The sequence below is a fragment of the Haliaeetus leucocephalus genome, unplaced genomic scaffold, assembly GCF_000737465.1.
Source record: "Haliaeetus leucocephalus isolate CR32 unplaced genomic scaffold, Haliaeetus_leucocephalus-4.0 Scaffold450, whole genome shotgun sequence".
Taxonomy (NCBI): domain Eukaryota; kingdom Metazoa; phylum Chordata; class Aves; order Accipitriformes; family Accipitridae; genus Haliaeetus; species Haliaeetus leucocephalus.
The window spans coordinates 18,022,451-18,166,629 of NW_010972886.1; the positions used below are offsets into that span (position 1 = coordinate 18,022,451).

General features: G+C 41.4%; 2 protein-coding genes across 4 annotated transcripts in view; both read right to left on the minus strand.

Moving 5' to 3' along the window:
* Window positions 1-8,172, minus strand: part of EML6 (echinoderm microtubule associated protein like 6) — a 125,470-nt gene extending 117,298 nt beyond the window's left edge. For both annotated transcript variants that reach the window (XM_010574871.1, XM_010574872.1), the window contains exon 1: window positions 7,976-8,172. In XM_010574871.1, coding sequence (XP_010573173.1) covers window positions 7,976-8,172 — 197 coding nt within the window. The remainder of the gene's footprint in view (window positions 1-7,975) is intronic.
* Window positions 8,173-18,609: 10,437 nt separating this feature from the next.
* SPTBN1 (spectrin, beta, non-erythrocytic 1) lies at window positions 18,610-112,857 on the minus strand. Of its 2 annotated transcripts, XM_010574873.1 has the most exons (35): window positions 112,657-112,857; window positions 73,449-73,600; window positions 68,501-68,674; window positions 67,098-67,189; window positions 65,863-65,943; window positions 64,962-65,077; window positions 63,814-63,926; window positions 62,991-63,178; window positions 61,851-61,968; window positions 60,288-60,446; window positions 59,369-59,671; window positions 58,395-58,548; window positions 56,827-57,697; window positions 56,548-56,685; window positions 55,161-55,917; window positions 54,699-54,901; window positions 48,726-48,816; window positions 44,206-44,352; window positions 42,322-42,585; window positions 41,419-41,643; window positions 41,119-41,208; window positions 40,548-40,826; window positions 38,978-39,108; window positions 37,422-37,626; window positions 36,896-37,270; window positions 34,422-34,666; window positions 33,870-34,008; window positions 32,685-32,769; window positions 31,304-31,500; window positions 30,022-30,134; window positions 29,328-29,391; window positions 23,905-24,143; window positions 22,440-22,613; window positions 20,410-20,452; window positions 18,610-20,037 (listed from the first exon to the last, which is right to left on the minus strand). In XM_010574873.1, exons 1-35 carry the CDS (start codon window positions 112,802-112,804, stop codon window positions 19,822-19,824), a joined length of 7,089 nt encoding a protein of 2,362 aa, XP_010573175.1. In that variant the 5' UTR covers window positions 112,805-112,857; the 3' UTR covers window positions 18,610-19,821. The 2 variants fall into 2 exon arrangements, with proteins under 2 accessions (XP_010573175.1, XP_010573176.1); XM_010574874.1 differs by lacking the exons at window positions 18,610-20,037; window positions 20,410-20,452; window positions 22,440-22,613; window positions 23,905-24,143; window positions 112,657-112,857 and adding an exon at window positions 97,265-97,373 and having other exon boundaries at window positions 28,477-29,391.
* Between the last annotated feature and the right edge of the window lie 31,322 nt (window positions 112,858-144,179).

A 144,179-nucleotide genomic window follows, 5' to 3' on the forward strand; every position in this document is an offset into this window, starting at 1 on the left:
CATGACCACTACGCAAAGTCACACAAATAGCAATTACTCTTTGTTTTGTTTGAGTAATACAGCATTATTAAGTTGTTCCTAACAACTTGCACAATGTTGTTCAGAATGTGAGGTAGAAATGATGTGAAAACTAAACCAGTTAACTTTTCTTTTCAGTATATTTGCATAATGCATATAATCCTTTCCCTGCAATACCAATGACCCCAGACAAAAGCACTGTGATGTCCTTCCCTGGATGCATCCAATGTCACTGTCCCTGAAGACGCATCAGTGTTGAATGATGTTTCCTTTAGAGATCTCTCGGGTTGGTTCATCACATCATTCTTCAAGACAGACATAAAGATATGGACTATACTTGGCCTTAAGGTCAGGACTACCTAAAGCTTTGGAGGTCTCATTCCAAGTCCATCATAAATACCACCTCTAAAGAAGAATTTAAATTCAACATGTCTGTTGAACATGACAGAAAGTCCCGACAGCTAAATGTTCTTGGGGTAGAAATACATCTTGTGAAAAACAAGCTGCTATTCCAAAGAAGAATCTTTAAGTGCGGAAAAAAGTAGGCATTTTTGCTGTTTACCAAGGTTTCTATAAAACTGAGCAGTGGGCAAGCGAGCAGAATACTCTGTTAAAGACCTGAAAACCCTTCCCACTTTTGCAGAGAAGCATTCAAACACTTGGAGCTGTAGGAAGCATATGGATACTAGGAGCAAGCCTAGTACTAAAGTCATTGAAGGTACTTCACAGAAATATTTATGGTACCTGAAAACTGTTCCAGCAGTTTGTCCTTCTACAGAAATATATCAGAAGTACTGCTACAAATACTGCTGCAGTTCCTTGTTGTCCAAGACTTTTTTTTTTTTTTTTTAATAACAACCTCCCTCAAACTGAAAACCCTGTTTCTACTCCCAAACAGATACTATAGCAAAGGACCTTTCTTCTGCAATGCAGTACAAAAGCAAAAACGCCTCTCTTCCCTTTTCACCAAAGGAAGTGCAGCCCTCGTGTACTTGAGGAAAAGCCCAAAGCATGGACTACAGCAACTTGCACCCCCTCAGCTGCCTGTTTGCGTGGTGAAAATGTTGGAAGGACTTTTGTAGCCCCTACCAGACACAATTCTTTCTTGAGATACACAGTTATGAACAAGTTATCATGGGAAAAATTTTAATACTAATTGCTGAAATACACATTATTATTTTTCCATGAAGTGTTAAAAGAAATATGTGATTCTTCCTGCAAAAACCTAACCAAGACTTGAAAGAAAGAAAGTATCTGGAAATTGCCTAGATAAATCTATCTGACATCCATTTAGTCAATAAGAAAGATAGGAAAAATGGTTCATGGAGGTTGATTTCTTCTGTCCTACAATGCAGTTTATAAACATCTGTAAAAATTAGAATTTGTATTCTTTTACAGGAAGTTTTATAGTAGAAAATGGTAATACAAAATTGTCCTGTAAGTTCCCCCCCATCCTTCTAACTAAAAAGATAATTTGACATTAAGGTTACTCATGTCAAAACATTTTCTATGAGTTTTCATTCTGTTCAACAGTGATTACACACCACTACCAGATGATTCCTAATCATCTTAAATCAAATTGAAATAAATAAAACAAGTAAAAGAGTTGCAGAGAGTTAATGCAGAGCAAATGTAAAAAAAGATAAAAATTAAGCTTAGTTTAATTTTTTTAAGATCCTGTAAGCGGGGCGGGGGGTGGTGGTGGTGGTGGTGGGGTGTAAAATAACATGACAGAGAAATCTCTAACTGCAAAATTCCAATATAAGACTGATGCATACCAAACCTTTGATACTTCGTAAGCTGGATGCTCAGTTCTCTGTGATAATGAGTTGCTTCACATAAATCCAATTAAAAAAAAAAAGTAATATACTAGCTTGTACAGACTTAAACACTTGTCTTTTTTTCAGCTGTGAAAAGATAAAAACATAATAAAGATCCAAACATTTTCAACAGAGGAATACAAGTGCTTCCTATTTTGTTGGATATGTTTGTTTCTTTTCCATTTTGAAAATGAGTTAAATCAATCTGATGATTTAAATGCTCAAAACTCCACTTGTGATTTTTGGTAATAAACATCTTTTCACTTGTCCAAACAAGCAAGCAAGCTGTGGCTGGACAAGTAATAAATCTTACTTATTCTTTTGCTACCATATCTGACATATCACTGGGATGTATATGGACTGGTCTATTTAAATACTGTAGTTAAATGACAGCCGTTTTCATGGACATATTGCTATAAATGCCTACTGAGTTTCTCTGCATTTTTAACTGACATATGTATTCTTAAAATCATGTTCAATAAGATACTGTAACTTTATATTCCAACAGGTCTGATGCATTAATATGGATATTTAAGAAACAAATATTTATAGCAGCTCATGCTCCAATAAAGACTTAAAATCTAAACGCAGCACAGCAATCCAGCAGAGCAAAAAGAGTGGCCACCAGAACTCCATGAAATAAATGGCATTTTCCCCTGTTTTTTTGAGACTGAAAGCAAAAGAAGCAATAAGCTGATTAGATGAGGTTTTATGGGGGATTAATTTCTTTAATATGAAAGTCCTTTAACAATTTATTGTCTCAAAACAGTTCCCAAAGGACATTAGTATACACGGATCTCATATTCTGCTTCACCATAGCTGTTCCAAAGTCACATTTTTCAAGTTTTAATGGCTTTGCATAGAAACATGCATAGCATTGGCATAAGAAACAGGTCTGGGATTCCTGTCGTTGAAAGTCTAAGATGGCTTCATTGTTACTTTGCTGTCTTTCGGGTCACTATATTTCAGCAGTCCTACATGTGCACCTTCTGTGACTGAAGTCAAGGTCTAGCACAAGCTACAGACAGTACAGCCTTCCATGCACTTATGGTAAGAAATGACCACAGTAACTTTAACATCATTCTATAGCAAACAAGTGCTGTCACTTACCACCCAAATGGTGGCCATTAAAGAAAAATTTTAAGTATTTTAAATCCCTTCAAATAAGCACCACCCTATAAACAGAAATATTGTTATAATACATAAATTTATATAAAAATATTAAAGTACAATGTAAATATTTTAGCTCTGGAGTTTTGATTTGCATACCTCTGCCGTCAATTTACTTATTCCAAAGTTACATTTACTACAGTCAACAACATATGACATTGCTTGAGGCATCGTATTTCCTTTCTCCCAACTGCAGAAAGACAAGAAAACGTGCAGTCATGTTCCAATACACACCCTGTCTCCTGAAATGATCACTCTAAAGAACAAACCAGGCCTCTAGTCACTCTCGCAGCCCAGTAAATCTCATCACCACTGGCACATCCGCATTTTTAATCTCAATCTGTCAGCACAGTGGAACACACACACCAGCATACTTACAGCAATATTCTGATAAATCCGACATTGCTATTACATTGTAAGCAGCCTTACATAAACAACATGCTTTGGTATCCAGAGATAACAGGATGGCTTTCCAGGTGCTGTGCCCAGGCAGCAAACACTGCAGAGACCTGAGAAAGCGAACAGTCCCTTGTGGCACTCTGCCTCACAAGTGGCTTGCTTGAAGGCAACTGGAATGCAAACTGTGCTTTTGTAAATGCATAATACTACAACATATCAGATAACACAAGAAACTGGGGTATGTAAAAAGCGCAGGTGAATTCACCAATATGCTCTCAAAGGTGTTCTCTCAGTAAGTTTTGACGTACTCAGGAAAACTGTTCAATACTGCAGAAATTCTTGGAACTACAAGAACCGGGAGGCATAACAACTTTATTACTACACCATCGGAAAAACTTCTCAAAGTTAGGAACCTCTGTTTACATATGAATTCTGTAAAAATAAATAAAATCAATTGTATTTTAAATTATAATGAGAAATATCTCAACCGGTTATATTTTTATTTTTGCTGTTTTCTGTGGCAAGCTTTTTTGGCTTTCACATGCATAAATTACAGAAAAATTATAGGAAATAACTGCCTCCATTCAACATTTCATCGAGAGAAAAACAGAGGAGTGATCTAATTGCTTGCTGTTATACAAGTAATGCACAATATAGAAGTAAGAAAACCTTCTGTTCTTTTGAAAGTGTTCAATTACTGTCAAAACTAATGATCCAGTCTTGCAAGTAGTTATACTAAACATAAATCCTACACTTGCATGAATTCTGTTGAAGGCAGTGACACTGCATGAATTGCAAGATTCTCATTAATACATTAACTTACAGCCATTACAATGAGCTGCTGCAAAAGCCTACTTTTAAATTACTCAAGAAGGAAAACAATCCCCATATGTTAATATTACAGTTTCTGAAACCTAATCCTGCAGGCACAAATGACTGAATTCAATGAAAATCAGTTACATGTGTAATGAGATGTCTACCCAACACTTTCTACATTAAAATGTTGCAATAGTTATGTTTTTACATAGCTGTTACACGTTATCTGTGATGCTTCAGCTAGATCACATTTCAAGAACAATCAAATGTAGAGCTGCTGTGCAAGACACTTCATGATTGCTTTGTGGTCTGTAATATAGGCCTTAGGGCAAACGGTAGGGCTCAAAGCTCAGAGAAAGGAGTAGTATTCTGACCTTCACCACACCTGAGCTGCAAGGCTGTACTCAATCATCAAAGCTTTCATTTCTTTAAAAAAAAAGAGAGGAAGGGAGAAGAACAGGATACATTTCATGCTCTTTGATTATAAAGTAAACTTAATAAATGACATGCCTTTTTAGTCTCCAAACAAAATGCATCTGTAGTCTTCAGAGACCAGAACCAACACTATTCATTTCAACCATGTGTTGATCCACTTTCATCATTGTAACAGTATAACAGTACATGTTAATCAATAGTATTAACTATTCCACAACTAAATAACATAGAAGAACTGTATTATATGACTGGAAGTAATAAAAGAATCACAGAATACTTTAGGTTAGAAGGAAAGATCTGGAGGTCACCCAGTCCAACCTCTCCACAAAGCAGGGCTCACTTCAAAGTTAAATCAGGTAGTTCAGGACCTCATCTCATCATAAAGTTAAAAGGAAGAAGAGCTTGGAAGCACAGCACCTTGTAGTGGCTTTGCATGGAAAACAGAACACTTCAGAGCTCATTTGTTCCTACTCTGAACATCTACCTTATTAGCTGAGTGCAGTAGGTTAAGTTCCTTATACAAACAGGACTTACTTTTCAAATACAATCTTGGAAAAAATGGCATTTCTCCACTAATCCAATAGAGTCTGGTCTATGTTAGCCCAAACTAAATTATGTCCAACTGCATTATCTTGATACAAAACAAAAGGCAGGACTATTAAATTGTTTAATTTAATTAATGTGAAAACACATTAAACGTACACTTTTAAAAATCTGACCTTTTCACCAAGGACAAATATCTACTTTCATGATTTTAATACATACTTCAAGGTAATACAGAGATTCTCAACCCTCTGAATCATGGGTTCATAATTTTTTTTCCACAAAAGAGTATTCACAGAAACCTTTCAACACAGAAGAAGCTAACAGCAATCCTTGGAAGCAGAAGATCTTCCCACTTCAAGGTCTTCCAGTCTTAATGATTTTGCAGTATTTTCCAAAATCTGCAAGTTTTCTTTTTTAAAATTGTGTTTCAAATCTCTTTAGAAGTTCCAACCTGTTGGACTGCAAATGTATGCACTCCTTTTTAGAAGCTGGTCTCAGGCAAGTAAATACCAACAAAGCCAGAAAAATTGGATAAGTACATTCATCCCATTCATCTCAATTGGATGATAGGTGTGAAGCCTAAAATGTGAGAATTTAAATTCCTGCATTTATTAGCCATATCAGTGATAATCACACAAGGAACCGTCTACTTGAAAGTTCTTACAGTGATGGGATATTACAACAATAAGGACTGCAAAGTGCATCAAAAGCAAAGGAGGCAACCATTAGGAAGTACAAACAATAGAATATTCCAGCAGCATTTTGGAGATTCTCTACTTCCCTAAACCCCACGTGACAGCAACATTTCTTGGCCACTAAAAGCTGAAATTAACTGTCATGCTTTCTGGATCCAAATGTTTCATCCTTTGTTGAAATTAGTTGTGCTACAGAATTCTGATCTTGTTGCAGATCAGAAACAAAATTCATCTTTCCAAAGCATTAGTTAGACATACAGCAAGTCCCCCAAAACACCTGCTAATTTGAACAGGTGGTTGCTAGTTTTCTTTAAAGGAGCAGAACATCCATAACCAGTGTCAAACTACAAATATCAGACACATATTCTTTCTATTCCCATTGTACATTCTAAATATGACCCTGCTAAAAGCCGTCTCCTAATATGAGAGGTCTCAAAATAAAGGGCACAGAAGTTGTACAATACAATTGGTTTTGGGAAGGAGGTGTTGTCAAGTATAATAAGCGGGACAATTTTTCCTCAGCAGATAGAATATTAAAGGAGGGGGGGGGGGGGGGAGATAACCAAAGCATCACTGTCCAACCAAAAAACAGTGGATATATGTACATATGTAGTTGTGCCTTGACAAATTATATTTCTAGTATTTAATGAGAATTCAAAAATAAGCTCAGAAATATCCAACTCTGTACATGGATTACACTTCATATTCCATACAGTATCAAAATTTATGTCCCTACAACAATGAAAACTTTAATTTCATGATACTGCAGATGCATCTAAAATAGTCATTCTTCTCTGAAGGATCTGAGCAGCCAAGTGTCTATTTAAACAGTCTTTTGGAACTGATAATACCTTTGAAACCAGAATAAACTTTTATGCACATCCACCGTACTTCATGAAATGCTGCTGCTTTAACCCATTATAAAGAGGAGAAGAAGAATGCTACTAGGATACACAGCAGCCAAAAGCTCTCGCTGGGAAAAAGGGATGGTTTTCTGTAAACAAGGCTCCAGAATGATTACATGACAATTATGTGATTTTGCTACTGAGTATCAAAACTCTGACTTTAGCAAATGTTTCCACAGTACTACCGCACCATGAGTCACCTGGGACTATTCTGGTTTCACATCATCAAGAAAATGCTTCATTCATGCTGAATTAGGTGAATAGGGAGGGTAGCAGTTAGCTGTGCTCAGAGGAGTATCATTATCATGCAACATCCTTTATAAGGATATTCTAGGTTCAGATTTCTGTCATAAAGTAGTAGATACAACATTAATTTTCTATTTTACTGATGTAAATGTCTGGGTTTTGGTCAGATTCTTTAAAAGGCTACCTTGAGCTCTGTAACCACATTTTTATTGTGTTATTTTGTGAAGCACAGTAATACTAGTATTTCTGTAGGACGACATCATCAATTAAATCCACTTCTTAGGCAGAATTTGAGAGAAACAGACAGAAAACTGGTCAGACCAGGAGCAAGACCCATGCTTCTGTAGCCATCTTGCACCAGCACGCCTGGGATTTTTTTGGCTGGAGTACAAACAGCTAAACTTGATTTTGAGTGAAATTTTCTGGATGATATATATATTTAAAAAAAAGATTAGTTTGACCTATGTGCCAGATTTATGGCACTCTTGTGCTGGCATTCACTGAGTGTAAAGAGAGCTACACCTGCCTTCTATAAGACATCAGAATCAGTGAGCCAGGGTCCCAGCACTGGAAAGATCAAGGTGCTGGATCCACAATTTTGCAGCACTGTTGCACCAAGATCTTCCCAGAGCATTTCCGTACCGAAACGAAGTGCTTTGCTTTTGGTGCAGCGCCATAGAAAAACTTACCTTCCCTCCTATTATTGCAACATTTTGAAGCTTTGCTACAAAAATAATAATAATAAACAGTATCTAGAAACCCAGCTTTCACCCAGACTGCTGGTAACAAATCTGAGCTGCTTTAAACCGACAGGTACAAGCTGAGCTGTAGGAAGCAAGGAGGGGATATTCTGCCAGCCCTACATTCTCCTCCCTTCCCTTTAAACCCCACCCCACCCCACCACCAGAAAAGTCAGCCCCCTTACCTGATAATGTCATCGTTGTGCCCGAGGAAGAATTTCTGGCTGTGCTCTCTGGTGTTATAAACCACGCCGACTCCAGCCACGAAGTAAACCACCTCTTTGCCCGCCGTGTAGTACAGGTTGTTGCGGCACTGGTGACCCCTGTACCCGTAAACCCACTCCAGACGGAGCTGGCATCTAGGAGCTGTCCGATCCGCCATGATAACCAATCCCGTCTCCCCACAAGCACACACAAAACCCAGCGCTGCCCCTCCTTCCCGTAACTCCTTCCCCCCTCAGGGTTTTCCCTTCTGAAACGTTAGCGGTCCCTGCCCAGCTGCCGAAGCTTCAGGTGGCACTTTCCAGCGACGAGCTTGAATGGAAAACGCATTCGCGGATCAGGTCTGCTGCCGCTACTCTTACCGCTGCGCTGCCACCATAATCTGCTGCTGCTGCTGCTGCTGCTACTGCTGCTGCTGCCCAGGACGAGCAGCTGCCGCTTCCCCGCTGCTGCGCGACCCAGGCAACTTCTTGGGGGAGAAAGGAGATCACAAAAACACACCTACATAAGCAGCAGACAGGGCTTTTTCTTTCCGAAGGCAAAGTAACTTCTGTGCGTCACTACCACCACCTGCCAAAGGCTCCCTGCTGCATCTCCCGTATTGCACCTTCTTAGCTTCCTGCAAAAAGCTTCCTGGGTGCTCTTCTTTTCAAGATATCTATCTTTGGGTCAAAACTGAAAGAGAGGAAAAAAAACAAACGTGTTTTCGAATTGCAGAATGCATGTGTATTTAAAACACAAAGGGACCGTTGTGGGGGGGGGGGCGGGCGCTGTTTGGATCCGTGCTGTGACAGTTCTGAGTGGTCTAGGGTCTTCTAAGCCTTGTCAGTAGGATCCAATACTCTGAGTCTTCATATGAGATACTATTGAAAGAGAGGATTTGTATACAACATCCAGCATAAATATAGTAATATTACCCCACCTTTCCTTAGCCCCCAGCAACCCCAAACTTCCTCCTTTCGGAGTCCACAGTAACTATGTAATTAAAACAATTTTATATTCCCATTTTTTTCAGTCACAAACCACTTCGATTTGCCATGGAGCAGCGGCGGCTTGCGTTTATTTACTGTCATCCTTTGAAAGGATATTCGGAAGGAACACATTTCCTTGCTTGCCTTCTGCTTTTGCTAAAGCACGATTCGTATCGTCGTTATCAGTCGAGCGTGGTTGCTGTATGTTGTTTGCCATAAGACATCCACCACTTTGTAGTATCACTCAACAAGAGACCAAACCCAACCCTCCAGAAACTCGGCGACAAACTCAGGGAAGCGAGCGTGCTAAAATCAGACAAGCAAAACCACAGGCTCATTCATAAAGCACAGTGCCAGATGGAAGGGAAGAATAAACTACCCACTACAAGGCTAACCCCTTTACCTCTCCCCACACAACATGCCTCACATTCACTATCTGCCCAAAAGGAAGAGCAGTCCGTTGATACCGGCTTACATAAACGGTTACAGAGCCAGCAATACTCCCCGGGACGCCGGCAACAAAACCCGCAAGCGATACAACCCGCCCCCAGTGAATTAGGCTCCACGCTTGAGGCAAACCTTAGAGTAAAACCTGGCATCGCACCCAGAGCAACAGTCTCCAGAGGGAGTATCGCCTCCCATGGCCAGCAGTCCCTATCGCGGTCAGCCTGGCGACCCCCGCGGAGGGCGGCCTTGTCCGCGGCACCACAGGGCTGGGCACTGCCCTCTCCCCGCCACCCCCTGCACGGCAGCACCGGGGGGACGGCACCCCGGCCGGCTGCGAGGAGCGGAGGCACGTCCCCTCCCCCAGCGAAATGGAGGGGGGGGGGGGGGGGGAGGGGGCGCGCCTGGGGCCCACAGGGGGCAGGGGCTCCCCCCGCCACCCGACAACAGCCGCCCCTTCCCCGTGCGCACCGGCGGCGGGAAGGGAAGGCGCTCCCGCAGCGCCTAGGCCAGCGAGGCGCGAACCCCACCGCCTGTGGAGACGGGCTTTGGGTGGCAACCGCGGCGCTCCGCCGTCCCGCCCCGGCCCTCGCGGCGCCTCATGGGGATGCGAGTTCTGGCGGGGCCGCCGCCCGCCGCGCGGGCAGAGGGGTGGCGACTACAACTCCCAGGGTGCCCCGCGGCGAGGCGGTGACGCGCCGGGCGGTTGCCTCGGCGACGGCTCCGCCGAGGCGGGGCGGCCTTGCAACAGTGGCGGCGAGAGCGGGGCTGGCGCGCGCCGCCCAACGGCCGCCCGCGGCTCTTCCCGCCCTTCTGAGGGCGCGGTCCCGGCTGGCCCTCAGGCGGCCCCTCAGGCGGGGCTGGGCTCGGGCTCGGGGCCGCCCGGCTGCCAAGGTTCAACTCGCTGCGGGTCGTGGAACCAGCTACCTTGATTTTCATTTATAACCACATTGTGGATTATCTCATTCACGTTATTTCCATCAGCAATCCAAAAAAAGAGTGTCAAATGTCGATACAAGTTCACCCCGCCCTCAAATGTCGGGGCCTGCCGCACAAGTCATATGCAAATTTACACGGTAAAAACCACCTTTCTGCTTCTCCCGTTCGTGGTTGTATCCAAAAGTCTCACAAGAATTTAGAAAAATGAAGATACAACAAAATTAGCCAACCCTTTCTCTGCAGTCAGCTTTTCACTGCATTTGATTGTTTATCCAGCAGTTAACCTGGCAAATCATCTCACTCACACACCAAAATACACATCTCGTTTGGTCCAAACATATACAGCCATTAAGACAATTGTTTGTTGTTGCCAAGCACACGATCCATGACTGCAAAAACCCTTTTCAAAAGGAATGATAACTGAACATAGAAAATAGCAAATATATTTACGTCTGTGTGCTGATCTCTGTGCTTTAAAATCTGTTGGGACAAGCCCTTTGTCTTGAATTAATTTCCCTTCGGTAATAGGCCAGGTCTTCAGGACAGAACAGGTGGTACAACTGTATAAAAGTACGTTCTCTGCCAGCGGTCCTCGAAGAACGTAGTCGCACTTTCAACGCTGTTATTTACTCATATTAAAGTCAGTTCTTCACATAATTTGAATGCTTTTAAAAGCTATTTAGAATATTTCACATTCATATAGTGTGTAGCACTTCCATAAGTGCCTTTGTTACTATCTCCCACTTGTTTAGATAAATAAACGTAGGGATGTCAAAAATTTCAGTAATATGTAATTGCTTAATCAACCCTCTCTCCCACCTCCTTTTAGGTAACTCTTTAGAAAACATGTTTAGAATAATGAAAATGTATTTAACTTTTATCATAAAGAAACTCTTAAGGGTTTAAGATACATTGTTTTCTTATAGTTTCTTATATTTTGCTGTCACAAAATTTATTCTTGGAAGAACCGTGTGATGCCCCTTAACATTAATGTTTGCTGTCTTAAGAGCAAATAGTTTAATATTGAGCACGTGTTTCTGTCCAATACAGCTTGTCCTGAAAGATTTCTAGGATCAACAGCATTAATCATAAGGTGATACATTATCTCTGAATGTCAAACTGCTAAGCTACATTGTAATTAGGAAATAGTATTTGCACTTTAAGCATTAATGCAAGATAATGGTGACTTGACATAAATATAATATTTTGTCAGCCATGGCATTGTCCATTAGGTATGCTATGGTAGTGTTCTAGTCACCCAGCATGTGGGTCATTATTTACACTATTCTGTTAGTGTTACTTTCCTTCTGTCACCAAAAAACTGCTAATAAAAATACAGCTAGCATTTTGTTGACTTTTAATCTGCTCACCTCTCTCCGTCGGGTCACATAACGGACTTCAATGGTCCCACTGATGATGCTGCCACAGTGAGCTACATGTAGGCAGGAGCTCTTCCCTCCTAGAAGAGAAACTCAGTATAACCTCTCACATTCTTGTGTATTTGTAATCTTTATGTAGCCTCAAAAGGGCAGGAGCAAGAATAGGTTTAAAGAAGCTGTGTGTTGCATTACCCACAGCCACACAAATCCACTTGTGCTGGAAACCTGGGTGAAGTATTTTCATGTAGCTGTGAAACAATTTAAATCTCATTATTTCATTTTTGTCTGCTCTGAAAAGTCAGAATGTGGAGAATTGTTTTGTCAGCTAGTGGGTGTGGGTACCTAATAAGACTTCCAATGAATTATGAATTCTTCATCCTTTCTCATCTCAGTATTATTCCATGGAATAACTTCCACGTGATCTTAGCTTTTTTTTATTATTATTTATTTTATTACATTGTGCAATTCTCATTAAAAAATTAATACATATGACAAATGGCCTCTTCACCTATTCAACAAGGACAAACAAAAAACTAGTTTCAAGTCTCTGCTTGTATGGCTGTCACCTTTCTGTGAGCAACAGTGGTGAAGTTGAACTTTGTATTTCATCCTTCAGTAAAACTTTGGCTTATTTTTTGTTATTTGTGATATTTAGTATGGTCAAAGTGTGGAGGCATTAAACAATAGCCATTTTTTTGCTCAAAATATATCCTCAGTTTTGGAAAAAATGATTTTTTAGAAATCATTATCATTATTGTAGCAATGAAGTATACTAGTCATGAACCAATACCCCAAGAAAACTTAAAGAAAAACCTTAAAACTAAACACGTGGAACTACAAGTTCAGTTTCACTTATTTCCCTATGATCTGTACTCTCAAGGATTTTGTGGAATTTTTGGGGGTGATTGAATTACAGTTCCTGGTGAGGTTTTTGTGTATTTTTTTTCCAATTAAAAAAACCCCAAGCAGTATTTATTTCTTATTAGGAGCTGTCATATTGCTGAAAATGTTCCTCAATACTGCAACCTACCGTTCATTGCCAGTACAACATAAATACCACTGATGGTTTCATATTTTCTTTTTAGTGTTAATACTGGGCATAAATCTAACTGAATGTAATTCTTGAACTAGAGGCCCAATAACATAAGCTTTATTTTAGATTGGCAGCTGTAAAAAGCATGAATTTAGTTCTAGAGTCCTCAGTATCACAAATATGAGGAAGGCTGGGAGGGAGCACTACAACCAAGACAAGAGTGTGAACCTCAGTAAAGAAGGGCATTTATGTCCAAAAAAGAGTAGTCTGAACATATTTCCAATTTAACATAACTCTGGTAAAAATCAACACTTTAGAACAGATTTAAGAACATAATTAAAAGATACATAAAAATTTGCAATAGCACAACCATTTTTCCTCCTCATTGTGGCAAGGACCCTTTTAGCCTAGCCTAGAACATATATCCCATGACATTTACTTCTTTTGTTTTAAATGTAAAAACAAACTAATATAGCATCTTGTATAGTACCTGAATGACAGTTATCACACTTGCTCTCTCCATTCACTGCTGTTGAGGTTTTTGAGGGGGTTGGGTTTTTTTTGTATCAGGGTTTTGTTGTTGTTGTTGTTGTTTGCTTGTTTGTTTTAAAGCATGCCTTGTATGGAAGATGCCAAAAAGCACCACATCTCAAATTAACTCCAATCCTTTGTGATATATCCTGCTCACTCTATACATATCCGGAGAGCTGTGATTAACAATGAACACTGAGATTTTCCCTCCCAGAAACATCTGTGCTATGTCCTAGATCTTTGCTACACAAAATACCATTTATAACTCATATTTTTATGGATTAATGTACAGCAGATGCACTGAGATGGCACATTAATTGGTATCTCAAAATTGGCACCTCTTATTTGAGCTGTAAATAATTTAAAAAATTACATAAAATCTATAAGAACTTGGGGGGGAGGGATGAGAAGCAGGAATTGTGATCTAGTTCTGTTTGTTGCCTGGCATTACATTAATCCAATTCTGATTGATGCCTCTCAGTGATTTTACAATTTAACTACAAAATAACAACAGGGGAATTGGCTCTAAGCTCTTATTCCTTGTGGGTGGAAATACTGATTTGCATTGATGAAATGCTCAGATCTGGCCAGAAATGGTGTTAGGGGCAAAAAAAAAAAAAAAAAAAAAAAAAAAAAAAGCTTTTTCCATCCTCAAATGCAAAGCAAACCCATTTCTGAAAGATAGATCAGACATACCATATTCTTTCAGATCCTGGCCTGGAAAGTCCTTCTGACCAACCATAACACATTTGTTTTGCTGCACATCTAAGTGCAGTCCAGGACTGCCACGTACGGCAGATCGACAAAAAACATCTGTCTTGGTCTACTGTGCTCATCCCTGCTCAAAGCCTAGAGGTACGGAGTAAAGAACGTGGACCTCAGCGACCCAGCCAGCCTCTGAAGCAGCCTGGCTGAGCCCATTGTACCTCTGCGTTGCCAACACAGTGCAACTCACTGCTGCACCTCCTGCCTGAAGGGTCTCCCAGACCAACCGGGGAACCTCATCTCCAATGGGTTATTGCCCGCCTTCATCCAGACACACATTTGGGGCTGTCTTTCTGTAATCTTTTCATGGCATCTCAGTGATCAGTTTAAAATTACTATCACCATTGCAGAGATCCTGACCTTCCCTCAGAAACTTCTCTCATTTTTTCTGCCGCAGCAAGGATGGTGGCCTTTCTCACCTTTCAGCCAAATCTCCTGGCTGCCATACTTGACTCAGCTTCCTTCCTATGATGATTCATATCCGAGTCATGTCTAAATCTTGCCACAAGATTACATAACTCTCTTAAAACCTGACTTTTCCAAGTTAAGAGAACTTTCATCCAAGCTCTTAATTCTCTTGAGTGCACAAATAATACTTGATTGTTTGGGCAATAGCAGATCTATGCAGCTAAGCACCACTCCAGATAGTGACCTCTTATGGATAACGCTGGTACTCTGTGAACAAGGGACTTTTTTTTTCTCAGCTGGGTGTGGGAGTAAAAGAATAGCAGTATTAATAAGAAACTAGCAACAAAATCCATGTTAGGCCCAGATAATCTCTACTGTTATAATGTAACAAACCACCACAGCATCTCATCTAACAGTTAAAGATTATTACTTGAAATTCATTAATACACAAAGTAAACGATACTTCAAACTTAGAACAACATGCGTAATTAAACTATTGTAGATTTGAAGTTCACGATCGCCAGGCTAATCAGCGTGCTGAGCTTAAGAAGCAAGTGAGGATTCATTACGAAATACACACTTATGCACAAAATCCTTCCTTTCATACTTTACAGAATAAATCGGTATTTTATTGCAAAGTAGACCACTTTACTCTCCTGATCCTCTGTTCTGGGACTCTCCTGCAGGTGTGATGACCAAGCAGCACAGGCTCTCCCCTCAGCTGCTCCGTGCTGCGGGTGCACGCTGCATATGCTGCATTATGACACACTGCAGATGTGACCACGTGGGCTTGCTGAAGCAACTCCGCTGCCTCGGCTACACAGAGTGACTCAGATTCTGTCAGGTGACAGCACATGCAACTCGTCTCGATTTGCTTCGATAGCATTAGCACATTATAAGACATCTCACCCTGCCAGGCTGTTGTCAGAATGCACAGCAACAAAGGGTACAAGCTGAATTAGAAGCAAAATCTCTAACTCTTATGCTTTTTGCATTTCATTGCTCTATGTTGTAATACATTTCTCTTTATTCTCACTGTTCACCCCTTGTTCTGCAGCATTTACACTACTGCATTGTGGGTTTGTTTTATGCCTTATTTGCACTTTAACCTTGTTCAAAATCCTTTGAACCAAAACCCGATAACCTACCAGAACCAGAATAGTCACTGAACTGCTGTCACAAGACTAGAGAAGAATGCTTAACAACAAGGGATAAATTACATTCAGCAGTAAGGAAGGAAATAAAGAGTCTCAAGCGCTGAATACTGACTTCTCAAATAGGCCCTGCGCACCCATGGCCATGGGGACAATTCAAATCCCAATGCATTGTTCTGCTTGACCTCAAAACATACCTTCTTGATACTAGGACACAGAAAAGCAAGCTGAATCCTTCTTCCTCTTCTGCTGGCTGAGACCTCCCTGTTCCTCCATTCCTCCTGTTGTCAGGATGTAGATTTATTGTTCAGTCCACAGGTAGAGCTGTACTGTCAGAGAGCTGAATTCTGCTTTTCCCAGTAATTTAACTCCTAACATTAGGTCAGTCATTAGCAGAGTCTGACGTTCTCAGTTGGGTTTTTTTTTTAATGAAAAGTACTAATGTTTGTTCCAACTCATTGTGATTTCAGTTTCTACATTTATTCAGCCACCTGTGATTAGTCATGGTAGAAAAAACCCAAAATATCCACAAAAAAAGCAAAACTGTATCATACCTGCAAGCTATATATTACAAAAGTATATTCTTAAAGACCCTCCAAATTTCAAGTCCATTCTCTGTGAACTCAACCATAAAAAACAGAACACAGTAAAGTGATAAACCATCTAAAATGGTATTTCACAGGAACAGAGATAAATCATACATTTTTTACTTTACCATTAATCTTCCTCAGACAGAGTACAACCCTACAATAGAACATCTCCTCTATGTAGAACAGATGGATTAACAGATTATTTGCATCAATCTAAAAGAAAACCCTCCCACCCAACACATGCTTAACTCCTATGGCTAACGACTTTTGTGGTTTTTTCCCTCATTATACTTAATTCAGTTTGTCAGGATATGGAAAGGACCCTTCAGGCACAGCTCTCTGATATAAGAATGCAATGTGAGGCTCCCAAGAGGAAAAAAGGCAGGAAGACTGACCTGACTAGAGGATGACTTCTCTTCTTCATAACAATGACAGCAACGTAGCTCAAAAGTGTTCGGCTTTAACTGATCTTCTCTGAAAATTTTAAGGTTCAACTTCTGTATTACTTTCGCAATGTATCTCCAGAGAAAATATAAACAACTTACATATGGGTTGTCTTACAAAACCTACCCACAAAGGAAACCGCAATACAGCATTAACCTGTACTACAAATCCTCGTTCTTCAGCATGGTAACCAGAAGGAATATAAAGTTTCAACTATCAGAAGGCTGAGCCATGTTTAGTGGTGCAATTCAATATAGCAATACAGCCACCGTCGCAATAGTTAACACCAGTGGCAGTGACAACCTGCTCCAGTTTCAGTCCCATTTCTACCATCCATACTCACAGTCTTCCTTCCTCCAGTATCCTCCAGCAGACCCTTCACATCATCCAAGAGGGAGTCCCCCACGCTTTCTCCCTTCTGAAACCAGCACACCCACTGACCGGCTGTGCCCACTGTCCTGACTTTTCTGACCTGGCTTTGTCTGAGGCGGCTCTTCCTGACCCACCAATTCTCTCTGCACGGAAACTGCATGCACCCTTGTGGTCCACAGGGGAAACAGGCAAGGCTTACTAGAATTCACTCTTGCTCCTCACCAACTTGAAATCAGTTCCTAAGCAGAAAGGATTTTTATTCAAGCAGTTTTCAGGAACAACTTGCAGTAAGAGGCAAGACAGAACAAGAGAAACAATTCTGAAGGCATGTGCAACCAAGACACTACAGGATTATACACAACAGGTAGTCACGACCAATCTGTTAAACTACTCATCGTAACAGCTTAACTGAAAGTGATAAATATGATAAGGCATCACCATTTTTGTGTACTTTAATCAACTAAGACAAATGTTTCATTTTCTCTTCCAATGTTAAACCTCAGCTTTTTATATTGTATTAAATTTTACATTTACAAGGCTAGTGGTGTTATCCTACATTTTACTAATAATTAAACTGGAACAATGTAACATTACAGGAGTAAAAACTCATGTGCACGAATATTCCATTGTTTAATAACCAAAAGCTTCAGAAAACAAGGAAAACCTAGAAAACAGAGTATACTCCATGAAAACAATTAAGACACTGTATCGGTCACATGTTCAGGAAACTGTGGCTTGGAAACACATTAATTTGCAGTTCATCTGCTTTCCATCTAAAATTATGTTTTGAGTATATGTTAATAATCACAAAAAATTGAAACCCAGGTTCCTTACATTTCATTGATTATGCAACTTTGAGTGCCTATTAGGCTTCTTGGAGCTATTCCTTTTAGATGGTTCCCTAGATGGCATCCAACTTCAAGAAAATTCTGAGAAGATGCTAGTCTTTGAAATGTTACAAGGTCAAGAAAATAGTGAGCTTTGAAATCACCTTAGCTGCATTAAATGTATGTCATCACAGAAGTGCAATTGTGGTTGTACCTTATGAGAAGTATGTTTAAAAAAAATTGACATAGAAAAGCCCAGTGAAATTAAATTGGACAGGACAACAAGTCCTCAGTAAATTACAAAATTCAATTATTGCCCAATTTACTGAGGACTTAAGCACTTGAGCAAAAGGTAGGTAAAATGTTGGAGAACTACGATTACTCAAAATAATATTCTTTTGCTGCAAACTAGTACATGGATATTTATGCCAGTTGGACAAGACATTCAGGCAACTCGTTCAGTTGTCCCAGCCTATGCTTATGCTTACTTCCATCAATTCTGCTGGATTTATTTCTCACAAAAAATATCTATGTAAATATTTTACAAAATATTGATTTAATTTCTTCCCTCTTTATTCTTTGGCACTTAATTTGGGGGCAGGGTGAAAGGGAAGGCAGGAGGAAAGTGAAGGGAAAGGGAAGATAAAGAAGAGTGGGAAGAGAGAAAAGTATTTCAGTATGAACTTTCGCACAAAAATGGAATTACATTTGAAGACATTAGTTTCAGTGCACAGGAGAGATGACATTTTAAAATAACTTTATTTTTGATCCTCTTTCAAAATTATGATTTAACATTGTCAGAAATGAAATAAGAAACTTAACCAGCATATTTAGTTTTAAAAGCATTTAATGACATAGCATATATTTAACAGATAGGGTAAAAGTCTAGAGGTACAGTTCGATACAACTGAAAGCCAGTTCCAGTACTACTCTTGACTACAGGCCCAGTCATTGAAAGTTCATTCCTATTAAATGTAGTTTTTGATTGTGCAGTAAGATGAAAATTTTTCATTACAATAGTTACAGTGACAGAGAAATGCACACTATGTATCAAATAGCAAGGTAATGTAGCAAAATTATAACACACAGTGCTGCAGCTGACAAGCAAGTAACCATTTGAGTAACATTACTTTTCCAGTAAATGCTTCAGTTCCACTTTTACACTTATCAATGATTTTAAAGGGTTTATTATACATCTAGTCTTATTATACTTTGTACTAGAATTATCTGAAACATACAATATAATGTATTTCAGCAAAAAAAAAAAATTTGAAATTACAGATTATTTAAAACCGTATCAGCCTGCTAATCCACCTTGTACACCAACATTCTTATCTGTCGTACTTGATGCAGAAAAGCTTCAGGTTGTGTTAATAACCAATGCCAGGATATAAATGGTTTGTCTGTAAGTTAATGCATACCTGCACTCTGTTACAGCAAAGATAATACACTATCATTTTAATAAATGTTAGAATTGTAATGGGAGGCTCTACTAGTCAAGACTCAGCATAACAACCTTTAAATGGAGTGAACATTTTTGAAAATTTGTACATTGTTTTTTGATGTGCACAGTAGATTTGAAAGCACCGCTGCCTTGCATACCAATAGCACTAGGAGTGGGTTATTTTCCAAGACAGCCTCACAAAATTGAGGAACAGTTTAAATATTAAGATCTAATCTACATTAACTTCATTTAAAAAAAAAAAAAAACAAACAAAACCAAACCCCCAAAACCTGGTCCTCCCTCTCCTACAGAAGCTGCCCAATGCACCTCATTCATTTGTAACTTTAGATTCTTTTTTGTCGGCTTTTTATTTTAAAACGCTCTATAAATAAAAAAATGTCAATCACATTGAGGAACATGAGGCACAGAGAGTAACGTATTGGTTCTGAGCTCGCATGCTGGAATTCCACTGGAACGGTCAGAGAAGTGCAGTGTGTGGAGATGGAGTTCACTTCTTTTTACCAAAAAGGCTGAATCTTTTCTCTTTGTCTTTCTCTTTGTCTTTCTCCCGCTTGCCAGGGCTGGACTCGCTGGTTATTGTGACGCTGGCAGGCAGGGTCTGGGCACGGCTGGAGGCTGGAGTGCTCTGGGTGGTTGGGGACACTTCGATTTTGTCAGAAGAGATAGCTGATGTGATGGCCTGAATCCACGTGTTCATCTCCTCCTTCAAGAAGCCCCAAAGGCAGAAAGCTGTTACAATCCGTGTGTCACACGCCCTCTCTAATTCACTCAACATTGTGGAAGGGGAATGGATAGAAGTGGGAAATGAGAAGAAACGTGGTCCTAACTCATTATCTGGCACTCCTCTGGTTACACACCTGCTGAAGATGCCTACTAGAAGCTGTATCTGAAAAACGCTGCTGCCCTGGCGGTGCCAGCAGGAGCTTCTGAATCTACACACCACCCACACATATGCACAAGACTCTTGACCGGGAAATTAAAACGCACCCCCGAGCTCTCTGCAGCTATTTTTTTCCTGTTGTACAACAGCACAGATATCACATCAGTAACAAAACAATGAGAAAAACAAACTTACATCATCTTTGGCTTGGAAGAGGTATTCGTTGCCATCAGTCAATCTGTAAAGAAAACAACCATCACAAATTTAGCTTAGTAGTAGTCACACTGCTTCAACTCCTGCTTCTTTACCTACAGTACATAACCAGACTGACATACACAGTACGGCACGGGACAGTCGTAACATCTATACATGCACAAATACACCCCAACAACTCATGTTTTGGTATCTGTACTGTCACGCAGAGGCAGCCACATGCACACTGTACATTCTGGTCTCTAGACATCCTTATGACAGTGGACGTGTTCTAGCACGTCAGGATGCACTGCAGAGGTTGCGATCTTCAGCAGCTGATGATCGCTGTTTCAGTACTTGCTCTTTTAGACAGATCTTTTCTCTTTCACAAAAGACAGTATAAAAGTTTAGTCAATATTTTAAAAAAGACAAAAGTCACAGGCAACACCCAAGAGTTTTCATGGCTTTTGTAGAAACCTAGTGAAATTCTGCAGCTGCTCTGCTGTCATAGCTGGTGGTGACTCAAGATACTACACTGTGTATTATTTATGAGTAGCTGCCTCTTCTCACACTGAAGGCCAGAGTCTCCCTTCTGTTTTATTTCTGTGCTGATTTGACTCAGATGGTTTAACTGGGATACATTCAACAATGTTTTTGAAGATATATATTAATTAAAAAAAGTCTGAATAATGTCAGATCAGGCATCTGAACAAGTAGGAGGCAGGGTGAGTGGGAGCTGTGTTGCAGGCTTTCTGATCTTTCTCCACAATAAGAAAGCATTTTAAAATCTCTTTATGGAATGAAATTAAGTATTAAACAGTAAAATAACGGTGAAGACAGATACTAGGAAGAATGTAACTATGCCTTGCTTTCTTCTTTAAGAAATAAAGACAAATATTTCCAGGGTACTCTCCAGAGATCACAACTAGACCTTTCTGTGAGAGATCTGCCTGCACATGAGATCTGTAGAGACCTCAGCCTTTGTAGAAGTGAGCCCCTCACATGTTCAACAACACACTCCTTCTCAGCTTGGAGAGACAGATCTGCCATGATGAGCTGGTAAACTCTCTGGGGACTCTCCTAATGAGAATGAGTAAAGAAAATATGCTGCATGCAATGATGCGAGACGCCTGATGCAGGTGACAGGGTACTGTGAAAAGAAAGGCAATTGATTTTTCTGCCTAACTTTGTATCTGGAACAGCATATCCTTACATTATCAATTCAGAGTCACTTAAAATAGTATAAAGGATGAATCGCATAGCTGCACACCTGTCTTCAAGAAAGCTAAATTTCCCTAAATATTTGCTATATATTCCCCTATATATTTGCCATAAAGAAAATTTCCCTGGATACGGATTCTATCATCTTTAGAGGATTCCTGCATCAATATAAAATTGCCCCCCTATCTCTATCACGGAATACATGACCTGATCAGTTCATAAAGTGAGTCTCTTTTGACAAAATGATCAAGCAGCTGTGTAATAATAAAATATTTTTTAACTGTTGGCACAGTAAAACAAACACACAATTTCAGTAGGAAAAGCCTTACTTTTTTTTTAACCTTTGAACAAGTGCTACACATACTTCAAAACGAAATGGTCTGTAACTACATGTTCTAGATCTGAAAATGTGATAGGTGTCTTCAGAAGTCTCCTAAATTCATACTGAAAAAATTAAACAAAAGGCTTGATTTTGAAAAGAGCAGAACCATGAACATTCAGCTCCTTTCAATTCATTCCAGAGGCAGCAGTTGAAAAGCCCAGCATTTTTAAATGCGGGCTCCTAACTTCAGGCCGACATATTTAGTCTTGTCCCAGATGTAAATAAAGTGCACAGATTATTTTGATACTGTTTTGTACTTGCTATCTTGGATAAATATACCATGTTCCAGTGCTGGGAAGAGCTTGTTCAGAAAAGTAGATACTGCAGATAGTAATTATGATCAGTTCCTGGGCTAGATCCTCCCATGAATTTGCACAGTGAACATACCACCACAACTTTTGCTAATGGCAAGATGCTTCAACAGGTTTACCTTAGCTTGAACACATGCTTTTTCTTTTTATAGTCGACTGCTATTTCACAGACTGCTTCTTTCAAGCTGACAGGAATCTCATTGTGGTAGGGGATGCCAGAAGCAGCAGCTTTTGAATCCTTGTAGAAGCCCATCTCTTGGTTGTTTATGACACAGTACACGTTATGCCATGATCTTCAAAACACAGAAAACAACGAAAGCATTTATAAATCAAATGCTCTTACTTGGAGAACTGGAGAAACCAAACACAATTATTTCTATAACATAATGGAGGCTGGTTCAGTCTGAGGATGTCAATACAGCCTACACTGTCCTGTAAACTGCAGACAGCAAATTCTCTCATAAAAGCATGGCTTCAAGACAAAAGTACTGACTTTGAGCCAAATGGAATAGAGATTTCCAGAGCTCTCTGTGATAGCACATAAGCACATCCTAACAGTGGGAGGACTGTTTGGCAGGCTAGGCAGTTTGCATACTTGGGAGAGAAACTGATTAACCTTTTAATGACTATGCTTTATTGTAGAAGGAATTCTCATTGTGCTGCAAACTAACAAATGGATTGCATGTGAAATCCTCAATTGTTACAAATACTCTTAGTGGCATCATCTGCTTCATTCTCTAATACAGCTATAAAAAAAATCAATGATTACTAGAAATAAGAGTCCCTAGATATTAGTATTGGTGACTATCACTGCTTCAAAGGAGTTCTCCAGTGTGAACAACTCTAGGTGAACAAAAATCATGGTAGTACTGTACTCATCTGTGATCTGCACTCAGCTCTGCTGGGTGCTTTGGCTCCTACCAAATCCCTCAGATGTTGGTGTAGCTCACCACTTGCTAGTCAACATTTTCTTTGTCAGCCAAGTCATAAATCTGGTTTCAAGAGCTCTCTCAGGTCATGAAGGACCCCAGTCTGCTTTCCCAGTGCAGAGGGAAATCTCAGAAGTTTTGCCTGTTTGAGAACCGCAGGATTGGGTCCTTAGGATAGGAATCAACTAAGGCACACAAATCATATTCACCCGCTTTTCTCTTCTGAACAGATTACAGAGTAGGTGGAAAGTGCTAATGTGCAAACAGAAAATGTCAGAAGAATATGGACATTTCTATTCTCACACCTACGTGTTTTTCTTTTCTTGCAGTAATGTACAACCTGAGATCTGGAATCAAATCCCACTACTGCCACAATTTCATCATGTGAAGTGGGAAAGTCATGGTATCTTTAGGCCTCAGTTTTCCGCCTTCCAAATACGGCTACCACTGCATTTTCTACCTTGTATCTTTAGATTGCAACTTGATCAAATATACTGTTCAACCGTGCATACACAGTTCCTACAACAACAGGAGCAGTAAGCCTGAAAGGTCTTTAGGAGCTGTGAGAAGACAATAGCAGCAGGGATAACATTTACTGTCTTACATCTTGGAGATTTTGGATGCAATTATCTGCATTAAGCATCGAGTACTTTACCTGCTCGAGGCTTTCTTGCTGTGTGTCTCCCATTCATGTTTGCGATGTAAGAAGCCCTCCATCTGAGCTGAAGGAATCTCCTGTGTTTTGGCTGGTAGGGTAGCAGCAGTCTGGGCCTGAATGGCGGTCTTGGCTTTGCGGTCTGCCGTTGGAGAGGGAACAGGACTAGATTCTTTTGAACTTGTCCTCTGTTCAGCAGCTCCATTGACCATTTCATTTGTTTCTGCAGTTTCTGCCACCTAGAAACAGTGGAAAAAAAGTTCAGCTAGAAGCCTCACAACACTGAGGTATCTTGCAGTTAATCTGTTTCCCTGCACAACGTGGCTGTGTATAAACTTTGCCTGGAGAATGACACAGGCCAGTAAGTTCTTTCTCACACTCCATGGAGACACAGAAGGCCAAGGAAATTAGAAGGTATGAATGGATTAGTACCCATTTTATATTATAGGTGGAGAGACGGGAAAATAAGAGCAGCTAAACATCAGTGTGAATTTTACTGTGCTTTGCTCTGCTGGTCAATTCATATTCTTTTATATATTGTTATTCCTAAAATGAGAGCATTCAATTATCTTGCTAAGTACTCAAATGTTTGGAACAGTAACAATCACACTTTCTGCAAACCTAGAGGAACAGTAGAAGTTATACACATCAGCCACCTTAAATACATTTATGGCATTACTGGGGCATTAAAAGTCCATAAAAGGTATTAACTACGAGTCAGCAGAAAAATATGCCAAAATTGCCCAGGAGCATTTACAAAAAATTGCGTAATTTATTTGTTTCTGTAAAAGCTCCTTTCCCACTTTCCCCATTCCCCTAGTGACACAACAAAATCAACACATGCAGAAATTAGAAAGATTACACCATGCATTTCATCTCCACCATCCCAGTTAGGATATTGGATCTTAAAGACAAGGGAAATGAGGTCATGTGTCAATTTATCAAGGTCGTCTTCAGACTTTCGTTATTAGGTGGATTGGATTTTTGTTAAAGGAACTGAAAACCACCACAGTCACACAACATCACACAACTATTTACCCCCAAACAAAGACAGAACCAAGGCCTTGCCCATCACTTGCTTTGTTGATCGCGTTGCCTGTCGCACTGTGATCGAGATAGCCTAGAGAGCAGCCATGTTTCCAGCAGCTCTGACTGGTCAAGCTGTCGACGTCTTCAGGAGCCATTCATCCAAAAATCATTTAAATTGGAATCCTAATGGCTATAAGCTTTTGAAATGCAGCTTGGTCCCAGTTTTTTTTCTCTTGTACCATTACTTTGACATGTAGAGCCATTGGTAGCAGCTCAAGAGTTACACAACCAGTGTGTATTATTATTATTATTAGCAAGTTACTAAAGCTTAGTGCTGCTAATGCTCTAGTAGATTACGAACATTCTGGACTGTTTTTATGCAGACAAGCAGGTATTTGTGAATGGCACAATAATTAGACATTCCCACTTCTGCACATGGCCTGGACAATTCAAAAGCAGCCGAATTATTATGCAACAAACTAAATTTTGCCACCGTTTGCTAGAACTTCTTATACCTGCCAAGTATACATTATTGTACCTCACACCTTTGTACCTCATATATTGACCTAGGAAGAACTAAGTGTCAACTTGCTATGAACATGGGAAGGATTGGTTAACTGCCTTTAAGCAATCTAAATCTCCAGAGTACAGACACTATACCACTGAAACAGGGAAAGAATCACAGCTCACATTCCACTTCAGCCATATCTGTTTTACTCTGTCCCTAAAGACATGTAGCCTTACAGCCTAATTTATAAGAGGAAACATCTACCCTGCACTGTTACCCCATGGAAGTCAAAATCAATGACACTGCTTCTTCACAATTGGGGTAAGTCTAAGCCATCAAACCTCACTATTTGTATCCAAATCTCAAAACATAACAGAAGTGTTGCATTAAAGGGGGGAGAGGGTAAATAAATAGATGAGGCTGAAGATTACCCAAACACTGCCAGCACAGCTACTAGAACACAGGTAGTGAAAGAAACCACCAGTGATTCACCAATGAAAGCTCCATTAATCAGTCATCACTGGTGCTGATCACCAACAGCCAACAGATCACGTTCAAGAAAAAGGACAGCCCTTTGCAAATCTTTTTGACCAGTGACAGTTACTGAACTTCCAGTTCTCTGCTTTTCAGCTGGCTGGATCCCTGAAATACATGAACCCTTTGTGACCAGCAATAAGGAACTGCACAGACCACAGTAATGTATCTCAACTACCCAGAACTACCTCTTACCTAGACTGATGCTGAAAGTAGCATGTCTTCTGTAGCGATACTGGCAAGACGTGAAAATATTACTGATTTTGGGGTAGCTATAACCACTAATCTGAAGTAAAACAGACCAGTTTCAGAACAGCAGTCACTGCACAGCTACTTAATGTGGTTTTATGGGAAATAACATGTAATTCAGTGCTGCAATCTGCAACCCTGTAGTTTTAAAAGGTAACTGCCAACTTTAATCACACAATCAGACCTGTAACTTCTACTTAAAATTCTACTGATTGTAAAAGGGCTATGAAAAGCTTTTCTGATGCTCTTTCAGGTTTTATTTCCTTTTCATGTGTTATCTACAATTAACAGAAAACAAGCAAAATAAATCTGAATCATAAACAGCTATGCAAAGAATATGTCATGAAAATAGAGAAAAAACAGGAGCTAAACAAACTTTAATGGAAACATGCACCAGGCATGCAGAGACAACGCAACTGAGGACAAACATTAATAGCAAACTGTACTGTTACAACAAAACAGTTATCACGTACATGAATACAGTTTTCTTAATCATGACTGAGAGGTTAGTTGCAAGTGCTTTAGTGGCTAAGGACTAATCTTGAGATATTTAAATCAGGACTATAACATGCAACAAGACAGCTGGTGACAATGCCTGGAGACATCCCTTTGATTTTCATAGTGCTTGGAGCAACATTATATTCAGTTCATCAGCTTAGGTCTCTGCACCACAGCTTAAATAATAGAGACGTATTTGCCTTTTCAGATGCAAATAGATGACAGCCTATGTATTGTTCTTGCATAAGTACCATTTTAATGTTTTAAGCCAGTACCATATGCTATAATAAATAGGTGAAATCTTCACTTCTACTGCCTAAAATGATGACCTTAATTGATCACTTAATTTTTCTTCCCCATAAAAGTGTAATTTTTATATATAAGTGTACTAATACAAGTAAAAATGTGTATCTATATAAATTACTTTTACATACTACTTTTTAGCCAGAATACATCTGAAGGCTTCCCAGATGATGGAGTCTGAAGCTACAGCTATACTGCTCTGAGAACCGTCATACTCTCACAGGCACAGAGAGCCAACACTAGGTAGTCACCAGATCGTCTGCATAAATTTATATGGAATTTTTAAAAGCATTAAGAAGCTATATGTTGTTATCCTGACAAAAGAAAAAAAAACATGCATCATGAAGTGGAAAGACAAGTTACAGCAAAAGTACAATTACTGAAGCACATCCTTTCAATCACCTTTCTCACTTTACAAGCTCAGCCCATACAGAACAATTCAGCTGCACTGCTCAGCTAGTTGTCAGAAGTCAAAATTCTGATCAACAGCAGCGTATCTTGCGCCTCAAATCAGAAATAATACAGCTGTGTACATCTGATGTATTGCAACACAAGATGCAATGAACTGAGCTAAAAAGCTCTCATGAAAGACTGAAGTGCAGGTGGCAAAGATTAACATGGAAATGCATTATGTATCATGGCAATAAAATAAAATGAAATAAAATGAAACGGAATAAAATAAAACAAAATAAAATAAAATAAGAAGCAAACAGATTATGTGTAAGGCTGTGGTAACCAACAAGATGATGATGATCTGGGATGTGCTTGCAGGCCACCTCATGTTCCTTTCCACAACTATATATCATTTTGTAAACATTAGATGTACAACAGACAGATCACTTCATAATCTAATATTAAAGATGAACCAAAAGCCTTTATTTAAAGAAAGAAAAATGTAGAACTGCTTCGTATCCTAGGCATTGACAAAGACGGTGTGCAGACCCAAAAGTAACTGGGATGGATGTGAAGGATAAACTTGTGCTGAAAGGCATTTCCTCCCAGAGTCCTAGACTGGGACTTGCATTTCCTTCGCAGTACTGGTAAGAGCTCTAATATCGACCGATCTGAGCCTGCCAGGAGCCTTTCCTGCACTTAATATGACCTCAGAGAGTGAGGTTCAAAAATCTAAGAAAAAGAAGTGTCATTTTTCTCACCATTCAAAGCATTAATTGAAACAAGTAGGCTTTGCAGGAAGGTAATGGGAGAGGTAAGCCAGTTTTCAACTACTGCTTTGCATTAAATATATATACATATTTACTGGTATTTTTATGGCTGCACATTAAGGTTATTGGCATGCATTCTGACTCCACTGGGACAACCCTGCTGAGAAGGAATGAATAAGGCATAGACCATTGAGCCTGCACTTATATAAAATAAAGAGCTGGATCTTAGACCAATGTATTTTATTTAGTTTTTAAAGAAAAGCATCACAACCTCTCCATAAGGGTCCACACCCTACTCTCATTTATACCACTGTCTCTCCAGTGTGAGTAAATCAAATTGCTGTAGTGTAAACTGGACAGGACCAAGGCAAAATGGGGCCCCAAAATAGTTATTCAGCAAGATCACAACTCTTCATAAGGACTAGATATCAAGATAAATCTACATACTAGTTTTTAATGTTTTATTTCATGTTTATTTTTATCTGCAGTCAATGAGTCCATTCTGCATGGAATGTTATACAACTAACCTTAAGGCTTTTATTTATCGATAGTTACAACCCTCCCCTCCCTCCCAGCCTTTGCTGCCAAACTCACTTGCATGTATTATCTTTGGCCTTGTAAATAACTCACTTGCTAATGCAGCTGATTTAATAACGTTGCCGTGCTGAAACCTGTTAGTATAACTCGATGCGTCATACCTGTCAGATTCTAGTTCTCTTCTTCATTATGATGTAATCTCATTAAATCTCAATTACTCATATAAAGGACGATTTAGCTGGAAAATCTTAATACTATTAGCGACATGAAAAACTCACAGTAAATAACATGAAATAAATGTGTCACCTTACAGCAACTGAGTGTCAGTGGGGAGATTCAAATAAACAAGGATTAAAGTGAAGCAAATACATCTCCAAGGGGCTGCTAATTAAAGAAAAGTCAACTGATGGGAAGTAAGAGAAAAGCAGCAGGGAAATCTGAAGCCAAAAGATTAAACCAATACCAGTAAACCATACTGAAAAAAAGGTGTCTTTTGCTGCAAATGATTCTGTATGTCACAGTCCAGACCACGACCGGTCATTGGCTGTCCGTCTGCTAATAAAGTTTTTGTAGTTTTGGTAGGTTTGGGAGCGGTAACTAACCCGTGGAGACTCCTGGTCTGATGGCAAACCATTTTGGGAAACCTGTTCTCCTTTTGTCCCATCCCTGTTGGGAGAGAGGAAAAAGAGAAGAAATTGTATTAAGTTCCTGAAAGTCACCCATCTTTTCACCAAAATGAGATTTTCCTACTGAATATTGCACACTTCAGAAATTCAAGCAAGTTCTTAAAATCCTCAGGCCCAACTGAATAAATCCAATCTTAAGGGAGATCAAAACAGACTTTCCTGACAGTTACATTACAAACAAGCCTAACCCTATCACATAAGTAATTTTATAAATATTAATGTTCCATGGACGTGGCTTGAAATCTGTAATTGATGCTCATCAAAGAAGAAAGCCAAGATTGTTCAGAAATTTTAATTCATAACACAGAGGGTGTAAAAACAGCATTCTTACTTTAGGGCCAGGTACACCCCAGCAGTTGTAACACTGCATCATGATGAAAAACTGGAACATTCAACTTAGCAGGGAGTTCAGGTGTCTGGGAAAGGTGCTGTCCCCAGAAACCACCAAGTCTTCTAAAAAGGGTCACATTACAAAACCACACAACCTCCAGACTCTCCCTTTACAATGCATCTTCAGCCTGAGAATTCTGTCTGAAGAAACCGTGTGAAGTACTGTAGCGGTGCATTTTGCAACAAGTACGCAGTTCAGCTTCCTGCATCCTGGGCTTACCATTGCTGCTGGGAGTCTGCATCCTCTGCAACTTTTGGGCTGGGCTCTGGAGTGGGCGGCTGTCTCTTCCTCTCCTCTTCCTCTTGTTGCCGACGTACTTCCAGCAGTTCCAACTGAGAAATGAAACATTTTTGTGCATCTAAAAGCACTGCACATTTTTCAGGGGCATTTCTAGAAACTAAAAATAACTCTGTACATTTTTCTGAAACATTACTGAGATTAAAATTAACTGGAATAAAATTTGAAGGCATCAGTCTTTAAAAGTATTAATCATGCAAAGTTTGTTGCACTGCATTTCTCACTAAAGGCACACAGTATCAGACCCTTTAACATCAAGTGGAGTGCCTGGGCAGCAGCTCACCACTGTCTGTGTTTCCTTTCTAATTCATTCTATTAAAACAAAAACCAGACAAACAAGAAAGCAGCCCAAGCTATTAAAATATTGAGAAGTGACAACCTCTTGTCTGCTTGCCATACATGGAAACAGTGTTCCACATCCCAATCCCTGAAATTAACCATCTAAATAAAATCAGCTTGATTTTTGAAGATGCTGAGAAACTCCAATTCACTTTGTCTGCAGCTGTGACGCTCAGCACCTGTGAAAAATCAAGCCACTTCAATTTTAGTGTCTAAAGTAAAATTATTCTCCAATGATGGTAACATTTTCTTCAAGCATTAATTACTGACATTGCAGCTGTGCTCAAAATGTTGTTGGTTGGGTTTTTTTGGGGGGGGGGCGGTGTTTATGATGTCTTTCTCAGGGACAACACAGCCTTGTACTGGAGCAGTCCAAACACAATAAACATTTTTTGTCAAACCCCCTCCCCACCACTGTCTCCTCACACCATTGTCTTTAACCAAAAACCATTTCCAGTGTTTGGATCTGGGTCTTTCTCACTCAGAAACCCCCTTCCTTTTTAGCAGTACAACCTGTATGGCAGAGGGCTGGAGCAAACTGCTCAGCTCTTGAATTTGCTTCTGGGTCATCACTCCTGGGCCTGAGACAGCTTTTGCTGACTAAGGTCATTTATCACTTAAGCTTTCCTTGCACGTTGTTGAGTTGAAATGAACCTGAGAGGGTTTTAGTACTGTTGGGAACATGAAACTTCAGGCCCTGGGTAACTGGCCTAGGTTGATCAACAAAACAAATGGATCAACAAACAGAGATGAGGTTGGTGATGCCAGGAGTTATTCCAAACAATGGCACCAAATGGTACCAATCAGATGGCACCAAAATGAAGGGGAATGGCCAAGAGAGGTGATTCTCGCCTATAGCACTCACTGTGGTCAGTCTTTCCAGTGCTGCAAATCTCTCATCCCAAGTAGCTGCAGATTTTTCAAATGCTTCATGTCGTTTAATTAATTTTTCCACTTCATCAACACTTTGACCTATTTCACGACTGGATAGGTAGGGCTCCTGTCCCAGCAGCCAGGCCTCCGCCACACTTGCATCTCTTGAAAACTGGTGTACCTCCAAAACTGAGCAAAGAATGTACAGATATCAGTGCCATTAATGTCCAATAGAACATCATGAAGTCATCAAGGATCTTCTGAATCCACTTAAAAATAACTTGGGAAAAAAGTAAATATATTTGGCTAAGTATTTTCCTTAACTAAGCTCACTGAAATTAATCATTTAAAAGACAGAAATTTATCCTATTGGCTTTGCTTTGAGGAAAAATAAAAGTTAAGGCCCACCTTCGCTTCTTCTACAGACTGTTTCATTTTGCAATTTCAGCATTTCCTTTTTGTTCTGATCTGCTGTAACCTATTAACTTCAGAGTAGAAAGTCTGTTATCTGCTGGTTTTCTTCCTCAGACTGGCCTGTCTGCAGAACAGCTAGACCATAGGCTGTAGTTCCCTTCAGCAAGCAGTATTTCTGTACTTTATGCTTGTCTACAGTGCTACAGTTCCAGGTTTCCTTCCATCTTCACAGCTGAAAAAAACCTTCCACTGTTTTTGTGAATGGGATAGACCAATTTTAATGAATAACATGGTACAAACACCCAAACTGAGGGACAACTGCCCATGCTACTGTATTTCTTAAAGCCTGCTGAGGCTCAGAAGAAATGAAGAACGTATACAGAGCCACCCAGAACCCCACAAAATGACTGCACTGCACTACACGTTTTGAGATCCTGGACAACTGTCTGCTGCAATGGCTTCAGTCTGTATATGAGATGCAGATCACCTTGTTAAGAGTATCACAACTGGGTTCTTGTTGCTGGTGTAAAACTTGCAAAATGCTGCAATGTTTAAAAGTACACCCTTTGTCAATGAACTGCTCATCAACATTCTAGCCTCTCAGATAACGCAGGCATGTTACAGGCGTGAGGTAGCAGGGCTTTACTTCTGCCTATTTTTTTTAGTAGTGCATCCTTTGTAGAAACACTGTTGGAATGTGACACTTGCAAAATACGGTAATCTATTCCACCTAGCTCCAAATTTGATCATATAGAGTAAGAAGTTGGTGTAGGTTTCTTGGTTTCAAATTCTCCATTATTTTACAATCAACAGGCATGAATCTTCCAGTTATTACAGAACAAACACACTTTCAATAATAAAAAAGTAAGGAGTTGCAGGTTTTGTCAACACTTAGACAGACACAGTGAAGAGAGAGTTAGCTATGGCCCTGCCCAAAAGAAATCCAAGGATATCCTTACTCAGTCTCAGCCACTCCCATCTGTCTTCCCATTTGTCAATCATTTCTTTTCTCTTTTCTGTCAGCTGCAGCAGCTTTTCCTTGATCTGAAGAGGAGAATGCAGGACTGTTAATACAAGCACCAGGCTGCAGGCTCACACCACCACACTGCATAAGCCATTACTACCAGCAAAAGGCACTGACAAAATACATCATGCTAGAACGTCAAGTGACTTAAATGTGAATACAACAGCCGCTTTTCTCTTCAAAGTATAAGTAAATATGACATTTGCATTGAAGTATCACATTTGCGTAAGCATTCGGTATCTGTCAAAAACTACACCACCGAGAGTATTTGATAAAAGGAGTAAAACGGAAGAACATATCTAAGTGGTGCAATCACGTATTACATCTTCTGCCCTTTTTCTAGCAAATAATGCAAAATGTGCTGCTCGTGATCGTTACAAAGAGCCTGCAGCTACCTGTGCTAACACCACTGACACGCCAGCATAAGCCCGTGTTATTCTCAGGGTGAATACTGGCTAGCAAAACTTCCCAGTGCCTGAGCAAATGTTTCTCCAAGGATACTCCACAGCACTCGTGTATGCAGACACAGAAAATATCAGCCCCCTGAGTGGGCAGTATCTTCCAACATTTGGCTATCCTCCCTCCACCAAAGGGAGGCAGAAAGAAACATGGGTTAAGTCTCTATCCTCTGGCCTGGACAAATCAGAAAATAAATCAATGCCTTAAGCTTTTATCTTAGTATTCCCTGTATTTACTGCCTATGAGACAAGCTTTTTCCTGCTCCTTCCCCTAGCAGGCCTCTTCATAGCATTCCAGTTCCCCTGCACAAAATTCAGGCTGTCTCACTCTGCTCTTGCCCAAAGAAGTCACCCTTCCAAACACAGCCATCCCAGAGTTTTCTCTCTGCAGAACTGAATGCAACAGCTTCTTTACATTTCCTGGACTGAAAATGATACTTTAGATTTAGGTGCCATCTCTGCTATCCACCATGAATTCACAGAGTTAAATTATACACTAATTTCACAATAGCAAGTAAGTCCAACAGTCCCTGAAGCAATTCATGTCATTATAAATATGCAGTTTATTAATCTGTAGATTACACAATGCAAGTTTCTCCAACTGAAACAGAATCGATAGGCCAGCTGCACTGCAGTTGTTACACATTCGGTAAGCGCAGTACCTCCTCTGATGCATAGTGTTTTCTTGCCAGAAGAGATTTGCCGAGCTCAATGCAGGTAGTAAAGCTGTCATTTCGGGCATCGATTTCTGCTTTGATACCCTGGTGATTGTTCATTAGTAGTTCAACAGACGAAACATCCCTAAAATGATCAATCGATGGTTCAGAAACATGTGTTCCAGATTTAACAGTTGTTACATTTTCAAACAAGTAAACTAACCCACAACGGTACGAAAAGAAAAATAAATTCCTAGATTCTCTGTAGTTCAGGAAGCAAGATTGCTAGCAGCCTTTCCTTAGGAACGGCACCATTCTGGTCCGAATCAGAGATCAAATAAACAAGCATGTGAGACTTCATCTCTTCACACAATTTTACACTGCAATTACTTCAGTAGCCCCCAGCCTCTGCTAGGCAGCAATACACAAAAGCAAGCTTCTACACCACCATCAGATTTTGACAGTCCCTCTCCGAATTTCTGGCTCAGTGATACTGTGTCTCTTCCTCAACTGACCTGCAGCCTTATCTTCTGATTGTGAAGAGATACTTCACATTACCTTGGCTTTTCTTGGGCTTCTATCTGTCGGATAACGTCTTCCATCCAAAGCATGAGATCACGAACCATGCTGAAGAAACGGAATTTGTCTCCTGTATCCACCAGTCTAACCCTGCGGCCCTCACAGGCATCTAACAGTGCCTTCCATGCTTCTAGGACCTCGTTTTCCCTCTTCTGGATGTCATCAGCTTTGTCTCCAGCATAGGCAGCCTGAAGGCGTGCAGCATCCTCCTGCAGCTGTCTCACCTGGTGTGTTTTCATAAGAAAGAAATGCATTAGTGTTTGGGTAGTTCTGAGTCACAAATATGGGGATATTCTAGCTGCTGATTCATCATTTGAATGGCTTTCTAAAGCCACTGCAAATATATTTGGTCTGTCGATACCAAAAAAGTTTGTTTTGTTATTAAGTCAGTATATCCCTATGAGAATATTTCTTAGAGGAGACTCTTGGGTCAAGGGGCCCCCAAAATAGCAAAGATTTGCCACTGCCTAAACCTTCTGTAAGACTGGGTGCCAATACAAAGTGACTGTTAAACGTCAGGGCAAATGGGGACCATTTTCATCATCAACTTCTCTTCCTCTCACACAAGAGACAATGCCACTCAGGAACTCCTGTATGAAAACCACTGCTCTAGCTGACAGAGGTGATTTTTCAAAAATGTAGATAATGACTTCTAAGAGAAGAAAATTTGGAAATTCAGAGATCCTTCTACTATTAGAAATCTCTTTTCCTTTCAAACACTGTCTTGGGACATCAAATTCCATTTCTTCACTATTTCACATATTTTTCAAGCTAGAAAACAACATTTATTAGCTCTCGTCTAATAATTTTATCTTTAAAAAAAAAAAAAATTGAACATCCAATTAAATAGCCTTCTACCTACAGGCACAGAGATCATGCCACTGTCATAATGACCCATCTTGGTGCTCTAGCTGTTTCATCCAAAAACTATCCTAAGTGCTTCCACCACAGCTCTGCCCCATGATTACATATTCCTTCATTTAGGCCTTGATTATAATAACCTTTTTGACAGACTGGGATTGGTGTTTTGTGGATGTCTCCAATTTTATGTATAAAATCTATAGTTTCTGAAAGTAAAACACTTGGAAAATCAAATGGTTGCCACATCTCCTTTATTCTAGTGTAAACTACTATGTAAATTGCAACATAATAAGAATTGGCAGGCAGCTGGGCCATAAAAACTATCTTTTCCAACCCACTGGGATAAATACAGTCAGTCATAATTCCTCCATTCCTTAAGCAAATTGTTCCCTTCCAAAATTCTCATTCTGGCAGTTGAACGTTGTTTTTTGGTTTAGAATCCCCTGTGTGCTGTATGAGCAGCTGCCACCTTCTATTTAACATACCTTGGCTTCAAAAGATTCAGAATTAGATCAAGTTTGGCTGCTTTTAAAAATCTTAGCCTGGACTATGTCCTTTAAATCTCTTCAGACTGCTATTGGGAAGCATCACAAAAAGCAATATTTAAGTCAGAATGCCCAGATTCATAACCAAGTCAGAAAGCCTCTATGTAGGTCTACAGACCTCCTTTGCCTCTCAGAAAGGAAAAATGCAAAGTGCTTAGCAGAAGAGGATTTGGTTGGGGCTTTTTGGCGGTGTTTTTTTTTAAAAAAAAAACCAAACAACCTGGATTACACATCCCTTCATATTTGCCCCTGTCCTCCAAGTATCCTTTGGACTATCGATACTTCTATGGGACAGGATAGTTGTGTCTTGTGTTCACTAAGGCGAACATGACATAAGGAGCAGGCAAATCTAAGGTGGCTTCCAGCACAATTAATATAAAACCCAAGAACAATGCTAAGGACAGAAAAATCTGAAACCTGTATTTCATATTACCTCTTGTAGATTAAAAATTCTTTACAAATTTAGTATCTGTTCAATGTCTTTCAGAAATTGACTAAAGAGACAATATGTTCAGTCACATGAATCTTTTTTTCTTCAAATCTAAACTATTTTCCAACTGTATCAGCCACACAGCACCCTGCTGGTGCTGCCGCTTGAGGCAATCAGAAAAAGGCCCTCTGTGGAGCTAAATGTGTTACCCTTGTGCCTCTCCATCCACTCTCTTCCTACGCACATGGCAGGCTGAGACTGTCAGGAGACATGACAGCTTTTTGCTTTACTTTAAATCAATACAGAAGTTCTCTGCCTTTATGATTTCTTCTCCAACCAAGGACAGGAAATGCAATAATGTTCAACAATTACCTACATATTCAGAAATCTGTGTACTTATGGATTTCTATTTTAGAAAAACTAATTAACCTAATGCAATGACAGTGAAGCAGACAGACAGATAAGAAAATGATGCCGGTGAAGTTATTCCCACAGAAATACACTTGGAAAGTAGCTGGAAGCACTGTACCCCAGTCACGGAAGGGCCAAGAGCCGCAGCAGAACTCTGCAGCTCAGGTTCCTATACCCACAGACAGCACCATTCGCTTGCTACACACCTGGGTGCCGAGTGCCTGGATATCATGCTCAAATGTTGTGTGCATTCTCTGTAGTGTTTCCACTGTGTTTTGGTCTCTACCGAGCTCTTCAGGCAGTTTCTTATGTTTGTCTTGAATACGTCCCAAGATCTCCTTGGCATCATGGTAAAATTTGTGCAGTTCATAAGAGGCTGCTAGAATTTGTGTTCTTGTGTCAATGAGCTCTAGGAGATCAGCCCAGGCCTCATTGAGTCCGTCCTTCCACTCTGCAATTGTCGCAGCATCTGAATGTCCAGAGTTGATGAGTTCATCTGCCATGTGGTTAACAGTATCAACACGCTCCTGTCCAATGTTACCAGTGTCTCGGGCAAATTCTCGGAATCGCTCCTGTAGCATCTGAAACGCAGAGAAACAGACTTATGTAGCGCTGTAATTACAAACTGATCTGAGCAAACCAAGCAAGCCAGCTACCAATTTACATCAACCATCTGCTGTGTGCAGCATCCGGAAAAGGAAGGTCAGTCTGCAGCCATGTCCAAAGACTTACCGTTACATGTTCGTAATCCTGTCCCAGCTCATGGGATCCTGCCACCACCTCCCTTTCAGCAATCCATTGCTCCAGGTCATCCACCTCACGGTTAAGCTGGAACAGCCTATGTCTCTCATCCAGCTTGCCCCGTCTCTCTTCAGCTAGATCCTTCAGGCCTGCATACAGCTTATCGACTTTGGACTGGCGCATGCTGATACGCTCGCTGAAAAAAAAACAAGAGCATCGAGCCTTCATCATCTTCTACAAATGATAAGAACAAATGGAAAAAGAAACCTACAAGGAATAAAAATCACTCTTGGGGTATTTAATCCACAGAATGCATGTCTGTATGCATGAATTTGACTCAGACACACTGGACCCATCCTCTGCTGGCACAGTTGACTGCACTAGCTGGAAAACTTCTCTGCCCTGTACACATAACTCCCCTGGCTTTACAGAGTGAAGCTGGGAACTAAGCTCTCCATTTGTTTGACCACAGACCACACCAGAGTCTTCTCCCAAAATCACAGGCAGGATCTGAGCTGCTGAGATAAGCAGCATTTTATTTTCATTTAAATTGTGCTTCTAAGTTCAGAAGCACTCATGGGTTTCTTACTCCCTAAAGCTCAGCATTTCCAGAAGTGATTAATACTTCTACCTGCCGTATCCTTTGCTTATACTTTGTCTGAGCCATATAGCCCTGTCAAATTGCCTTCGCTCTGCCTCGTAAAATTGATTATGTTATTCCAGTACTCAGTCACCTCACAGCCAGGAAATCCACTCTCATCAGAAATTATCATGACCACAAGAGAGTGCTTTTGAGTTAAATAACAATCCTCCACCAGAGGCAGAGAGTGTCTTTCCTAAGACAGTCCTATCTTCCTGTCGGTGAAGGCAGAGCAATTAAATACATCAGCCTCACAGTCAAATCAGCCTTGCAGTCAGAGCCAATGGAGAATTCTGCTTGCTTAGCTGCAGATCTTACAGCAAAACAGTTCTTAAGCTTCCTGAATTCTCCTACAGGGAAAGCCATTTACGAAAGTCAAGATAAATTCACCAAACCCAAGATGTTAATGTGCCCACGTTTAAAGCATCAGATTCCAGCCTCTGATTCTACAGGAATCTCAAAGAGAGGAGCCAGATTTTGGGGAGCACTGCATTAAGACAGAAGAATGAATGACTGTGACCCTCTGGGCTTGGACATAAAAGTTGGTTGAAAGAGTGAATATGGACCCTTGTCTCTCAGGATTGCTATACCTTTGTAAGGTTCAGCAGTGCTGGCAGACCTGACACCTCTAGCCTCTCTGAAGGATACAACAGGCATTTATTGAAGGTGTCCAGTACTATCCAGAAATCAGCAGCTGCACATACTGACCCTGTTCTGGACCCTTTCTCTGGCCAAATCAGGGTGGTCCAACATGCACCTTGAATTGAGTGAGGCTCAACTCCTTTCCCTCTGTACATTCTTCTAAGCTACCTACTCTTTGCTGTAGTCTTTGTGGGTCAGAACAACCCAATGAAGTGACTGAACTACTAAAAGAACGCATAATCCAATTAAAAATGGCAGTTAATACCTTTCTGGGTGATTATCTGCCACCAAAGTCCTGCTGGTCTTTGAAAGCTGGTGCACAGTTTCAGCATAGTCTTCTACAGCTTGTTCCAAAATCTGGTGTTTCTTCAGCATGGACACCGCACTCTGTTCATCCTGTAATGGTGACAGAAAATGACAGTCAAGTGCCCCACTCCAGAGAAAGACACCACACAGCAAGTTCAACTTGGTGTGCCAGCAAAAAGAGGTAGCCAGAAAGATTTCTAAAGAACTGCTCCCAAGTAAAGCTTGAAGACAAGTTGTTCTAACAACGGTATATTAATAGTTGAGTTCACAGCAAATAGTACCCACAGAAAGCAAAATAACAAGTGAGAGAGTGAATGCAACAACCCCTCTGGGATGCAGAACAAAATTACATCAGCTGTACATTGAGCAGGTTGAATTTCCTCTTCTATGAAGCTCTTTCTGTGTTTACACAACACTGGTGATTGTGCAGGGCTCAGAAAAATGGAACAGTTTTAGGCACGTCACTTGTCAGGCTTTTGAACGACAGCCTGGGTCAAAGAAAAGAAACCCTACGGAGGCCATGCCAAAGGATTCTCCACCAAAGTGCCTGGAGAAATTCCGATCAGAACTTTCTATGCATCGTTACGAAAAACAACCCCCAACTCTCAGTGTTAACTGTTATTGTCAATAAGCCTTTTCATTGAAGTATTTTGCATGATGGACTATTTGCATTAATACTCCTTTTTATTTGCATTGCTTAGATATAAAAAAGAAAACAAACCCCTTTTAACTGAAGGCTGAGCACCCACAGAACATGTTATACTGATACAAAGTTGAGTTTTATTTTATCAGGGCAGCAAACACAGTGCATTTATGTAAATAACAAATAAGATACAGCACATTTAGTGTGCATCATCCCAGGCAGGACCCGCTCAGAAAGGGGAGCTGGGGGGTCCTTGATGAGGAAGTTTCTCTGATCATATCTCCACCAAACTGCAAGGGAAGGTATTCTCCCAGCCAGTGGCAGGGATTTTGTACATTATCCTTTAGGTCCTGCGTGCTACAAACGCACCCCTCTCTCCTCCCTGATTCTCATGCCTGATTTGCAGCCTCTCCTCCCTCCCACACCTGGGAGTGTTACACCTCCTTGAAAAACAGAATTTCACCTACTCTTTGGTATGGTCTGACACTGTTCCAATTTCTCTTCACTGGGAGTAAAAGCTGACAACTAATGGCATCAACTGAGTGACCATCAGGCCTGTTTCACAAACAGGTGGGTCGTGCTGTTCCCAGTGATTCAAAACTAACAGAAAACCTAACTGGACTGTATTGGTAACTCTGACCTTACAGCAAAGGCAGGCACACAGTTGCCATCCACAGTCTGAGGATGCTTCACTGACTCAGTACAGCAAGGCCTATCCTCCACACTATTAGAGATGTCATAACAGATAGAAGAGATGATCACTTGAGATTTCACAAGGGAATTTGATTTATGTTACCATTACACTAGCGACATATTAAATTATGTCACCTGCCCCCCTCTAGCTAAGCAATTAAAACCAAACTAGTGTTGCTGTGGTGCTGCTCACCTTGGCTTTCTCTTCTGACATCATGTAGAGCTCCTGCTCACTCATCCAGGCTTCAGCCTCAGCAGCATCAAAGTAATACTGCTGTGCTCTGTGAGACTCCTCCAGGCGCTTGTGGCGTTTCTCTGTCTCCTCGATTAGGAGGTTCCACAGCTGTTGCAAGTCTGCAAGTCTCTGCTGAATTGCTTCAGCATTAGGGCTACTCTCTGTGATAATGTTCTGACTCCTCTCAAAAATGTCATCGATACGAGGTTGATGTCCCTGGATTTCTTTCTGAAGGGTCTACACGGGAGAAAAGCAGACTGATGAGACAGTGCACCAAACAAAAAAAAAATGCCAGTCAGGGGTCTTAACTCTGGAGGGGCAGCAGAACACATGCCATCAGCTGATGTGGACAAACCTGGGCTGTGTCTCCCCCAAACATGCCACCACCTAGTGGTCACACCGCTTCCCCCCCACTCCCATAGCACATCACCACCAAAGCACCCATCATTTCACCCCAAGCCTTTTCTTCCGGAAATAGTCAGCGCTAAGGAGAACTAACAGGAATGGAGCTCTAACAGCACCTACTTACCTGATTTTTCTTTATTAGTAGCTGCACAGTCTGGAGGTTGTGTCCATGATCAGTAGATGTAGCTATAGGCATTCTCTCTCCGACCCACAACTGAAAGTAAGAGAAGAGCACACACAATTTCAAGCAACCACAGATAAAGTTAGGGCAGCAGAGAGAGGCCGGTGTGCACAAGATGCAAAGAGCAGCATTACTCAAGCACGCTATTGAGAGACATGATCAAAAGGTTTCTTCCTGTGATAACTCTGCAATAGGTCTGACATTTTCCTATTGTCTGGGGAATAGAATTTCTTTTATACTCACAATTTCATCTTCCACATCGCGGTTGAACTGGTGGATCTCTTTGGAGGCCAGCAGGTTTGCCTTTCTTTCATTCAAAGGTTCCAACAACTCCAAAAATTTCTTTTCTACAGTAAGGCGTTTGCCATCTACTTCATCTGTACTCTTCCCTTCTTGACTTAAAGCCCGTGCCTGGCTTTGCAGCTCCTCTATCTCCTTCTTACGAACATCCATTTGATTCTCTAGCATCTAAACAGAAACATGGCAAAAAGGTCCTGAAAACCACGGTAAAAGCACTTGATAGGACCAGGGTACGTCAGTAGCTTCATAAGAAGGAAGAACAGATGCTGGTCAGTAAGGATTTACCACATTAATAATTACTGTAGCATTCATATTGCAAGGAACAAGGTTTAAACACAGATTCACAACTGTGGCCACCTGCTGATATCCCTCAGTTGGCTAATGAATTTGGCCAACGATCTCTTCTATTGGTCATTCACAAGTTACCCTGAACAACTTTGGAACACAGCTAATTGCGCACAAGAGCTTCACTGCTCCCTGCTGTCCTTGCTACTCCTTGCTGCCTTTACAGCAGGGAATCAGGGACCGACCAGCTTTGGACAAGTTTGAATCATAGGCAGGCAGCCACGTACAGAGAGAGAATGATCGGTGACCGGAGGACTACAGCGGGAGACAGAATAGAGATATTAATGTGGGGAAGGAAGGCAGTATAAGGTAGAGTTTGTATTAAGAAATTTATGCCTGATTTGTTTCTGGGTGTATTTCTGGTTCTTCTTAAAGATATATGAAAGAACAGGAAGACAGAAAAGCCATTACATTCTTTTCTAAACTGAAAGGATCCCCGATCTGTTCCTTTGAGTGCAAGTATCTGCTGTCTGCCCATTCTGCAACCTACGCTCCATTTACCTGCTGCTTCTTCAACAGGATGTTGACACTGGTGAGATCTTTTCCGTAGTCGTCCGACTGAATTTGACTTTCCAAACCATTCAGCCACTTATCCAAATCAGCACAGCTCTGGGTAAAAAGCTCTGCCTTGTTTGCATCAAAGAGACGCTGAGCCTTGGTCTGGGTAGTAGATTCAAGCTCTTCCCACATTTGATGGAGACTTGTCAGCTTTTCTTTCACTACAGCTTCCGTCTCTGGTTTCTCTGCAATGAGCTGCATTCCCTCCTGCAAAGCAAAGAACAACAAAATGGTACCTCCTCAGGAGCTCTCACAGATCGTTAGCTAAATTATTCCGATTAGTAAGCACTCAGGACTCCTCAGCTGCTGGCAGCATCAACCACTCATTTTCTATCTCCAATTATCCAATAACTCCTTCCAGAACATCAGCTCCCAGGTCTGTCTGTTGCCAGGAAGAGGGTTTCTTGATAATGGGAAGGTCAAACAACGTCTCCTTTCTCTTCCTCACTACACATGTTCCTTTGTGGGAGCTCCTGGGGACACTGCTCAGACAGGAGTGGAGCAGGCTGCTCCATGCCACCTGTGCAACAGCAGAGGAGGGAGCTGCAGCTGAGCAAGCTGTGTGTCCAGTTTCTGTGGGCCATTTCACCAGGGAGAGTGATGAAGACCCAGCCCAATGCTGGGAGAGGGCGCTTATGGCACCAAAACTGAGCTGTGTGACTGAAGAGGGTTACATCAATGGGTTACAGCAATTACCATGGGTCTAAGCCAATATCAGAGAGGAACAATCTTCCTTGGGAAGCAGGAACCCTGTACCTAGCACCAGCAGAGCACTTGGATTGAAGGTATCTTTTTGCCTTTACAAAGATTGTATTAGTTTTGGAAATATTTTCCTTGCTTCTAATTATACTTCTACCTCTGCACGTGGGTGGTGCTGACAAGGGACAAAACCTTTTCAGATACGAACACTACTCACAACCCATCACATTTAATAGCTGTAACCACTGGTAACATTAATACAATGATTGTCAGCTGTGACTCGATACACAGCTTTGGTACTTCGCTGCAATCTGATTTTTCAGACGCAAAGGGTGAGGATGTATTAGCATCACTAAAAAAGAACTTCCAGTACTAAGAGCAGCCTTCTAATTACACCATTAAACGGTACTGCTATTTGCAGATCACAGAAAAGCCTCTAATGGGATACAGAGTGCCAAAGTGGGAGAGGAAATGAGCAATTAAGCTAACTTACACTGAACAGAAACCCACTGTCAGAGCTAAAGACGAGACCTCCTTAGTGTTCCAGAGCTGCGCATGAGAAATGGAGGGAAAAAAGTACAGCTCATCACAGCACATTAAAGCCTTCAAAGTAACTTGATACAGAGCTGTGAATCTTAATTAATCACAAAACTGGCTGTACTTTACCTTATGCACTAATTTTGCATGGGGAAAGGCAGCCTGATTATAGTCCCGAATGAATCAAGACCAGCACAGCATGGGAGTCTACATTCAGTTATTTCCCAGCAAGTACTTCTACTTTATTAGCTCAAATCACAACATTTGCCCCTTTTACCCTTTGGGTATGAAAACTAGGTTATGCCTTCCTCCTAACAGGTAAGAAAGACTAGACAAAATTAAATTGGCAACTCAGCCAATGACTATTCCGTGAGAATGCCTTGGATAAAAAAATGTTTAATATCTATGAGGAATAAAATGGGTTAGATGGAGACACAATGCGATAGATACTTATTCTACAATAATGAAATCTCCTTTTGCTTTAGCTGGAGAGATGATTCAAGAACCAATTCTGCAGAGGAACAGATCCCATCTCTGTGCATAATCATCTTCAACAAAGATGAGGGCATTTTTTGGACATTCTTTAGTTACCTTTTCAATCTTCTCCAGCCATTCTTTGTTGGATGCAAGTTCTGCCATAAATGCCTGATGCTTCAGCCATTTGCTGTGCAGGTTCCTTGCCTCATCATAGGACATATCCTGGGCTGTAAGCATCTTTTCATTGATCCAGAGTGAGAGCTGAAACAGAAAATACACAGGTGTTTGTGAAAACTATTGTAGCGTGAAATAACACAAAGTGTCAAAATGCCTCCAGATGAAGGATAAAGAGATGCCTCTACAGGAGAGTTGCGTGAGATTTGGAGACTGCTTTTACTCAGGGTTCAGTCAAGGATCCACCTCTTTAACAGTCAAATGTAAACATCCATCTCCGATATATAAATAACCCATGACCCAAGCAGAAAGGAATCAACTTTGTGATGAGCAAAATCAAACACACAGGTCTCGCCCAGTTCAACAGCAAGAGAAACAGGCACATGTGTCCTACTTACTGGTCACAGGGTATTTTTGTGCCGCTTTTCCCTTGCAACATTACTCAATGTGCTACTCAGGACCAGGACTTGAATGTCATCACCACACCCCTGTGGAGGCTTACTGACTTCCTGAGGACATTGCAGAAGTACACACTAATGAAGTGGCATGCAAAAGCCAGTCTCCAGAATTAAACAGAGCCCCAAGGTAAATTTTTCAGGGTAACACTGAATGAGAAATTCTGTATTTCTACTCATATCAGAAGTCTTAAGAACAGAGATGGTTTTGTACCATTAATTCACACCACATTTGTACCTTTTCCCCATAGTCTTTTCTCTATATAGGTTTACATAAACGAATTCCTTTATTTGTCCAATCTCCACTAGGGTTTTGGTACTCAAGACTTTCCATTTCCCATTATATAAAATCCAAGATTGATTTCATTCTGATTTTCTGCAAATACAAAGGCACTGAGAACAATTTCCAGATCAACACCAGAGAAAAACAATACTTTAAAAGGTAGCTGATTTGCCAAGGGCAAATTATTTGATCATAGCAGCCAACATCAAATTTCCTCCCAGGGTGAGTCTGACTGCTTTATCTATCCCTTAGGTGTGCATAAAAAACCCCACATTCACAGGAATGTTTATAGAATTTGAAAAAGATTCATTTTCTCATATTTACAGTCGCCTACCGAAGCGGAAAATGTCAAAACAAATCTAAGCTTTGTTTCTAGAATGCCACTTCAGCGACGCATGCCTTCCTGCCAAGGAAGCAACCTGACAAGAAGAGTAACAGGGCACGGGTAAGACTCGCCAATTCTCCGCTATGTACTCAGGATACAGGGCAACAAATTCGTTTAGCATTCACAAGCCTTTTAAATTATCCCTTAATGCACTGTTAAGCTCCACAAAAAGGGAAAATGTATCAGAGCAATCAGAGACACTCCTCATCTGATCTTGCTATCAAGTCTAAAGAGAAAAATGCCCATGTTAATGAAGACTCCTGTAGGCAGGGAAGTTTACAGTTGTAACAGCCTACTGTGCTACTTAACAATCAGAGGCTACATTAAGGATTACTATATAACCCAAAATTCATGGTTTTACTCCTGCTTTTCTGGGTAGGAGACAGCTCCTATGCTCTGGAAATTGCACTGCTTGTCTTTCATTGTTCGCTTTTACTCAGCCACAGCATTAAGTCTTCTGAGGATTTAAAAGTGCTTCCCAAGGAAAGGTGGTATCGTTCATATTAACAGATGGGACGAACCGAGACACAGACGGTAGGTGGTACACAGCCAGTGGCTGTCAGGATAAAACCCTCATTTCTGACTCTTGCAACGTTGTTATGTTCCTTCTGGTAACATGAAAGCACAAATAAAGCATTTAAGGTGTGACTATTAAAATCTGATTTTTGCAACCACTATAGTCACTAGAAGTCAGTATCTTCAGTGCAAAAGTAGATTTAAAAAAATAATACAATAATTCCCTAAAACAGTGCCTCAGATTGACACTTGGAGTATTTCTTTCTCCAGAAAGCTGTAAGTCAGTTGTTAATGCCAGCAGAGCTAGCTATTAGGCTTCCTCCTATCCTTTGCACCTATACCATAAAATTTTGTTTCTGCTCTCAGTTCCCAGAAGACTGTAAGACTCCGCAATGAAAGCCAGGCATGAACTAAGAGAAATGCAGAGACAAAACCCTTGTAAAGCTGGCAAAGCAACAAGGGAAGGTGAAAGAGCACTGACTGCTGCTGCACTTCCCAGGCGTTGCAAATACCCAAGTTGACACAGCCTATCTTGCAGCATAAGGTTCGTAGACGTCTGCGCTGCATGACAAAACCTGCCGGCACACTCTGTGAACAGGCAGAAAACTTCTGACATTCGGAGTCTCGCCAAATGCTTTCACTCTGGCGTCCCTAGAGAAATTAGCCCAGACAGTGCTGGGACTTCTAAGCACTTACAGGGAAGATCAGCTTTAATCTCTTCGAAGGTGAGCTGTGAAAGAGCAGGAAGTCAAAGAAAACTAAATGGCAAAATTTATCACATCTCCTCAGGATTTTCTGCTGTCACTCTTTATTTCATTCACTCAGCTAATTTATTTAATGCATTCATATTTATGAATGCGAGAAACAGACCAAAAAAAGCAACACCCCAGGATTAACCTGTGACAGTGTATCTGACTACTAACAAGAAAATCTGCTGTGTTTTCCCTCATCTGTGATCCAGAGGAAAGCTTTATCACTGCTGAGCTGGGGTTACGAGCACTATCCTGCCACCTCCTCAAGCACACTGACCCTGCTCGCTGCCTCGCCTGTGAGTCAGAGGCAGGAAGGATCGAGGGGCAGGAGGCCACATTTACAATAATGCTTCAGCACAGAGTGACCGATGAGGAAAGTGGCTGCCCTGGGGAAGGAGCACAGTGCAGAAAACACTCTTCCTTTCCTCAAGTTACAGATGGATGGGAAACCATCCCTAAGGCAGCGGGCAGGAAGACCAGTGGATCATTGCCAGGTAGAATGGAGACTGGTTTGAATCTGTTTTCTAGCAATTCTCAGCTTCTCAGTCAGGGCTAACAAAAAAGCAAAGGGCAAGGTATTCCCTTGGCTCCCTTCCACCCCGCAGGACAGTGGTGCTCCATCACACAATCCCTCCAGCCCAGCATAGGTATCAGTAGACACTTTGTAATCAAGCTAATGCAAATTCTAAGTCTCATTATGGCTGTCTTCTCAGAAAACAACCATTCAATTATCATCAAGGCTAATGTCCTCTCAAAAACGACTGGAGAAATTTGTAACATTCGGGTATTGTAAGTTCTGTCTTTGAACCATACAGTCAAGACATCCATGCTTTAGTGGCTAGAGAGAAACAATTGAGAGGAAAGGCATTCAGGCGGCCAGACACTAGAGCTTTTATGTTTTCCTTTTTCTTTCAATGATCTAGGGGAAAAAACAGATCCTAGGGAACACAACCACATTGACACAGAGGCTAGAAGAGCTCCAAGAGCCAGGGGGATTTTTGTACTAGAGATGTTACAGAGGAAGGAAGAAGCTGCTGCTAATAACAGCAGAATTTTTGCTAATCTGTCATGTTTTTACTACCAAGGAAGGAGCAATTTAAGCCAAGTTCATGGTTAGGCTTATGCAATGCAGGAAAACAGACTGCATCTAGGCAACTGAGCAGTAAACATCATTTGCCCAGTTTATGATAGTCATTTTGTTTGTTTCTTGTATGAAATCTCTGCTGCGAGCAATTCCATTCAGACACACTGCAGTGACTTCCAGTCTCTTGTAGCTGGATAAGATGTGCAGCTAACGTACTGACTCTTGAACTGAAAAGCACAGCTTTGTCATAGTCAGGTCTCTTTGCAGACTTCAGATAAGGATAGCTAGTTTTTATGCACCTCACAGGCAAGGCTCTTTAATACCTGTCAGTACTTCATGAAATAACCTGAAAATTACTTGATTAATTCCACATGCTAGGAATAAGATTATTCCTAACTTTAAAATGTTACCTTCAGTGTAAATGGTCCATGTAAGACACTAGAAAATCTGGAAAGGATTTCTTTTTTTTAAATGTTATAGTACTTAACAATTTTAAACACATGCAAACTATCAGATAAATAACACATTAAAAATGATCCAGTTTAATCCTGCTCCCCTCCTACTCCTAACCTCCTATTCTTCTGACTAATGTTTTGTAGAAATCACTTGAAATCTCCTGCACCAGGCCACATACATATATACAGCTGTAGACAAAATTCTTAATGAGTTCATTGCTAATCCCACCACATTCCACATGATTAATTTATACCACAGCAGAAAATCTTCACTGCTTTTGGCAATTTTCCCTGTCTTTAGCTTAGATGTCGAAAGGAAATTCAGTTCATGAGAAAAAAAAAAAAAACCAAACAGCTTAATTTTTGCAGGGTTTTGGTCAGGGATTTTTTTCAACTGTTTACACCATACTAAATACTACTGGAAGACTTGATTGCAAAATGCTGAGTATTCCAGTCCTCAAAATACGGGGGTAAGAATGCTCTTCTGCAGATGCAGCTTTTAGCGATAAAAGTGAAAGGACATAATTTACCTCTTGACAATCCTGAAGAAACTTTTGAAGATCCCTGTTATCTTTCAGTCTCATCAGAAGTTCACTGGCTGCTTCACGGTTCTTCCTATGTCTAGTCAAAAAAAACCAAAACCAAAAACAAAACAAAAAAAAACAGCAGAGAAAAAAGACTTGAAATAGGTATTTCATGCAAAACTGTCATTTGTTTGTTTCTGCAGCCTCCCTGGGATACATGTATTGAATAAGTATGTGGTGTGTGTGTCTTTTTCTGCCTTTCAAATGAAGGACATTTTTGAAGCTCAGATATGCAGGTGTTATTTAATGTGCTTACTTAAGCTCAGCATCTACTTGTTTTTGTGACCAGTTAAATACACAGGGAAAATTTTTAAGTCCGCAGGGTTTCACAAGTGTTACGTACAGAATTTGGCCCACTAATTTCAAGACCGCAGGAAAGTTCAGACTGTTTGCCAAAAACCATAAGTAAACTATCTGCAAAATTGCAACAACGAGACTGCATGTTATGTGGCTCTTGCAAAGGGTATACTTGCTGTAATGGTCTTTATAATATACCTTTGCTATAGCTCAGCACTTCTTTCTCCTGAACAAAGCTGGAGTGGTTTATACGAACCTCCAAATGCTGTCGCATGTGACATGCCTGTGTGTTTCGTCAAATAGAAGCTTTATGCACATTGGAACGTATTTTTCAGAGCATTTGAGTTGAGAAAGGAAAAGGAAAAGGAAAAGGAAAAGGAAAAGGAAAAGGAAAAGGAAAAGGAAAAGGAAAAGGAAAAGGAAAAGGAAAAGGAAAAGGAAAAGGTTAGTCTAGAAGCCCTATTTTTAATTCATAACTGGTTGCCCCTTGAAGGATGAGTCATGCTGGCAGTCCCAAAGGTCTTGGTGGGTTCTTCAAATTGACATGGTGCCTGAAGAGCTCAATCCCAAGGTATCTCTGAACGTGTTTTTAACTAATGCTTAATTTGGAGTAGTTATCCCTGTATTTCAGTACTTTCATTATTTATGAGGCAATTTAGATGGAGGAGGCAAGGTAAAGAAGGTAATTTTTATTTACTGCTCATTGTGTTAGTTTTGTTCATATTTCACTGTACATGGTCTTAAAGTGCAAAATTGCTGTCCTTTGTAATAACCAAAGATAAATAGGGATAGAGAGTTGGAAATTATTTTGAAGGATGGCAATTTATAAGATGATCTCAGCACATACTGGCAATAGCTAAATAAATCCATGTTAGTGGAAATCTCCAGAGACTCATGATATTCTAGAAGACTATAAATTACATGTTGATGACAACAACTGTATTAAGATACCACTTTTCCTTATCTACAATGTTACCAGAGCAAGCTCTCTGGCATGAATTTAGTGACTTCAGAAACACAAGGAATACTTAGGGGTACGTTTTACATAAAAGCAAAAGGTCTGTAGGCAGAAGAATAGGAGAAAACCCTTTACAGGACTACAAATTGCTTCTCTTTTGTCTCAACAGCTTCCTCTGAATAACCAGGCAAGCAGCATCTATGTAGCTGTAGGTCAAGAAAATTGATTTACAGATCAGATGGCAAGGAAAACATATGTAAACATCAAAGCAAGAGGCTGGAGTCCAAGGCCAGGTAATCTTGAAGTTTTGACAGGGGTTATTTGAGAGAGCACAAAGGAAAGGATGCACAAATTGTGCCTTAGGAAAAATCTCTATAACATAATTAACATCACTGGGTTAGATTCCACTCTTTCTTGGCTGGTTTTTATATGCCTGGGCAAACACAGTGCATTACTCAGGTTGCTAAAATGAAGCAAGGAATTGCTTGGATGATTTTATCATGATGATTTAATAGATTTAAGGCTAGATTACATTGCAGACTTATGTATTCTGGAGAGGACACAAGTGAAATTAAAAGGAGAATTTTCATGACACTTATTTGAATAGAGTTAAGAGTAAGTAGAGAAGTTCTTATGTTGAGAAAAGCTGAGTTTAAAAAACTAACAAAAATATCTCCTACAGTGTTGGAAATACTAACTTCAGGAACTTTGAAGGGAAACCATGCAGGGATATCAAAACCAGATGACGACATAGGTTTTTTCTGTTTGTTTTTTTGTCCTCAGCATAACAAATATGATCTTTGGCGCTTAGAGCTATTTAACTGTAAAAGGTTGTTTGGTTGTCTAAGATGACCTGGAGTGAGACTGAAAGATGAGTATTCTCTGAAGAACAGGGCTGAACTGTAGCAAGGTTTAAACTGGATAGTTGAAGATGTGGCAGTAGTATTTTGAGGATGGACACTGCTGGAACAGGCAGGAATTCCTGTATTTTCATCACAGAATTGACATTTTTTAATAGGACTAAAGGGCCTTAAGAAGTCATTTAATCTGTTCTCCTGCGCCAGATTGGCTATATCTAAACGTTATTAATTCCTTGTTCATGTTTCCCTAAATTCTTTAAAAGTTCCAGTGACAGAGATTTTAGAATTTTCTGTACATAACCACCCCTACCACTAGAAAGCTTCTCCCACCCTCCACTACCAGTACATCAGAAGGTCTTTAGATAGAATAAACAAGCAGAGTGCAGAACAGAACCCTTCGTAATACAAATTTTTATCCAGATACTAGAGTGTGGTGCTAAGGAGGCTCATCCTGCTTCCCTTGCCGCGAGTGCAGAGGCCCCAGCTGAGCCAGCCAGGCATGTCAGGGCAGCGGACAGGCTGGACTGCAGCTCTGCTGAAGGCTACAAGCACTTGGCCATCACTGGAGGGTGGAGAAAAGTGCAAAGCTTACTGTTCAACTGCTGATTGCAATCATAACTATTAAAGTCCTGCTCTTCTGAGATGCACATGGCAGAGAAGTGCCAGAAACTCAGACCCTGTCACACTTAAGGTTGTCAATGACTGCTTCTTACTAATTTGCTAAAATAGTTTGTGGAAGAAGATCACACATTTGCATGAAAGAGCTTGCTCTGCAGACTAATTATTTAGAATTACTTTGAATTCATCTGCCTGTTCCCATAAATAATCACATATATGACTTACACCACAGCAGCGTCTAGGGCTGCATTAAAAAAGGGCTTCTCTATGCATATACTGAAGAGGCAACCTCAGATTCAAACGTCCAAGCTAAGCCAGACCTACATGGTAAAAGAGGGGATAGGGAATGTACTGTAGTCAGTTAAAACATGGGGGCATCTTCCTTCTATGGGAACTTTATGAAGAATCTAAAACAGGAAAGTAGGATCTGTTCAGCACAAGGAGGTGTCTGACTCTAATTAATCCAAGAACAGAGCACCAAAATTTGCCACACTGTTCCCATGCTGTCTCCCCAGAGGCCCCTGAGAATGCTAACAACGCTGAAAACTGACAAAATCACTTGTGGTTTAACTGTAAGCCTGTGGGTTTCAAAGCCTGTGCAGGAATAATAGATCTTACACGTAGTGCAAACGCAACTGCCTGCTAAGAATACCGAGATACATGCAAGGCAGTTTTAGCTTCTTTAGTTGTTCCAGCAAACAAGAGGCACTCTCCTTTCTGAATGGGCAAGAACAAAAATTACTTCTGTTCTCTGTTGAGCAGCAAGGTGCACAAATACAAAGTTGATGAAAACCAGACCCAGACCACAATCTCAGATCCGCCACTGTCTTTAAACTAAAAACTCATTTGCAGAATCAGAGAGGCCATGTGTAGGCACACAGACTAGGGCAGTCCCCTTACACTCTTCCAAGAGAAAATGGAGGAGAAAACGCTTCCCCTCTGGCTGGCAGAAACAGCAGCAGAAGTCATCAAAGCAGGGACAGCTGCACTGGGGAGAGCAGCTTCTTTCCTAGCTGGAAAATCTAGCTAGTGATAGTTTTATTCAAATCCATCTTCTCCTTCCCTTACCCTTTCTCCATTTCCTTAATCCCATTTAGTCTTCCCTGTGAACTGCACTAAAAGATTGTGCTGAAGTGTTTATCTCCTGTTGCAGAGCTCCACTCTGCTTCTGTGCTCTCCTCTCCTTCCTTATCCTGATGCCTACCATGTCTATTTAGATGGTAACCATTTTAGGGCAGGGTCTCTCTGCTGTACCAACGGACAGTGGGGTCTCCTCTGGAACAGCTTGAAAGCATGACTGTAAAAAACACTATTAACAATACTAAAAACTACAAAGAGCTCTATATGGGAAGTATGGAGCCACTGCACATATTTGTACTTGTTTGTTTTGGTCCTTTGTTATACATCCAGGTGGAGCTTGGCTGGGAGAGCAATTTTTTGTAAAACCAAAGAAGCTTCCTTTGCTACCACTCCCACTACACCCAGCCCTAAGGCTTTGTTCTCGAGGCTTATCAGCCTTACAGACTCAGAGAGCAATCACACGGATTTCCTGAATAGCAGTGCACGGGATGGTTTTTGCAGTGCTCTGCATAAATAGCTTTGGAATTGAGGAAACGCGTTGGAAAAAAGTGGGCTTAAAAAAATAGTCTCTAGGACTTGCCTGCCATTCGGAGGAGGAATTCCAGCACACATCCCACAGGCAGGACAGCCCAGGTGGCCAGCTGGGGTGCCACGGGACAATGGGGACACAGAGGAGTAGCTGCACTGAGGGGGAATGGTGACCAGAGCACCACAGCCGGGGCAGCAGGAACCTCTCTACAGAGCACACAGGACAGAGGCTGAAGCTGTCTCCCACTCCAGCTGCCTCAGAAAGGGCTGCAAGAAGCAGCTGACCATTTGCTATTATATCCTTGGATGCTATCTTTTAATATTTTAATAAAGAAGACATCTGACCAGAAGGCCAGGATCAAGTCCTCCTGCTTCTGTAAGTGAATGGGAAAACTTACAGCTGAAGACATTGCAAGTCAGAGAGGGTAAACAAGGAAAATCCATTTCCTAGCTTTCACCTTGATGGCTTTCATATGATGACCTCTTCCTGGCCTTCGCACATTCTAACTGGGATCTAAAGAGAGTCAAGCTGGTTAGAGAGAGAATGCAAACGTAAGGTATCCTCAGAGTTAGGTTGTCACAGGGCTCAGAGGCCCTCAGCAAGCTCTAGGAACAGGAATATTCGCCCTTCTTGAAGCCATTGAGCCACAGCTAAAGTGGATGCATACACAGCGGGACCTGTTTGCCAAAACAGGAAAGGCGCAACATTTTCTGAACTTCTTCAGTTCAGTTTCTCCTTGGAGGTAAAGGCATCTGGATAACTCCGAGCTTACCGGCTGCGGGAGGATGCAAATCTGACAGAAGGATCATCAGTAACATTTGACATAAAAATTCTGTATGAGCTTACTGCTGTGTTCTGATACTCATGATTGAAAAGTGCCTTGAAAGATTCCACTACTATTCAAACCAAAAGCAGAAAGAACCATGAATCATAGCCATCAAAACTGAACATTTAGTTTTCAAAGAAAAAGAAGCTCTTAATGTTCTATAGCATCCATGTCACAGCTAAAGAGACAAAGCAAAAGACTTGTTTTAGGATGAAAGACGCACTTATACCAATGCTTCCTAATCTGATTTCAGAAGGGCCAGACAAGTTGGAAAAGGTGATCAAAACCAAGCGGGTGGGGTAGATACAATGCTAATTACCCTCTTGAAGAGCCACATTCCTTCCTCAGAGGAAGGACAGGAATAGATTATTATCATTAAATCAGCTAGGAGGTAGCAGAGGAAAGTAAGACTTGTGGAACCAGGTATAGCCAACTGCTACAGCTCCCACCATAATATAAAGTCTGTTAATACTCCAAGAATTATACAGCAATACTCATATAGCCAAATTCTGGGTAGTGAGCTCATTACCTAGTAAGTCTCTAGAAAATGGGAGAGGTAATACGTAATTAAGATTAGCCTGGCACATTTTTTAAACATTACAGTTCTTATTTTTCCACAGGACAAAGAAAACATTCTGCAACAGACATTTTCTAACATGTTACTTTGCCTTCGGATTCTGGTAAAAGGTCATCTCTCAGAGAACAGAATTAAAGTATGAACAGCTACATTCCGCCATCATTCTGACCTTACCTGTCATCAATAGAGTCCACTTTCTCCTGGATTTTATCAGAGTTAATGTTCCCATCACTAACTAGCCTCCTGCCAGTCTCTACAACTGCATTGATCTTTTCTTCATTGGCATCCATTGTGGTCATGAAATCCTCCTGTTTTTTAATAGCAGCTTCTGCTCCTTCCAAGGTAGTGGGCATTTCCGTGTGCGCCAAAACATACTCCTGTGATTAAAGCATAAATCAGAGAGATAAAAGTATTACACTCAGGCTATGCTGTCTGCTCCAACAACAGATTCACCACATATGAAAAGAAACGCCTCCCAAGAACAGTTAGAAGCAAAATACAAAAAGCAAATTATAGTTAAAAAAAGGTCAATTTATCTGTTGGTAGCTCTCCTGCCAAATGATCTTGTTTGTTAATTGCCTGCAGTATATGGTGCCAACCTGTAGATATGAAATAAGGTATATCTTGACCACTTGCCTGGTTATTAAGAAATGCTTCTGCCTGCTTGGTATCTCTGAGAAATAGCTGGTAGGCATGAGACTGGGAAAGGAGATTTTGCCTGTTCTCCCACATTTTGTGAAGCTCATTCCATCCAGTATCCAAAGCTTGTAGGCGCTGCCGTAAGAACATGTACTGAGCATCAGTTTGCCCTTGTGTCACCATCTCACCCATATCCCTCATTTTCTGATAATCTTCCTCATAATTGTTGATTTCATTCTTAATATTCTCATGTTGAGTGAGCAGCTTCTCAGCCTCTGTCAGCGTGTTAGGCATATCTTCGGATGCAATTGCAGTCTGTGTTCTGGATAGCCAAGACTGGAAGTCATCCAGGTCTCTCAGGAACTGCTGCAGTTTGCTTGCCTCCCCAAGGGACTCTTCCCGGTTCTTGAGGGTGGTCTTCATTTCTTCCCATACATCGTTGATTTCTGCGAGCCGTGAAAGGATAGCCTGTGCCTGGTCAGGATGCTCTGACTCCAACTTTTCTGCCTCTTTTTGCAGGTCACTTAGCTTGGCTTCAATGGCTACCAGGTCACGTTCCATGCCAGTCAGCTTCCTCTGCAGGGCCATCACTCCAGCTAGATCATTACCCAGATCTTGTGTGGATTCGATCACTTTGGTCTTTTCCCTGATCCAGGATTTGGTTTCGTTACACTCAAGATGGTAGTTCTGGATACTCAGGGCAGAGAGCAGAGCATCCTTCTTCCTATCCACCAGTTCTCTGAACTGGCTCCATCTGAAATTTGTGAGGAGAGAAAAGCAGAGAAATTGAGATTTGTGTATAATAAGTGAAAAGGATATGGCAACATTGCTGAGTGAGCAGTTGCTCATATTACCTTGGTAAGCCATGAAATAACCTAACTATTAATGTTTTTTTCAGTCCTTCCCACATCATCAATAGTTTTAGCAAAACAACCATTAACCAAGCTATGGCGTATATTAGAATATGACAAGTACCAGTAACACCGAGTCCTTAAAAATATAATATTTCCTCACATGAAAAATTGCTAGTTACATCTAATTTTCACACTAAATGTACTCTCTTGGCTTATTTTGAAGCCAAAAAATGAGTGAGTTTACATGAAGTTATATTGGTTTCTTTTTTATCATTAAATTTCCAGCTCTCAAATCAAGGTATTGATACACTCAGGAGGACCTGATTGAAGCCAATAGCAAAACTCCATCTGTTAACCAAATATTTGAAAGACACAGCTCTTTTTCCTTCTGAAGCTTTAAAGGCCTACCTTGAAGATACTTCAAGTAACGGTATCAGAATATCTTAAAAAACACTTCTAAGAAACGCAGATGACCCCACTGTACTTGTTTCAGCCAGTGTCATGTTCATGAGCATGAGGCCTTCACTTACCTTGTGTTGAGTTTATCTTGCTGTGCTTTTATCTCCTTCTCACTTGGATGGCCGCTGTGCATTAGCTGTCTAGCAATTTGGTTCACTACTGCAACACGGGATGCCTGATTGTTCATTTCTGGTTCTAAGCTTTCAAATCTGGGGGGGAGGGAGGGAACAAACAAAAAAAGATCACACAGGCATTAGAGAATCTGAGCCACCGGCAAGCTGACAAAGGTAGCCGGTGTAAAAAAACTTCCACCCAATATTCCCCAAACTTCCTGGTAAAGCCATTCTCACCTGTGCTGGATCACTTCCAGGTCCTCCAGCTTCTCTGGAATCTGCATATTATTCAGCCACTTCTCCTTTTCATCAATCCAAAGCTCACAAGCATCTGCCTCACTGAACATCTTATAGAGAGCAAGGGTATCCTGCAAAGCCTGTTTACGCAGCCGAGTCAGCTCAGCAACCTCTTTGTATCTTTCCTCTATTCCGGACAATCTGCCTTGCACATCTGGAGATCCAGCGTGTTCCTGTGGTAGGGCCTTTGCTTGTTCATGAAGTGAGTCAATGGTTGGCCGGTAGCTTGCAATCTCTTCAGCCACATCTTTGTGTTTCTTGACCAAGGACTGAGTAGAATATTCATCGTGGCCAACATCATTGCTGGAGACAATTTTGAGGATGTCCAACATCCATGCATCAATGTCATCAGCATCAGCCTGGAACTGGTGAAGGAGAGAGGCTTCCTCCAGGCGCTTCTTCCTAATGGCAGATAACTGTTCCAAGTTAGCCCACTGTTCCCGGATATCCTTAATTCTTTCTCTGATTTTCTCAGACCCAAAATGCTCCTCCGCAATCATGTCTTCACCTTCTTTTATCGCCTGCTGAAAATGGCCACTACGACCACTCATTTCATCTTCAAATGCCTTATGTTTACTCAAGAGACGGACAACACTGGTTAGGTCCTTCCCATAGTCATCAGATGACAGGATCTGTTCCTTCTCCCTGATCCAACCCTCTTCCTCAGCCATTTCCCAGAAGAATTTCCAGAGGCGCCGAGACTCCTCCAAGCGGGCCCGGCGCTCGGCTGCGAGCTGGCACAGCTCTTGGTAACAGAACTCCATGTGAGCGACACGGTCCCTGATAACCTGCGGGTCACATGGTTTGTAACCTGTTCAGATAAGAGAATGTACATTACAACTCGGACTAATTCATTTTCATCTCTACAGCTGGGGCATACACAGGGCTCTTAATTCCTGTTCGTTCCATCTACAAAGTTTATGTAAAAGAATTCATAGTTAGTCTCCTGAAAGTGAGTGTGAGCTATCAAAGCTCCACCATACAATAACACAGATCAGAAAATACTGTTCTTTGCATAAAGACAAAAAACCCGAAAGGGAAGATATTCATGACTGTTTTCAGTGAAACAAAATTCACTACTCCAGATTTATACCAGCTTCATACACAAAACTGCACAACATGAACATCAATTACTCTAGTTAATGACACTGGTTTAGTGGAACTGCTTTTATTTAGCATAAATTGGGACAATATCAGACTGGGTCCAATAATTTGTATTGTTGGCATTAGAAACACAGAATGGGGAACTAATGGTGACTATTACAAAGATACAGCAGCTGCTGGTTAGAAGTGTGACATCCCATGCAAAACACTATGCCACAATTAATTCTTGAGCAGATACCTGGACAAATTAATCATTGACACAGTCAGTAAAGAAGGAACAAATGAAGCTGGATTCTCTTATTCTGGTGCTGAATTTAACCTAACGTGCCTTGCAGAACTAATGAGGCTTATAGATAACCTCATACATAATTAAGACAAAGAAGGACACACTGGCTGCTAGTTACCTTCTCCATCAGTGGCAAACTTCTGAGCAGATGCATTGACCCCTCTCACCCTCTCAGCCTGAATAGCAATGTCAGCTTCCACAAGAGCATGTTTCTGCAACAGGTCTTCAACTCCTAACAAATGTTTGCCATAGTCTTGCGACAGCAGAAGCACCTATCAAAATGTAAAAGACAAGTAAAATGGGCTGAAGGCCACAATATGTTTGTTTCTTAGTGACTCCAGGCATTACACTGTTCTCTGTTGTTACATTGATTTAAGTCCAGAGAAACTCCAGGGCTGTAAGGAGAGCTATTTCAAATGTATGGAGACATGGCTGGTAAGAATTTGAGCCAATATTTTTAAAATCACTGGCAACCACGAAGAACTTGACTGCTCTTTAATGTAGTTTGAAGTCTAGGATGATGAGAAGCTAAGTTAGCTCAGCAGGACCAATGAAAAGCACTCAGTCGAGGTGCTGCGAGCTGCCACTGAGCTACACACATCTTTCTTTCCTCCAACAGCTTCCAAGTTCTGCTGGCTGATGGATGAGAATAAAGTCATGGTCCTCTCCTTTCCCAGATCCCAGGAGAACAGTCAGGAAGAAATTCATGCTTTTTAAAGCACAGAGGTGAAGAGGTGACTTGTTCCCCATGTAAATTGTGATGAAGAGAGATTATTTAAGTCCCTTTCACCAAAATCGTCATCCTTACCCAAGCACTGTGACCAAAGCCTCTGGCCCTTATGACAGAAGCACGAAGCTGAAAAGTAGCTTTTTATAGGAGCGACCTTGTTTTTTCTCCTTACTTGTTTTTAATCTTTATTTTTAAAAAATCATCATAAGGTATAAGGAATTTGTTCACTGCTCTTGAATGTGGATCTTCTGCATTTGTCTATTAAACCAGAGGGGCAAAATGAATGTTAAAAATTTACAGAAAAGAACATCTACACCTCTCCAGAATATTTGGGCTACATTCTTAAATGGCTAAACACCTACCTTCATCTCATCCATCCAGTCCATAATGTACAGCATTTCCTGGAAAATCTTTTGCAGACCAAGATTCATCTCTAGCCGCTGTCTTCGTGCCCTGAGCAACTCCAGGAGATACTCCCATAGGCGTATAACATTGTCCTTTCTTGCAGTAATGCGTTTGATATCATGGTAATTCTCAGTCTCAAGCTCCTTTGCAACCGCAACCACGGCCTGGACTCGTTCTTCATATGCTGCAATGTCTGTTTCAATGGCCTCGTGCTTCTTTGTTGCGGCTTCTACTGCTGGAAGGTCAAAGCCAAAATTATCCTGTAAAGACAAAGATGATTCTTCAGCCATGCCTGCTGAGGAGAAAAGCCCTACTGCTCATAACATAATTTCTGATTGTGCAGAATACACTTGCTAGCAAATCTGGAATCTCAAAATGCTCTGAAAAGTCTTCTTTAATAAAATCAGAGATACCTCTGATAACCAGAAAACCACTGATAAAATCAGAGATATCATTTACTGCCTTTGGGGCAAGAATCATGGTGGCCATCAGGATTAGGCTGGGGTTTTGGATATTTTTTAAGTCATCTCTAATATTAAAAAATACAATTAATTCCTGGGCTAATTCCACTGAATTGACCAAAATATTCAGATAAAGAAAATCTTGACTGTGCATAGATATTTCCACATCAATATCTCCTGAGTACAGACTGGTAGATTCAAGGAAGGAATATCCCAAATGCATTAAAGATAGGACATACAGTACATACACATGCATACTAAATATACATTTGCACATACATACAATAAATATAAATATACATAATTCAGTAAAATATGAGGCATAGGGGAGGAAGTGTTCTCTTTGCAAGAACTGTATCCTATAATTACTCATGGGAATCATTTTAGTCACACAGACAATCTCTGAAAGCAGCACCTGAGAAACGAGACGTTGATTTTCACTCAGCCAAGTTTCTCTCATAGCTGCCTTGCGATCAAATCTGCGTGCAAGTTGTTCCAGTTTCTCTTGTCTGATGAGCTCATTTCGCAGTGCCAGTTCTCTTTCATGTTCAGCTTTTTCCAGTCTTTCCCAGGCCTGAAGATGTGGAGAAAAAACATGCGTCTTCTAAACACACATTCTTGTAGGATTATGATAAATCACATCTTCTTTACATGAAATCAGGACTGAAGTCACTACAGCCAAGTTTCACAAAACTGGCTTTTTTATTTATATGCCAATAAATCTGGTTTGCATTGGCTGGCCTTACACCTTGTTTGCTAATTTAAGCGCATGACTTAAAATTTGTGCTCAATTCATTCATTCATTTTTCTGACCAAGGAGTATACAAGTTGTTTCTCTCAGATATATTTTCTCGAGTTCATTTGGTTTTTGCCTCCAACAAAGCCCAAGCAAACCACCTGGCTTGAATGTGTAAGAGAGTATTTGTTAAAAAAAAAAAAAAAAAAAAAAAAATTCTGAGTGCTACTCCCAAACAAGCAGATTCTATCCTCCTCCTTTAGGAAATGAGAATTAGAGATTCATGCCCTCTCACCTCTAAAATCAACATACAATGGTTCTTTATTACATCCACTTTGGAAAAGAAAATAACTCCAGAATTCAGTTACTTCTGGTGCACACAAGTCCTTTTTTCCCCAAAGCCAAAAGTTATTCACATGCATGACATTAATATTACAAAAATAAAAAGTCTTGGAAGCATGTTGAAAGCCAGCTAATCACCTTTCAGATCTTCTTACAAGCAACAAAAATACCCACAATTAAACACAAACTACCCTAGGTTCTTCTAAATCCTAACAGATGTGAAACTGCCTGAAACCCAAGTATTTTAGGCATTCACAGGCATGGGGCTTAATGCGAAAAGGAGAGCCCTGCAGTTTACTGCTCTCTAGGATGCAGACCGAGGCCGCAGACACCCACAACAGCTGCTCTGGGAATGCCAAGCATGATCAAACACAAATGAGGAAAGCTCACACTTTTACGTTGTTTGTTATCCTTGAGAGAGCTTGTCAGCTCTGCTGCTGTTCTGCCAGCTGCACCAGCATAAAAAATAGCTGCATAAACCCTGAGAGGGAATCCACAGCATTGGTCATGGCACTTCTGCAGTCTCCCACACTGCGGGCAGTGGGGCAAATGGGGAGGGTTGCACTATCTACATAATGTTACTACTTTCTGTCAATTAACTCTAATAGCCAGGACCCCAGAGGATCAAGGCAGGGCTACTAGATCAATAACCAACTGCACAGAGTGACTGAGTATTTTTCCAGTGTGGAAGCTCTTACAGATGCTGAGGATACCCAGAGACTCAGTTCAGATTAGTGAGTCTGAGCTATTAGAAAAGGTCACCCCACCTCTCCCATCCCTTGTGTTCCCCCACATCAAGGCTGGAGATAGCAAATGTGTTTCTTCTCAAGTATACTGAGAGAGAGACTGAAAGACAACAACAAAATCCTGAGTTGCACAGGAGGAGCTGGCTTAGTTTACCTTGTTAATGTCAGAGATGAGTTTTCCCTCCCTTGGCATGTATACTTTCTGATTGTTGGCTCTCATTTTGCTTTGGATGGTAAAAAGCAGCACTTCTAGGTTTCCTTTTTCTGTAAATCTAAACAAAATTTTGCAAAACCATTGAGTTACAATAAAGCTTTCATTGCTACTACGGTATTATAAAGCACTTCCTTAAAATGTTGACATTATGAATGGAGCATTCAGATAAACACCTTCATCTTGTGTGGAAGCTGGAAGCAATTGAAATAGCCCACACATCCCCTGGAACCAGTTGGGTCAAACAGCAAAAGAAACTTCACAGAAGTCAGTTGTCTGTGTGTTTAAATCTAAACCCCCTTGGGGGACAGAAGACTGCATTTTTTTATTCTACTACGTGCATTGCCCTAGTTTACTCTATCAACTCAAGAAATTGAAGGTTTTTTTAAAGCACGCTGCAGTCAATAAAACTCTTCCCACTGTTTTCCCTGTGTTGTATGCCTGGGAAATAAACAAACTCCATAGGCCCTAGGGAATAGATTACAATTTTAAAAGATGTCTGGATACTCTGTAATGTTTTGAATTGTGATTATTATCCATTAGAACCTATATTGGACAAAAATAATAAACAGATCCGATATCATAATGCTAAAAGAAACTTTCCAGAAATAAGTTGCACAGTTTTGGTTATATCAGTTTTAGTAAGCACAGCTATGTTTTGCTAAATCAGACATACTTCCTCTTGATTTTGGATAAGCAGTAAGATTCTTTTAATAGCAGTGTACTGGTTTTATACACTGCTAGCAAGCATGACTGGTGATATTACTATACTAACATGGTATGCTATTACCACTCATAATATAAGGCAGGCGTCTCAGTGAAGTGACAGCATCCAGGACACTGAGATCCTGCAGGCAACACACTTTTTATTCTTATTTTTATTATCTGCACATTGAATAGCATAAAGCAAACAGGCCCTGCGTAATGATGAGTGCCAATTAGAAACATGATACCTGGGTTTCTTCAGAAAAATAAATTCTTAAGCCAAGATTAAAATTACTTGGATGTGTTTGTTTTCAAAAAAATCAATGATTGACTAAAGAAAACAAGACCACTGTTGTTTTAAGCTAAGATTAAAATTACTTGGGTGGTTTCTCTACTGTGCGGTAAGTGTTGAATGCCTGCAGCTGCTGTTGCACACCAACTAGCGAGTTGGCAAATTTGCGATTGTTGAGGATGATAATGGTTTGCTCAATCCACTCAAGAAGGTCGGAAGCCAGCGATTCGTATTTTTCAATCATTTTCTCCGTTTCAATGGCATTGTCAAGCACCTGCAACAAGCAGCACAACATAACATGAATAACAAGGGCAGTGTTCTTCAGTCATTTAAATCCAACCAGCTACATAAAAGAAACTGTTGGGAGACTTGACTTATGAATTGGACCACTCACTCCTGAGTGCCACAGGGGCTGGGATCCCTGAGGAATGAGGGCTTTGCATTTTTCAGCAGTGAATTCCCATGATCCCACGGCAATAGAGGGACAGAGCTGAGGCTTACAAAATGATTCATGTTCAGTCTGCCAGCTGTAAAAACGGGGGCAACTTTGCCAAAGGGCAGCGAATGACTGCACATTTTTTAAATGAGGGACTTTTCTGGGCTCCAGAAGAGACAGAGGACCCAGAGGGGGAGGAGCAGTTAATGAGAAAGGAAAAGCAGCAATGATGCAAAATTAACAAGGAAAAATAAAACAGCGGCCAAATGTTTTCTGATATGAGGCAGCCGGAAATTAACTACTCCTCACAGTCATATGGGAATATTTAACATTCAAAACACGTTCAAAAGCAAAACTACAAACTACCATACAGTGGACTCTTAAAAAAATAACACCCAAGAGGAAAAAAAAAAACAAAAACCTCAGAAAGATTTCAACTGCTTTATAACAATTTATAATTTGAACTTGCAAACCTTTCCGATACGTTTTCCTTCAACAGCTAAAGCTTTCATCTTGGAGAAGTAGTGGTAATATGTCACCACATAGGTGATGATTGACTTTTCATCAGGATGATCAACACTGATATCTGCAAACCAAACAATAGTTGTCTTAGCATACTGAGAGTGCATAGGTTAAAACAACAAAGCTAATAATGCAACAAGGATGCATTTAAGAGTCAGAGAGATAGGTTCAGTGGCAGTTCAGCTCCTAAGATTTGTCCTAATCGGAAATAAATTCAGCAGCTTTGGACTGGTTCTGGGTTACTTGGTGTTGCACAGTTTTGAACTCTGTCGCTAAGTGCTCCATTATCTCTTTGTCTTAGTGAGGACTGTGGTTAAAGTACGCCTCTGTGGGCTAAGGGCCTTTGGGTCCTGGAGTCAGGCTCCAGACTTTGCCACAGCTTGTGCGGCCAAGTAACTTCTCTAGCATCTGTGTGAGTTGACAGAACTACTGTTATTTGAGAACTTCGAAGCTATACCAGTATTTGGAGAGAGGAATTCAAACCTAATTGTATGTCTGTCCAGGCAAACCTTCTGAGAGATACAGATGGAAAACAAATTATTTCCTTTCCTGAAGCAATTCTGAGGCACTGGAAAATAAGCAAGAAGAAACTCGCCCAAACATATAGCCTCTATTTGCCCTGTGACAAGAAAGTTTCTTGTCCTCGGATTGTGAGCGTGCCTTCCAATACGCATGAGCATACACACTTTCATGAAAGCACAGGCTAAAACTCACTGACAGTCTGCGAAAGAAGTTGCTAACTATTGGCTGAAATCCACATCATTCACCTTGTAGCTCACAGAAAGTGTTTCTTAGAGCAGATCAGAAGGTTGCCTCTAACTGGAATAATTTTATGTATACATAGCCAGTCCAGTGATCTTGTCAGATGGGGGAAATAAACACAGGATTAAGGGCTCTTGTGCTACCGCTGCTCAGTCCTCTGCAGGAGACATCCTGCATTCTCTCCTTCCCTCTCTGGCTGTATCACCAGGTGAGTCAGCAGCATCCAGCTGCTCTTTAACACAAAAAGCTTTTACAAAGCTGTGCCCTGCGACAAGGAGGGGTGGGAGAAAAGAGCCCACAAAGAGCGGTGAAGTGCTGAAACTGCAGGAATTCTTACCCTCAGGGTCCAGGAGCTTAGTAAGACCAAGGTGTTGTTCTGCAAGGTTAAAAGCATTCTGCAGATTGTAGTGTGCATTTGACTTCTTCAGCTTGTCAAAATCAATCAGATCAGGCCTAGACAGGATGGAAAATTCTTTAGATTTCCCAAAGCACAGTGAAACCACCCTCAAATAAGAAATGAACTGAAATCTGCAATCCTCAGAAAACCTGACCCCTCATGCTGCCATGGTTTCGCTTGCCCAGTAGCCCTGTGCATTTCAACGGCAATATTAAAGGAATGAAGTAATGCCTAGCACATGCCATGGCAGAACCTAGCCAATGGGAAAAAATGGAGGACAGCTTAACAGCGCTAAAGGTGACCCTGGAGAAGAAAGGAACAAAGTTGTGGTCACGCAGTCCCTCCTCATGCCCATGTAAGCGTGCAAGCTGTCCCAGTAACTTCACCTGAGCTTGCCAATGAGCAGCATCCCCAGCCATGGCAGTCTAGCACCAGATTTTGCCATCCCTGTGCTGGGATTTCTTTCCCCTCCAGGCTGCTGTTGTGTGTGGTCCTCCCCTCCCACCCCTGAACTCTAGGTAACCAGACCCGACCATCAGTTACTCAATAAGGTTCAAGGACTTTTCTTCCAACCTGGTCAGTCACAAACTAAAACAATCACGCGTACAATTTATTCTCTTGAAACCAAACGCAACCTGTTTTGACTTGTGATGTGAGAAGCTGTTGCCCAGATGAGCTCACAGTGACCGCAAGAGCTGTAAAGCTCTAAAGCAAGGCAAGTTGCTGTAAAACTCTCAGCAATTCTTCAACTTCCTCCTCTCCACAGATTTTAAAATCAAGCTGCAAGGTAACTGCAAAACCCACTGCACACTGCAACAGCCCAAGTTTTCAAAACCCATACCTGTGCTTATGTATTAATGCATTGAAAGCCATGCCGTCCCTCCAGCTTGTTGTAAAGTTGTGAATGTTGACATTGGGGTAACTGGCAGAAAAAAAACCAAAGAGAGCGTAATCAGTATAGCATCCCTGCTGCAGCTCTGCACACTCTGTCACTAAAAGCTGGTTGCAAGAGTGACATATTTATTGTAAACCTAAGGGTGGGATATTACTATCCCACAACGGATGATCTATCATCATGAATGACTGTTCTCTAATCAGAGACTGACACTAGAGATAACTGCATCTCATTTACTCTTGTACACCCCACAGAATTGATATGCACTCCAGACAACAGCTCTAAATGTCCTTTAAAGTAATCACTTGAAGTTACTTTTTATAACTTGCTGCCCAACCTGCAGCCTGTGAGGTTTCAAATCCCTGCAAGTCTAAAGCCTGCTCCTGGTTTAGCTGCTGGCAAAGAATTATTTTCAGGTACTCAAAATACCAAGTTCAAGAGAAGAGCAGGAACAGCTGGAGGAACAGAGCTGAGTAAAACCTTTTCTGATGGCTGCAGGTGCCACAGGAGTGGTGATACATTAAGTTTTCCATGAAATCGTCTGCTGTCCCAAGGCATCTTCAAGGACTGACCCTAGTCACCATCTGACTTCTAAACGAAGCACATATGATAGCCGGCTTTGTGCCCAATGGGTACACAAATGCAAAATTAATTTGTTCGGTGATCTGGGTATTTTGCAAGTCTCCAGAAATTTCAGGCTACTCACAAACCATTTCCATAAGAGTTCTTGGAAGAAGAAGATGAAGTGCCACTATAATACTGAAGTGCCCCAAGTCATCAGAGGGACATCCAAGTTTTCTGGGGGAAACGTATCGAATCTTTACACAGGGATATTTAACTATGCAAGAAGGTTACTGTCAGAGAAAGACATTGTAGAAATATTTCCATATATATGAAAAGAGGGAAAAGTTGGTGGCAAACATATGAAGCACCATTATTTCTTCAGAGTAGGGTGAAAAAGTGTCAGCATATTACTATCTATTCACGGATTATCAGATTGGTATGTTTATCGCACAGCATCATTATAATAAATTCAGAATTTTCTGACTTGTAAACATCAATTCACTTCTCTTGGTTGAATCCACTTAAGGAGAGATATGTGGTTGCCCATTTTAAATTATTTCAATGAAAACTCAAAATGCTATAAGAGCTTTAGAGATATTCACTTAATCCACACTCACCCAGCTGTCTTCATCTGGCACCACAAAAGCAAAGCATCTTTAGCAGATTTCTTCTCCTTGTTGTCCTCAGTTTCAACACTGATATCTTGGATCTAAAATTAACATAGAAAGTTTAAATATTTCTCTGAGAAAACATAGTGTTTGGCTTTTGTGAAAAGATGAAAGGAATTATATCAGAATATAAGTAACAAAGGAGATCTATGATGACAGGCAGGGTGGAAGTAGATGAATGCTTTTCCTCATTTAAGAGCATTCATGTCAAATGAAAGCTTCATCTGCCCTTATTTTACTGGAGGATTACTCTTTGTTCAGTCCATTGACAAAACAGTTTAAAGTCCACAAGAAAATTTATTTCCAACTGTCAAGGCAAACCTTGCCCTATACAGCATTATGGTTTCACGCTGTCTCCTGCAGGATGCCGAGCACACGCAGGAGTCAAGGGGGTGCAGCAGGTAGGGGTCCTCCTCAGGGGATGCACAGGCAAAAGCTAATGAGGAGTTTCGTAGAAGCAAACAATTTTGGAACTTCAAGCTTGGAGGAAATAGCGTTTGCCCTTAGCAGCATCACAGCTCTATACTCCGGATTCTAGGCTATCATCCAATTTTTAAAAAGAGGAAAAAGAAAAAAAAAGGGGGGAGGGGGGCAGGGAGAAAACCACTTTTTACTTCATGTGGACAAATATATCTCATTTTATGGATATAGTTCACTGCTTTTTACAAAGAATATCATAGCTTCAGTGAAGTTCCTCTGCTGTCACTGAAAGTTAGGCAGACACTTTCCTATTAGGAAAACACTGAGCAACACCAAAATTAAGAGAATGTTAAATTTATTGAATATTTATTACTATGTTATTTCTTATAAATGATATATTTATTATATAAATTTATTATCCTTTCTGCAAAAGGACTTTCCAGCCTTTTTTAACTGAGGGCAAAGACCAATGTGCAACTTGCTGGAAAACAAGAAATATCAGCCTTTAGCTGGGACACTAAAACAATCCCTGTGGGCACCCTTAATCTGCTTCAGTGCAAAGTCAGCCACATTAATCATAACCACCACAGAGGTGAAGAGCGGCTGAGGGTACCATTTCCTCCTAGGTCTGCAAGAGCATATAGGTCTATGACTGGAGCTTCATATTTATTACTAATTTCAAAATAAAACCACATGACTCTCTAGACAGGAAACTCCCATTGGCTGCCACTACAGATCAGCAGCACCACCAAGACTAATTTATCCTCTCCCCTTAGGTCTGGAGCACATCCTGCCAGATGCTAAGCACTTTTCACTCCCATCACCTTGGAGGGCCTGGGAGCACTCCACTCTTAAAAAGCACAATGGAGTGTATTACAAACAAGTATGGAAAACTCAGACGTGTGTGTATCTGTGTACGTATACATCTTTACCTGGAATCTCAGGATAATAGTCCAAATAAGACCAAGTGTCAGCCTGTGATTCCCATCCACAATGTCATGAGATCCCATGTTTTCTAGGTGCACTCTTTGCTCTTTCAGGAACTGGAGGGCTTTATCAACATTCTCCAGGCAATGGATGCGCATCCTTCCCTTAGTTGGTTTAGGCTAGAAGGTAAAAGGGAGAAAAAAAGCATATTACTGTAGACAGAAGGAAAAAAAACCAAAAAGTGCTTTTTAACTCCTCGGTCCAGGCAGGTGAGTCAGTCACATTGGCCACTCCTAGCCAGCAATACCGTACGCATTTGTTCTTCAAATTCAATGGACAAAACCGCTCCTTGCATCTTACAGCACATTTACACAAGGATAATGGTAGCACGGGTCAAACTTGTGGAAGAAATGCCTACATCCTAGGCCTCAGCCATACACACTGGATGCCAATTTCATTTGCCTTTTGAAGTATTTTGCCTGCTTACTTCCTTCATTTTTTCTGCCTAGTATATTCATTTACTAGCTGGAAGACAATTTATTTTGTTAAGTTCATGCCACACCTGTTACATTTTCCCAAGATGCTTTTTTTTCTCCAGTACAAGTTCCTCCACACTTAAAAAGAAGATTCTGCAAAGATAAAGATATGAAACAAACTGGTAACTGGCATATGCATGCAATAGAGGGAATTGGTAATGAATGCTCCAGAGAGTATCTGTAAATACAGATACATGCTCGTCAAAAAGGCAGCTCAGATTTGGCCATAAGCTACTCAATAAAACTCCTTGAGAAAGAAATGTCATTGGGGTTTTTTTTGACAGTTGAAGTAGGATAAGTATTATGAAAATAACAGAAGAGATTTATTCCAAACAATTTCTTCACAGGAAAAGAAAGTAAAAACATTAATAAAAAAAATCAGCCACACCAACATAACAAATTTTATAATGGCCCAGTGCAAATGAAAAAAGCCATGAATATATTAACAGCATGTAAAAGTCCACTGTAAAACTGAATAAAATTAAAGCAACTTTGTTCTGCAGATAAGGATTACAGCTGAATAGCCTGTTCAGTGCTCACTGAGATGTCACCAAAGGTACTCAGCCAGACTATTAATTGACATAATGTCCTTGTTTTCTGCACCAAACATAATAACTGGCTGTGGAAATAGCTCAGGCAAAATCCTCGCCTCAGACTGCATTCAAGGGGAAGAGTTTCAGCCAGAGCCATATTATGGTCCCTAGAAACAGCAGCCTGTATAACGGTGTGTCACAAAGATGAAACACTTGCTGGAAAAATACCCCTCAGGACGTGTAAACCCCTGAGGTCATTAGTTTCACTTCAGCTTTCAGTTAGCACCGTTCTCCTCCAGAGGCTGGGTAACAATGCAGAGAAAGTCAACCCATAACTCCCATCAAGGGCAAAAATTTCCAGGAAACTGCTGCTGCTTTTGGATATAGAAGTCCCTCCAAAGAGGCACAAATGGCACGTATACCCTATACACATACCATACACCCCAAATACTGCCAAGTACAGGGTGAAGAGCCATAGCGTGAGTGGGAGCAAGAGTGAGGTTACGTAGTGGGCTGAAACCAGACAGAGATCCCTCGCTATCAGCAGGGACAATCCGGGATCCATCCTTTTGCTGGTACCATCAGTCACCCACCAGCGTGGTAAGCTGGACCACGGGTTTAATTTAATCTTGCAAAATACAGGTAGGAAGGCTGTTCCCAGGAGGGGAGAGGGAGTGCCCAGCTGCGGGGGAAGGCAGAGGCGAGGCTGCAGCCCACAGCTGCCCGGCCCACGACTCGGTCCAGCCCATTGCCACACCTGAGAGCCCGAGAGCAGCTTCACAAGGTGTGCTCGCTTTTACGACGGTGTTCCCAAAACATGGGAACAACCGACTGCGGCCCTTTCTAAGCAGCAGTGGCAGATTTATTAACGGTCCAAGAAGGCACTTCAAATTTCTGCACGGATGAGAACAACAGTGTCGCCCAGCCAAAAATATGTTGGGCACCCCGAGAAGACAAAAGGTTCAATTTTTCTGTCCCTCCACCCAGGCAGGCCATACCGTTTAACCCACCATTCTGCAACAAAAAGAGGAAGAGACGTCCGAGTCCAATTTGTACAAGGTGTGGCTGCGCTTGCCACACTCCTGCACAGCCTCAAGATGAGGCATAGTGAAACGCAACTTTCGCATTCACTGGGCTAACGCAGATCCAGAAATTAACCAGAGGGAAAGCACACGCACTGAATGTATCCTTTTTTGTATTTACCTCAACTCAGCGTCCTCACATACACATGATCAGGAAAATGTTTTACATCAAAAATCTTGCCTTTTCCAACAGAAAACATGACAGAAGTCACTACAGAGAATCTGCTTAAACAGTTTGACCTTTGAGCATCCAGGAATTGTAAGGAATTGAGTAATCCTTTATATAGCTATGGAAGAAACTGAGCTAAATGCTTAATTTTATGCTGAACACAATTCTCAGCTTTATTTTTCTGTTCGGGAGAAGCTAGTTAACAGTATGTGCAAACAAAATTACAACTGTCTTTTCATACTAGCTGGATTCTTTTCCGCTTTGCTCAGTGAGACTATTGCATGCTATCACTTTCTTTCCAAATACTGTGCTGTCCAGAGGACCTGATGCAGTAAGGTCTGGACTAAACACTAGGATCAGGAATCAAGCTGAGCAAAGACAGGAAGATGTAGCTGTTGCCCTTATTGGATGCTCTCATTTTGAGTTTCTCCAACACACCTTCAAGGACTCTGGGTTTTCATCATTAAAAATCACAACAGCTTTTGAAAAATGCAGGGTTTGTGGAAATGAGGCTGGAGGTGTTATAGAGGGCAAACAGCAGTCCTGCTTCCCTGATTAGTATCCTAAATCCCAGGCTCTGCTCCACAGGCATATGGCTCCAGCTCCAGAGTCTGAATCCCAGTTTCAGAAATGAGAAGAAAATTCCTGTTTGTTCTACTGCTTCAGTAAACACACCATATTAAAATAATTATCCAGGCTAGTTTCTACATTTGTTTATTGCTTTCTTACCATTTGATGTTTCTTGTCTTGATTTTAAGCTTTCTGCATAAGATACTACCTTTAGATTTCTGCCTGGGTGTCACAGAGATGTCAGAACCTAACCTATACCACCTAAAATAAATTCCAAAAGGCTGGAGAACATCAGCAAGTGGATGCTACGTGCCGATCCTCCTGGAATATTTTCGGTGTGCGTAATTGTCTCAAGGTTTAGTGCATTGCATTATCTGTATTCTTGTTTGCACAGGAAGGTGTGGTGGAATGTACTGTTCAAACAGAGACTACTGTCCTCCATCCTGAGATAACGAAGCTACAAAAAGAATTTGCGGTAGTGCAGGCAGCTGCCAATGTGATATGCAAACGATGATGCAAGTGCAGATCCAGCAGTCTCACCGGGTGGCTCCTGCACCCTCCCCACCCGAACGGCTGCGTAAGCTCTGTTTGCATTTTTCAAAACCTGGAGTGAAAAATATAAGTGAATCATGCAGCAAGAGTCACACGGCTGCTCTGAGCTACACCACTGCTGTTTGACACTGAAAGTCAAATCTTGGCAGGCAGATATGAAGATTTAAACGGAGGTGGCACAGTTGTTGTCTGAATCCTCAAATAATGGGGCATGTTGGTCTCAGTTATTCCTGTATGAATAACATCTGCTACCTGCAGTGAACATGTCAAACCTAATACTTCACTGAAGCAAAAGATTTGGCATAGAGGGAAACATATTTTGAGCAAAGTATAGTTGACAAACATGGAGATTAGTTACCTCCATCCACACAATACCTTCATCCACACAGGGTACTTCTATGCATGTCAGAATTTCCTTACCCTCACAGATGCATTTGAAAATCTCCCTTTCTTGCATTACTGTACAGACACTACACCGTGGACCATATGTTCAATTCATTACACAGAGTCTTAAGCCATGGAGCTTCCATTAATAGGAGTGCTTGATGACAAGCGATTACACAGTCGCAACCTCATGTAGCCTTAGGTCTTAGCTAAAGACCTGTATTTCTTTGAAAAGATTGCTTTAAATTAGGTAGTTAAGAGCATAGCCATCATTTAAGGAACTGGAGGAAAAACTGATACCCAGTCATTACCTGACACCCAGTTTTCCTGTCATGCGGCAGGAAAATCCCCTGCAGGGATTTTCTTACTCGCTACTCCCTTGGGCTGGTATCGAGAGGGCTCTCTCAGCACACCCAAAGAAAGAACGAGCCCCATTTATTTAAATTCATTTTAGGTATTCCTCTAACCAAATAAATTCCAAGCCTTATCTATCCTAGTAAAATTAAGTACACCCAGGAGAACTCCTGAGCAGTGGGGTGCAATTAACACCATGACTAAAACAGCTGCAATGCTTCCCAGGGTGGACTGGGCCCACTCCAACCAGCCGTCCTCCATGACCCCCCAGCACACTCCAGGGAAGGGAGAAGGGATGTCCCAGGCCTTGGGCGGGCAGGCAGCTGCACATAGCCACCTCCATCCGGCAGCTGTGTTCACTAGCACAGAAACAGGCCACCTGGCCACGGTGCCCGGGAACGTTCCTCAGCACATCTAATTCGCCGTTACTGAGATGGTCTAAGGGGCTGGAGAACATTTAGTGCTCTGCGCCTGTCAGATGGAGGAGCAGGGAGTATGCTGCTGGAAGCACGCAGCATCTCACCAGCAAGGACCCCTTGGAGGAGACCTCCTTTGACTCCTACTGAAACCATTAAGAAGATACTTAAATAGTGCCTGGATCCAGGTGAAGCAATAGACTACTTTTTTTTTTTTCTTTAATACATAAAAATACATTTGCAGTACTGAACCCTCAGTACTCAGTTTTGCTGTACTTCAGTCGAGCCAAAGATTCACCAAAAACCCCACCCAAAACCAAAACAAAAATCCCACAAGGAATATTAATAAACACTTACAAGTCTCTCTCCTGAAAGAACTTCCAGAAGTTTGATGAGCATCCTTCCATCGCGAAGGTCAGTGTACAAATCTGTAATTCTGCATGATACACGTGCCAAGTGGGAATTAACCCACTTTGTGAAAGTCTTCTTCTGAACTGCCTCACGTTCATCTGTTAGGAAAACACCACAACGTTACTCAAAATAAGTCACAGTTCACATACCTACGTGAAAATGTGATGTTGAAACATGTCTAATATTAAATGTAAGCTATGGCTTCTCTTCTTAGCACAATCATTGAAGAAATTGGGACTTTTCACTGAAAATCCATCTTTCTATTTTATGACATTTTCTAATGCCAGTGGGAATTTTACTGAGTGACTATCTATGGAATAAATCTGAACTACAGATTGCAGGCTTACTTGCTGCTCAGATAAGCAGCTTTCTCAAGGTGTAAAGAGGTCTGTTGTAGACCTACACTGTAAAAGCCCCTTTGGGCTGATCAAACTGTCCAGTAATTTGATCAAGAGTTAACTTCCACCACTGGAAGAACACGCCAACATCTGCTCTCAAATCCACACACAAATCCACAACAGATTCCCTGAAATACAAGAAGTTGTTTTAGATTAAGATAGGTACAAAAGAGAACAGAGACCAAAGCTTCCCATTTACTTTTTTCCCTTCTCTTTACAACATTTATTTGCAAATTCAACATTTGTAACTGTATTTACACAATGTCAAGATGAACTTTACTTCAAACATACAGTTATAGAAAACTTGCATTTATTTAAAGCCATAGAAAAATAGGTTCTTTCCACCTTCCTTTCCCAGAGTCTTTCACAACTGTTTATACATGAAAACATTGGCTATGAGAGCTCTCTTAATGCACAGGCTCACTACAGTCCACATTAATTCAGAAACTCCTAAACAGCTATTTGCCAAGCTGAGAACTCTCAGACAGAAAATATTATACAACTTTGTGGTTAAATTCTTTGGCCAAGGGCTTTGGATGAAGCCCTTCCTTGTTAGCAAAAAGTCATTTCACTAAGCTGGGATCTACTACAGACCAAATTTGTCAAAACACAGGTGCTCAAACTTGGACTCCAAAGTTCGTAATTAGACATACAAATGAAAGTGTTCTGCTTTTCCAAGCAGCTGAGCATCTAAGCCTCACATCGGTCTCCTTGAAGTTGTTGTCACATTTCAGAAACAGGACATGAAGACTGGTAAATCCTAAACCAAAATGTAACACGTGCAGCTCTGAAAACTCCAAGTACGTTGTTTGAAACACAGAAAATGTTAGTGATGGTGCAGATCAATGCAGTTTATATCTGACTACCCAGGGTTTCAGTGGATACTGTCCTTCAGAAAGAAGGATGTGCCCCCTTCCTGGCAGCACAGCATGGTGGGGACATGATCCCAGCACGTTCATAAACAGCTACAGCCTCCACACCTGCAGGACCTTGGGGCAGCAACAAAAGCCTGGTCTTGGTGACAAGGAATGATAAAGAAGCTGACGCTGAAGAGGATAGAAAGTTGGGAAACAAGTAAAAGAAAAAAAGACAGCAAGAAAAGAAATGATGTAGTAGAATGGTGGCAAGGAGGAGGAATCTGATAAGGAGTGGGAGAGCAGACCAGCACTTCAGTGGCAGTTTGCCCAATTACATAAACCACACCCAAAGATTTCAGTTCCTCTCATATTTCTGAATTTATTCTTGTTGCCCATGTAGTAGGACGTGACCAAAGCTAATGCAATGAAACTGTCCCATTTGTAACAGCTTTTACCTACCTATAAGGTGGGAAATTAAGAAAATGGGGCTTAGAAATCTGAAAAAGGTGGGGGTTGTGATAAAACAGCAATATGCTTTCAATGAATTGACAGTTTGCATTACTCTTGTTTGTCCTCACTCTGTATGAAGAAGAGGATTGCTAAGATATAGGACACGAACAGGAAATTAGCAATAACTGCGGCTTGCTTTCCAGTGCACGGAGAGGAGCCAACTGCAGTTTCTCAAAAGCAGCAATGCGTGCCCACCCCCGGCTGCCCAAACCTCAGCCCCCTGCTCTGCTCCAGACCGCACCAATACGGCATGTTGCACGTGCCCTTTACTGCCAGAACATCACAGCATCAGCAGCACAGGGCTCCACTGTGCATCGTGTATAAGCATTGTGCAAACAGGTGAATGGTCAGTTCATTAGAAAGCCCAAACCTTACCCCAGCAAGACAATACTATAAAAATAAATACTATCTTTCCAGTCAAAAGATGCAGCATCTCCTACCCATGTTGCAATTCGTACCAGTGGTGTAACAACATAGCTTATTCAATCCTAGATCAAAGAAAAAACCCAAAGCATCTGACCAGTGGAAATAGTTGTCTATCCAAGTAATGATTTAAATATAGTGTCTACTAACCTTAAATATGTATTTTATGAAGTATTTATAGCAAGTTCCTGGGAATGCTGTATCTGCATATCTGCTTGCCTAGTAATCCATGCTTTTAGTTGAAGTATTTTTTTGAAATGAGTCACAGAAGAAAAACCTTGCAATAGTTGGTGCTTTTTAAAGAAAATTCCAACAGAAATTACCACACCTCCCTTCACCGGCTTGAACAAGCCCCAAAACAGCTCAGCAAGTTCATTTATTTAATCACTGTAGTCTCTATACAGAAGCACAACATCCAGGGGTCCCTGTGGTTACATTCATTCCAAAGAGAAATATGGATGTACAGGATCCTAAAAATAGAGCTGGACAGAGAAAATGTTATGTAAAACAAAAAAGCTATCAAATACCATCATGAAGACATCCATTAAAAAATCTTTGGTCAAAAGTTATGGTTATCAACAATCCTCCCAGTTTGGGATCATGATAAAAGTAATGGGTGAGAGAAGAACATCACCCATGTGGTTTATTAAAAGATGATGAAGGGTCAGAGCCTAATTTTGAACAGATTAAAGATATGACATGGGAAATACAGTGACATGACAAGTCAGGTTGTGAAAACTTTGGTGCCGTTGTATTAATTAACACCAGCTTAGGATCTTCTGTTGCTGAAAGCAATTCAAAGGAAGTCAAAAAATGAGCTGGCTCTAGGCAGCCCTTTCAGGAGGGGGAAGACGGGTCCCTCCTGCAGACAGTGCTGAGGTTGAGGTGGCTGAGGGATCACTCTCCCCAAAAGCCTTCCCCACCCCAGCACAATCACTGGGCCTAAAAGAGGACATGAAGGTGCACTCTTCAGGCAGTGGGGATTCGGGGGAAAAACCCTGAGAAAGTTCCCAGCCACTCCTTTTCCTCAGTGTTGCCTCAGCATCCTTAAGCGCACTGAATTATCAGTGGGGGAGAGGATGGGAACACAGCTTACAGGCTCTCCCTGTCTAGGTAGGGGCCCTCGGTTCTTTGGTAGCTGATGCTTGGTGCCGTAATGTGTGTTTTCTCTAGTCTAGTTCAAATGCAGTTGCTGCCTCTCCCCTTCTGCCTTCCCGTTTCCTCTGTTTCGCTCTCTGTGGTCCTCGATTTCCTGTTTATGGTGAGAAGTTGAAGGGCTCGGTTGGTTTTTCTGGCTCCTCACCCACCCTGCGCTCGCTCTCGTTTTCACCCCTCTCACCTGATCCCCACCCATCCTCTGCAGCGCCGTCCTCCTCCCTGTTCACCCCGCCAGATAAAAATAGTGTGAAAATCTCTACTGGGACCACAGCTGTGATAGTTTCAGTGCTAACTCCACATGCTGAGCCTACTGTCGGCTCTTCACATATGTCTGAGCAACTTCACTGCTGTAGCCACTAACGGCTTTTCGTTTTCTTCCCTTCTCCCCTCCTCTCCTCTGATTCACAGCAAGAACGGCCAAAAGCAGTGAGATCCCAGCCCCATGGGAAAACCCTGCCGCACCATGCAAGAGCCAGCCCCTACCTGCTCACTGCCAGCTTTTGGGGACAACCAGCAACTTATCTCAGAAAAATGCCACCGGAGAGGCACAGCAGCTCTTTCAGTCTCCTAATGGGCCAGTCACCCAGGAAGGCCACTCTTTATCACGCACTTGGCACAGGCGGAGCGCAGCTCTCTAATTCCCTGCCGACATTATTAGCAATAGAAACACCAGAAGGGAGAAGGCAGCAGCCGTTCTTACCCCCGCATCGCTTAACGCCTGTTGTGCTTCCACAACGTGGGAAAGCAAAACAAGCCCGTTTTGAAAGTTGTGTGACTGGGGTTGGTCATGTTAAAACCTCTCCTGATTATTTCTACATGGTGTTTCACAATGACTGCAGGTTTTTGCAATGCTTTTACCAACCCTTTCAAACCGATAAACTGTATTTTTCTGCTTCGGGGTTTCAGGTTAAAACACACACAGAATCAAAACCAATGCATTTTGGTTATATGTTTCAGAGAAAGAAGCATACATACATATGCATACATAAGTGGTACTTACAGCTCTGACAATCTGGCTAAGCACAGAACACAACTATGGCTCTTTTAACGTGCATTGCTGTGTGAAAATCTACACACTAAGGGCCAGGTGCATCCATGAGTGATGACACCAGGGATTTAACATCAGTGATGGGCCCTGAAGTGCTATGAATCTCATGTGATCGTTTGTCCTTCGTACTTTCAAAAACACAGTTTTAGATTTTGAAGATTAATTAAAACTAGAGGATATGGGTGGAGCTCCAAGCGTCCTACAGCTTGTGAAAACATTTGTTTCCCAAGGGTAAAGAGAAATGCGCAACATGCAAAACATGCACAGCAGGAAAACGGAAGCCGCTCTAACAGCAGTATTGATAATAGAGAATCCAACTTATCTTGAAGGAACACTGGGAAGGAAATTTCCTTTATGCGGAAACCCCGATGACAATACTACTAGCATACAGTGGCTTGCAAACTCAGCTCTGTGATGTGATAAATCAAGGACTGACTTTGTTTAGAAGTTTAGTAAATAAACTGGAATTTGTACACTGAAATTCACATAAACCAGGGCTGGACGGGATCACAAGCAGGCATCCAGCCCCTTCCCCACTTGAGGAGAGTAATTTCTTCCCCTACTAATTGGATGAGAAAAAACCCTAAACAAAAACGTAGTTAACTTTCCGAAAGACTAGAGTCGGGGTGTCAGTCACTGAACCCCCAGTGAGGGACAGCAAGAGGGGGGGTTCGCATACACCATTCTCCTTCTGTCACATGCTCAACTCCGCTGAGTGAACTCAATAAGGCTGTGCCAGAATAATGGAGAATTTGTCTTAACTGCCCTGGAAAATGCATGGCTGCAGGAGCCGGCTGAGGGGAACATGGGCCACCATGACCCCTTTGCTGCTCCCACATGCCAGAAAGCGTTATCAGCCCCAGCCCCTGCGCGTGACTGCAGCACTAACTGCTGCTGTAGCAAAGGTTACCTGTGCAGCCGCCTGTTTTCTAAAAACAGCTTGAAGACGACCTGCTCCCTTCCATACCGGTCAAACCACATTTTCAACAAACTGACCTTGAATCTGTTTCAAACTGAATGGCAAATATGTTTGGCGCACACTGTTGCCACCCCAACACAGGTGAAACAATTTTCAGTGTGCAACAGCTACTGCCAGCCCCTGGACTGCAAAGGCCTCCACATCCGACCAGATACACAGGGAAGGGGGTGCTCTCATGCCATCTGAAATGCTACTGAAGAAAGCAGAGAAATTAGAGCACAAAAGGGAAGCTGAAAGGACCACCGAGTGTCTAGGACTGCTGCCGGGCACTCCGTGTGTGTGCAGCCACCTTGGGACAGCCCAGTTGTTATAGGCACCGAAATCCTCCCTGCCAAGCACAGCCGGCAGGCAGCCTGCTCTATGCATTATCAGTGTTAGTGGATCCCTGTAATAGCTCAAGGAAGACAAATTAAGGACAAGTTTTAATCCCTAACTCCAAAAGCTGTCTCCTGCATTTTGATTTCCATGCCAAAAGTAATTTTTCCAGCTTAAAAATATTATATTTTCACTATAGCAACACACGCAGCCAGTGTGCACCCTACATGAAGCATTGCTAAACACACTGACTCAGAGATCAGCTGAGAGTTGCTCCGGGCGCACCACTTTTGCTGATATCCAATATCCACAGTTTCCCAGAATTCCCCAGATCATAACCCAGGTTAACCGTGCAAAGAGAAAACAAGTGCTTCCTTTCACAGCACAACATTCCCATTACTATAGGTTTTCAGGGTGCAGGATATGGCTTTTTATGTTTTCCCATAGACGTGAAGGCGTGGAGTTAAATAGACAGTAATATTCACAGTTTCACAAATTCCAGCCGTGTTTGAAAGTTTTTAAATTGAGAAAGATGCCCGACAGAATGGCAGATCAGCTGCTAGGGCCAGAATGTTGTGATCAAACAAGATGTTATCAGGAAACAACATGAGCGCGTAGACTACAATAATCTTCAACATTCGTTATAGTAACAGGAGACCCATGCTGAACATGAAATAATTCTAATACACGTCTAACCTCTTGTTTCAGGCAGGCTTGAGCACAGGCTTGCACAAAACAACTCCACCGTACCTGGCCTCCAGGCCGGTACGCAGACCCCTCAGCAGATCCGACAGGACCAAGTAAGAGCTCCTTCGCTTACCACTCCAGCAGCGCCTTGAGAAAAGAACAACGCTGGTGGCTCCTGGTCCTTAAATTTCCTGTCCAAACTGAGGGCTGCATGCTCAGAGGAAGGCTAGGGACTACCAGCAGCCCTGGCCTACGATCCATGCCCGGGAGGGAGGCTGAGGTTGGGTTTTGTGTGCTCCTGACAGCCTAGCAGGACCCCACCCTTGGGGTGAGACTCTCGGCTGGCACCCTCCGTGGGACGGACTGCCTGCCTGGGGGGCTGCATGGCAAGGCAAATCAGTCAACTGATGCAACACTAAATAGAACCCAGAGGGGAAAAAGCACCTCTGTGCATCTGTACTGCATCAGCTGAGGAGAGAAACATCTGCTTGGATAAACACTCGCAAAATGATGGCCTTTTCACACGGTTCTGGTACACGCTATATTAGTATGTGTGGCAATAAGAAGCCCAGAAAGAACAATGCATAAGCATGCAGAGTCATGCACAGAAAGTCTAAATTAAAATACGTTGGAATCAATCAACACGGAAGAAAATGATGGAAGGAGGAAGGATCACTCAGTTAGGAGGAGGTCTATTAGGTCTCTGTACAGGAAAGGAAATAAAATTACTTTCTCTTAACATTCAAGTGTCCTGTGACTATCTCCCCTTTACTAGTGAGGCAATAAAACTAAACAGTGGATGCTGCTTTTCTCCAGCTGCAGGTAACGGGTCAGGACTGAAAACAGGAATTGATGAAAATGAAAAAAAAATGAGTTTAACAGAGAAGACAGAAGTCCGTAACACACACATGCAGAAGCAAGCAACAACCTAGAATGAAACCTGCAGGAAGTCAAACTTACACACATTTTATACAGAGAACACAATACACATGGGTCCAATGCCTAGAAACAATAGGTGAACTTTACAAAAAAAAGGCATCTCCTTAATTTTTACTTCAATCTTGCAGACAGTTTAACATGGAGGAATGACTGCAGCTGATGGTTTTGATGCAGGTAGAATGTATTTGTTATGGTTATTTTATGGCACAAAGTAATCCGTGGAGTGACTTCCCCATCAAAAATGGTGAGATTACACCAAGACTTTTACATGCTCAAACAATACTTAGACAAGAACTTGAATGAAAACGTGAAAGATGACAAAGCAACAAGGTGATTTTGTTCATGCTGTGTTTAGCTGGTGATTTTCATTAGGAACAAAATCCTTGCTGCTTTCCCGATTCTGCTACACAGACACTATTGTTCAGAAGTCAGGGGTGTGTTCAGCAATCCATTCTCTTTTACTAGGAAGCACCGACCAGCTTCTAAATCCTATTAAATATCTACCCTTCTCTACTAAACATTACAGCATGTGACTACTTTCACTGCTGAAAATGCTCTGAAAAGAAAAATGGGAAAGCTACATAATGCAGCATGTGGAAAAAACAATTCTGCTGCTTTCTCTCTTTGATGTCACTAAACCTCACTCACACAATAAAATGATGCACAGAACAATGTCCGGTAGCCAGCCAAGCATTACGGGGTGTGGAAGGGCAGGTCCCTTCATTGTCTTTATTTTTACACAGAGTTTATTGCATTTTGGTGTCAGCAATACAAAAATAAACCTCCTGAAAGCCAGCTTCAGATTCATGTAGAAGAATGATTATGTTCATCTGCAAAAAGTTGCTGTAAAGTCTCCCACAGCAAATAAATGAAACATAAAAGTCATCAGGATTTAGCAGATTAAACTGGTGGAATAACTCAGACTATTTTTTTTTTTTTTAATTCAGAAGATGAAGATGACATATTTAAGCAGATTTAGAGAGAATATGTGCTCAGCTCTCCCTACATTGGCACAAGCTATGTGAACTGCTTGTTTAACTCCAGGAAAACTAGAATGCAAAATTGTGTAAATATCTCCTGCATCATGACCAGCTCCCTGCAATGGAGAATACCCTGTCACACAGCCCATTTCATAAACATTAACCATTCAGCTTGTTTTTTCCTGGTACTCTAGGATACCAGCTGACTGCTTGTTTTTCTGTATGAAATGCAAAGCAGCTACAGAAATGCAACCTTTCTAAGTAGATGATTAAAATGGTTTAACATTTCTGGGTGCTGCTCTTGGCAATGCCTACACCCATCTTCAGCTTTAGACACCACCATCTGCCCTGGTTTCAATATAACCAGTCACATTATTGAAGTCCATTATGTGAAAAATGTTCAAGAGGACCAAGACCTGATCTCCCAAATGTGTTTGGAGAAAGATGTTACAAAACCATTTTTACAGCAAAACAGCAAAAGTACAGTTGAATAAAGGAATAACTTTATGGCCTAATAAGCATGCATTATAGAGTTCAAACAGACCTCCTTTTAAAAACAGCATGAAAAATACATCAGTGTTGTCAGCATTTAACATAAAAGGCCACAAATGCCTTATAGCTGATGTGATGTTGGTGGTTTACACTTATTGCCATTTTTTCCCTCTGTGTAACAGACAAATCACTTAATGAAAAGGAGCATGGAAAAAGCATCGGCCTGTCCCAAGACACTGACTGTGAAATTCCTACAGAACAATGAAAACCTGAGGTCACCACACTATTTCAAGTACACACAATCTTGTGAGGTCTTTGCAGTTTTCTTTAAAAAACATTATGAGCATAATGCAGGGAAGTGCCAGAGGTTTTTGGAGGGGAGGCAGTGCTGTTGTTTTCCATACTTGTGCAAACCACTGTCTGATTAGCAGTGTTAGCAAGGGTGAGAGAGCAAGACCTGGCACAGGCAGAGAACATGCCAGGTACTTCACTACATAAGGGCCATCTTCTTCCTGTGTTCAGCAAACCCAGCAGAATGAGTTTTTATAGCTGATTCCCACTTGTCTATAGGAGGAAAAACAAGGGTAGGAAGAAGGAGGCTTGGAGGTTTTCATTTCTGTTGTTCTCTTTTCCTTTCAGCACTCCTCCCTCTTCTTCACAGCTGCAGGTAATGCAACAGTTCTCACACAAGACTACTAGCAATCTGCTACTTCTACAATCCAACTATGTGACCAGACTGGGATCCTCCTTATCTAGGTATTTGGAAATATGAAATTGTAACTGCTAAGCAGAGATGAGTCAATAAGGGATGGGCATGAGGACTCAGCATTCACTGTGAAGACAGAAAAATGGATGCTGAAACCCACCTTTTACAGAGCAAACCCAGGCATTGCGGACAGAAGCTCACAGCGGCACGCACCACCCTGAAGGAAGGAGACCTGCTGGTGGTGGTGCAAGGCTGGATGCAGCCAAGCAAGGGAAATTCTGATGGGACATCAAGAAGCTATGTGTCACCGTGAGGGTGTTCAGACACTAAATCCCCCACAACCTGTGGGATCTCCATCCTTAGGGATATGCAGATCTCAATAGGACAAATCCCTAAGCAACCTGATCTAACATTGAAGTTGACCCTGCTTTGAGTAGGTGTGCTGGACCAAATAAACTCCTCTTCCAACCTGAAGTATTCTATGGTTCTATGAATTTTAGCAAGCTTAAACAAGAATAGGCCAGAAGACTGAACTGCTAGTATTCCTATGGAATCCCATCAAGGGATTTCAGAGAGCTGTGAGATCTTTTCTTTCATCTGAGGCACAAGTTGAGACATTACATGGAGAGAAAAGTCAAAGCTGTGGTATGTTTTGACCATGCTTCTTTAAAAACTCACTGCAATCAGAAAGAATACATGAAAGAAATGCCAAAACTTTCTTTGTTTCATGTTTAAATCTAATTTTACTTTAATGACAGAAAAGCATGAATAGAAAATAAATAAATCTATGATGAATGCATTTAATCCTTTCAAAGTATTAAATCTCTGTGCTAAGAGATGTTGTTATAATTAATTGCTGTTAAATTATAATTTTCATTATCAGAGAAACATTTTAAATGGAAGAACACGTATTTAAACAACCACTGCGTTGATCAGGGATTAATAATAGCTGATTTCATAGCCTTGCTGAACAATGTGTTTAGTTCATCCAGTTTCCATGGTCACACAGTAATTTACTGTTGATAACCACATGCTATATTGTAGAGTCAGATGCACTACGCTGTACTGACAGGTTGTGGAGTAAAAGCAGTAACACCACAGGTAAGCCAGGCCATGGCTCAGCAAGCCTGTGATCTAAGCTAAATCCCAAAGGTGAAAGCTGAATGAGTAACAGCAATAAAAATATTGTAGATTACAATGAAAATTACTTGTATAACTAAAGGAACCATGGTATTTATAACATGCAGTTACTTCTAAGAAGGGAGTTTTAAAAATGAATGGATTTTAATGAGATCTGAAACAAACTGCTAATAAGAAGCGTTAGAGGAAAAATCCCTAATCCTCTCCGGCTCTAATCTGCAAACCCATCATGCAGAGCTCCAGCTGAAGTCCTGGACTTCTTGTCTTTTGAGACTGGCAGAATTGATGCCTTCACCTGTTAGCTTGCTCTTTGAAGAAAAGCTCCAGAAAACTGAACCACAATGTAAACTTCAACACACACATTCCAATCAGTCACTGTGTATTGAACTTCTTTTTTTAAGAAATCTACATGGTAATTAAAAAATAATAATAAATCTGTCTCTCCATGCCATACCTGCTTTCTTGGGACTTCTGACGTACAAACAAGTTGCACATACATTCTAATTCCTTACCTCAAAATTTTCCTGCTGGTCTGTTTGATTCCAATCCGAAGGTCATTTACTGATCTGCTTTTGTGGGACAATGTGGCATGTTTAAGCAAAATCATTTTAGCCTTTGGAGTTATGCAAGAGTGGGGAAAAAAAAGATACCTTTCCAGCACAGTATTTCCTACCCATGTAATAACTTTCAAAGCAGTACCAGAAAAAAAAACCTTTGTTTGAAACGCTCAAAGATCTCTCTGAGATTTAAAAGGTGACACAAATTTGAAGGAATTAGCTGGGTAAAATTATACTTTGAACACCTTAAGCGTGTATCTTCATCCAGAAGCATCAGTTGTTTTTCTAGTCTTAAAAGTTGACTTGTGAGTCGTACTAATTGTGCAATGAATGCATTGACTATGCAAACTGAAAAGCTCTACATGGGTACAAAGGTGTGGCTTCTGTTGAAGTTATCCATGAGAGCTCCCAATAATTTACCATCACTTACTTTCTTTAGCTTTTAGCACACTGAGAAAATTAAGTGCCAAACATCATCACCTCAGCATAATCAATATAAGAAGCACTCAAACACTCCTGATCAAAGTAATTTCACTGATGCCTCCTTAGTCACATTGCACATGGGCTCTGTATTCTGGGCTTTCCCCTCCCTCAAGATGTGAAACAGTATTGTTGGGTTGCTTTTTTTTTAAAAAGACTATGAAATATGGCAATTAATAAAGGAAACAGAACACAAGAACTTCTGAAAACTAAGTGTCTGATTAAAGCTCCCAGTTGTCTGTTAATGCAATATTGATGTCATTAAAAAAATAACTCAGGTATTTGTTAAGCACAGAACTATTGCACATTTGCCTTACACATGCAAACAGGTTCTTTGCACTAAGACTGTTTGTGTGCTTCTACCCATCTTACACACCTTCATAGCCAAATCACACAGACACACATGTGTACACAGGCATGAAAATGTATTTATGGCTTCTTACATGAATTGTGTGCGCTGTACTTGTGTGTTCCTGACACCTGAAGACATGACAACTCACTGATTTTTAGGTTTCCAAACCTATGGGCACATTTCAGCCTAACTCAAATACACAGTATGTTTATGCATAAGAAAAACCTCCATGAATACATTCCTGAATATGAAGTCCACGGTGACCTGCAGCTAGTGCCAGGGAAATGTTTTTAAACTTGGCAACAGGAGCTAAACCAGAAAGGAGAGATGACTTACATAGCACAGAAAACAAAAGGTGTTCTGGCATTAGGTAGTTCACAAACGTACACCTGAAAACTGCTAGGAACTGGACGTGATCAGCTACACTCACAGAGACTGGAGGAGAAGTAAACAGCCTGAAATGGGTACTGTGGAGCTCGCACCACCCTGTCCAGTCATTTTAGTCATTCAGAAAAAACAGGGGGGAAAAGTCCCCTCTCAGCTGTTGTTTTATTCTATGTTGCTACAACAGGCAGGTGCTTGTCCGAGCCTTGCTGTGCCCAGCCTAGAGAGAGCAGCTCTCTGGGAGCCAGTACAGAACTACGCTCCATCCCTATGGAGGATGCCACTGCCAGAACATGCTGCATGGCTAAAGATTTTACATATTAGGTGTCCTTAAGTGTTGTCTGTTCTCCAGGATGACTTGCGACTGCTTTTGCTAAGAAAAAAAAAAAAGTATCTGCAGCAAGGAACTAGCTGGAACATGGCTGGCCCCAGCTGCAGAGGACACATGAGCATCTTTCAAGTGGCACAGAGCATCATTAGCATCAACGTGCAGGCCAGTATCAGTGCAACTTTCCTGTTAGGAGCAAATGTTCCAGTAAATAAGGATTTATATCATGGGGATTTTATAATATACTCTATCAGACATCATTATTAACATCTTTATTTGGGGGGAGAGACAGAGAAAAAAAGCAGTTAATACGTGAGCAGCAGCAGATTTATGGAAAAAAATGTGCCATACTTCCACGTCTCACTCCGTGAACTCCTTCCATAAGGACTTAGGCAACAGCTACGAACAACCATGTCCAGATGCAACCAGCACATAATCTGCTATTAAGAGGGTGAGGGATTATCAGCACACCTGTAGAAGTGACAGTGGCCAGGACATCACCTAGGGAACAGTCAGGAAATTGTCTATGAGCGTTGCCAATTTTCTAAAATTACTTCCTTGAGCTAGAAGCAAAACACACCTTCCTGTTACCGGGTGAGGCCATGAGGATGAAATGCAACTCACACCCCACAGGGTGAACAAAGCCTGTGAACACACAGAGAGGGAATGGGGTACAATTCACCTCTGAGAAAGCAAATACAGTTCCCTCAGCCATAGCTAAAATAGTTCCCGATACCCTTTCCTTCTCCTTTGGGCTCAAGCTTAGAGCCTTGATCCAATTAGACTTCATCCACTTAAACAACAAACTGCCACGTACCCTGCGGCTTTCGTCAGCACCTCCAGCCCCAGCGTGCAGGGCACAGCACAGCCCCCTTGATGCAGGGGGTGGGAGTGGGTGCACCCACCTGCACTGTGGGTCCAGACTCTGCCATCCCAAGGAATTACTTTTATTTAAACAACATGAGACACTAGGCATTTAAAGGTAGGGTTAAGCCAAACTGTTGAACTCCCCATGCATGAGAATAACAGAAAGGTCAGAAGTTCAGAACCCAACCAACATCTGATGTTTCTAGACACCTCCCCTATTTACTCAGAGCCTTACTAGATTGCCATTCCATAATGGCTATTACTCATGTTAAATTGCAATCAAAGTACAGTCACATCTGCAATTTCAGAGCAGTCTCTTTCATTATATTGCCAGACAATCTGGAAAAGCTGAAGAGAGGAACACACCCTGAAAAAAAATGGCCGTTGCACTACCAGAGTAGATCTAGTCTTCCTGGAAAAAACTGTGGAAAGATACTAAACTAGATGCATAATTAATTATTACCCAAAGTAAACCATAGTTAGTTGACTACAGCTGAGACAGCCATGTTTTCACTTTCCTTTTTTCCTGGAACCAAATCATAATCAGATTGTATTTCAAAAAACTGGAAACACTGCCTGGACAAAATGAGCACTAAGAATTGGACTTTTGGTTGGGTTTTTTGGTTGGGGTTTTTTGGTTTTGGTTTTTGGAAGGGGAAGGCTGAACCCAACATACAGTATCAGTGTGGAGAAGCTGAAACCAAAGAGGAGTCATTATTTGAGAAGAATGAAGGAGCATGCCTGGATTTGAGAGACAAAATCCCATGAGCGAGTCCCTCAGCACTGTACTGTTGTGCAGTTCCATTGCCTTTAACAGGGCTGCCTTGGTTTAGATTATCTGAGAAGTGGGCTCTGCATATTGGCTGATTTTCTGAAGAGTTTGGCAAGCCATTAAGTTAAATTTAGGTATCTTTATTAAAACACAGGGTTTTTCCCCAAGAAAAATCTGGGCAGCCAGCATTTATTTTGTTCAGATAAACTCTTAAATCTCTTTGTAACAATTCTTTGTTTGGTTTAATCCTTGCAGGCATAAAGCCACCCCTTGCTTGTGATTAGAGAGCTGTGGTAATAACAGATCATTTCTCTACCTTGCCACCACACTTTCTTCACCGTCTCTTTGGTATGCAATTCTCCGACTATTCTACCTGAAAACTCAGTTCTGATAGAATTAAAACAGACAAGAAACCTTAAAGAAACCAACCCCCAAACCAAAACAATTCTCAGAAACATATCTTGGCTATTTTGAGCAGAGATCATGCCTCATCCAAGGTATTTGCGGTCTCTGCAAGGGACAACAAATAACCGATTCCTGTGCGATGCCATTTGGGATGATACTTTTCCTGTTTGCTAACATGGGAAGTATTCAAAACCTGGAAATGAGAAATCATATTTATGACCTGCTTGCTCCCCCCCCTTTAATACAGTTTTACTAAAAACAGTGCAGGATCGTGCATTCTACCAATTACCTGTCAAACAGAAAACTGACCCTGTCCAGTCTAAGTTTGTCATGTACATGTAACTGGGCCTGTGCCTTCAAGAATTCCAGCTCATATTTTTATGAACAAACCAAACTTGATTGAACATGGAATTAACAGCACTTCCAGTTATCTCATGAAAAGGCCACTCGGTAATGCCTGATCTTTCACAAGACCTTTGAAAAGCCACGAACATGGCCCCTAGACTATGCCACAGTAACTGCCTGCGTGTCTGCTTAACTGTACTGTTCCCCTCAAAACTGAAGGGCCTTTTTCTTTAAGCTTCTTTCTAAGTGAAACAGTGGGGCATTCAGCACGGCTACGAGACTGGTTAATATTAGTTTGGCTACAGTAGTTCTCTTTCAACAAAGGAGGCTCTCAGGCCGGGATACCCTCGTTCCACCAGCAAGTGTACAAGGTCTTTTGTGTTAACGTGGGCTCTCCCGGCCATCGTGACCTTAGACTCCACATCAAAAGTCACAAGCATGAGTGGTCACCATCCCTCTTTTCTTCTCTGAAAGAAATGCAAGGATTCAGCTATATGCGTTCCTAGGAGCAGCAAGCAATTTTAGGCTCACATGCCCTCCTTAATTACATGCAGGCTATCACAGAGGACAGTAGGGCCAGAATTACTCTGGGTGCTAACAATGCTCAGTATGCGAATGAAATTACGCGTGCAAAGCTGAGTGAAGAGTAAGGCCCTCCTCCCATCAAGTGGGGAGCACACATTATCCTCTGCTTCTGCATGCCAGGCCACCACCTTATTCTCCTTGTGCTGAATTTCAGAACTGCTGGAATGCAGAGTAAGCCACGAGTTTCTTATTCTCTCCATGAATGAATGACACTTCACTTTGAAAGGACTAATTTTGAGTTGGGAGGGGAGTTGTTTACCTAATACTTACTGAACAATTTTCATCTTTGGAGTCATTACGTCACTTCACTTGGACGACAGCACTGGGAAAAGTATCATTACCTGCCAGCCCCAGATATAGATTTCCAAATGAAATTCCAGATTTGATTTCTCATGGGGAGAGCAAGCAGAGTCTAAACCACCTTATTTATTTTATTCTATCTCCTTCACCACAGCTTTTAAAGTTAATGGAGACTAATTCCCAATATTTGGCTTAACAGTTTTCCCAAACCTGTCTATTCAATGAAGATAATTCATTTTTACATAAGGAAAAAATGTGTCATTGTCATAGCCTGCTACTTAATAGCACATACTTAATACTTATCGATTCAACTTAAACAGGAGCAAAAAGACCTTCAGAACTGTTAGTAATCAAACATTCTTTCAACGAATTCTTACATGAAATTCAGACTCAAGCAGAAGGGGTGCACCTACCAAACCCCACATCCTGCTCTGGGATATCACAGAAGAGTAGTTTAGTACAGGGAATAGGAAATGGGGATTTTGTGAATCACATGGCAAATCTGCAATATGATTTTCTTCACCATTTCTACTTAGCGTAGGTAGCATTTCATCCACTTTAATAGTCAAAGCATGCACCCAACAGAAAACTGAAAGGTGAAAGAAACTGAGAAGAAAAAGGAGGAAATCACAAAACAGATTTGAGAAAGAACTCAGGAATGAAAGCCTACCATTGTTCTGGCTTTTTATCACCACTGTCATCTCTGTCCCTAGTCTTTTTTTATTGCCCCACTTTCCACAGAATTTAATGGCAAAACCCACAATCAATTTGAATAGGGCTTTTGAATAGGAAAAATATTTGGAATAGTAGCCTGTACTCCTACGTGGTTACAACATGCCTACAAAACATTGGGATCGTGTCTGTGACATTTAGCTTATTTGAGACATCCAATGCAGAAACACAAAAGGGCCAGTTCCTGTGCTAGCACAAATGGCTGTATTTCCAGATTCGCAGAGCTACGGGGATTTACACCAGTTAAGAACATCACACAAACCATTTTACTGTTCTAACTCTGGCAACAAATCACCCCCAGGGTATTCAAAATACGTTACTGTCCCATGTGAAAATATCTGTTTACAAGCTTTGTTTACTTCACAATTTCAGAACCACAAAAAGTGCACAAAAATTGTCCTTTTTTTAAACAAAATTATGCTCCAGAGCCTAGAGATTTCTGTTTGTTTCAAAATTAAGTTTCTTATACACACAGTTAAAAAAACAAATATTACAAACATAATCTAAATAGAAACTGAAGAGGACAGGCTACAGAAAACCTGAGGCAACAGCTGAGAGTTGTAAATTTTCAGTTATTTCAGTGAGGAGCCAAATCCAATTTAAACGTTTACTTTTTCAACTGTATCAACACTGACCATATTAGCAGAAATACCTTACCCTGTCCTCTTTTAACTTGCCTTCTGTATCTTCACAAGTACAAAAACGCATAACCAGAAAAGGTAAATTTCTGGAAATTTTGAAGACATAAAAGAAATCTCAGAGCTTTTTGAAAGAGAAAGCAGGAATTTGGGGCAAAATGTTGTCTTCAGTAGCTATGGGATTATCAAAAGCTGGTTTATTTCTCTAACAATGAGAAATTTCTTAGTCCTCATTTAATCTTGAGCCATGGTAACAGTTTATCTAGCAGTAAAGATGGAGTTGCCATACAGCCCTTTAAAACAGGGAAAATACAAAATAAAGTTGGACTTTGTTTCTCACTGTTCATTCTGAAAAAGTCTTTCACAAGAACTTTCTGTTAAATTTTCCTCAAAATCTCATATTTAGTTTTGTGGGATTTGTTTTTTTTTTAATTATCAGGATTAGGAGAGAATGGGAGTGAAAGGTTTGAATGCTTTCTTTAAGTTCCTGGGTGTTTCTGAAGTTTATCCTTTGTAGACAAAACTATTCCAGAACGTTCTGCAAAACCTTCCTCCAAAGGTTTGCTATACATCATCCAGGCAAAAATTTAAAAAGTGTAGAGGCAAAGTTAGACAGTTTATGCGTAACAAAATTAACAGACAACATGCATGGTCACTGAAACATGGCTTTCACTTCTGGCTGTACTCACTTCATCAGTCCCTGTCCGAAAAAAGGGCATGAAGCACAGATTCCCTGTACTCTGCTGCAATATTTAGGATTAGGAATAAATAATAGCATCTGTGTGTCATTCCACAATTTCTACAATGTAATTGTAGGCTTTTACTTCTGGAAAGGGCAGAAATAAGGCAGCTCTGAGTAGCCTTGTGTCACCATGATTCTCTGCATCAGTTCTGTGCAACAAGGGCATGTGCGAAGAGTTGAAGTTAGACCAGTTGGTTTTATGAGTAGATAAATACAGTCCTAGCAAGTGATTTGCTACAAATGTCTATTTTAATGAAGAACCTGGACATGTTAGTTACAACACTTACCCAGTCATTTCCTCCAAGTTAAATCCCTAAATTATACATACAATTAGTTGGCAAGATCACTTTTATAACCTGCACATTTTAAATATCTCCAGACAGAGAAGACTTTCACCAATATTCAGCTACCATCTTTGTTTCAGATGGCTAAAATGCCCTAAAACTGAGTCTAGGATTCAGATATGTTTGCAGGAATCTTTACATTGGAAAGAAAAAAGGCCCAGTTATCACAGAAATGCACATTCAAAACACTGCATTTGACATCACTTAAAAACTCTTTGCAAATCTGACAGGGCTTCCAACCATGTAGCTTGTGCTCATGTGTTCACCAAAGCCAGAAGACTGAAGTATGCTTTGACACATGCAGGCTTTGGAACAGTTGCAGACAGCAGAAAATCAAGAAAATTTTGCCACAGGAATATGGATATATTTGCAACTTCAGTGGATCTGAGAGGGTGGGGGGAAAAAAAAAAATCCATGTCAACCAGACACATTTTATCTGGAATGAAATTCAGCCTTCCCGCATTTCAACTTTAACAGTAATTACCATGACAAGAAATGCCAGTGACCAATTTGGTAGACAAAGTAGGATGTCCTTCAGTTCACTAATCACCGCCTGTAGCTATGCAGGTCACTGCTCGCAGGAGACTGAAATCCTTTAAAAGGTAATTCTTGGAGCAAGGAAGACAGCTGTTGAAACTGTCTTTTCAAAGGGCACCCCCATAACTTCAGAGGAGCCTGGGTGCAGCAGCAGATATCACTGCCTTAGCGCAGGACAGTACTTCAGCAACTCCTGCCAACTTGTTAGTTCACAGTGGGAGCTCCCCGTTTATCCCTGGGCATAGGCAGGAATTTGGGGCTAAGATTTTCTTGCAGGAAAAGCTGTGGGGAAGCCCTGCTTCAGAATAGCAAAAGAAAAACAAACAGGAAAATTTTCCTGCTGTTCTGCAGCCTGGATGGGAACTAATCTATGCATACGAATCCCTGCATTATCGAAGCTGATTATCATTGACAACTTAAAAAATAGAAACTGTGTGTGTCTCTTTTTATGTCAAACCCAAGCCCAGACCAAACCTACTTGGGTCACTGCAGATCAAAGGATTACACAGCCAAGGAGCTCCCCTGCTAATGAACGCTGCTTTCAGAACAGGGGGTTTGCCCCAGATGCCCAATATACTCACACAACTGCATTTTGGTTTCTGGTGCAGGTAGTGCTGTGTAGCCACGGTCAGTCTTTCGTCGCCATGAAACAGAGTTTAGAATTGACCTAAAGCCTGTTTAAACACCTCTGACGGGAAAGACAGCTCACCTTTCCTACAGGCTTATTCCAGTGGTCACTACAATAGGTGTCAAGTTTTTCAAACCATACTATTTCTAACATGGCTCAAAAGTAGTAATAGAATAAAGGCACTTCCACCCAGGCAGCCTGGTCACCAAAACACATCAGGCTCCCACTAGAAATGAGCAGTTTCCAGTTTCCAATCTGAAACGCAACATTAAAAAAAATAAACAAAATTGAAATGTACCATACAGCAGGGTACATCACAAAGCTCCTTTGAAAGTTGGCTTTCCTCCAGGGATTTATCAGGAGCACAAATCTAGCTCACCCCCATCCCCCAGGATTTTACATTTGTAATTGCCAGTGGAAATTTCACACCTAGGGCACAGCCTTAGAGCTGAGACCCAATTTTCCAGTTATACTGCGGGAGCTGATAAAGTCACCAAGCTACTAAATGCCAGAAATGTTAATAAATACCACGCTGTCCTGTTAACCAGGTGGAAAGGAGCCTGTGAGCAGTGATGATAGCTGCTTTTGGTGGCAGCTTCCCTGTGGCACTGACTCTGGCTGCCTTCACTGTGGAAGGTGATATATACAGCTGCAGGGATCTCCTTCCAAATTCCTGACTTGCATTAACCTCTTCCTGCCAACTCCTACAACTGCACCAAGCCAATCCAAGGGATCCTACCATGTTAATGTAGCACAGGTGACAGCCTTGGTTTATGGTTATAATACATGTGGTTTGCTTTTCATTTAATTCCTCAACCGAGCAGGACAAATTTTCTCCACCGACGTACCCTGCACAAGCCACATGGCAACGCGTTTTCCACATACACATTTTGGGTCCTGTCTTTACTTGCAGAGAGCTACTCCAGTCCTGCAAGACAATCCCTTTCTACTGAACAAGTGGTCATGAGAACCAAAACTCCATACCTAGGTTTAAGATGATAGCAACCACTGATACTATCTCTCACTTATCATTCCAGGACTGGGCCAACTAACCATAGTCAGAACTTACTGAAACTTAATAAAGGAAACAGAACTTGCTAAAGCATTTTTCTCCCCACACCTGCGCCAACATTCTCACAAGCACAAGGACTGAGTATGCTAAAATTCTCAATTATAATGCACAAGAGTTCAGGGTTTCTTTTAACACAAAGCCAGCCTTGACTCACTCACAGCACTGTCTTCTGCCACAGCCTGCTTCACTCCAGCCCATCAAGGCAAATGGGAGCTGGGATCTCCTGCAAGGTGACCCTTCCCAGGCGCAGAAGGAGACAGTCTGGTCCCTTCAGGGCAGTCCCACAATTTGCACTGGCTTCACACCCCAGTGGGACAGGGCTGGAAAATCTGCTTTAAATGCTCCACAATCATCATCAAGTTGAACAGAGTTTCGTTACAATCATCACTTCAAGGCGTTTAAAAGAGGTGGAATGTAGGGAGTGCCTAGGTGATCACTTATGATCTGAACTTGCTTTGGCCCGGGAAGAATTAGGTTGGCTCCTCTTTTCTTCTCATGTGAAGCTGCCAGTGCCAAATCTAACGTATTGTTTATCTTAGGAAAGAGGAGATCAGAGAGAGTAGTCCTCTACTCATTGCTGATCACACTTCTGCTTCGTACATGGCCTGAGCACTTGCTCTGTGTTATTTTAGTCAAAACAATATGCTCCTAAGTGCTTTTTTTAAGGAAAACTCCCAACCTTCACTGGATCTAAACAGCACCTTGCTATAATCTAGTGCAAAGCTGTGGATTCCCATGAGAATTCTAGGAACTGAAAAAGGAGGGGCAAATTCAGTGTGGGAAGAACATGAGTAGAGGCTACAGTAATCCTGTATGGTGTCAATACTAGTGCTGCTCTAGAGAGCTGTCCTACCGGAGGCAAGGGAGATGAAACACTGTTATAAAGGAGGAAAACACAAAAATAAAAAGGCAGGAAAGCTTCAAAAGGTACTTTTTACCAGAGACTGAAGGAGGTTTGAAACATACCTGCTTTTACTTGTTTGTACACTTTCACAGTGAGAAAGGTGAAACTGGCGATAAATTTGTAATTTAAAAATATTACATATGTTCAGCTCATCCTTGCTGGGTCTGAGTCTGGATGCACTGAGCAATGCCCAGTGCCATAGAACACCCAATGTTTTCACCAGAGCCTTCCAGCAAGAGGACAAGAATCATCTTGAAATCTTACAACTACAAATTAATGGCTTTTTTAGATATTCTTCAGAGAACCATTAATCCAAGGAAAGACACCTTCTGTGTCAGCAGAGTTAAGCCACTCCCTTTACAGCACACAATATTTTATACGGTTATTTCGCATTTCATGGAGTATCTAGTGTATAATTTAAAACAGTTCCTGTACCTAAGCTCCGCCCTGAACAAGATCATTGGCAGCACTATTTTTCAAGCCTGTCTACCCTCTCTGCAATGTGAGTAAACAGCTATGGGATGGTCTACTGCAAAATCACTCCTTACAATTGCAGGAGAATTCACTGCATTTTATCTCTTTTGTTAGAAGAAAATGCAGTACATTTAAGGAGAGCATTGCAATTTTTTAAAAATTTTTTTTTAAGTCAACACAGTGCATTCCACTGAAGGGAAAACTCACTTTCTGTGCTTTCAACACTGCGGTCTGCTTTCCTCTTTCAATGTGATGTAAACACACAGATAATGGATTCCTGAAGCAGTGACCCTGAAAATGATAAAATCTGCCTTTTTTAGACTGCTAACTTAACCAGCAAAAAAAGAGGCGTGAGGCAGTATTTTTTTTCCCCTGTGCCACAAACTTACCTCGTTCTTTTTAAAGCAAGTACCGCAGCCTAAGATCTGACAGATATCCAAGATAAAGCCTCTATCGCATTCCCTCGTGTGCAAGTTCGGAGCCTGGATTTTCCATGCCTTGCCTGAGGAATGTCTGTGTTGCCAGTGTCATTTTATCTTATTATATCCAGTATGCAGCCATTACTGTGAGCCAGTTTACAAGATAAACAAAGTACTATGAATGAATTTTTTTTTCCCCCCTCCTTCCTTACGCCAACAAATAGGAACATTTTTTGCACTAACCAGGCTCTTCCTCCCTCTCTGACAGGAACCTCAGGACCACACTTGTGGCACACACCAGAGTAAAATAAGAAACATGCACAGAAGGGCTGAACTTCACTGTACTCAGGCTGCTCTGGGATTATTTATGGAGTCACATGGATGTAGAGGAGGAGGACGTTTGGTTTTGGTTAAGAATTCTTTTTTATTTTGAAACTGCAATGCTAGAGTTCATTCATCCCTGGCACATGCCTTATACAGAGAAACAGCAGAGCTTGGTTTACCCTGTCTGAGGTAGAGAGATGCTGGGCACAATCCTCCTCTGCTGCACTGCTAATGATCTGGATTTCCAGAACAGGTCAGAGGCCTGCCCTTTAGAGAGCATACAACCACTCCCCAAAAGAAACGTCTGTTTTCTCACACAGATAGAGAATATAATGGGAAGACATTAAAGGACATTTTCCCTGTCTAAAAGCAGAGTGACACAAAATGAAGAAAATTGAGAATGTTAAAGTACATGAATGCTTTCTTGGAGATCTTCTACTACATGAGCAAACTAATTCGTTTGGAAATTATGCAACTATTCTTCATTTGAAGACATTAAGCCACCCATCTTTACAGGAGGTACACAGGGAGTCAGAAAGGGCTCTCACACTGCAAACTGCACCCAAAGCAAGCCAGGATTTTATGATTAATTTCTAGAGTTATGACTGTATTTTAATTAAGGTTAAAATAAATAGAAAGACCACTTCCTCAGTCTCGCCCTTATTGTTCTAAGTGACTTGGTCTGGGTTAGTCCTCACCTGTAATGCTGAGCTGGCTCAGACGGGGACATGCATCTTAGTACTGTGTAAGACTGAGGACACCTTCAGAGAGATAAAAGCCACACAGTATCTCTTAAAAGAACTCAAAAGCTTTTTCCTATAGCACCACTTTCGGCCTCTCATTAGCACCTTGATGCAACGAGAACAAGCCCAGACTAACATGTTTACGGGGATCATACCATAGCAACACCTACAAAAAAAAAAAAAACAGCACAGGCTTACCTTGTAACTGCTTGAATCTTCCTTCTAATTGATTATAGTTATACGGCACCTGAGATGCATATCCTGGAGACAATGGCCCGGGCATACTTGTTGATTTTTGTAATTCCATTTACAGGTAACAGAGGGATACGATGAACTGCAGCATAAAGGAACCACAGGTTTCTCTACCATACATCCAAGTAAATCCCAGCTTCCTCAGTAGTTTGGCTTCAGTCCCTAGAGAAGACGCTCTCACTGAGCCCTAAGTAAATAACAGCTTCGGTTCAAAATCCAGCAGTGTGGGTTGGCAGTAAGTTGTCTGTACCGGATTCAAACTTAAAGCACCATGAGGGTTTTTTTCGGTGGCGGTTTTTTTTTCACCCCCACTCCACTACAGGCAACTCAAGTGCTCGAATCTGGTTTCAAATGCTTGTCTGGCTCTGGCGAAAATAAATCGAATAAAAGCAAGCCTGCGATTCAGCCCAAAGTAAAAGCAGCATGGAGCCAGGCGCTGCCGTCCTCGCCAGCGCTTCCAGGAGCCGCGCACACCTCAGACCTTTCTGCTGGTTTGTAACATAATCAGCAGCCGCCCGGCTGCGGGCTGATGTCACTTGATTACCATAGAGCACCGTGGAGGAAACGAAGGCTGTACCAAGGGCGAAGGGGCGGCGGAGCAGCAAAGCTGGAGCAAGTTCTTCCGCCGGGCCCAGCCCGCACAGCCCTGAGCCCCGGGGAGGGGGGCAAGGTGGTCATGGGGTCCCCAGGCCTCCGCTCCCAACACGCTGCCAGGGCCACAGCAGACGGTGGTATCTTCCTGAGCAAAGCCGGTGGAATTACAATCTTTTGTTTAGAGCCTCATGTAACGGAAAAGTCTCAGATTACTATCACACGAAAAGGAGGGCGCTTTTCTTTATTTATCTGCAAGTCCGTTCACTTGAAAAAGTGACACACACACACAGCAGTACTCATTCAGTATTTAGCAAGAGGCGAGGAGGGGACGCAGAAAGATGTACGCTCCAGCACACTGGGAAGAAACGAAAGCTTTGTGAAAAGGTTCTTTAAACAGCCAATTCCTGTCACTTCATTTTATGTTACTTGTCGATATTGAGGATTTTGACGTCTCCTCTGGATGTGGCTCTTTGCCCGTTTATCAGCATGCTGGGTATTATCGCAAGATTAGTGGTTGTCTGGGCTATGCACTGGAGGGGAAGGGCTGTAACGTAAATAAGAATGCCTTGCCTCCCATTGGCACCTTAATACCCTGCTGCAATATAAACGTGCACATTAGCAGCAGCGGCAGGGCTACGTACTGGAAGTCCATTCCTGCAGCTGGCATTAGGCAGAGGATGTCAGTTTTCCCTCAGGGGCACAAGCTCCTAGCCCTCACTTACTCATAAGTGAAATTAAAAGGTCAGTTCCACATTCACATTCTCAGCATGTAGCATTTGCCTGTTCATTTTTAAAACTGCTGATAACGTTCACACAAATATTTCTCTTTTTTTCCTTCTCTTGCATTTCCAAATTCCTTTCCAATGGAATCCATGTTGTCTTCTCCTCCCACTCCATCCCCTCAATAAACATTTCAAAATGTTGCCTTTGTTTTGATACTGCTGTTTCACAAGTTTTTAGTCATATAGTAATTTATGTGAGGACAATTCCTGTGGGAGAAGCTCAGTCCACTCCCACCGACTCGCTGCAGCCCTAGCTCCTGCTAGGCGTAGGGTGGAAATTCAACCAGCCAACACACCAGGAAACATACGTGCAAGAAGTCCAATCATGAACACCGCTAATTTAGGGAGAAGTGATGGAAGTCAACACTTCTCAACTGAAGCTGGGGTTTCCAAAAACATACGGACTGCTGAAAGTGCCTGGCACATTGCTCCCGAGGTCATAAATACACTTAAAATATTTATGGCTTTTAACTGTACTGTTTTATTTAAAACAGCAACATAGCCCTAGTCCAGAGTTGCTTATTATACTGATACAGAAGGGCTTTTACTAGCATATTTCAGTGAACCCCTTTATATCAATATAGCTGTATTTACACAAGACTTTTGGTACTACAGCAGACCTCAAGTAGAACCTAAAACATTTTTGAAAGTTGGCCTTCAGTCCTTTCAGCACTACCTACACTTGGCCACTAAAGACTATTCAGCTGACCAAGCCAGATTTTACAGTGTCAGGGAAAAAACTATTGTCCACAAGGGCAGCTAAAATGCCGCTGTACAGGGGACCAAGGTACTGCAGGCTTGTGCCCTAAATGCAAGGTGAAAAGAGGATCCGAGGAAGAACCCGCATTCGCCACTGCAGCAGGCAGGATGCTGCTCTCCAGACAACAATGCAGTGATGTGGCACGGCGAGTCCCCTGTTCCTGCTAAACCTTCCCCTGATCATCTTTGTACAGCCAGCTGTCCCTCCAGCATGCAGGGACCCACACGCTGCAGTTGTAGCCATGGGATTTCCAAGCTGGGGTGGGAGGGAAGAAGGGCAACACAAAAATAAAAAAGGCTCCAAAATTTACCAGAACAGAGCTCAGTAAACTGAGCCATTTATATATAAATGCGAACTCCCCCAAAGCTCAAGGAGCACATTTTACCCAGCACACAAGTACAGGCTTATTTCCGTCACAAATTCTTTTCCTGCAGCTTTCTACCAACAGCAGCTTTTGCCTGCAATGCCTGACCTATGTTATAATTAAATGAAACCCTTTCCCTCCAGAGCAGGCAGGCAGCCAGGCCCTACCTGCAGGCATATCAGCTCATTACTGTCCCACCTTGAGCAAACAGGTGTTGCTATGCAAGCTCAGAAGGTAAAACTAAAGTCTAAGTGACTGTCAGGAGAGCTGGCGCGTTTTTAACACCATAAAGGCCATAAATCAGGAGCCAGCTTTCCCAACACCTTTGGTAGGCAACACACTAATACACGTGACCATTATTAAAAATATTTAAAAGTAAAATATTACAAAAGCAAAACATTAAAAACTAAAAACAATCATTTGGCTTTGACCCATATAAAACACAGACTGGCTTTCCCCACCCTGTCATAAAACATTAATACCACATACACAAATTTACACTTCAGATTGTCCCCTCTGGGACAACTGAATCTGGTAAGTTTAAGAATCCTAAGAAACACTGAACAAAAGTTGGGGTTTGAGTCATTTTGTCCGTGTCCCCTCTCTGTCCCCCCCCAGTTCTGGCCTGCCCAGTAGCACTAAATGCTACCTTAAAGAGAAAGAATTGCAGCAGGTATGGAGCAGTGCAGGCTACACAGCGAGTAGGGAGAAAGCTAAAGGGTAAGGGAAGAATCTGTGTTTGAACTGAGCTTATTTTGTTCAAGATTTGAAAAACAGAGATGGAAGACCCTAACACGTTGTGGAGGACTCACTCACTGTGAAATTGTGACCTCATTTTAGCTGCCATCCAGGTTGACATTTGGGCTGAACAACAGGTCGCCAAGCAACAGATGTGACAGCCTTTGTTAATGATCGTATCAGCTCCTGGGGATGGCCCTAATCGCCAGGTGCTGCTGACTCAACTGCCAAAGCATTACTGCTGCTTTGCTGGGCCTCTGGCGTACATTTTGAAGGCTCCACTTCACAGGTTGGTGCTAATTCCGTAGAAAGAGCAAAGCAAAATGGGGATCTGTCTGTATTCGTGAAACACTACACCCTATGTAGCAAGGCTTCTTAAAAACGGGCATCCTGCCAGTTCCGATTTTTGAGTCACATCAATCGTAATACATTCGTTTGCTGCTGACTCCAAATTAGTAAACTTGAGACCTGTTCACTGCCACAATGTAGCAATGCATCAAATCCATCACAAGGCTCTAGCATGCTGAGCCCTTTTTTATACCTGGTTTCTACTCATTATCTCTGTTTCTCTTTAATTGACTCAGTCCCTGACAGTACTAATTAGGTAATGTGCTATGGAGGGGAATTAATACTTTAAAGGACAAAGATAACTTTTAGCACTGGCCCAAGTGTAACTTACCAAATCAACACAGCTTGAAATTGTCGATGGAGTAATTCATCACTGATTACAGTGTTGGAGAAAAATAAGGGCCAAATCATATAGTAAGTTTAGTATATTAGGGAGGGAGGGTTTTGTTGTTTTTTTTTCCCCCCTCTAAATTTTGTTCTCACTTTTCTTCCATAGCTGTGAAATAATTTTTGCTTTCATTCTTTGAATTGTACCTCTCCCATAGTACTTGGCTGGTAATGATGGCTTGCATTATTTGTGTACTTGTTAAGAGTAAATAAAAGTGCAAATTATTATCCACTTAACCATAACACAGTGTGACTTAGTTGACACAATCAGAGGTTTGCAAAGCCTCAAGGAGAACAAGAGGTTGATTACAGTAATATTATGAAAGCACAAATAACATCTGGAGGCAGGTGCTTACCCCAGAACAGAAAAGGATCTGTCCCAGGATCTGTCTTTATGTGGTTCTGAAAATTGCTGAAGTGAATGGGCTCCTATCACAAAGGAAAAAACTAATGTTAGATCTAGCAAAATTACCATCCAAATCTCTAATCAACAATGTTTCTAAGACTGAACAAAACTATCGCTTTTCTCAGCCAAAAAAAGTCCCTTAAGAAAAATCTTAGCATATTCTCAAAAAAAGTATAGGCAAAAAAAAAAACCCTCTAAGAAATTCCCGGCCAAGGATTCAGTTCATAACTTTTGCAGAAAATAACTGGTAAGCGTGCAGCGTTAATATTACTCACACAGCCTCGTTAGAATTGGAATAGCTAGAAATTCCCCATCAAACTACACTATCTTCCACCAATAAAGTCAACCAATATTGTCTGGCTTTACTGGGTCAACAATGAAGATAGTCCATGTAGTAGACTCAATGTCCAAAACAGGCTCACCCTCAAAATACATTCACTTAATGCATTCATGAAAAACCAAGAAAAGCAATGCACAAAACGTCCCCTGGGTACCATAAAACAAACACATGCTTTGTACCGTTGCGTTCTGAAAGAAAGATGCGATTTTACAACTCCATGAAAGACAATTATCTTTCTAATGGGAAGCAGAATGCACGCCAGAGCTTACAATAATTACGAATCTGGTTAATCATCACCCTTGTCTTTCCTCTTTACTCTTATTTGCTCTTGTAAATCCTCTAGCTGGTGACTAACTAGAAAAAAATTACAAGATAAAAAGGATGATTTATTAATCTAAAATGCCACAGAAATCACAAAACATTTGCTCTTCTCCTGAAAGAGGGTAAAGTTCTTACACATCCCCTCAGCACCACAGTTAAGAACTGAAAACTCATAATCATGCTTGCCTTTCTTGACTTCTCTGCTGATATGCCCATCTACACACTAAAACCAGAATCTATCCCTATATATGCAATAGAGTAAGGAAAGATGGCTTTTGCTGTGGATTGTTCTAGAATGTAATAGGAAATAGTTATTTTTATCATGTTTGACAATTTGCATAACATTAATCCTGAAGAGTTAGCTGTTTTCCCTTCAGTTTGTATCTAAGGTGCTGGAACACAGAGAGAAGCAGCCCACACACTAAGCAGAAATTAGCATGCCAACTTAATTACCTCTTCTGCAGGTATTAGTGGGAAGAGAACCATTCATCTTATAAACCTGCCATTTCCTGCAATACTTAGCAACTGTCTCAGAAGGTGAAAATAAATACAAACAAAACAAGAGATCTTCTCTTAGGTAACACTTCCATTTCAGAAAGTATTCCAATTTTCTCTTTAAAGGGGATTTTAGGTCAGTGGCAAATACCAAGGCATTTGCTCCTCCAGGTCCCTTCCAGATATATTCTCTGTTACTCATGTGGGCTTGGGAGAGCCAATGCAATCAAAAGGCAAGGGAAAGGGGCAGATTAAAAAGCAAGAGACAAGGATTTTTATTACAGAAGGGTCTGTTCACAGGTTTTCCTTTTGCCATGTCCAGGCTGGCCTTACAGCAGCTCTGCACTGAGTCCCAGGCACAAACGAGCTCTGGGCTCCAGATGAACCTGTAGGTTGTGATGTCTGAGACCAAAGCAGCACGAAACCTTTGGGAATCTTCTCACAAACCAGGCCAGAATATCAACTTATTACTGAAACTGGGTCAGTTCCACCTGGTTTCAGGTTTCAGTTTACACAAGTCCCAGATTAACTGGAAAGTTGACATGACTTTTGTAACAGCATGTCCTTGCTAACTGCAACAGTGGGACACTTGCCAGGAGAGCTCGCAGGGAAGAGCTACAGGACGCACTCGTCTTTGGATGAAATCATGGTTTGTATTCCAGTCCAAATGGGTTCTTCTGAACTGTACTGCTTCCCATACTCCACAAACTCATCAAAGCAGGGAAGCCATCCCTGAAAAACTCTAACAACTACATTCACAGGTTTTGTTTGTGGCCCACAAAATGCACTTGGGTTTGCTCCCTGACTTAGATTAATAACCCTTAAAAACTCTATTAAAATCAAGCATGGTGCACAGGTATGCACTTAACATACTCGATTTCTGTGAAATTTTGGCATGAAAACACTTCTTGATTTTCATCCAGAAAATTCTTTTTTTATGGGTTTTAATGTGCTTTCTTAGAAGCTGGAATTATTTTCACTGCCTTTCCTTCCCTCCTCTCCCTCTCTATCGGAATTGCATCTACGTTAATATGTAAGAGAGAGAAAGAGAGATTCCCACCCTCCTTTTTCTTTTCTTCCTTTTGCACCGTTTTCTTTTTTTTCCAGTTTGACCACAAACACAGAAGATGCACTGTTGCTACACCATAATCACTCAGACATGAAAATTAAATCTCCTGCTACTCCTGAGCAAAATGGAAATTGGGTGAAAACAACAAGCAGAACACACTGATCTTTACAAACCTCCACAAGCCAGAGTATTTATTTCTACTGTTTCCCTTGCTTCACATAAATAGAACAGAAAAGCATATAAACAATATTAATGTTCACAAATACATCCCAGTTGTGACCAGCCACATTCACATGTGATCAGTTTAGGGGAGAGGAACAAAAAAGTACCTCTCCATTTTGCCAGTTCTGTAACTGGAGGAGCTTGAGCCCCTAAATTAGAAACCTCTGAAGTTACTTGGGTTCCCTACAGAATTTTAGATCCTCTTACACCTAAGCAACAAAGTTCCAGAAAAGCTGACGTAATACAGGCTTGTGCTGATCCTGTAGTTCAGTCAAAATGAGAAAGAAGGAAAATGTTAGAAAAAGAAACTGTTGGAAGTTTTTCTTTAAAAAAACCAACATACTAGATGCAGAAACATGAGCTGAAAGCCTCATTTTTTAAAGCCAACATAAAAGAGATATCTTTCTGTTTATTTTTGAAAACCACCTTTCATCGAATCTCACCCACAAAATTTCCCCATCTGGGAATTGCCTATCTCTGCAAACAAAGCTTAGTGATCAATTCACAAGTACTAACTGTCTGAAACTCATGAAGTTTTTACTCCAGAGCAAACCACATTTCATTTTTATATCATGTATAGAATAAATACAACATATTATACACTTATATATACAAATACTGTCCACATCTGACACCCATCCGCTTTAAAGGCTTAGTAACATTTAAAGGAAGCAAAACTTAAAAAAATCATCATACAACATACACATACAAAGTAGCTGGCAAAAAAACCCAGTAGTGTTTGCATTGCTCACTAGAAGAGTTCAAAACTGCTAGGAAGAATGCCAGAAACTAAAAAAGTGGAACTTGGAAGTGAATTTTCATTCTCCTCTCTGCTTGTCTGGTCCTCATCCCTGTTCCTGTTCTGTTTGCTTCTTCCCCATCAAGGCAACTCATCTCAAAGCAATCTGGGTTTATATCTCTCCAGGATATTACCTCAAGATAAGAATCAAAGCTCTGATCCGAGAGAATGATTTCATCCCTAATCTTTCCCCATTAGAAGAGATCCAAGGTTCACAGAAATTGGTAAACATTTTTTAATCCTGTATTGAATTTCACTTTGCAGTATGCTCTGCTAGATGTTATTTATACTTCAGGGAGTGCTTTCATGCAGTATCCAAGCAACAAATAGAAGGAAAAATGCAAGGCACATTGCAGATTTGGCTGAATAAATAAAATAAATACAGAAACATAGCTAGTTAGATGCTAAAGACATGAGACGAGAACATTCTCTTCTGCATACGCATTTTTTGTGGAAAGACTTCTTTTAAATTACAGGCTCATGACTAGGTTTTGAAATACAGCCACAGCCAAGCTCATCCCTGATAAAAGTCATAATTTATTGGCAGGTATTTTCTGCACACAAGAAATCCTTTCCATTAAGATGACTCAGCAAAATATCTAAACCCAATCTCATTTCAATGAATGGTCCCATGGTTTCTCTGTATTAAATATCCCTAAAACATTCATTCCCACAGCAAAGAACTTTATAGTCTTCTCAGTCTTCAGGTTTCCCATGATGGGCGCTATGGGTCAGATTCCTAGCTGGTGTAAATCAGCATGGTCTCACAGAAGCCAAGGGAGAATGCCAGTTTATAGCAGCTGACAACCTGGCTGGTGAGTCTCCTCCTAAATCATCAAATTCAGCATGATTATATCCAAGCTCTACTATTGTGCCCAGCTTAGCTCTCACTAACTACATGGAAAGTAACTCACAGTGAGTGTTCTTCCTTTCCTTGAGCAGCTGGTGCAGCCAGAGGGTTTTCCCTTCACAAATCCTCCCCTGCCTCTCCGTGCTGGGCCTGGCTGTCCCTGCTTCAGCTGATGCAGAACGCTGCATCTCACTCATCTCAGCATTGCGGGCAGCCAAAAGCACATCCCCTGGTGCTTTTACTCTTTCCTGATGCCATGGTGATGAATGGACGATGAAAACTAAAATAGACTGGAGCATGCTGTGCTGTGCCAGTCTGGGAATTAAGGCATAGTTCTCACCTAAAATCAGCACAAGTAAGTAGGCACACTATGGAAGTTAGTGCAGTGCCAATGTGTCTAATACCCAGGTATGATAAAGCAGATTTACCTGCTTTCAGGATTACCCTTATGGGTACTTAATTGGTAATATACTAAAAGCAGATACGCACATGCACACAGAGTCAGCACACACATATCAGTTTTCCATCTTCTTCCTCTAGGTACGGATGGCTTTTTATATTTAATCACTTCTTAACTACAGTACAGAATTCTCTCATACCTTATTTTGCTAAATTGCTGTCCAAGCATAGAGTCAGCCCTTTGTGAATAAGGACTGGCATATGTCTGGAGTTCTCCTCAAGAAACTATGAGAAATCTATATGGTACCTGTATTCCAGTCCAGGAGCTTAAGGCACAGGAATTCAAAGATCTCAAGATCCATCAATACAGGCTCTTTGCTGGCAACATGTTGGGCTCTCCCGTGTACACGTCCAACTCAATATTGCTTAGTCTTGAAAGAATTTAATCAGAGATGTAAAATAACTGCAGCTGTCAGACTTTCCAGAGCGGGGCTGCCAGCAACTGCTCCTATCCTGCTCCCTCCCCAAAGATGCAAAAAGCCTCTTTTTCCAGCTCCACTTGTCCTGCCTGAGCAATGTGTGCAAGACCACAGTTATTCACCAGGACACAATCACTTTCATGCATCACTCTTACTAAGTAATCATAAATACTATCCATGAAGCAGACAAGCATGCATGATTCCAGGAAACTCCTAAGTTACATTCAGCAGTACTTTTTTTCAGAAGCTTGGCTCTATACTTAGGAAGCTACATTGGACCATGGATCTGGTATCTAATTAGACTACAAAGAATCTGACTTACACCTCCACGTAGCTTGCACGCTACTTGTTTATTCTAAAGAGAGAGAGCAAACCCCTAAACTATTCATAACTGATACCAAAAATCATGTTACTATAGCAATGAGATAAAAATGACCTCTGTACCAAATCACATTTTTGATGGAACATCACTGAAAACAAGTTGTTCACGTTTACTTGAAAGTTATTTTATGTACCATAGGCATACAGTGACACTTCTTTTTGGGTCAGTCTACGGATAATCTTTAAAAATAAAAATGCTAAGAAAAAAACATTACTTATTGTCTTGTTTTTGCTATTTGCTTTAGAAACAGTTCTCCACCAGCAACTTTCAAAGCAAAGTGACAGATGGGCTAAACTTTTTCTTGTTCTATGATAAGAGCACAGTGTTCATCAGTAGTCACAGCCAGCTCTGCAGGTGACATGCCTAAGTACATCAGCTTCTCTGCTGCCCTGCTCTCTCCCTTGATGCCTGCATGACACAGAACACACAAAATGATACTCCTGTTTTTAACACCAGCCTCCTACAGATTCTGGTAAAGTACTGCGGCTTAGAAACTACAGCTAAGAAATCGTTCCAGAAGTACAATCCAGAAGGAAAGTGTTGGGTGAGGTCGACATTTGGAAAAGCTCTTGTTAAAAGAATCCCATCAGCTTTTATCTGAGCAAAATAAGATTTTTCAAAATAAACCCTTTCATGCCCACCTGAGTAAGTCTACATTAGGCCTCTGGCTACTGAACAAAAACATGGACTAATAACCAATACTGCCATGCCAGTGCTGAGAAGATGCATCTGCAGTTTCACTGCTGTAAGGTTTTTATTTCTGTTTAGTGTCAAATGAATCCTTCATATGCCCTTCAAACCTGATTTACAAGCATCAATATACCGCTGAGTTCTCTTTCCTTAACAACTTGCTGTTATTAAAATTAGTACACTGATTTTCAAGTCCCAGATAGCTCAGGTACTGGATATTCATGAAATGTACCGCAAGAAATTATTCTCGGTATGTTCTTTCAAAGCCAAGAATAAACCAAAGGTTTACTCACTTAAGCTCTAAATCATTGTATTTTGTCCTTTTTTATTGACTTGAGACCTGAAACTTCATTCTGACCATGCAGATTTTTTTCTGTCTTTAGTGTATACTCAGTATGAAACAACAGAAACTTGCTAGCTATGAGAGAGATGCTAGACAGCAAGGACAAGCAGGTGCATGATACCTGAGGACTACTACAAGTGGGATCTTTCTTTTCACTTTTGGGGGGTTGTTCTGCTGACTTTTTCCACTGGAGCTGTGGGGGAATGGCTCAAATATCAGGGCCGAAAGGGCTAACTAGCCCCACATATGGTACCCAGCACTTTCCCACTGCAATTTTTCTCCATCTTTTTTTATGCTTAAGAAATGGGTATTCTGCTATACTAAAGAAAAACTTTTCAATAGTGTAACTTCAGTAACAATTTCAATGATTTTCCCCTTTTGCTTCTGAGAGAATTTACGTTACTGGCGTGAATTACAAGCCTAGTTTCAATTTGTGCAATAGGGACAACTAAGGAAAGCTGCATGACGAATGCAGTCTCCTTACCTGTATTCCCCTGTAAGGTTCATGAATACTGTGACATACAACACTAGCAAGTATCCTGACCTATGCACAGTCACTTAGGTAGAGCTAAAAGAGGAATGCACACCTTCGTCTGCCCTGCACTAGGAAGATATGCCTCCATTATTTCATAAACTTTGAAACTATTTTTAATACATATGCCAGACAGCTGAGTCACAGAACTCCTGGTCACTCGGGTAAACCCAGAGGACAACAGGGCAAAATAGAAATTAGTAGGAAAGCGAGTAACTTTAGCCACGCAATTTTTAATATTGAATTAGCTAACTGAAGAAATGGAAAGTTTTGGAGGTAACAATTCTCATACTACCTGAAAACAGCATCTGAGACAGCAAGCAAGGTACATCTGAATGTCACAGTCCCAGACTGAGTGTGAAAAATTCTGCTGAACAACTGAACTGTTTCTTAAGGCTTTCGTAAGAGCTCGATGCGCCAAGGCACTGCACAGCAAATCTTGTTAGCTAATGGTTCCTGATAGACGAAATCCAACACTTGGGGATTTGTGAATGAAGAATTTTACACAAACACGATATCTTTTTGGCTTCTACAGAGCAGGTAGAATTACCTGGTCTTCCAGCAAGACCTTCCAAAGAACCACAGGGAACAAGGACAGGTGAAAGATGATTTCCTACAGTGGGATATCTTACTTTACGAAGTAGGGATCAGTTACCTTCTTCTCATATCAGATGCAGAGTGAGTTAGTTCAACGTGAATAGCAACCAATCTGGTTGCATATCCCTTCAAATCTGTATTCTGATTGAAAGCTGAGTTCCCAGATGGTTTATTTGTATTAAACTGAAACAATCCTTCGCATTCTGGTTTTCACGGTATATAGACCACTTTAATAATATGGGTTTATCAGTTGCTGTGCTGACTACAGTGCTTTTCTACTATTATTACATCATATCTGCTTAAACTGAGCTTTTCTCCAACACGTTGTCTGTTCTGATCACAGATTATTCTGACCACCATCTCCTGCTTTGTTCTATAAATATTTCAACATCCTGCCAGAACATGGGGCCATTATGATTCTTTCCAGCACAGAGTATCAGACTCTGGCTACAGAACTCCTTTATTGCCTACTCACTCTCTACCTTTCTTTATTTTAAAAGAAATAAGTTTCATTTAAATTACAGTCAACTAGAATCAATACAAGATGGAAGCTTCACATAAAAGGCACTTCACAACTTGTTGAAGAAAGTGGACAGAAGATGCTTGCACCAACAGAAAGATTCACATTGAGTATATAGCCATTACTCAGGCAGTGTAAAATGCCTATAGCCATTCTACTTTTGAATGCAACAGCTTGCATCTTATAGATGGGGAATAAAGAACCAGTGCCTGGTCTGTTCATTTTGAAGCCTTTCATACTACGACAAGGAGATAATGATGCATGTGCATTTCATGAACTATAAGATGTTGATAGTCTTCTGATTTATCTTGTCACTTCAATGAAAGGCAGACATACTGAAAGAGCTGGACATCCACAGGCAGTCTTTAGATACAACTAATCTAGGACCCTTGGAAAGTAAAATGCTGTTGTCAGGAGATGGCCAGTCTTGGGGATGTGGGAAGATGCTTGTGCCCGCAAAGAGCCAGTGCCCACCTAAATCAGACTGGAGTGTTATTCAGTAAATCTAGGCCCTGCAGGTGGTGCACAACTACTTCTGTTTCACCCAGAAGAAAGTGATGGTGCAACAGACAGTCAAAGGTATGGGTTTTAGAGCCCAGAAGAGCCTCCTGATATCACTCAGTATGGCTTTGTGTGCACTATCAGCCACAGGCTTTCACACAGTGATTATCACGTCTGATCCTGTGACAAGCAGCTGAATTAGAATACACCTTTCCAGAAAGAGCCTATCTCGACTTAACAAGTACAATGACAGGGATTATTGCTATCCCAGCTCCAGGCTGCAGCTGTTAAAAACCTGGAAGTGCCTTTGTGGGAGATGGCAAGGGAAGATTAGCCACCAGACAGCACATCCAAAAATACATGCTGAACGGTGCCAGGAGTACCATGGCTCAGCCTTTAACTATAACCTTTGATTTGCCATACAAACCTCTCTTCCGTTCCTCTCTCTCTGCATCATGATTAGGCTTTCAAGCAGTGCTGCAGCAGAGCAGTAGCAGCGCAGTATGCTAAGCCAAGTTTTGACAGCACACAGCATTCCACACTAACAGTAGAGAATTACAGGTATGAAATGTATCAGATGAAAATGACTATGAGTAATGCTTATTAAGAAAAAAAATAAATACATCATACTCTGGGAAAATGTTTAAATATGCATCCGAATTGAATCTTCAGCCAAATTATTTGCTTTGACATTGGTATTTGTTTTAGGATATCTAAATAATTCAAGTGCTTTCCTTACATTACTTCTCCTTGAAATAAGAGTTTCATGTTTATTATTCATTACTCAGGTGGGGAGCTCTGCTTGCCATAAAAGTAAGTGGAACAAGCAACTGCAGTAAAGGCTAGATCTGGAACCCAAATGCAGCTAATGAGCTTTGTACTAAAAGCGCTTCCCACCCAAGGAATATAATATCACTACATTACAATCGCTAATGCAGCATGAGTAAAATACAGTTTCTTCCTCAAACAAGATCAAACTATAAAAAACCCCAAGTCACGATTCTTCTTGTCTACCACCGATCTACCACCATAGGCATCAGTCAGGCTGCTTCTGACCCCACTCAGCACAGCCCCGTTCCAGGTCAGGCATTTTACCTGTAATTTCAAACGCACACTCTGATGAGAACTGCTGTAATTAAAAGTCTTCTAAATTTAACACACATTGCCTGCAGTTCCGTTAAGTCGATACAATTACCATCCTCAGTAACAGCTATATGATCTGCTCTCTGCCCACCTGCATGAACTACTTTATTTCCCTGTTGCTCAGCTCCAAACCTGATCCTGCCCTGTGCCTGACATCCAAAGGTGTTCTGCTTCTAATGCACTCCCACAGCCAGCATCAAGAGAAGAAAGGGCACACTGCACTCCCGAGTCAGTCTCATCAGAATCACAAATGAAACAGATGATACCTTTGTCTCTGCATGGTTAATTTAATAAACCTGCTTCAACACATTATAAAGTATTGGGTTTAAAACCGTTCTTATAACTAAAATTTCACTAGCAGAAAGCTCAGCATATTTTGAGCTGTTTTCCATGCTTACGGTATGTCCCATGCTACTGAGGCATTTTGTTCAGAGGTCAGGAATGTGGGCATGCTACCATAAGAGTCAGGAAATCATTTACAGAATGCATAAAAATTGCTTTGCAGGGCAATGCCTCAGAGCTGAGAGGACATGACATAATCTCCTTGCTGCATAAACAAATTTGGTTAATGTACAGCCTTTAATACACAATAATCAAATATTTTAAACAAAAAAAAAGACCTCATCAAATTTCATTTCTCTGCTGATGAGTGTAATTCAGCAGAAGACAACATGTATTTCAAAAGCTCTCCTTCTTCAGAAAAAATGGTAGTTTCAGCATTATTTATTAAATGACAACTATCTCCATCTACCACATTCCTCCATTTCAGGACAGGTGATATGCTTTGAACACATCCAAATGAAGATATTTTGAAGCAGAATTTTGTTATCCTTCTGATTTTTTCCAAAACTGGAAACCAACCACAGAAACCCAATCAAAACAATTTGAATACACAGCCAAAATGGTTAATATCTGATGAGACTGATGAGGTAAAAAAACAGAGTCAGTACAACCTTCCAATCAAAAAAAAAAAAATATATACACAGATGAAATCTCTGCTCTCCTGTGGTTACACCAAAGAAGTCTTCATAGTAAATCTGAACAGCCAAGTCTCTGCAAAACATCATGTACTACCACATCCTGCAAAGCAACATGAGACTATCAAGCCCCACTGATGTCAACGGATGAAACAATCTCAAAAATTGGTTCGACCAGACTCACTTGACCTCCGGTAAATTTCAGCTCTAGTTTATCGACAAGGTGCAGGCACTGAAGACAGATAGTATCCCATACTACCACATACATACAATGTCTTTGCTCATGTGATGAGTGCTTACCAGCTAGGGCCTTGATGCGGGATCGTTCAAACAGTCGAGCAGAACTATTTTCATTGTCCCAGTCATCGACATCCCAGCGGTTGTTGACATCACTGTACTGCTGTTGGATTTCAATATTGTCATAATCTGTTGCTACTGTTGTCGTCATCCTGAGTCTTCTTAACCTATTCTCACCATCAGATTCTTCTTAAAAACCTCTGCAAAAGAAAAATACATAATAATAATTTAGACAATATACAAGAAAGTAGTAAAATTCAAGCTCAAGACCTCTGGTTTCAAAAATCAATGACTTTTACTCAAAGCTCGAGCACAAGCTCAAGAGCAGGTTAGATACCAACCAGTCCTTCAGAAAGCAACTGAACGCACCAAGTCTTCTTAAGCAATGAAGTACTTCACAAAAGCAAGATTTCAAGCCAGTAGCTTTGCTGCATACACATACGCAGAATTGTCACGTTCAACTCCGCACACAGTGGAACATGTATGAAACAGTGCAGTAAGACACTTTCACAATTGTTATTTTCAAAAGCAGCCTGTCGGCTTTATAATCTGTGAACGTTGGCTAAAGCATATGGAGACGTGGATAACTCAGCTAAGAAAAACCTGAAGTGCAAAGACGACCTCAACACCTTTACAAAATGGTGCAAACTCTGATGAAAAAAATGCAAATGTTTAAAAAGTCACATAAGCATTTGACCAGCAGAAGCCTTTTAACATTGATCTGAAGAAACACCTCTTTCTTCGCATGCAAATGCTGACTTTGTGACTGGTCCTGGGAATTTATTTATGAACTAATCCAGACAAAAACAACTAACCAATGCATCGCTTCGAACTCTCCCTAGCAACAAAATGGTAGCCCACCAACACAACTCTTTAGGTGAGGTTCTCCTCTTTCAGGCAGCCGGACGCTGTTAGCATATTCATACCGTTTTCTAAACGGAATTTGCATGTACTTATCAGCACTAAATATAAAAGAGCCTAACACCTCCTCTATGGTAAGAGGAGGGAGGTTATAAACGGCTGCTAAACTAGAGGCTGTGAACCCTGTAGGAACAGCTGTTGGCCTGGGAGCGTGAATCCAAAGCTCTCCCCATCACTGGGGGTGAAGTGGCAGCTGCACTGCATCCTCCTTAACCCCATCCCTCCAAAGTCAGTGCTCAGAGAGACTCCAGGGCTGACCCCGAAGAGCAAACACACAATTCACCTTTATAAAACCGTAAGTTATAAAAAAAATGCAGTTAAATACTCGGGTAAGGGGGCACGACTAGATTTTAATAGAAATGGTCATATTACAGGAGGATTTAGGAAGGTATCTGAGAAAAATCCCTCATTTTGTGGATCCATCTGCATGTTTCCTTCCGCTCTCCCTCCTGTGAGCTCTCAGCCCCCGCGCTGTTCCAACAGCGAAGCAGACAAGGGGTCGCAGCCTGGAGCTCCATCACTAGCGCTGCACCTTCTACCTCGGTACAAGCCGCAGAGTCAGGCCCGGCGCTTCCCTCCCAGAAGCCAGCCCAGGCCGAGACCCCGGCTAGGCGGTTTCCAGGCCCTGAGCTCACGGCAGCGAAACCGAGAGCCGCAGCAGATGCCGGGCTGTTTCCCCCTACCACAGCCGACCTCAGGGGCACCTGGCAGCGCGGAGCTCGCCTGTCACCGCCGCCTTACCCGCTGGCCAAGGGGAGAAGCCCCGGGCGAGCGGCGCGGTGGGCGGCCGGCCCGGCCCCCGGGTGCCACCTACTGACAGAGGGGAGCAGGGCACGGCCCAGCGTGGCCGCCTCCTCCTCCCGGCGTCCCCGTCCCGCCATGTCCCTGCGGCAGGGTAAGGGGGTGGCTTTGACGCGCCCCCCCCCCAATCAGTCCAAAAACGCGGGTATGCCGCGGCTGACGTCGGTCCAGCTCACGGGCGGGAAACAGCGTATTTACCGCACTTCAGAGGCATTAATTTTCCAGACGGTCCTAGGACAAAAAGGCCGGGTTGATTTTCTCCTGTTCCCCACCACAGACGAGAAGGTTCCTCATACATTTACTTGCAAAATAATCCCTTCGTTTTGCACAGAAATGGGAAACGAGCCGCGCTCGAGGCTGTTACATAAGAAGCTGCTACCGAAGCCTCTTTGTGAGCGGTTCAACCTTCACAAAAGGTGGGGAGAAATCACTTTAGTTATGCTAAGCTGCCGACAGACTGAAAGAACACGAAGAAAACTTGCTCTGGGAGAGGTCTTTAAAATGGTACTCCTTCGTTGCACACCCCTAGGCTGACATTTTCCAGCTGTGAGGATGGATGGGTCCTTCCTCCGCCAGCCAGATTCTGCCGCTGCGAACAAACAAAAGGATGGAGCAGAGACAGGGGAAAGGATTAAGTCCCCCTCAAAACATTTCTGCACAGCATTCACCACCTGATCCTCATCTACTATCAAGCCTGGACAAAAGCCTCCCATTGATCCCCGTACACAGGCAGAAATCAGGGTTAATTCCAATTAAATCCACAGAATAACCGTGGTATAAACGAGTGGAATCAGACTGTTCTACAGCATCAGTTTCAATCTTTTCAGCTTTCTATATTTACCAGTGCCCAGTGAAGAGAAGACGTGCCACTGGAAAAGCAGCAGCTTAAACTATAAAAATAAAAGCAGTGACCCTAAAAACAGGATTCAGCAACAGGCTAATTTAGTATAGATCCTACAAGCCATCGGATTTCATTTATTTCTGTATCATCTGTGTTTAGATGTACACGTAACTGGATCCAGAATAAACTCAACTGTAACTTGTGCTTTATCACTTCTGTTACCCTTCCTGAGCATCACACAAGAAAAATCTATCTATAAAGCTAATTTGAGCATGAAATGGGCCAGCTATCCCACACCTATAGGGCTAGAAAACTTGCAACCTTGTTCCGATTCTGTAGAGATGCTGAAAACAAAAGCAGTGCCTCTTTCACTGGCTGACATCAAGCTCCCTTTTCTGGGACACGGCTCAATGACACAGGGACAGCAGAGAGGGGTAGCAGACACACACTGCAGTGATGAAAACAAGCACCTTGCAGCAAAGAACTTCCATGGTGAGGTGAGGATAACACAATCGAATCCTATCTGAAATAAGCGGCCCTGCCTTCCTGCAAAGGAAGGCTCAGCTACGTAATGTGCAACCACCGCCTTAAGCCTGTGCTGAAAAACAATTTTTCTTAAGACTCCTGCTGCAGCTCTGGTCCAGCACAACCCCCTGGTGCCTCTGGGAACAGGGAGGGAAGGTAAACACAAGCTCCAGCAGAAACCTCCAGGCTTCCTACTACAGAAATGGAGGTCCTGCATTTGGGCTGAGCTACAACAGCAAATCTGGTTTCTAAGTTATGGATGCCCCTATTTGACAAATGGAAACACCAGCACTGCAACTGCCCAGAGACTAACGGGGAAAAATGTTTAGAGAATTTTTCTGGAGCTCTTCATGTAGCTGAGTTCACTATTATTGACCTCGAGTATAATCTGTCATCCATAAAATTAGCCCTACACTTGAAAGACATATGCTGAAAAAAATCTCTGTGTGTGTATATAACATACACATACATGTAACACACATGTATTTACATATTTCTTTTAAGCCTGACACGTCACTTGCATTAACTGCTGCTCAATACCGTAATTTTATTTGGTCAAACCTCCACTGCCGGATGATTTCAACAAGTACTTTGTGAGTACAGATTTGTTTTATTGACTGTGTAGTCAGCACAAAGCAGGAGACAGTTGTATTGTGTACCATTAGCTTACTGCAGCACTCTCCACTCATGCGCAAAGGACCCGCTAACACCCTTGCAAGAAATCACTATAGAATATGTAGCACAAGCAGGAAGCACAGGGATGGAAGAAAGCTTGTATTCTAGCAGGAACAACCTTTGTAATTTAAACATCCTGGCCTGGCTTTAAGCTGAAATACCAATCTAATAAAGGAACAATGTTTTCTGTGGAGAGCCAAACACAACATGAATTTCAGCTGTCAACATCCTGAGTGGTCTTAATACGGAGGACTCCAAGCCAACCCATTCTCAGAATTTGATAAACACAAGCATACTGGTAGTAAGACATTTTAGAAACAGCAGGTCCCAACTTCATTACCATTCACAATTCCAACATGGTCTCTAAGTGGCCTTTATATAGGGCTTAAAAACGGAGAAAACAGGCATTGGGATTTCTCAGCTAGTCCGTGTCCTCCTAAATTTACATGCTAGTGGTGTGTGCACCTGGGCCTTGGAGATATTAGCAGGCAATGACAGGGATAAGCAAGCACACAGGTGAACTAATAAATAGCATGCAACTGCTCCAGCCCCCGAAATACACAGCACAGACCTGCCAGGATGGGCTAAGAAAGGTTTTGTAAATTCAAAAAATTCTGTCTTCATTTGTAAAATATAACACACTATTACCTTCTGCAGTTGATACAATACTAGAAGACCTCATGAGACTAAAGAGATCAAACCATTTAATTTCAAAGCATTCTTTAAAATATATTGCATAATTTGAGGGTGGGGGGGTTGGCATTATCTTCAAAAAGAAGAAATGGCTTGAAGAAAGAATCAGCTACCAGGAAGAGCATTTTCTCAGACAATTTTCAAAGGCAATATCCAGGGGTCAGACCTTTTGTATTTACTTTCATAAATAAACCAGATTCTGGTCTGTTTGTTTCTCAGATAATAGAAAATAAACAGTTTTATTCAGACCATCTGAAGAATGAATTCATTTTAAAAAAATTCATTGGCTACTTTAAATGCAATAATGTAATTCACTAACAGGCTAAGACTATAATCACTAAAATTCTGCCATAACCACACATCTGGAATTACTTCCTAATAGTTACATTTATCTTTAAAGTAAACATTATTTTTTCAAGAGTTACTATTCTTCCATGAAACATTCTAAGCTGCAGTTAGTTTCATGTTACTCTTACTATCTAAGGATTGTCAAGAGGTTTTTATGGTGTTATGGCTGAAGAAAATGTATTTTGAACAGCAATCCCCAAATGGTCTCATTACTTACATAAATAGACTATTCCTTGGCTAATGCACAGTTCAACCTATTGCAGTTTTTCTGACAGTTAAGATAAATTGTATATCACTGAATGGCTGAGAGGACTGAAAATGGGATACAGACACTCCCATCTCTAGGTTACTAGACCACATGGGTCCAGAGACAAGTATGAGCACAATCACTGTAATAAAGAGAAAGGCCTCTCTCCATTTCCTACATATCAGATATGTACATCAAAGAAACCAAAATTACAAACTGCCTCCTTTCAGGTAGCCCCCTCTGAAACCAATACTGGACAAGCACAGAAATCAATTCAATTACCCTTTTTGCAGGACTCTCATCTCCGGATACTTTCACTCCCAGTGTGTACTGCTTCTCTCCTACTGATGACTCTGACCAGGGTAATTAGTCCAGCTCTTTAGCAACAAATTCACTTTAGAGTAATTACCATCATTAAAAGGAAGAAAATCTAGTTAAGATGTAACTGAAGTTTGCATTTATTCTGAGCAATATTCAGCTCCCTCCTAACAGCAGCAAAACAGAAATTTAGTATTTTTTAAAAAGTCATTTTAAACCCATATTTAAGCTGGAGAATGGAAATTCTTCTGAGGTCCCAGCATCCAGCCATATCTTGTCTCCCCATCAGCGTAAGATTATCACCTTAGCTTCTGCAGAAAGGAAACTAGCCTGATCACAGGTCAATAGGGACACCTTTGGAGAAGCTCAAGGCTGTATACAAAAGTGACATGCATATTCAAACACCCCCACAAGACAAATTCTGCAAGTATTTAAAAAAATGCTAGTTAGAAACTCAGAGCTCTACAGAACACCTGAACTGAAAAAGTGAAGTCCTGTGCGTAAAGCTTAGAAAGACTGGAAAATGCATGTCTCAATTCTACCCACTTCTTAACCTGAAGTCAAGGAGCTGGTTTCTGGCCTGTGTCCATGCTCAGCCCAGCGACCACCATTTCGTGTTATATGAACTGCAACATGGTATTTAGAGAAAGAAGCTTTGCCTGTCCTGACAGGGCAGCGTGGCCAACTCAATCGTTTACATTTTGGCTTGTTTCAACTGCTAAACCAATTGTAAAATAATAAAAGTACTAATATGGCAAGGCTTTAACTCCCTTGACCTCCAATAACTCTCCCTCTCTCTTTATATGCAGGGTCTGGCTCTCAGTCCCATCTTTCCTTCAACACACAGAACCATGCTGTTTCTGCATTTTCCAACCCAAGACCGCTCCATGTATTTTGTCTCTCTTTCCTGCCTGCTTCCTGAGCCAACCCACTTTCTGGTGCTGGTTCCTCCGGCTGTCCATGCTCTCAGATGTGGAGGCCGAGAGCTGAAAGCACCCTGAAAGGTCATACGAATGGGGCAGACAGGCTGTTCTACCGGGGAGTCAAATGCCACAATCAGCGTGTAGGGTACAGACACTTCAGGAATGCACAAATAAAGCAAGACCGAAGCCTCTTTATTCCCAAGACAGGCTGGAAAAGCGTGCAAAGGTCATTAAAATCATGCAGCCCATCCTTCATGAGTGAGGTCTACTTCCCACATCTCAGATAACCCATCATTTGAAAGCCAGCAACCAGGGAGTTGAGTGGTTTACAGGCTCTTATTTTTCTTTTGAGGTCCCCAGGATATCATGCTCTAGCTGGGAGACTGGTACATATTACATAAGCATTGAAACAACTTCAAAAAGTGTTTGCACTGTTCACTGTAAACAAAAATACAGCTCACTATTGGAAACCCACGTTTTCAGCAGGGGTGACTGTTACACACCTGCGACGAACATGTGCAACGCACAGGACAAAGATTCAGACTGGTTCAGCAAATGCAGTGCTTAGAACTAAGCACCCAGTGTCCCAGCCAAGAGCACCGAGGAATTAATAATGACTGAAAAAAACATTATTCAGTAAACCTGAACCAAATCTCTATTTCAAACCTTTCAGTTCCCACAAGAGTCACTAAAATCCTCTAGCCTGATTCTCTCCACATTTAAAGCTACAAAGTTTCACTCAGTTTCTCATCCATTACTCAGCAAATCTGGATTCCAACATTTTTTCCTGAAGACTTTAGAATAAATTAATTGATATATAGGGTGCAAATTTGTGCTCTGTAATCTGAGGTAGCTCCACCCAGCCAAGGATGCAACCCATAATGTGCCAACATTGTTTGAAGAGCCTCCTAAAACCAGAAAGGGCGTAATGGGGGAGGCTTCATATTGGTTTCATATGAGATCAGATACATAGTAGGAGTTGTGGGGTGAGACTCTCTAGGCTCCTACATCTTGCTATGGAGCATCCCAGATTAGATACTGCCTCTGTACTGTCCTCTAGAGAAGCCCATGCCCCTCCACTGACTGTACAAACCATGAAAAGACTAAACCAGAAAAAAATGGAGACACTTTAGTTAGAAAGTGGCAGGTTTTTTGAAAGAAGTTAATAAAGAGGAGTAAAAAAATCAAGCACAACTGAACATTACCACACATAACACTTAAGGGTGGAGTAAGCACCAAATCCCTTCTGGGACTGCCCTTCCTTTTCCTCTTACCACTTAAAGAATGTAAAACACATTTTGTCAAGCTGCTAAGGGGAGGGAGGTGGGGAGGGCTCTGGTAATCAACCATTAGCACTCTTCTAGTGAGCGATATTCTTCCATCTCTACCTAAAGGGAAAGCCTACGGGGATCCAGACAGACTGGATGGTGGCACAGTCTGCAATGAGTTACACACAGAGGCACATAACACACATGACAATTGTGTTAATAAAACTCCACATACAGTGAGTGCTAGTCCCAGGCTTCAAGAATACAACCTCCATATTCAGTTTTTAAGTAAAACACAGAGTACTCAACCTCCTTCCTCATTTATTCATGGTTTTCCTTCAACAGTCACTGCTGGGCAAGGTTTACACAGCCAGGGCTAAACACAATTTAGTAGTTTTGTAAGAGTATGGTTTAGTTCAAGTCAGTACATCACAAGCTACGCCATGGCTGCTCAAGGGAGGTCCATGGATTAAATATGGCTTCACTCAATCTCACAAGCCACCTTTATATCCAAAGTGGCCAAAAGAGATTTAATTCAGCATCCAAAAACTCTGTCTCATGAAACATCAACCGGGCATTTTCTAAAACCCACCATTCTATTTTCTGCTTCTAATTAAGTCAATAAAGAAATTCCCATAGATTTCAATGTGCACAGCTCCCAGCCAATTGCTTTTAAAAATAACTTTCATCACCTTCATAGCGTCTTTCCTAAGTCAGCTAATAGCAGCCTGTTGAATTATTAGGGTATCTGGGAGTGTCCTGCTATGCAAATGGCTTAGCTGGAAAAAACCTGGGGGATCAGCTCTGCTCTACAGTTTCTATTCCCACCTCCCTTCCTGCACCTATCGTTTGTTAACTTCTGTATCCCAGTTAATAGACCTCACACCCATTTTCAGAAAAAGCTCCTCTTCTGTGTAGGGTAACCCATCCAGAAGGTACCTTTTACAAAGCCTAGGCCCAATGAAAATATTCCCATTAAGGAAAATTCAAGTGCCAGTCCATAAGTTTTAAATAAATCTGCTGAATCTGCTATTCAAACTTTGCAGACTTGTTCTGGTGCTTGGCCATCCAAAAGCAAAGGCAGCAGCTGGTCTCTTTGAAACTGAAAAGTGAAAAATGAGCAGCAAAATCAGGGACTATATTCTGGACAGTGACTTGAATAGCATCCTGAATGTTGTTAGGGCATTATAAGACAATTAATATGTACTTGTGCACCTGTGCGCACTGATCTGTGGGGTCATCTGTAACAAACAGCTGGCATGCCAATACTTTTTCTGAGGAATATGACTGTCAGGAGACCAAGAGCCCTTCAACTTTTACAGCCCACATACTTATTTTACTATAAAACACTTACAGAGAAAATTTTGACCATGGAATTGCCTGAACTTTTTGGTTAAAAAAATAGCATAATGGCAAAAACCTTCTAATGGTGGCAAGTTAATACAAAGTGATTAAAAATGAGTAGGCTGGATTAACAATATGTTTGCCACTAATACCACAAAGGGTGCTCATAGTTGTAAGTCAAATGAAATCAACAAAAGGAAATCAACTGGAGTTGAAATCAAAAAGGGTCCAGGTCAGCTCAGTCCCTTCTGGAATTACAGGAAGGACCTTTCTTGCATAGGCTCCCACTGTCAAGATAACATTTATTCTGATACACACTTTGGCTTTAGCACAATTCAGATTTTTCACGGTTACAACAGAAGAGACAAGGAAGTGAAAATATGGCTGTCTCTGTATTTATGAATGGATACCTACCCTGGCAGATTTTTACAGAGACATGCAATGAAGACAGGCCCTTATTTCAAAGGAGCATTCAGATTTCAAACAACCTTGTAACATTCTTAAAAGCCTCTGCATTTGACCTTTCTCAATTCTGATCATGGAGCAAGGCAAAGGTGCACTTCCCAAACACCTCTAAAGAATCCAGCTGAAAGTACTCATGGATGAATATGCTAGCTCTTTAAGCTGGTGAAGGACATCTTGCCTCATGGTCTGGCAAGAAGGAAAGCTGACATAAATCAACAGGCTTCCAAAGAAACTAACAAAAAAAATTCCTTCCGCAGTCACTGAGAATTTATAGGACAATATTTAGTATTACCGTGTTCCGGAAGCTATCTGTGGGTTGACCTTCACCAAAAGAATGTGAAAATATAGGGCAATTGTCCGCAGTGGTATTTACCTTTTTCTTCAGTGGAACAGAAAAGACTAAAAAAGACTTTTTTAGTATTTTTCAAGTGCTCATGCAGAGCAGAGTTCCAATAAAGACCGGTTACCCTCAGAAAGGAGTTTCTCATTTTCTGGTCTCTACTCTCTTGTGACCTAGCTTACAAGAAACAGAGCACCAAGCTTTGGAAACCTGCTGTGGGTCAGTGAAGGACTGAAAACAAGAGATTCTCCCGCTGCCTGAAGTCTGTCAGACATTTGGTTCCTCTTTGGATGAAGGCATCACTGTCTGTGCTTGGAGAGCAGCAGAAAAACCTCAACACCCCAACCCTAGCCACGACCCTAATTTGGCAGGAAGTCCCAGACAACCTGAATGCCCTTGGCGAAATCACTGTTTATTTTGACAGTGCTCTGGCAAACTGGCAGTACCAGGTGGTACCCAGCACATCACGGGCCACTGCGAGGCATCATGGAAACAGCACCAGCTGAAGTGTCTAGCTAGCCTGTAACCTAAATGAAATATTCGTTAGGAAAAAAATGTAAAACTCAGAAGCCACTTGATTGGTCAATAAATACTGTGATTGCCTACGTGTGACCATGTAATTTATAGATACAAGTTTACATCTGTTGTATTAGTTTGAATGAAGAGAGCTACAGCCAAGTTTCTGGGGATGGGAGAGGGACCAGAGATGCTGAGCACCATGTCTTTTTCAATCATAAAGCCAGAACTGGAGGTTTCTGCCTCACTTCTCACTCCTACTGAAAGGGTCTTATGCGGAAGAAATGGTCCCGAATTACATTTACAATGAGAGAAAATTTGCAATGAGAGGACAACCGAGCCCACCTTTGCAATGTGTGAATGCAAAAGCTAACTCAAAGATGGCTACAGTGGATTGACACACATATATACACGAGCATATTCTTCCTCCTGTGGTCTCTACCCGGGAACCTGAGATGCAATAGCTCTGACCTCCTTGCAGGAGGAGGGCTGCCAAGTCAACAGGCCTGAGGATTCAGCCAGCCAACTGCTGTCTCTCTTGCACTTGTATTCTCCCTCTCCATTTCAACACCCCACCCTTCCTAGCCTTGTTATTAACATATCTTCCAACTTCTTTGACAGTTAATAAACGTGCATATTTATTATATGTCAACTTTGCGACTGGAACCACTGGAGGCCAGGAGCATGGACCAAGGATACAGTCTGTACAGAGCATACAAAACTCTATTTCCCAGCGCTGTTGCCCAGCTACTGGAATACTACATAGCTAACACACACAGAACAAAAAAGGGGTGCAGCGAACAATTACTTTTTAACCAAAGTAACATTTCAAGCACTGAGACACATTTAATAAACTGGAACAAAATGAGACTGTAACAGGGTAAAAAAGCTACTTCAAGCTAGAAAAAGAAAGAAGTCTATACGACCTAGCTACCACACTAAGAGATTTGGATGTACGTCCAGGCTTACTTGCTGGGGAGAAACAGGGCAATGCGCAGGTCCCAGTCCAATCAACGTACATTCAATCTGTAGATGAGTAGGAGTGAACCAGAGCCTCTGCCCAGGCTCTGCACCATTCTCCCTTTCCTGGATCCCTGTGACCTCCCGGTTTCCTTCCCACCGGAAGGAGGATGCGACACCCACCTGGGTCATGCCGCAGTGCTGAGTTAAGGCGCAGTCGGACCAAGACACAGCAGTGGGAGGCTAAGCACGTTCACGGCTTGGCAATCCAGGTGCATCCATGAGGGAGAGGACACAAAAACAGGGAGTAATCTCAAGATGTACTGCTTTACACCTAGACAAACCTCCTCTGTGTTGCAGCTTTTTATTTAAGGGCAGGGCAAGTCTCCATCATTCTCAGCCAAGGAGGAGAAATTCAGGAAAGACAGAATGTGTACAGACCATCTCCTCCCTCCTCGGAGGTGCTGGTCAGAGGAGGCCGCCTGATGACAACTTCCAGGGCAGGAAGAATGAGACTGAGCTGTTTTGGCTCTGCCTCCAAACTGCAGAGAAGCAGTGGAAAACCGCACCCAGGGAGATGCCTAGGGAGAAAAGGATGTTTTGCTGTGTAGGCTTTTGTTCTGGGCTTTGTTTATCAGTGATATTTCACAGCCAGGCAGGTGGAGCATGGAAGCAATTTAAAGGGCCAACCTGGAAGAAATAACCTGCTACACAGTCAGCAGGTTTTGAATTAGCAAGCAAACAAACCACCAACAAAAACCAGATTCCGGGGGTGGGAATGGGGAAAGATTTGCTAACACACTTCATAAGGCAACAGCAAGCAACACAATTGAAGCAACAGCTGATTTCAGCAGCACACTAAGCTCCAGCACCAACCCATGAAGGAGCAACCCCTAGACCAAATCCCATAGACTCTCATTAAGAACAGACATAAGACAGCACTAGTTACTCCACAGCAACGCCAGGATGATCTATCTGCTCTTGTACTGGCAACTTGGTCCGAGTACCAGATATTCCCGAGACCTCTCTAGCTGGGCTAGCCCTGCTTTAACCAGAGATGCTTAATCAGCTCAGTGAGGTCTGGACAAAGAACTGGCCTAGTACAGAATTCGTTTTTGGACAGTGTGGTGGTCCCAGAGGAGGCTCATCAAAGACAGCTCCAGAATGAGCATTTCCTTCAGATGTTGAAACCCAAGTCACAGCCAAGATCATGCAAAGCTTTGCCTCTCAGTAGCCAAACTTAGTGCAGCACTGCAATATGTTATAGGTACCATATGGATTCTAGCTGTTATTTCTCTAATGAAAATAAAACCAGAATTACAACTTTTGCTTTGGTGAGATTATGTGAAGACGGTACTTAACTGTTGGTTGGGGAATGCCAGCATTTCCTTGAATTCAGAACTGGTTGGAAAGCAAACTGAGAAATAGAGCAGAGCAGTTTGATATTAAAAATACCCCACTTGAAAACGTGCACATTAAAAATTATTCTGCAAGTTAGCACAAACTGCAACAGTTTTGATGCAAGGTGGTCAATGCAGCCACCGCTGATGTGCTGAGAAGGAACGGCACTGCCCCAGCACATCTGCACATGAAGCCTCTGAAGTGACTACGTGCTGTACCCCTCTTCTGTATAATTTTTCAAGTATTTCTCTCCGAGTCCATGATTTTCCCTTCTCTCTTTACAAAGAGCCTACAATTTTTTACACCAAGATACCAGGATGACAGGTGCCCCTACCAAGGCCTTGGACAAAGAGGGAGCATGCCAACAACACGTGTGTCTCTGCTTCAGCAGCATCACATTTTCACTGGCATAAACCTTGCAGGCGCAAGCGCTGGCGTGTACACACAAAGCCCAGCGAGCACAAACCCTGCCGCCTGCAGCTGTTGCAGCGCTGAGCACAGGACTCCATTTCAAAACTCTGCAGTGATTTCCCCTCCAAGAGACGAGGTCCTCTTTATGCATGTCCACATTTTTGACTATGCAAAACCAGAAACATGGCTGAAAGCTGTTTGAAAAATGATCCTTCCCCAGTAAGAGGAAAATGTCAGCAGTCACAGAAGTAAAGCACCACATTAGACAGTGTATGGCATGATTCTACCAGGCCGACAAGACTTCTGGTTCAAGTAGCCAAACACAGCTTAAGCCACTGATTCCCAAAGAGGAGGAAGTGTGTCTCATCCTCCCCAGAGGAAACAAAACACACATCATCCACTCATTAACCTCTTGGCAGAAGAATTAAGAGCACCACATCCAAACTGGTCTCCTCACTTCTAAACTAACCTTTAGTGGGTTAGTGGGTACTAACCAGAGGAAGAAGACAGGTAAAACTAAGCATACTGCCTGCATTTGCCCACACTGAAATTTTAAATGGACACCAGCTGTTAATTCCTTTCTACATTCTTCACATTTTTTTGGCCAACTCCCAACAAGACTAACAGAAACCTTTCCCCTTAAACTTTCATCTGATGCATAGATAAAATAGTTAGGCATTTTCAGGCAAGGAAAAGAAATATATATCATTATTGCCTTAATTTAAATGCATGCCTGTAGGTCTTCAGTGCATCCCTGCCCTTTGAAGTGGGTTAAAGAGCCCTAATGCCATCTAAATTAAGTCAATTTGTTATTCAGGGCATTTGTGACCAAACAATTTGAGATGCGTCCTGGGAGGAAAAAGCACGCAGGCCAGAATTTAAAACCCTGGGAAATAAGATGCTAGATGTGGAGCAAAAGTCCAGAAAAGCTACATCTTAAATAACTTGGGTCATTATTTTGGCTCTTTGATGTTTCAACTATGGCTAAGTCTTTTTTTTATGTGTGTGTGTGTATAGGTATTTTAGTGCACATCCTTATGCGCTGCTTCATGCGAGATAGAGATATTTATCATTTTAGATATGATATAGTGATGACTCTTTCCAGGTTACTCATGTCAGCTTGCTAATACTTAGAGTACTGTCTTGTACGCTTCTGCACCTTCTGTGAAAAGGGCTGGCACACCTGTAATTATCTAAGTTGCCTCAGCTGCTTTAAAAGGACCACCATGATATTCTTCCCCAAAACTTCAGGGCAGTACTCGTACTTATGAACGGCACAATAAAAGCCTAGTAAATAACCTTGTAAAAAGCAGCAGTGTCACACCAGATCAAAACAACAAAGTTTTACTTGAAACATCTCATCAATCTCAGATGCTACAACCCATTTTTGCCCAAGCGAGCCTGAAGGACTTTGCGAGGCCCTGGCTTTGTGTCAGCCACAGTCTTGCTACCCCCAAGATGCTACTCCCAGCGAGGACAGCTCTTCCAGCCAAGGAAGCTGCACCCAGGGCAGCCAAGCTGCAGCTGTGGTGACACAATCTCTGGCCAGCCCAACCCAGCCAGCTCTGCCCCAGCTGACCCCGGCAAGCCTGGACCTTGGCTACACAACCGGGAAAGGCTGTTTTCCAGGCTTTGGGGCCAGGAGAAGGGCTCCCCAGCACCCACTGCTCCCTGGGGCCACACACACTGGCTCCCGGAGAAGTGCCCAGAGCAAAAGGTACTTTCCTTCGAGGTGTGCGGTATTCACAGTTCTAAATACTCTAAGTAAAACAGACAAATAAACAAACCAATGACATTTAGCTCTTTCAAAATATCTAACTATTGTTATTGGCACTTTGTTATAAACAGCTTCTGGCAACATGTAAATACGGCTTCATTTGCATACAGCAGCTTTGCTAGCCTTGTATACCCGCGGAATGGAAACAGCTTTGCAGCAGCAGAAAAAAAATAACAGTTTGGTCCAAGAGCTTCATGGTTCTTTGCATTGACCTCAAAGGCAAACAGCACTATTGTACAAAGTGTTTCACACTAGGGTCTCAAACCCCACCTTCTGAAGCACTCCGGAAAAAAAACACAAGCAAATACATTGTATTTCTTCTGTGATCTCTCAGTTTCAACTGGTTACCACGTGCAAAGTCCAAAACCTGCCTACAAATCCCACAGAGTCACAACACAGCAGCAGAAGCTGAACAAAAACTCACATAAAGCAATGATATGTAAAATATCTGATTATTATTTCATTCTGATTTGAGTTTTTTGTCTGGGAAATAGACCTTCAGTTGGCACGTACCCAACCCAACAGCTGCATTGCTTTTCTACTTCCACAAACACTCTAAAAGTTAGCCAAAACCCTGTTTGTGCTGGCAAACACCCAAGATTTTATTATTAAGTACTATTAAGTTCATAGTGAGAAATGTGCACTACAGGAAAAAAAAATCCAGAGAAGCTAAATAATTGGGTACAGATGTTGAAGATTTATGAAGCTCTATCCACTGGACAGTATCTTACATATTGTTTCTATCACCTGTTTGCTTTCTGAGTTTTTAATAAAATAACTATGCATGCTATCCTTGAAGAATATTCTAGAATTCCTCCTTCAAAAACCAATAACTTTTGATCTCCACTTGTCTCCTCTCAATAACAATCTCTCTTCATAATTCCATAAATGCCACTTGATATTCCTTTCATATTTAAATAAGATCTTGGCTGTTCTTTTCATTATCTGGCAACTTTCTAATGCAATCAGACTATTCCATTCTTACTTCATGTCCCCAAAGCTAAGCCTGACACATCATGCCAAATGCCCAGCATTTAGAATTCATGACAAAATATCTGATCATCCCAAAGACAGTGTTCTAAATACCTAATAATTTTCACCTTTTTTTTTTCCTATTTATTGGCAAACAACATTTACTCAACATCCTTGGGGACGGTTGCTTCCCTAGTATTATAGAGATGCCCAAACCTCACCGAGGCCAATACTCAGGTTAAGCTGCCTACAAAAGTAACTCAGTCCTAGCCAGATTTCTGAACCTTGGTTCATTAAATTTATTCTACAAAATATTTAGAATGTGCAAAGTACTGCAGCTGACAGCAAATACTACGAAAGTAAAAACACAAGAAAATCACTGGCATTTTTCATAACTGACATGTAATTTGAAATGGCAAAACCATTACATCATGAGTGCTTTCCTTCCACCAGCATAAAATGGCAAAACAAGGTACATTCACTGGGTTATTTTTCCAAGAATTTACAAAAGTGGATAAATCACCGAAAAAGGTTGCATTTCTGCAAACCAATGCAGGTGATTGCTGACATTTCTGCTCCAGCATTGTCAAGCAAGAAGCATCCCAGCTCTCTCCCCTCCTTGCCTGAAGCACACTGTGACTTGGTCGGATAACCTGACATTTCCCTTCACCCTTCTCACAGGCCACAGCTGCTGATAAACTCTTCCTGAAAAATTATTTCACCCTTTCCGATGATGTGGCTTACACAACACAGATTGTATGAAGGTCATAACCTCATTACAGATTTAAACATTCAGTTCCCATCTAAAAAAAAAGTAGATCTAGTAAATTTGGAAGGTTGGAAAAAGTCTACGGAGATTAAGTTCCTCCTACAGCTCTGAAACAGACTTTATCAGTCACAATCATACGTTTGGTTCAAAAAAAAATTTTAAAAAATGTTTAAATCCCTATTTACACAAGCACAGACAAGACGACTACAGGGTTTCCCTCTGTTTACCAACTGGCTGGTGTGACGGATGCTGTGATGCCACGTACAGCCACCTTGTCTCTACACTAAACATGGGCAAAGAGACACTGAAGACAGCAAGCTGGTGGGGTCTGTCCAACTTCCCTTTCTACCCCGGGGAATTCAGATGGCAAAAAGCACCGTTACAAATTGACAAGTACAGAAAAGTTCAATTTTACATCACAGAGCGTTCTGCCATGTATGGCAAGCCAACATCTGCTGCTTCAGAAAATGACTACCCATTCTCTCCACTTTCTTTGTGGATAAAGTGAGGAAACACTTCCACTACATACTTACTCCATTCCTTGAACAGTTTTTCAGCTGCCTTCTACTGTTTCCAACAGATCGACTGATGGCCTGAAATCCTCAGTCAATTTGATTTTGTTCCTTCCAAGTGTGTAAGAAGTAACTCAAACACTGTGGAGAAGCAGTGCTGTTTCCCTCAGAATCTGCACACATCACCCAAACCTGCTCTAAATTCCAACCTGAAGCGTGAAAGTAGAATTACATTGAATTTATTGAGGGGCTGGGGTTATTTGGTTGGTTGTTTTTTGTTTTGCTTTTATCATCAGATTTGAATCTGACCAACTGCCTCCAAGGACAAAAATGCTGCAGCACAGTCTTTATGGGTAGTAGTATTCAGCTTCACTATAGCTCTGGTTTCTTGATTCACACTCCCTGCATTCAGGGATTCCTATGGAAAACCTCCACCTTTTCCCTGAATTTCTCAAGACCTTAGTGTCTTTAATTGTCTTGGGTTATGGAAATATATGAAGCAATTCCCATACAGGAACAGACTGAAAGAGACATCCTTCACTTGCCATTGGTCACTTGCCTCGGATACTGAACAGATTGCTCCATATGTCAGTATTATCTTATTTCATGTACCTGCGATAAGAATAAAAAATTATGTAAGAAAAATAACGTACAGCCAGTTTGTGGGCTGTACAGAGTGCTCAGTCACAATAAACCAATTTCTATTCCTTGACTGCCTCAAGGTAGACGTGATCAACTGAAGAAGAAAGAAAGAATCCCAGACTATTTCTTGCTGCTTCGGGCAACAGCTTAGGGCCTATCCAGAACAAGACAATCATCACAATCATCATACCCTTTTTCTTGAATTAATGGCGAGAAACAAAAAAAAGATCAATATGGATACTAAATGTTAACACTGAAGAAGGGTTATATCCCAAAGATACCAGCAGAGAGATGCAGAATCTGGATAGTTACAAGGCAGAAGTAAAAGTCTGATGAGTGGAAAGCAAACGTTTCCAGAGTACAGCTCACTGTACTCAAGCTGAGCGATAACATCCATGTCTAAAATAGTTATACCTGCCTGAGATAACCCAAGTAGTAACTCACTTTGTCACACGAGACATCTGAGTACAGAATCTGACATTGCAAAGGCAATTTTATAAATTGTCCTGTAAAACAGCAGTATTGCCTCTCACATAATAATAAAAAAATTAAAAAAAAAAAAAAAGAAAAAGAAAAAAAGAACCAGGCCCTGGAATTGTTTAGAAAGTAACAATGGCAGGGTTTTTTCATTTTTCTCTGGGTCTTTTAAGTATGACAGGGCGATATGGTCATGAACAAATGCTTGCAGACAAATGTTAGAACCTTATTTATATTTTAAAAGTAAAAGCTAAGATTCTTACATATGTAAGATTTACACCTGCAAATTTACATTAAAAAAAAAAAAACCCAAACATACAGCCCTGAAGCAATTTTAAAAGTGCTAATCCTGATCATTTTCAACCTAATGACTGTTTACTACACAGTCCTTTTAAATGCTTGGCAGCTTTCCAGATCTTCTTGCTTTTTCTTTCTCCTACAGATCACTCTAGACAGCCATCTTGGGTGAAGAAAAACAGCTCTCTGCGGTCTTTTCAGACTCTAAAAGCTTTGTTTCCCGAGGGAAATCCTGAGCATTGTTTCACTTTCAAGGCAAAAATAAAATCTTAAAGCTTTTAAAGCATTGTTAAATAAGAGTACAGAGAAAAAAAAAAAGAGAAGAGTTCTTTTTTGAAGGATTTCAAAACCACCATTGGTTTTACAGTTTTAAAGGCAGTGGGACTGGTTCTGTAACTCCTATTAGGAATAGATTTTAACTATTCATACAGATCCACCCCATCACTTGTTTCAAATGACATTCATTGTCATGGTTTTTTTTTTTTAAAATGGAACAATTATTTGTGATCAAATGTTCTAACTCTCCCCACTACCCAATCACCCATGCTTTCATGTTACCATTGCAGCTTATATGCATCTGGAGAAAGATCAACTCTCCTCATTACCGAAAATGCAGCATAACAGTTCATTAGTGAAAGTGCAACACTACTATAGGCTTCCAGAGACCTCACAAGTTGCACTGGCATTGCCGCTTGTAATGTTACCAGATGTCTCCTGGAACCCCGACTACCATTTTCTCAGCAGCCCTCTGCCCATGATGCAGCACACAAGAGTCCTCTACCACCAGTAAAAGTGAGAAATGACACATAAAAGTGCAAGTAGTGTTTTAACCGAAAAGACCAGGTCGGTCCTGTGTCCCTTTGTGATGGGAAGGATGGGAACAGGCATAAGACAGGCAGACAGACACAGCACCAGATGCTATGGGGCACCTGCAGCTTCCAGAGAAAATCTCAAATACAGAATGACTTTCACATGGCTGGCCTGAAATGTTGTACACATAAAGTTTTAGACATTTTGTTACTGATTTGGAATTTTAAACCATATTAAAAAGCTGTGCAATTTATCCTTCCCTGGCACAACTAACATGTCTGCATGCAGTAAACATAGAAATATAAGGTGATGCAGCAACAGGGCCAACTGTTACTCACGTGAGGTGTAGCGTGCTCAATATGCTGCAATCCCAGCCAAAACAGAGTCCCTCTCATTAACAGCATGTCACCTAAAGCACCAATAGATGGGAACGAACAGAACTCACTCCGAGATCCTGAAGTGGGCAAAATCCCTCCCCCCAACACATGCGTTAAAGCTCTCTTTCTCCAGTGCATCAGGGAAAAAGTGAGATCTAAACTTACAGATTTGAGCAAGGATGATAGCTGTTACAGGAATAAAGCAAAAACATGACAAATCCAATGCACTGCAATCAATATTTTAAATGAAAGCAGTCAAGCCCATATTCAAATCAGGTCAACAGTAATTAAAGCATGCTTATTTGGAATAATAAAACCAGAAAAAGTCTGGATCAGTACATTTCTCAAAGTGAATATATTAATGGGAGTGTTTTGAAATGCATGATGCCCTAGTAAGAGGCTTTAATATAAACCTCAGGATTACACTATGCTAGCTTTTCAATTATTATACTCTCCATGAAAAACCATGTGCTGTGAAGGCAGCAAGAGGTTAAAACAGACCTACAATCATTGCTTAGTCCTTTCTTTTCCTGAGGATCCTGCTCTTAGTTTCTACTTGTGCAACACTTGGTATTACAGCTGGACAGAATGAAGCACTGAAGGTGGAATTTTATATAAAACATCTGTATTTGTGATGGCATCAGTGTCAGCACAAAGTACAGAAAGAAGCCTCATAATTTCAACAGTGGCAGCAAAACTGCCCCCTCTTATTTCTAGAATGATCTGCTTGGTTGACTCCATCTTAACACACTGCCTCACCACACACAATGATTCAGCCATTTTAAATCCTGAATGACTAGAGTTTGCTTTCCCTTCGCATGGTACTGCACATCAGGCTCAGCTGTCTTGAGAACAGGAATCTCTCTGCGTAAAGCACATGCAAGTGAACAAAAAAAAAAAGAAAAAGAGGCTAGGGGAAGGTGGTGAGATGTAGAGTGCAGTAATGGAACTAAATAAGTAAAAATGCAGAATTTTTAGATTGTCCCTGGCTTCTTTTTCCAAACAGGCATCTCAGGAAAAACTCTGCAATCTGGTTCTCTTGAGAGGATAATGATGAACGCAGGCTGTATCTATGCTGCCTTTAATAATAGCCCCAGAGAGAAAACTCAAGTTCCCAAGCCGTAGGAGTGAGCTGGCACACACCAAAACGGAGGCTCGGTGTACAGACACTTGTAGGCAATGCAGACGTGGCGCAGGAGCGGCAGAGCTGGGGTGCAAAGCTGATAGTTTGCCAACACAACCTGCAAGTCACGTAGATGCATGAGTCACGCTCCCATCCTGAGCTCCTGAGCATCCCTCCTGCAGGCTTACCCTGCCCTGCTCAAGGGCAGGGGCTGCAACCCACTGCGGCAGCAGGAGCAGCCTGCCAGTATGGGGAAGTCTGACTCTCTCCTAGAGAGCCCTCAGCAGGCACAGGACTTCTGAATCCTGAAAATTGCACTATTCTTTGCCTAAAAGCCAATCACATCTACGTGCAGAAGATGGAGGTGGAATGCAAATCACCAGACAACACCACAGCGCAGTATTTATGCAACCACACGTTAATGCCCACAGCACACAGAGCAAGCATTGCAAAAATTGGAGCTTCCTTTGCTCAAACAGGAGCTGCCAGTAGAGCAACAGTCACATTAGCATCCTTTGTAATCCACAAGGACATATGTCACTGCATCAGTTTGGTTTTGGAAAGATGTCAAAAGAAAAGGTTACCTGCAAAATTCAGGGTTTATTTTTGTCCTACTGCAATACTATTCCTTGCACTCCTCCAGCATTTAGAAGGGGTGGCTTATAGCTCACACAAACTGGCAAAATGAAATAGAAATGAAACAGTAAATTCTTTCAAATATTCATTTCTGACATTCCACAAAACTAATGCAAGTTCCAGGCAAAAAGAATGGAGCCTTTCCAGGGTAGCAGTGGATCAACAGAAAACAAGCTCTAGGCAATAGATGAAGCTACACTATCCATTTTGATGCTTGCTACCCTGTAAGTGCCTGAAGTACAATCCCTTCATTCAGATATTTCACATTAGTACTGTACTCAGTAACGGTTGAAAAGGTGCTGTAGCTGTAAAAACACTCTGGCCAACCATGACAAAAAGATATTTGTGCTGACTACCACATTCTTGTTTACCAAATAAGTTATAAAACTAGCATGAAAAACCTGTTGTTTACCTGAGTTACAAACATCAAAAGAAAAATATTCATTGACCAGAAATTTTAATTTAATCTATGCAAAACAGACTGTAGGAGGACAGACCCAAACAAGCCATATTTGACATAGATAGATTAGACAGATGGTACGGTATGGTATAAGGGGGATTTGTGCTTGCTTGACTTTGACGTGGATGAATTACTTATTAATTGCAGACGCAGAAGAGTTATGCTGGACATTTTACAAAGATTTAATGCCTATTAAAACTTAGTACCATTCAAAATTATCATACGTTCTGTATAACAAAATAGGGATTGTTTTGCAACTTAGTTCTGTTGCACACTTTTCAGAGCCTATCATGATGTATTTCAATATAAAATGGATATAAGCAGCATAAATACTGTGCTATACTGTTCCAGAATCTTTTTGCAACCTGTGAATTTATGCAAGAACAGGGAAATTCACTGAAAGATGAATAGAAATCCTGGATTAAATTAAAACCTCTGAATTTCTGAAGGCTGCTGAAAGCTTCCAACTTCAAAACGAAGGCACTCAGCACAAGAGCCCTCTGTATTCATCTGCTCACTTCACCAGTGGCTGCTATCAGATTCTCTCAGGACCCCAGTGTAGCACAAGATTAAAAGATGTTATTGCAGGGAATACAGGAGGGGGTGAAACTCAAAATCACTATCACATTTCTGGGGACTATCCAATCTGAGTTTACACTGGGAGCCTATACGTATGGCAGTAACAGAAACACTGAACACAGGCGCTGATTTAAAACAGGCCGCTTCCCCTGAAGCTTATTATACCTTAGAATAAGCATTTCTGGCACCTGCTGTAAATATCACAGGCCACATTCAGCATTGGTGCAACTCTATGGCCTTAAGCATACTCATACTGGATGGATTTGTTGTATTAAGAGAGCTGTAGTGTCAAATGATAGCACTCGATGCAGCAAAGCAAGGCATTTCTCCAAACTGGCCAAAACCAGAACAAAGAAGTGTACGGGTGTGGGTTACAGAGTGGGAGGGGAATCTGGAGAGCAGGAAATTACAGAGAGACTCAGACATTCTCTACACACCAATGGTTGCCAGCTATCGCCTTACCTCTGAGACATAGCCAACTAGATACAAGTCATTTCATGGGACAAAAATTACTCCTTACTCACAGTCTCTTCCCAACGGCAAAGGAGGAAACAATGATATCATCTCCCACTCCAACTAGCATAAGGGGAGGGTCTAAGCTCTTATATACAGGTGTCAGTCAGGAGTAACCCAACCACAGAAAAGTTATTAGCTAAAAAAGAACAGTCATCATCTATTGTCCAAAATGAGAGTCAATTGTTTAGAGGAGTAAATAAACAAACAAGGTAACAGACTGTAGATTTATGGAAATGGATACTCATATTCTTATTTTACCTCTCTGTTAGTGTAAAACCTTTCTCTACTCTCTTTTGCCATTGAGTGCTAGAGAAGCTCTATGTCCTGTTTGTTCTTGTTAACAGAAGGCACAACTGCTGGATACCAAGTGCCCCTTTGACACACACACACACTCTGAACTGGCAAAAGTACACAGAACAGCATCTGGGGAGAGACAGTGGTAACTGCACAGCTACTGGACAGAGAGCGTAAGAGCAGAAACAACAAATTAATTAACCATTTCAACTGATGAGTTAAAAATTAGCCTCATCATCCCTTTAGCAACTAGCAGAAAATAGCAAAAGCAATGCTTTTACCCTGCAAAGTAACAATTTCTATAGTTCTCTATACACCTCATTTGAGACAAATTAGACAGCACCGAGATTCAAAACCAGAGTAACTTTCTTGCCTGCAGCGTAACACTAGAAGCTTAATTTTTGCAGGTGTTAGACACCAACAACTCCCATCAAAACAAACTGGGTCTCTGATGCTCCAAGCCTAAGATGAAACTGTCATCTCTCTCTTTTCATTAACCTGAACAGTACAGTTTACAGCAGCTCTGTCTCTAGCACAGGGTTTTCAGGACCCCTCACCCTGCTGAGGCTTTCTGAAGGCTCACAGGGTTGGAGCAGGCAGAAGAGGTTTGTTATCTTCTCTGCAAGTCCAGGTAATACCCACAAAGATTTGTAACCAATAAAAAATTACATCCACCAGTATTTTTAATTTTCTGCAAGTTAGACAGGAAGGTGGACACCCTTGAAGCCACACCACAAAACATCCCCAGGAGAAGAGGAGCCCTAAGGTATCAGGTGGTTACAGGGCTATGCAGGAATTCTCTAGCCCCATGACTGATGCTAGCGCTTTTTTCTTTTTTTTCCCCCTATTTAGGGCTTTTCCCCCAGATCACATGGCACGTGAGCACATGTGAGTCCAGGCTGCACAACGCAGCCAGCACCCCAAACAAGGAGCAAGTGCAGGGCAGTGCTGCTTTGGGCAGAGCTCAAAGGCTGGCTGCTGCACTGCTCGCTGCTCCATACCATCCTACTCCCCAGCAGAGAGACACGTGGCTATCTCATCTGTGTACCGGGAACTCAGTTTCCTACCATAACCCTAATTTCTTTACTCTGTTTGACAAATGAAGACACAGACAAATTTGCCTTCAGATACCCATGCAAAGATTAGGAGGAAAGAGGTTCTGAATCAGCAAAAACTAGGGGCATTTTAGAAGGTCTGTAGGAAGTACAGCTTGGGGCTGCCTGCTCCTCAGGCAGATTTTCTTTCATGAAGACTTGCACAGCTCCCTCTCCTTCCTCCCACTTGCGTCTGCTATTAATTTAATCAAAGGTGGTTTATGAGCAAGTTGAGGACAAGAGACCTGCAATTTAACCCTGCTGAGAACAGCCAGACGAAAGTCTAACAACTTTTTTTTTTCCCTTCAGAAAAAGTATCAGCATTCTTATTCACATAATTTTCCATTTTGCTCACCTTTACAAAGCTGGTCTTGATTCTAAGCTATTTGAAAAAGTCAAATTTGTTGCAGTCATAAAAATTGATTATTTAGTGTAAAGGCTATTGTTTCCACCCTTGAAGTACATCTCCTGTTAGTCTGGCAAGTATCAGCTTGCCCTAGTGTTGAGGCTGCACGGAGTAAGCTGGTATTTTACCAACAGTTGTAACTTCATAGAACAAGTGAGGCTATTTCAGAATGGCAAAATGCCATAGCAAAATGACCTTCACAAGACCATTTCAAGGCAATCACACAGATTGCAGTAAGAAAAAATGGGGAGACAGAAAAATAGCTTAGAAGCCAGGACACGGTCAAACAGGGCTGAAGGGCATGCTGTGAAGGAGCCCAGGGAGAGGCCTTGTTTCAAATGCAGCAGTTTTTCCAAGAAGGATAATGGACCTGTTTGTAAGTCTTTGCAGAGCAAGTCTAAAATTTATGCAGAGTCCTTTGGTAGTGGAGCACACACGCTTGCCCAATCATTTATTGAGACTGCTTTTCTCACTGTGATTGAATCACTGGTCAGGAAAGAAACAGGAACTGATCCTAAAATAAGCCTCCCAAGATCTGATTCATGTTGCTAAATAATTAGTGTTTGTCAGTGAAAAATGAGCACTGAAGCCAAGGTCCCTCAAGCTATTTCAGATACTTTTACTTTTGTATACACCAAAAGTCATTTAAAAAAATTCAAGACACCACTGCAGCAACTTGGGCAAATACTGGCAGGTTCATGAGGACCACTACTTGCTTGAAGAGACCATGTGCCACCACGCGCTTTTCCAACAACATTTAGAAATGAAAGTATAACTGAATAAAACTGAATTAGACAAAAGATGCTGGGGATGTCACACAGAGAACAGTGAAGCTGATACATGACAGGAGGCATTAGGATCTTTCACTGACAGAACAGGGAAGTGCCATCACATATTCACGGAAATGCACAACGTGCAAACATGTACTATCCAGAGCTGACACTGTTCAGCCATCTTCTTTTTCCATGATAGCTAAAATGTAACACAGAGGAGAATAAAAATTATTTGGGAGGCCAGCCCTGTGGTTACAGCCTATGTTTTGCCCAGATAACAATGCCAGCATCCAGAATTTAATCTCTTCAGCATGTTACTAAATTAAAATAATGCACTTAACTGCTTGCCCAAGTAAGCACTAACATGGCATTAAAAGTACATCAACATCTTTGTATTTAAAGCAGTTAATAGGACTCAAGTAAAGACATTATGAGGAGATACCAACAGTCTGCAGGTCGGTTCTTTGCACAACATACTGCACACGAACCACTGACATTTTTCACACACATTAGTGTTACCTTCCAAAGACAAGCTACTGAATTCTACCTTGATTACTAAAGGAAGGGAAACTAATAACAAATTCATTTCTGTATATATTCAAGCCAAAAAGCTACCTTTAGCATGAATGCAGGCACAAGTATTAGATCCAAGGGATCTAATACAAATCTAATGCAAACAGACATGCTTAAATAATACTGCCTCCACTTACATCAACAGGTGATCTGGTCAAGAGAAAAATCATTGGCTCATTTAGAGACCCTGAACAGCAACCAGAGGCCATTGTAAACCAGGAACAAACTGTGTGGGCTAAGTATGACCAGCCATGGCATCCCCTCCCCTCTTAATAGTATGTTTTTTTCCTGGTGTTTCGCCTGTGACTGAAATTCAGCTTGATTGTGCCCCTTTGGGTTTACATGCTTTGGGCTTCATTTTGGTTAGACAGCAAGTTTGGCGAGCGTGAAGTTGTGACCAGAGAAGTACGGCTTGGTGCCAGAATAGGTGGGAGAACACAGAAAGACCTTCCCTTTCTTGGAGCACCTCCTAAAGGTGGGAGCTCCAAAGCCAGCTGCTGGGGCACAGAGGGAGAGTGTTAGCACCGCTGAAGTACTGTGATTCCCCTGAGATGCAGCCAGACAGACTGACGACACAGAGATTTACCGTGCCTCTTCACTTACCACCAGCAGTCAATCTGGCAGCACATGTCACCCAATCCAAAATGGCATTTGTCCTGGGGTAAATCCAGGACAAGCCCATTATGCCCCATAGAATAGTGTAAGAGATCAAAATCATTCCAGTTTTGCCCTGCTGGGATCCACCCTGCCTGAGTGCAAGCAAGCTCTGGCCAGAGAGCACCTGCCTCCATGCCCCAGCAGCATGAAGCGGCAGGGCAGGGGTGTTCTGCACTCACTGGTGAGCCAGGCCGGGCTGCGGGGTCCAGGCATGGGGCTGGGACAAGCCCTGACACTCTGGGATCCTGACATCCAGCCTCGCTGCGACGAGCTGGTCCCTCTCTGCCTCTGTTTCCCTGTTCCAGAAAAGGTCAGTAATGCCTGGCATGCTGGCAAAGCCCTTTGTGAGACACAGCTGGGAAATGCATAGCAAGTACTCTGGCCAGCCATCACACAGTTGGGGACTGCAGGGAAATATCTTGCTCTAGTCTTCTTTTCTAAGAGGACTGCAGCTTATAATGGCTGACCATCAGAGTGGTTTCCAGCAAAATGCAACTGGTTCAACCAAAGTTAAGTTGAAAAATGAAATATTACTGCTAGTCTCCTCCCTACCCGTAGAAGCAAGCTAGAGAATGGAATGGAAAAAAGGATCTCTTTTCACTTTGAACTTCAAAGGCAATTAGAAGAACAGCAGTCCCATCACTCACCTGGACCAACAGGATTATATGGACAAATTAGATTTTCTTTTACAGCAGATGACAATTCAACCCCTTATTTTGGCTAAACACTGTTTGTTGAAAGCCTTTCTGGACTTCATTTCCATGATAAAAGGTGTGCATTTTTTGGCTCCCTTCCTTGCCTCATGGTATCATTAAGATGACATTCAAGCCACATGACAAGTACATTTTTTCTCCATTAAATATGCAACGGTCATTTCTCTTTGTCCTTTATTTTACCCTATCTACCACCTTTTGTTGATGGCAAGTCTAAGGAAATTATTTTGCCAAAATGGTACTTTATTATTAAATTTTACATTAGTTAATGTACAACAACCTTGGGGGAAAAAAAAATAAACACCTGCCTTCCATTTGTGCATTCTTATAGCATGTAGGCTGAGGATATCAGCACTAAGCGCACACATTTGAACTTGCCAAGCCCTTGATCTTCCCACCAAGCTCAGTCATTCAGATTGCACCCATCCTTGTAAGTGGCCTCCCAAGAGGCAATTAGTGGCTTGCTACAACTTTCAGTCCTCCTGCCATAAACACAGAGGGTTGAACCCACAGCCTCCAGAGAGGAGGCAGGTCTTTCTTACAGCCCCTGCCAACTGAATAGAGTGCTGCCTGCTACCCAAGTGACTGTTACACATCCATTTGCACCAAGGCCAGGATCAGAGTCTTGTCCTGATGAATTTCTGTGAATGCAGTTTTCTATTTTAAATTCATTTTCTTACTTTTGCATTCTTTCTGGTCCGTTATTTCCTCCATTTGATTTTAGATAGTCTTCACTTTCTTTTGATCCATTTCCTGCTTCTTTCTTTCTCCCACCCACTTTAATCTGTTGTTATTGTTGAACAAAGAGTACGAGTTGAAGGAACAGGGGTGAAGAAGCCTTGGCTCAACTTCTACATAGCTCCAGCCTTGGGAGCGTACCTTTGACACGCTGAATATTTAACTGCTCTGGTAAGACTAATGAAAGAATTTCTCGATTCGCAGCTATTTCGAACGCTGCAGAGAAGGCTTAATATTTGAATATTGGAATTGTAATAGCAATTGCAAAAGGAATAGCCTATTTTAAGCAATGCACTGACTTTATGGATGACTTACAATCATGGCACTGTAATACAGCGAGAGGCAATCAAAGAAGAGACTGTGACAAAGTCAATTTTGTGCACAAGGCTTGTACTTTCCATGCCATTTTGGATTCTGCACAAAAACAGAGGTGGGGAGATTTATCATAGTCTCCAACAGAAACCACCATGCAGCAAAAGCATAAAATTAGTAATTATGACAACTTCTCAACATATCCAGCTGCTAAAACCAACCAGGTGTTACCTCAGGCTACAGCTAAAAACAAGGCTAGGAGGTAGGCATACACTGCAGTGTGACTAACTGGGACAATAGCTCCTTTCTCCCTCACCCTTCAGTAGTCCTTGAAATCAAAATAATGAAAAAAAACCAAAACCCCACAAACAAAAAACACAACAAAACCCAAACCCAACTCAAACTCCACAGCTAAAATTAACTATAGGCTTGTGTAAAAATTCCCTCAGCTGCATTTCTTCTGGTTTTTGTTTGGTTTCTCTTTGCTATGATACTAAAATTACAAAGCCTCCTCCCCCTTTTTGTTGACACTACAAATAGCCTGTAGCCTTCATTCTGAAATCAGTAACTCAGGAAGAAGTCCAGGAAGTTTTGTTTGTTTTGTTTTCCCCTCAGAAAATACAACTTTTAAACAATATATTGTCAAACACAATGCTAATACTAACTATACTATTGACCATTCAAATCAATCCCATTATACTTCCTGGAGCTTCCCATGAGGCTAGTTTGCATCGCTATCAGACTGCCAACGGTAGGAACCCTTGCTCAGGCCAGAGTGAAATAACTCAGTACTGACAGACCAAGGATAATTCTACATTCTCTTGTCAAAGAGACCTGGGTCCACTAGCAATAAATCAACATCAAAACGTGCCAAGTGCCAGTCATCCAAATACAAAGACCACATCATTTCCTCAAACATGTCACTTTTTCTGGAAATTGGCTCATCAGTCCTTGTATGAGAAACCTAAACCCCACACAAGACTTACTTGGTCATTCTACTGATACAGTATCAGCACCACAGAAGCAGGAATAGGCTGTTAACACAATTACTTCACAGTATTACTATTAAGAAGTAAATAGGCTGCCACAAGTTTGGACACTAGGCTATTAGGCTTTAACCTCTATTATCGCATATTTTGAAAGCAGCACTAACAGCAGAGCATTTTTCAGACCTGAAAATTAACAGTAGAATAGAATTCCTGGCAAGCAGAGGTTCAGACACTTCCTTCTGCTGTGATCCTACATTTGTGTGGCTCCAAATACCTGAAAAAACAGCTGTGACCCTGCTCAAAAGTATTGGAGCTTCTCAAACCCACCACAACCCCCTGATTCAGAAACCACCACCCCAAGGAACAGGGTGCTCTCTCTGACAAGTCACATCATGTCTTCAAGACAGCTCAGTGACTACTCAGAAAGAAGAGTAGCAAAGGGTTTTCAAAGTGATTCTGGGGAACAAATTCCTAAGGTGCAATATTCAAGGACCATGTATCAGCACAAAAAACTTTAGCATTCAGAAGCAAAAAACAGTAGCCAACTAGCCTCTGATTTCTGATACACTGTAAAATCTTGACTAAAAAAACCTGTATTCTGCCTGGAGAACTAACGTGAATACTGCAATTTTTTCCTGGCACTTACATCTAAAAGCCAGCATATCTGGAAGTGCTAAAACCATGGTCGTTGCAGTTTCAACACCCACCAATTTTCCACGTGGCATTTCCCAAAGGTGAACTGTGCCCTTCAGATTGACTGCAGAAAAAGAGTTCCAGCACTCTGAAGAGAAATATCTGCATTTTCCAGGCAGTAGTCAATGGAAGTCAAACTCAGAATGGACAGATTTTTAAAAGGAACAATAATTTATTGCTCCTGATGGCACAAAAATAGGAAGCTTTCTTTAATTTTAACAACAGACTCAAGGAAGGAAACTATATACAAAACATTCCAGTCTGCTACTATACACTGAGGCCAATTCAGAGAAAAAGAAATTAAGTGGTATATTTCACCAAAGTTAAGTATTTTTCACTATACAGGTAACTTAAGTACTTTCTGTTTTGGGAAAACAAGATTATTAGTTAGAACACTGGAACAAAACAAAAGAGTTTGCCATTTGCAAGAGCAATTTAACCAAAATCTTTAGGAACACTCACTGGGACCACGCTCCATATTGCAAAAAAATGTGACTGGAGAGTTACAAACATCACAGCCTCAGCCCACTGCAGCGCCTTGGCACAAACATCTCATTGCTTGAGAAAGCAATTTACCCAGAATTAGAAAGGGTGGGATCTCAGCATGGTAACATGAAGCACAGACAAAACACACTGTGAAGTTAAATGTGCAGGTCTACCTTCTGCATGGTCAAGAGGTCCAAGACCCTAATCTTACACAACAAAGAGTAAATTCACACTGGGATCGTGTTACCCACCTCACTTGCCAGCTCCTGAGCTCCTTTGCCAAACCAGGCTCATGGACACAAGGTTCAGACAGAAACATAATGACAGCTACAATCTAATACCAACACATACATTCCCTCAAGACCTGTCAAGTTTATACCGCAAGTCATTCTGACCAGTGTGTGAACCACTGGAAGGCATAAAGCAAATTCAAAATATGGTTTGTTATTACAGTAATATTTGCATAATAGTTATTTATCTGTATTATAAGCATAAACATAGTTTCAGGACAGTTAGCCCAAGGTGAATCGCCCATCTCTTTAATCCTTTAATAACACGCTTGGAATGCAATTTGGAAATTCCCCTCTGATAAAGTAGTCATGCTGCCTGCATAGTGACCATTTCTCAACATTCATTACCATCAAGCATTTTAGTCTTTTAAAAAATTGCAATATTTTGATCAATCCACAAAAAAGAACATTAAGAATACATACAAAGTTATTTTTGTCCCTGTTTTATACATTTGCATGCCCTCCTATCTCTCTTTAGAGCACCAAGTTATATTATGGCCGAGCTAAGTATCAGGAAGGAGATACATTTATATCAAAACACGCATAAAACTTTCAATGGTAAGA

Excerpts from the sequence above, each read along its gene's own strand:
- SPTBN1 (XM_010574873.1), bottom strand. The coding sequence starts at position 112,804 with ATGACGACAACAGTAGCAACAGATTATGACAATATTGAAATCCAACAG. Across the intron at positions 65,944-67,097 it reads TGCCAGATGAAGACAGCTGG|TTACCCCAATGTCAACATTC; the intron begins GTGAGTGTGGAT and ends TTTTTCTGCCAG. Across the intron at positions 37,271-37,421 it reads AGGATTACGAACATGTAACG|ATGCTACAGGAGCGATTCCG; the intron begins GTAAGTCTTTGG and ends TCTGCGTTTCAG.